The sequence below is a fragment of the Rattus norvegicus genome, chromosome 1 (genome assembly GCF_036323735.1).
Source record: "Rattus norvegicus strain BN/NHsdMcwi chromosome 1, GRCr8, whole genome shotgun sequence".
NCBI classification, from domain to species: Eukaryota; Metazoa; Chordata; class Mammalia; order Rodentia; family Muridae; genus Rattus; species Rattus norvegicus.
This window is the reverse complement of record NC_086019.1, coordinates 56,239,894-56,359,261: the sequence shown is the minus strand read 5'-3', so window position 1 is coordinate 56,359,261 and position 119,368 is coordinate 56,239,894. Positions and strand designations below refer to the sequence as shown.

The window sequence follows — 119,368 nt, the reverse complement described above, 5'->3', positions numbered from 1 at the left end:
TTCTGTCAAATTTGTTACTCCTTCAGGTGCCTCACCGGCATGCTTCACTGTCACCAGTGACAAGGCAGAGCCCCCTCTTCCGGTATCGCCTCTATGGATGCCCAAAGGCCTCAAAGTGGCTCTGCATCCTCAATCGCCTCATCTGTCAGCCCAGTCTCTGCTCTCTCAGCACAGCTAGCAATGGTGAGACAACCATTGCACAGACCTAGGAGTCTAAAATGACTGAGGCCACGAGCATGGACAGACAGGGCCGTGGACGCAGGAACCCAGCACTGAGCCATGACAACGAACATTCTAAGAGCTCGGTAAGGACACTGTGCTCCTAAGGCCTTCAGTTTTTATAACAGGGCCTCTCCCTTTCTCACTCACAGCCCTCTGAGATCCAGCCTAAACTGGACAGACCCTGGAATTCTCTGAGAGACTGTTGGACTGGGTGTGGTGGGTTCCTCTGTGCAGAGCACTAGGTCCTCAACCCTGGACCCTTAGGTGGCTTCCTCCCAGGAAACCCCTCAGAGCCCCTCCTGACAGGCCCAGCTCTCATTCTTCTACATCAGCAGCTCTCAACCTGTAGGTCGTTCCCCTTTGGGGTTCAAGTCACAGGGGTCACCTAAGACCATCAGAAAACACAGATATTTAGATTAGGATTCATAACAGCAGGAAAATTACAGTTATGAAGTAGCACCAGAAATAGTTTTATGATTAGGGGGTCACCACAATTCAAGGAAAGATATTAAAGGGTCGCAGCAATAGGATAGTTGAGAACCACATTATTCACCATCTGAGTCACAGCCTACCTAGGCCAAGTATTCATCTGGGTGAGACAGCACTCTCAGAGATGACCTAGCAGACAGTGGTGGTCGTGTTTAGAGACTGTACTCTGGCAAGGAGGAGGACGCTTGGATTTCTGGGCAATTCTCGAGTTGTAATTGTCCAGTTGAACAACCTTTGTAATAAAAATCTCAGGCAGGTAGAAACTGTCTTTGCTTGCATCAAGTGGCACAAGTTCCTCCGTTCTTTGGAAGTTTCAGGTCCCTTCCTCAGGGTCCCACCTGGGGACCTGCCCTGACAGGAAGACGGGGCAGACGATTCCCATCCTTTGAAAGGGACCTCAGCTGGAGAGTGCTATGTGCACAGGAGGCAAGGACGATGGCAGTCTGGGGAGAGCTGGTTGCCTCTTGTCCCGGCTGGACATTTTTCATTAAGGTACAATGTAATGCCCCATCAAGTCGCTCTCTCCTATGTTTTCACAAAACGAATCAAGAGTTGGGAGCTTTTTATTGTTGATGTTGTTTGGCGAGGAACAGAAAGGATTCTCCTTTGCTCCTCTCAGAACTTAGGATTTTTAAATAAAAATTATTCTTTAAACATGTGTCCATTTTAATAATTCTTGACAGTTAAGACAACTATAAGATTTGGAAGTGTTTGCACATGTGTTGAATGGTGCCTACCACCATGTTTAAAACAGTTTTTCAAAATCTTCCCTATCAGAGTCTGGAGAGATGACTCAGTAACAAAGAACCATTGCTGCTCTTGCAGAGGACCAAGGTTACCCAGCATGCATGGTGACTTACAGTCATCAGTAACTCTAGCCCCAGGATCCAGTGGCCTTTTCTGGCTTCCGTGGGTACTACATATACACATGTGCGCGCGCACGCACACACACACACACACACACACACACACACACACACAAACACTCATACACAAATTTTTTAAAATTATTTACAAATATTTACAGAGTCCTTCGTCAGTTACCAATTCTTCTGCCATCTCTTCCTTTCCTTAGTCCCAATTATTTTGTTTCGCGCCCTGAGACACACCCAGTCCCTCCCAGGCTGTAGCTCTTGGGAGAGTGGACCCAGAGCCTTGACTGAGCAGCACTTGGGAGCTGGCTCTGGACTCTAGAGTAGAGGTGAGCCTGCCCTGAGGGCAGGAGAGCAAGAGAGCTGACCCTGTGCTCTGCCAAGGGCAGCATTGGGTGGCCTATGGAGCAGCCTGGAGAGCTCTCCCTGGGACTGTGGATAAGGGAGAGCCTGTGACTGACCGGTTCATCCATCACAGCCACTTGGGATTGAGTTCCTTGGGTCAGCAGGAGGTTGGAAACACTGACTCCTGTCTTCACAGTCCCTGAGTTAGGTCACAACCTGAGCCAGGGTGTGGTTAATGGTAAGGACCCGAGACAAGACTGTCTTCCATTGCTAATGAATGACTAGAACTCATGAATTGCACTGGTAATGAATGACTCACCCTCAGTTCCACCCTCCTCACCATCTCATCCCCATATTCCCTATTAGGAAGCTCCAGCAAACCTCATTTCTAATGAAGTGTGTGGCTACACCATTCCTGGTCTTCCTTTTCCCTCCCCACATACCCTCCCTTTCTCCTTTTTTGTTTTTTGTTTTTTTGACATGAGGTCCTTCAATGACATCCCTGGCTGTCCTGAAATTCATTACATAGGTCAGATTGGCCTTAAACTGGAAGAGCTCCTCCTGCCTCTATCTCCAATGTGCTGGGATTAAAAGTGTGCACCACTACCTCCCAGACCCATTTCAGTTTTCTTCATGAAGCAAAAGCAGCTTGTACAAAGCAAGCACAGACACCCACTGAGACTAATCGTACCTAGAAATACATTGTTTCAAGTAACTTTTCCTTTTCCTGTGTATTGTGTGATACTTGAGAAAACTTCCTTCTCATAAACTTCAACACAAAAGGTTTTTTTTTAAATAGCTTGTAAACTTCAAGTCATAAAAGATGCAATTAATTAGTTAATTTGGACACATAGATTTTCTGAAACATTTTATACAAAAGAAGAAATAGCATGTGTCAAAGTAAAGACGAAAAAAATATCATGAGGGGTCGGGGTGGTTGACTGTTCCCAGATAAAAAAGTAGTCTTCCCAGTATCTATGACCAAAAGTGGCCAAGAGGGAAAAAAGTGCTTCAATTACTCAATAGAAAATTAAAGGGGGTAAGAATGCATGGTTTACAGAAACAGCACCAGTCCATAAACATCCAGAAATGCCTGGGTGCACGCACAGTGCTGAGATGCCAATTAAAACACACAGATGGTTTTAATCAGCCGGATGGGTGAAGTCCAGGGCTGTACCACATGATGAGCCCTGTGCACCAGTTTGCACTCTGCTGGAGAACTCTTCGTGGGTACACACCCAGGAAAGCAATCAACACCGCTTACATATTACACATATGTGCCCTCTTTGTCATTCCATGAGCTGGCCAATCTCTTAGAAGCAGCAGCACATGGGAGAGAGGACCCTGAACCTTGATTGTGTGCAGGTGAGCGGGGCCTGAGGACATGAGTATAGAAATGCTGCCCCTGACTCCTGCCAATGGCAACACCAGTTGGCCTGGTCAGAGCATTAGACTGGCCATTTAGCCCCAGGGATTTGCCTGGCTCCATCTTGCCAGTGCCGGGATTGGAAGTGTGCACTACCATGCTTGGATCTTCTCTTCTCTTCTCTTCTCTTCTCTTCTCTTCTCTTCTCTTCTCTTCTCTTCTCTTCTCTTCTCTTCTCTTCTCTTCTCTTTTTTCTCTACCTCCTCCTCCTCCTCCTCCTCCCCCTCCTCCCTCCTCCCCCCCCCTCTTCCTCCTCCCCCTCCCCCTCCCCCTCCCCCTCTCCCTCTCCCTCTCCCTCTCAATCTTCATGGTGTATTTTGTAGCCACTGCTGTCCTGGAATACTCTCTGTAGACCAGGCTGGCCTCAGGCACACAGAGATCTGCCCGCATCTGCCCATCGAGTGTTGGGATTAAAGGCAGCTCTAGCCCCACCCAGCTGTTTTGCTTTATTAATATGTGTATTAGAGAGTGAACTCAGGTCTTCAGACTTACAAGGCGAGCACTTTACTGAGTACTCTATTCATTTCCCCAGCTTGCTAAAATGAGAAATTGAAAAGATATTTACTATATCATAAAATAAAAATAACTCCATCGCACGGCAATTACACTGTTAGAAATCGGTGGGAAGAGGGCACTGTTTTACATATGACAGTATGTTCATTGTTTGGCCTACTGAGACAGCTGGGTCCCAGTTTTGCTCCTGTCCACAGACAGCGATGTAATGTTTTAGTTGTCTGTAGAGAGAAAATATGGCCTTGCTTAGGATTGGAGCTGGAAAAGCAAACCCCATGAGGACGTCGAGGGATATGCTGGAATCAGATTTGAGAAGCTGAGTCTGGGCAGTTGACCATTTGTGAAATCATGGTATCCCTTGCACAATGGGGTTTAAAAGCAAAGGATTGGCAGCCATCCAAACATTCCTTAAAGGGGTCTGGCTGAATAGATTATAGCTCATTTGTAGAAGGGGATTCTATGCAATCGTTAAGACAGCAGAGCAGCAGTGTTCTCTCCAAAGGATGTGGCTCTGCTGTGTGGGGATGAAGGGAGCCTCATCCAGTACAAGCAGAGCACCAGCGGGGCCTGCCGCCCTTTATGTTAGCACCGAGTTCCCTGTGGGACTCCCTGGTGTTGGCAGTTTGTACACACACTGTGCCTTATGAGTCCTTTGTTTCTGCTAATTGTTTAATGTGTGGTATGTGTGTGTGTGTGTGTGTGTATGTGTATGTATGTGTGTGTGATGTGTGTGTGGGTGTGTGTACTCAAATAATTACCTAATTAAGTGATATAAATTAAAAACTTAATCTACATTGTAGCTTCTTCTAAAAATTAAGTTCATAAGTACGTGGGAAAGCACCCAGCCCATTGAATGCACTCCACAATGGAGAACTCCTATAGTAACAAAGGCAATCACTAAGTCTAAATAGCAGAACAGCTCTAACTCTGTTCTTTAACTTTCCCTCCTCAAGTTACATATTGGAATGGGCCCCTACTTGTCTCTCTTGAGGTGATCCTAGGGTGGTCTGAAAAGCACTGTGTGGTCACATCCCCAAAGTAGCTGGTAAGCTGCTATTATCAAGTGCTAACCAGTCTGTGTGTACTGTTTGCTATTCATAGTCAGAGCACTGCCTTTTCTTTTGCCCAGGGGTTTTGTCATCAACCTCCATTGGAGAAAGCCCTCTGCAGTCCCAGGACCTTCCCACCCACTTCCATCACTGCTGGGTCTCCTCCCCTACCCTCCCCTGGGATGTCCAATTCTCACTGAGGATTCGCCTCTCTCTTGAGGTTTTCATACTTGTGAATGTCCCGTGGACACTCTCTTGTCCCAAGAGCACACTAGTGCTCAAGTCCTCATTCTGTGCTTCAGCTGCTCTTAGTTACTGAAGCTCTCAGATAACACAGATGCTTCCCACCACACACAACACCCACATTTACATTTAAGATTCCGTCTGTGAAGAAAAATGTCACACAGAGAGAAACTGAAGTTTACCTTATTCCACAGTTAAAACAAATGAAGCAGGATTTAGTCTTCGCCAGCACACAGCTTAATATGCCAGGCTACTGTGTCCAGACTCCTGTGGGTCCTGCTCAGCTGTGGAAATTCCACCGCATCCCCACCCCCACCCATCCTACTGATGCACCTTCTGTCTTCGAGTGTGTTCACCCTCTGAAAGCCTGACGTGGGTTAAATTCATAAGGTCTTGGAATCTGACTGGCTGGTCCCTTAGTTTGTCTTGCCTGGTCCTAAGTGTCGTTTGCTGAGATTTCTGGACTGTGCTAGCTGCATGCCTTGCTCTCTGCTGCTTGACTGTTACTTTTTAAGGTAGAATACAGAGATGGAAGACAGAAAGACACAGGAGTCCGACCTTCACCAGATGGGACTGTGTTTATTAGTGCACACAGAAAGGGGCAGCCTCTCTCCTGAGGAAGACTGAGGGGCCTGCCAGGGGGGAAACACTGACTATGAATCCTTATGTGAGTCAGGTATGGGGCTTGGTACTAAGGAAATGCTGAAGCCATAACCCATGTCTCTCCCTCCTGAAACTGTTTGCCCACGGGTGACAGAAAGCCTCTACAGAGCTTCTTTTCTGTGCTGACCCATGAGGTTGAAAAAGTTGTCTGTAGTCCAGGAATCCGGCTGCTCTATTGTTGACTGTGGTTGCAATGTGACCAGATGAGCCTGCTCCTGCATCTGTGATTGTCCTGTAATAAGGAACGGTTACCTAGAACTGTGAGCAGGAATAAACCCACCCCACTCTGCTAAGGAGCTTCTGTCAGAGTGTTTATTCACAGAAAAGAAACAGAGATATGAAAGGAAGATGGAGACACATCGACGAGGGGGAGATCTGACCCAACGCAAACCCAGTAACTACTCCAACATCTGATTCCTTTCTTTTTCTTTCTTTCTTTTTTCTTTTTTCTTTTATTTTTTTTGAGTTAAAGACAAATCTTTATTTTTAAACTCTCATCTACCAAATTAGTATTTCCTACCAACTCGGGGAGCAGAGACCTTCACAGGCTTCACGATCTATTGTTTAGTGGTTGTCTTTGTGGGGGCCTTGGCAGCAGCCATTGCTGTCTTCTTTGATGCCTGCTTAGCCTTTTTTGCTTCCTTGGCAGCTCTGATAGCCTGTTCTCGCTGAGCTTTCCTAACTTCTGGTTTCTGATTCCTCTTGGCCATTATATCAGCCAGAGAAGCACCCGTGATGGCCTGCTGGAATTTGACTGCAAGCGGGTTCCTTTCTTTTGAATTTCTTCCAACTGTCCTTCCTTGTGTTTTCTTCTGGACAGGACAGTCCAGTTAATTTGCCGAGGGTTCCTTTGGAAAGGAATGCAGACTCACATTTGGCATTAAGAAACTTGAAATCCTTCCCATCGGTCCTGGCATAGCGCTGACCGTGTCCAGAGTAGATCTTGTACCTGCTAAAACTGCACAGCTCTACCTTCATGGTGACAGATGTCCCTGATTCCTTTCAAACACACCCTCTCTGTGTGCTTTTTCTGATAATGATTTTAAAAAATGCATTCCTTTCTTGGTGTGATTTTAAGTTTAAAATAAACACTGTTGCAAAAAGCCACATAAATTTAGATATTTCTAGCAGAAAATTATCTTGATTTTGAAAGATGTGTTTGATTTACTTTCAATATGAAACCAGCATGAGACTTGATCCCACTGATTACACAGCTGAGGACAGCATAGACTACATAGTGAGATGTGGTCTCAAAAATAAATAAATAAATAAATAAATAAATAAATAAATATTAATTCACAGCTGCATGCTTTATTAATTGTTACCATTATGTTGCTTGAGACTTATTTTTTAAATACAGAGAACTGTGTTTTGACTCTTCCCTCTCTCTTTTTATTTCTTTTCAACTTAATGGAAGATTTCCAATAAAAGATCAACTTGACTTCACATTGCTTTCATTTTCTTTTTACCGTTTCTCTGTTGTCTATTTTGTTCGGTTTCAACTTCTTTCTCTACTCATTAGGTATCAAGAAACTCACAGTAATTGGCCCTGTATTGGAACAAGGCAGAGAATGGATGGGTGGATAGACCGTGTGAAGAAGGGAGGGACTGAGTAATAAATGCTTGGATAGAGGATGAATGGATCACTGGATTGATGGATGGACTGGTGCGTGAGTTGGTGTATGAATGAATGGTGGATAATGATACATTGATGGATGGATGGATGGATGGATGGATGGATGGATGGATGGCAGATGGATGGATGGCAGATGGATGGAAGGATGATGGATGGATGATAAATGCATGGATGTGTGATGGAGAGATGGATGATGGATGGATTGATGATGAATGGAAGGGTAGTGGATGGAGAGGTGGATAGATGAATGGTCAGGGAGTGTAATGGTTACTACTGTTTGCTAACTGCATGGGATATAGAATCACTTAGGAAAAAACATTCTGGAAATATCTGTAAGGAGTTTCTAAACTGAGTTAACAGATATAGGAAGACCATGTAATAATGTCCTGAGATTCCTAAGATGAATTAAAAGGGAGAAAGCTAGCTGAGTGCTCACATTCATTAACTCTGATTCCTGAATGTGGACACAATGTGAGCAGCTCCCTAACCTGGATGATGGAAGAGGGATGGGTGGATGCTTCCCTTTCTATGATGGACTGTAGTCCAAAACTGTGAGCCAAAACAAATCTGTCCTTAAGTGGCTTTTGTCAGAACACAGAGGAAAGTAAACAAACAGACACAGGCCCAGAAATAAATGCAGTTTCCTATTTTATGCTTCTTAGTGTGTGTGGTCAGGTTGCTGATAGTAACAGCATGCCACAGTAGCATGTCTTTCTGAGGGACTTGGGTTTACTACCATTGACAGTGTTCAGCAAAGACCCCAGCAGGCTCATTGTAACCAAGAATCTGAGCAAGGAAGGTCTTTAGCCTTCCAGGCCTCTAGCTCCTGAGGCCTAAAGTCTGCTGAGCAATTTCTTTGACGAAGGAAAGAATATCTTCTAAGAAAAACCCTGACTTTTCCAGTCTGGGCATTTATTTGACTTGTGGCAGTGCAGGTTGTTTTCAGGCTGTACACGTATATTTCAAGACAGTGAATCCCATGAGATTCCTCTCTGACAGAGGAAAGAGCTTTATCAGAACTGAAACAGAAGCTGTGCACAGGACTCCCCTGCCTGCTTAGCCTTGCTTCAGGGTGCAGGACCGTCAGGAAAACACAGGCCAGCTGGGGCAGCTCCACTGGGATGGCCATCATCCCGGGCACTGTCTGCTGGCTTGTCTCAGGCCAGGCCTTGGGTGTTCTACCTGCCTGGGACTGCTGCAGGTCACAGTGATGCCCACGGCTTCAAACCCAGAGGAAAGGAGCTCAATGAGTGGCCTCCTGCAGAACACAGATGCTGCCTCTGCCCTGGAGAGCAGGCTCCCTTCTGAGCCTTCTGTCTGGCTTGTGCTGAGCTCTGGGAGGGGAAACTGTCAGAAGGCTTTTTTTTCCTGAAGACTCAAACAACTGATTCAGCTTTTTTTCTGATGTTTTTGTTACTAAAAGATCAAAGTCTCCATTTCAGCCAAAGCCCTTCCTGGGCTGGGTAAAATCCTGTGAGGAGAACATTCCTCTGAGAAACAGTGAGTCCCCTGTGGGAAAGGCAGTTTCTTGGGCCAGGTGACAAAGGACCACTCCCTGGGCCCTCTTGAAGCCCACAAGTTGATTACATTTGCTCTGGTTCCTCAGTGATGCATCAGTTGCCAGCTGTGTCTCCTGCAGTCTAGGAACTGGAGCTCCCTGTGTTTGAAGTTAAGGAGTCTGAGGCCCTTTGAGCACTTTCTCCACCTTGGTCTCCAGATGTCAGAAGAGAAAACCCTGGCCAGCATGGTTTCTCTGCAAGTTAATGAAGTCATTGATGTCTCCAACCGAGAGAGCAGCAGTGTTTCCCTCTAGGAATGCTGCAGTGGCTGGCATTCACCCAACTTTGCATTGCCATCAAAACCACAGATAGAACTAACAATGAAGAAAACCCATGAGCATCTAGCATAGAGCAAGCCCCAAGCCCAGTAAAGAATAACAGTCATTGTTCAGGAACATTTAGGGACTGTGTGCATATCTTATAAAACCAGGCACTCCAAATAGACATCAGCATGTGGACCACAGAACTAAGTGAGACACAAAAATGGAATTCCATTAAGTGGGATGTCATAACAGTGGTTCAACCCTCTTGAACCCTGCAGGTCAGTGTTGAAAGTACCTTGGTCCATTATGGCACGGGAATATGTACCACCAGAGAGAGCCAAGCCAACTTTTTCTCCTTATCTGCTCCCACATAGTAAAGAGCCAGTTTGAACATGTTTCTTAAAACCATCACCTGTGTGTGGAGATAGACAAGTCATTAGCAGGAGCCTGCTAGGCCTCAGCTCTTCTTGACCTGCTGAGGAAGTGAGTGCTCCATATCCTGACTCACATGCTCCCCAGCAGCTCAACACCTTCCCTCACACTGAAGACTTCAATTTGGCTATTCAAAGGTCCTTGAAGATTGAGAAGTCAGTCTCCAATGGAGGCTATAGCATTCTCCACAGCAGACTTTCATGTCAGTATTACTACTTTGTATGAAGAATTGTTTCCATCTTCCAAATGAGGAAGCAGTGATGGTCAAAAGGTAGAGAAATAGAGTCATCCCCAAAGCCTGCTTAGATTGGGCTCTACATACACACAAATGTGTGCATGAACACACACGCACGCACACACACACACACACACACACACACACACACACACACACACACACACACACACACGAACGCACGCTCACCAACTACCCAGGGCATTTCTGCAGTCACCTGACCAGTGAGAGGAGACAGTTTTACACACACCCCACCCAAACACCCGCACACCACCTTCACCTGGACCCTGGCCCCACTTTTTGTACTAGTTACCACTCAAGGTGCTGTGCTGACAGACTCCGAGGGCTCGTTAGGGTCTTTCTGACACTGAGGAAATCATTTAAGTGCTCACTTCAGTTGACCACAATGTCAGTTGTTGATTCTCTAATATTTTGCTTACTGCATCAGTTTTTTATTCCTGCTATAAGAATGTCCTGTGAGACCCAGTTGCTGCTCAGATCACAATATCTGCAGATGCCACCACTGCCTTTTTGAAGATACTGACAAGCATCCCACTGAGACCCTGTTTCTGGGGCCCTAAGCTGACAGAGTTCCCAGTATCAGGATCTCTCACCTGGGACATCAGGTTAAATCACAGGGCCCATTAGAAGCCAGACATTCTATTCCCACCATTTTCCCTGACACCTGCCTAGGAATTAGAACATATGGCAGCAGACTTGTACTGTGAGACATCCCCTATCTCCAGAAATCAGAAAAAGATCCCTACTTCTGCAGTGAGGCCATAGTTTCCTCTCTTCCAAGACACCACCACACAGTCTGTCTCTGCTGCTGGGTCCTGAATGATCCTTGAAGCCACAGTGATGCATTTGCCTCTCTGTCTGTCCACAGCTATAATAACTTCTATGAAAAGTTCTTCACTCCCCAGAGATCCATTTCAGTGTCCCTCCCGACGACTCCCCATTCAAAACCTTTCACTTATTCCTTTAAAATCTCCATAAATGTAGAGGTTTAAAAACAAGAATAGTTTATACTTTACAGTCCTGGTAGAATGAATGATGAAATCAAGTCAATAGTGACTGTATTCCTAGATCTCTCTCCCACCTCACTCCCCCCTCTCCCTTTTTCTCCCTCTCCCACCTGCTTTCTCTCTCTCTCTCTCTCTCTCTCTCTCTCTCTCTCTCTCTCTCCCCTTCCTTCCTTTGTTCCCACCATTTTTCTGTAATGTCCATACTAAATGCGATGTTTAATTTTGATGGTCCTTTTGACAGGATGTAGACTCACTTAGGACGCACACTTCTGGCCAACTTCTATGGATGTATCCAGAGAGGCTTAACTGATGAGAGAAGACTCCCTTCTTCCAATGAATGCAGCAGCATTCTATGAGTTAGGATCCCACCCTGAAGGAGAAAAGGAGAGGGAAAGAGAAGAACACCAGCACTCCATAGCCACTGTTTTGTGACTGCGGTCACCATCTGCCCAACCACTTTATGCTCCCATCACAGCGCCTTCTCTTCTAGACTGTGTTTCCTCAAACCATGAGCCAAAGCAAGCCCCCTCCCTTCCCTCAGCTGCCTTGGGCCATATTTCGTAATGAGAAAATAACTATACTCCAAGCAGTGATGTATGGCTCAGCCACAACCCAGTCCCAGTCATTCACTTCTTTTTTTAATCCCCCCCCTTTTTTAATCTTTTTAAAAATTTCGTTCTTATTTACATTTCAATTGTTATTCCCTTTCCTGGTTTCCAGGTCAACATGCCCCTAACCCCTCCCGCTCCCATTCTATATGGGTGTTCCCCTTTCCAGCCTCCCTCCATTACCACCCTCCCCAACAATCCCATTGACTGGGGGTTCAGTATTGGCAGGACCAAGGGCTTCCCCTTCCACTGGTGTCCTTTCTAGGCTATTCATTGCTACCTATGCAGTTGAAACCCAGGGTCAGTCCATGTGTAGTCTTTGGGTAGTGGCTTAGTCCCTGGAAACTCTGGTTGGTTGGCATTGTTGTTCATATGGGGTCTTAAACCCCTTCAAGTTCTTTCAGTCTTTTCTTTGAATCCTTCAGTGGGGATCTCGATCTCAGTTCAGTGGCTTGCTGCTGGCATTCGCCTATGTATTTGCCATATTCTGAATGTGTCTCTCAGGAGAGATTACATCCAATTCCTGTCAGCCTGCACTTCTTTGCTTCATCCATCTTATCTAGTTTGGTGACTGTATATGTATGGGTCACATGTGGGGCAGGCTCTGAATGGGCGTTCCTTCAGTCTCTGATATAAACTTTGCCTCCCTATCCCCTCCCAAGGGTATTCTTGATCCCCTTTTAGGTAAGCGCTCTACCACTGAGCTAAATCCCCAGCCCCTTGATCCCCTTTTAAAGAAGGAGTAAAGCATTCACATTTTCGTCATCCTTCTTGAGTTTCATGTGTTCTGTGCATCTAGTCTGGAAGCTGAGGAAGGGAACACGGACATCGTCTCAGTTAGGGGTTTACTGTTGTGAAGAGACACAACACAACCAATGCAGCTCTTATGAGGACAACATTAATGGACACAGGATTGCAGGTTCAGAGGTTCAGTCCAGTATCATCAAGCTGGGAGCATGGCAGCATCCAGGCAGGCAAGGTGCCAGAGAGAGTGAGAGTTCCACATCTTTATCTGAAGGCTGCTTGGGGAAGATTGGCTTGCATGTGGATAGGAAAAGGGTCTTAAAGCCCATGCCCACAGTGACACACCTGCTTTAACAAGGCCATGCCTCCTAATAGTGCCACTCCCTGAGCTAAGCATATACAAACCATCACAGACATCTTGCAGGTGGGTGGCACTGTTCTATCAGACAGAAGTCTCAGCTCCCATTAATATATTGAGATCAACCCTGGATAGGGCACAGAGCCCTCCACACATCCTTTGACTCAGGGAAGCATCATATGAATGAGATTTGTTTTCAGAAGCACACATGACTCTCCAGGCCTCACTTCCATCCAGGTCCTAGGGAGTCTCCAGGGCTAAATTCTGTCTCTTCTTTTGCAGAAGAAAAATAAAATAAAAATTCACACTTCACAATACAGCGAATAGCAAAAATGGTGAAAGGTTTAAATACAACAGATTAGTACCTGAGCATGAGGATTGACTTTATATGGAAAGTGTTTGGGTGCAGTGCAGTATCCTCTTACATCTACGTGGTGGCCTGTATGTCAGGGAGATGTGTGTGTGTGTGTGTGTGTGTGTGTGTGTGTGTGTGTGTGTGTGTCTCCATCCCCTTTTGCCCCTTGTATCTATATTATCTGCACCTCAGTGCAAGAGAGTGTAGAAGCCAGAAGTCACCCCGGCTGCTGTTCCTGAGGTAGGTCCTCAACCTTATTTTCAAGACAGGCTCTCTCACTGGCCTGCAGCTGGCCAATTATCTGGGCTGGATGACCAGTCGCTCCCAGGCCTTTGGTATGCCAACCCATAATATCAGATTAAAGGCCTATGTAGATGGCTGGCTTCTTATTTATAGATTGACTGATTTTTGTATGAATACAAGAGATAGATTTAGGCCATATATTTGGAGGACCACTGGCTATTTCCTTACTGAGGTTTCGATTTTTTTATGCTTTATTAGGGTGTCTGGTTTTATTTATTGTGGTAGTTTTTATGTTCTTATGCGGAATATTATTGTTTTGATTATTTACATGTGTAATTTTAGCTCCTGTATTGCTACATCTTTTTCACTATTTGATTCCTACTTTTTAATGTTATTTTTAGACAGCATCAGTACTGATCAAATGTCTACACAGAGTGACGAGGAGTTACCACTCCATATCCCCAAGCCCAGTATCACTGAGGAGGGAAACGTTCACCCCAATACAAAGTATTGAGGACAATTGGGCAAGGGAGCCACGCCAAGGTCCACCACTGGCTCACAGGCACCCCGGTGGCTGTCAAAGTTCTCCTAAAGTACAAGCAGTGGTTCCAGCAAGCTATGACGGAAGCAAATATATAGAGAAAGACCAACCACCTGAACATCATCTCGCTCCTCCAAATCATTGAGAGCAAACCTAGAATATACCTCATAATGGAGCTGGTGGAAGGCCAACAGAGAGTCAGAGTCAGAGGAGGACCAGGCCAGGGAAATATTTGAACAGATATTATCAGCAGTGAGCTACTGCCATGGGCCTGGTATAGTTCACAGGGACCTCAAACCGGATGATATTATGATCGATAAAACGAAAAGGTCAAAGTCCTCGAGTTTGGTCTTAGCACCCAATTTCAACTGGGACAAATGCTAACCCAGCACTGCTGTGCGTACTCTTTTTGTGCCCCTGAACTCTTCCTTGGCCATCTATAAGACGGGCCAAAGAATGACATGTGGACCATAGGAGTGGTCTTGTGTTATATGGTGGTGGGAAAGTTCGAATTAGATTCACTGATCATCCAAGAGCTTCAAAGACAAGCTGTGGCAAGAGTGTATCCTTCCTCATGTGGGGTTTCAGAAAAGCTGGAGGACCTCCTTAGTCTGTTACTGAGAGTAATTCCCAGCTATAGATCAAGAGCCACAGAGGTGATGAAACACTCCTGGTTGAAAGAATACTGGAAGGGTTTCCCAAGTCCTTATGGAGAACTACTCCCCCTCACACCAGACCCTGCAATTTTGGATGCGGTGGAATGTATTGGATTCCAAGCCTCTGTAATAAAATACTCTTTAATGAAAAGAAAATATAATGAGGCAATGGCAACTTATTGCTTCCTACAAGAGCAGGCTCTCCAAGGGTATGGTTGCATAGCCCAGGCACAGCAAGTGAGTCCAGTTACAGCCCCATTTCCCTAGCCTTGATGCTGCTGCTGCTTTCAGATTACAACTAAAGAGGAGTGGAATTGTGCTACTTCTTGTCATCTTGCTACTGTCATCCTCCCATGGTCAAGGTCTGGCTATGGCCAGAAGGCTACTCCAAGAGGAGGCAGAAGATCCATTGTCCCTGGTCTTCTCAGGCCATTCCTGAAGACACCTACACAGAACCACTATCACAAATGTGCCATGAGTATCCCATGCCTTCAACCAACAAGCATCTTCACTGAGAAAAGTAGCAGTAAGAAAATAAGACAATCTACTCTCCCACAGAGCCCCAGCAGAGGATGAGCCCATCCTGAGCAGGGTCTGGCCCAGAGGATTTAAGGGGTGGACCAGGAATAAAGGAAATGCCCTGATAAAGCTGTGTTGCTGCTTGCCAAGGAGAAAGAAACCTCGCCTGGGGGAGAACAGCAACTAGCCCTGGAAATGAGCCACAGGGAGAGTCCAGAGTACAAGCAGCAGGCACAGCCCAGGTACCTTTGTGCTTTGTCCTTTCCAGTTTGCTCTATGCTGGTCCTTCCTCTGTCTCTGGTTTCCATTTTCCCCATAATTCTTACCTTGTTCCTTCTCTAATTTCTTTATGATGTTTCCCTAACAAAAAGCCTTCTCCCTCTTCTTGATTTCTCCTCTTCCCAGCAGGGACTCAATATAAATGATGTGTATGCCACTCTACAGAATTGTCTTGCTGCCCAATCCCTTTACATGGACTCTATCTCCCCCTTAGGACAATAACTCCCAAAGGGTGATGACTAGTGGGTCATGAGCTCATAGCCTCATCCTTGGGCTACTGGTCCTAGCACATGTGGTCATTAATTACAAGTGCCTCAGAACAGATTCTTATCTTTTCAAAAGTAACATCACATTTCAGTAAGTCTCAAAACTAATAACAAGGTTTGTCATTGAATAAGTATCAACAGCCTAGTTTGCTGGTTATTGTTGATGGTCAGAATCGTGCATGCATGCATAGTTTTGTGCATACTGATTTTTTGTTCCTAAGACCTAGTGATATATAGGATTTTATAGGTAACATTTCTAAATAATTTCTTTCAAAGATCTCAACTGGGAAGTAGAAAAGGAGAAATAATAAAATAGTAAGGCAATCAAAGCCCCAAATAGTAATCTAAGAATTCTAACTCATTATTTTTTTTTTATTTTTTGGCTTGCAATAAATTGTCTTGTCTCTTTCACAGTGCCATCTGGAAATTCTGTCATGTCCTGAGTATAAACAGGAGGTGACATCAGAGACATGGCCAAGGAAAAGACACCAGCTGAAGCTACATCAGCAACAGGAGTAGAAGCAACAGCACCAGCAGCATTAGCAGTAGCAGAAGGAGGAAGAGTAGGAGGAAGATGAGGAGGAGAAGAGGGGGGAGCTGGAGGAAGAGAAGAGGAGGAGGAAGAGAGGAGGAGAAGGAAGAGGAGGAGAAGGAAGAGGAGGAAGATGAGGATGAGGAGGAGGAGGAGGAGGAGGATTTTGCTTCCTTTTCCCTGAGAGAATTGAAAATGACTTCTTGTGGATACACATACTCTGCTGAGCACTGTTTATGAGAACGACTTAACAGAATATTAACCATTCATAGAAGACATGTCAATATTCCTGAGAGGGTTCACCCATGGAAGATAGAGTCCGATGGCAGAGGCAAGCTGTGTGGAATGTTCTTAATGAGGAAGACCTTCTCAAAGCTGATGGTGTAATAGGTCTGAAGGAGCATTTTGTGGGAGTCAGGGTCCCATCCCCCTCTGTCAGGGCACACAGAGCTCCTAGCCTTACATCATGCCTAAGAGATGACATGGAATATTGGCTTCTCTGGTCCCCACAGGGTCCTGGATTGCTTGGTTCCCCCTCATTCCTGGTCTACCCTGTACCTCATGGTGTCTGGAGCTTCTATGGCCTGAAATTACATCAATGATTCACTGGAGCTGGACCTGAACCCAGATCACAGGGATGCCCTGGGCACTGAGGACATTAAGAGCAGCAGACACCATCTCCTCCACTGCTTCTGACTCCGCTCCACAAGCCAAGGCAGCTCCCACATAGTAGGCATCCAGCCTAACTCCCAGCAGGGAGAGTGTGAGATGTCTGTGGATGAACCCACAGCGACTGCATGATTGCGTGGGAAGATAACTGGCAGCGTCTGGAACAGCCTCACTGTACTGATAACCTGACCCAGTAACATGCCCCATTTACACATCTCCTACCTGTGGCTTGTGTAGGGTCCTCAGGGCAGATCCTAAAGTCCATCATGGCTGAACAGCAAAAGTTTGCACATCATTGCAATATGGAGGCTACTCTCAGCTGATGGGACACACACAGTCTATGGAAAAGTTTGTTTAAGTGAAAGTTGGCCGTCCTTGAACTCTCCAGTCTTCCAGGGTAGTGTGTGGTGAACATATCCAGAGCCATTCCTGAAAAACATAAGTGCCAAAATTCAACAATAAGGAGAGAATCCTGCACTGGAGGGAATCACTTGGCCCATTGAGGACACAAAGACATCCTATGCCATGGCATGGAGGCTCCCAAGAACTTCTAGGATGAATGTGAGGCACACAAGAGACCACAGGCATTCCTGGGAGAACATTAAAGTATCTGGAATTATCAGAGACCCTAAGGTAGGTTGGGGAAGATATGGAGCTGATGCATGCTGGGATGCTTGGAGGAGACAGCCTGAGGCAACATAGAGGGAAATGTGTTGTGAGACAGAGAAACCAACAGGATGGCTTATCTGGCCCAGGACAGATCGAATAGCCAGAATTAGGTGGTCTGTGAATACCTGGAGTCCTGGAATTGTAGAAGCATAGAAAGAACCAAAAGTCAGGGTGAAGACTACCTCCATGTTTTCGTATCTCCCTGTAGGTTGAAGAGGCAGAGAATGACCGCAGAGGTGACCAGTATGTCCTCAGCCTGGACAACAAGTGTCTGCTCAATCATACAGACAGCTCACGACTATCTCACCCAAAGCAACCTGAGACTGCACACTGGTGGACCAGCTGGGTCCTCAAGAGCTTCGCTCTCTCAATGGCATGAAGTTCAGGAACTACCTCTTCCTATACTTGCCTGGGGAAGACCCTACCCTTGAGGACATTGTGGTCTGGGCAAGAGTCATATAGTAGTCCTGTCTGTGCCAGCCAGCCTTGAAGGTGGTTTGGGAGCATTCCAGCATGATCAGCCTCCAGCCATTTCCATGCAAGTCAGTTGTTGGCCCTCAGCACTTCTGCCTACCACTTCAGTCCTTTCCCTGCCCACTTGTAGGAGACGGCGGGGCGGGGGGGAACCCTGCTCTGACATGAGCCTAGGGCTTGGGATTGACCCTATTTTTCTTGGTTCTGTCTCCAAGTTCCTAGGATTCTCTGGAGCAAAAGTGTCTGAGAGAAACAACTGTCTTGTTAGCCCTGAAGCAGCTTGGGCTCTTGTCTTATCTGCTAGAGACGGTGTCAGAATGGGACTTGGGCAGTAGATGGAGCTCTGTGACTGCAAAGCCTGCCTAGGCTCCAAGGACCCAGAGCTGGTTACTGCAGGGTCTCCTAGATCACAACTCTGCAGTTCCTTCTCATGTCTTGCTTTTAACTGTACCCAACACAAAGCCTCCCTTGCAGTATGTCTCAGTTCCATACGAGATCATACATACAAGACACCACTGCATGAAATGGAAAAAAGCCCTCACTGCACACCTCAGGCTATGGAGTCTGCTCCATCTGGTGTGACAGTGTTGCTGACGCACTGGTAAAGGGATGTTTGGGGTCTCCTCTCCTCACCTTAGCCAAGGAGCTCCAGGGGCATCAAGCAGGTTCAGTCCTGGGGTTCTGGGATGGTGCATGGTCCATTATTTACCCATGGAGTCTTCAAGATTTCTTGACTGCCCAAGGTCCAAAGAAGTATTTGATGTCCCTTTACTTGGATAAGAGGAAACTGAATGTCACTGCTGCTCACAGGTTCTTGCTAGTTGAGCCCAATAGTGGATGCATTTTTGTGAGTCACATCTGCACCTCTTCCTAACGTTTGTCAGAGTGGAACTTAAGTCTGACTGGCTGGGTAGTACAGCACCTCCTCATCTAGGCCTTCTTGTGTGCATCTTGAGCTCATCCAGAACATGTGATTTTGGCACAACCATTGAGCATGTCAACTGAAGCAATGACCCACACAGAGGTGCTGACAGATCTGAGGGTTCTATTCCCTGGACATTGTGACACCGAACAGACTGGGAACAGTGGGAAGAGGAGGGCCCACAAGGCTAGCTCAGGATGCAATCCCAATAGATAAGTGTCCCCCATTCATACAAAATGTGGTGAACTAGCCCTGACGAGAAGCATATTACCTTCCATTAGAAAACCTTTGGGAACAAAAACCCTAGTGTTAAGTGGAGTCTGTGCCAACTGTGGGTATCTGGCATCAGTCAGGACAGGTGTCAAGACAGGCCCACCCACACACATACATGGACACACATTGAGGTACACACATATGCACACACACACACACAGACACACACACACACACACAGACACACACACACACACACACACACACACACACACACACCACCTGCTACCATGGGGGTGTGTACAGCCTGCCTCGCCTTCCACCACATATGTCCCTGAAGTTTGTGAGTCAAAGGGTTCCCTATCCCTCAAGCTCAGTTTAGGTCACTCTGCTCCGTCTTGTCCTTGCCTGGCATCAAGCTTTTCACCTGACCCTGGGGGTTCACAAGTGCTCCCAAGGAAAAAAGTAGTCCATATCTCCACTTTTACATGATTGCCCATACTGCTGGCTTCTGGCAGGAGTCCAGTGTGGATAGGTACTTGGCAGGGTCTTGGTCCTTGGTTTGTCAGTCTCTCCATGACCACAGAGCTTCTGTGGAAACAAAGCACTGCAGACAGAACTTTTGAAATCCTGGGTGGCATGGTTGAGTATGCCGGTAAAGAGCAGACAGAACCAGCACGGCAACAGTACACACCTCTGGGCCTGGATGTGCCTGTCTGCCCTTTCAACCAGAGCATGGCCTGCTGTAACAGCTGCTTGTCATTATCTTGGGGAACACAGCAGTGAGAACCCTGCTGGGGCTTCTATCCTCATGCAGGTGGCAGGAGCCTTGAGCTCATTTGTCCCCCATTATTCCCCTGGTCCAGGGATTATGTTTTTCAGTACTCCCAGAAGCAGCAGAGGCCAGCATAACTCATCCTTAGTGTGTGCAGCATGTGCATGGAGGTCAGGAGCTGTGCCCTGTGTCTATGGAGAATAAAGGAGCCAAGACCTTTGACTGACCCTGAGAAGCCACGTGGGTCCCATAAAGATTCTATTTCTGCCTTTTCTCTGGGCCTATGGGGACACAAGGGGTGCAGAGCTAAATTCTTCAGAGGAACTTCCAAGTGCCAGCAGCCACTTAAAGAACTGTTCACCATCCTTGGTCTTCAGGTATATCCAAATCAAAAGCACCCTGAGATTCCAACTTATGTGCATCAGAATGGCTAAAATAAAAATCTCAAGTGACATCCAGCACATGCTGATGAGGATGTGGAAAAAAGGGAACACTCCTCCATTGCTGCTTGGATTGCAAACTTGTACATCCACTTTCTAAGTCATTTGGCAGTTCCTCAGAAAACTGGGAATCGTTTTACCTCAGGACTTAGCTAAATAATCCCTGGACATAAACCCAAAGATGCCCCACCATCCCACAAAGACGCTTAATGAACTATGTTCATAGTGGTTTTATCTGCAATAGCCAAGAATTAAAAGCAACCTAGATGTCCCTCAACTGAAGATAAGATACAGAAAACATGTAATATCTGCACAAGGGAATACTCTTCAGCTATTAAAAATAAATACATTATGAATTTTGTAGGCAAATGGATGAAGTTGACAATGTCATCCTTAGGGAGGTAACCCAGAACCACAGAGAAATTTATGGTGTGTACTCACTTGTAAGTGCACATTAATCATAAAGTTCAAGATAACAGATTGATAGGAATGAAGGAAGAAGGAGGTCCTATCTGAGGAGTTGTGAATCTCACTCAGAAAGTGAAAAAAAAAAATAGTCCCAGTCCTCAGAAGGATGAAGTGATGGAACAGGACAAGAGAAGGGACAGGAAAGGAGATAGAAACGGTGATTAGGTCTAGGGAGAAGGAGTTGGGAGAGGAAAGGGATTGATAATGCAAACTGTCTTGGCAGGAAGGGGCAGGGATTTGTGGTGACTTGCCAGATGCCTGGTAAAGTAGAGGATAGGGGGAGTCTTCGAGGGTGACTCTACCTTAGATTAAAACCAGAGCAAGAGAGTGAAATGGCCACCTCTTGTAGCAAGAAAGAATTTCTAGAAAAGGAAGGCAACATCAATACACTCACGAAATGTTCAACTCAAAATCTGTCTTGCCAATAAATGTGCAGGGATAAAGACAGAGCAGAAATTGAGGGAAGAACCAAAGAGTGACTGCCCCAAAATGAGATCCATCTCATGTGACAGACACAAACTCTGACAGTATTTATGTTACTCTGATTTACTTGCAGACAGAAAAGTAGCACACCTGTCTCTGGAGAGGCTTCACTCAGCGGCTGAAAGCCACAGCCAAATGTCAGGTGGAGCTCAGGAAGTCTTGAGGAAGAGTGGGGGATAAGCAAATCAGAGGGGTCAAAGACCCTACAAGATGACCCCCAGAGTCAATTAGCCTTGGACCATGGAGAATGCTAGAGTCTGGGCAACCAACCCCAGAGCCTGATGTAGCTATCTGGAGCTGGTCTCCATGTGGGTCATTTGACAAGTAGATTTAGGGCTGTCTCATTCTCTGTTGCTGCCACTAGAACCCTACGCATTCTGGACTAACTGATTGTAAATCTGTGGGACAGGAGGTGGCTGATCCTGCTGGGACTAGATGCCCCAGGATGGGGTGGTACCAAAGGGAGTACCAAAGAGAAGGGAGAGCATTATGGTGAAAAGGATTTGTAAGGTGGGACTGAGAAAGGAAGAGGGAGAGTGACTGGGATCAGGATGTAACCTGAATAAAGAAACCATTATTGGAATTAAAAAAAGTTAGCCTGGAAATTAGAAAGATTGCTCAGTGGTTAAGAGCACGGAATGTACTTCCAGAGGTACTGAGTTCCAATCCCAGCAACCACATGGTGGCTCACAAAATCTCTAATGACATCTGATGCCCTCTCTGGTGTTTCTGAAGACAGCTACGGTGTACTTATATATAACAAACAAACAAACAAATGAATTACCTGGTCTCAGTTTTATAGCAATGAATAAAATGTCCTGAGATTAAGTTCAAACCCATGTCATGGACTGCCTGGATCTTTTAGATCTGCAGGAAACTTATCAAGGAAGAACAAAAGAGGCTGGAGAAGGATGGGGAGGGGTCTGATCCGTGCAGCTCCTCAGTGTCCACTAGCACAGCACTTGCCCTTGGGAGATGACGTCTTTCACTCTTCCAGACTGTTGCACCAATCAGAATTACGTGCTCTGTGGATGAACCTGTAAAAGAGGACAATTGCTCTTGGGCCAATATGGAGGTTCCTGGCCTCTCAGCAACTTTACTGCTGACTTTTGAGGTCTCTGGAGGGTGAGCAAAATGAAGACACACAGAGTAGCCTCAGGTTGAGTCAGCCAGGCCCAGAGGGCTCAGTGGTGTCTCTCAGATTCCCAGGCCCTCCCTGAGATTGAACACTCTACACAGTGTAAGAGGATTAGGGGATAACCAGGAAATGAAGTTGCTGAGGTGACTGGCTCTGTAGGAGGGAAAAAAATCACATTGGGAAGCTTCAGGACAGTCAGGAGACTTGAGCCCTCCACAGAGTCTACGTCCAGACTCACAGACATTCATTCTGTCCACAATTCTCCTAAACACAGTTCTTGTCTGACCGGCAGTCCAGACTATGGTATTATACAGTGTATCTTAGAGATAGGACAAACTTTCCAGGTAGGCCTCTTCTGGGTCACACTGTGACTGGGTCTGTGTTACAGCCAATACTGATAGGGACTGGCCAAAAATGGCATTCTATCCCACATCAAGCAATAAAGAAGTACAGAAAGAAAAACAAGAAGGAAAGAAGGAAGGAGAGAGAGAGAGAGAGAGAGAGAGAGAGAGAGAGAGAGAGAGAGAGAGAGAGAAACAAAGAAAGAAACAAAGATACAAAGATACAAAGGAAGAAATAACCCATCTCACGACATGCGATCTTCGTATTCACCACAAGGGGGCGCGGATGTGATCTTCTTACTACAAATAAAAGCTGACTTCCCTCAGGGAGATTAGATAGATAGATAGATAGATAGACAGACAGACAGACAGACAGACAGACAGACAGACAGACAGACAGACAGACAGACAGACAGACAGATAGATAGATAGATAGATAGATACATAGATACATAGATAGATAGATAGGTGATTTGACTTAACTGATTTCTTCAGGGCCTATTATCTGAGCAAAAACACCTTGGACATGGCTGGCGCAATTGCTTCTTATTCATTTCTGCTTTCTTTGGCTGTTTATTCAAGGCAGCCCCCTTAGAATCTGCTCATCTCAATAAAGGCCCATCTGTGCAATGTATAGTTTCTCAGTTAGGAGCTATGGCGTTCTTGAAAGGAGCTCCCAAAATCCCCTCTGGGGCTGTTGCCAGTGTTCTCTACTTCAGACAGCAGCTGCATGAAGCAAACACACACCTGTATGAACATTCTAGCTCGGGAACATGTCACAGTGCACCTGCCCCAGGGTCCCTGCCAGTTACACATGCCACAGGATCACTAATACAAGGTCCCCTCCCCAGGACAACTTCCCCATTGCACCTCCCCCAGAGTCTTTGCTCCACTGAACCTCCACCAGGGTCCCTGCACTGTTGTACCTGTTCCAGTTTCCCTACACAATTTTACCTGCCTCAGGGTTCCTGGCCACTGCACCAGCCTCAGGGATCCTGTCCCATTGTACCCACCATTCTACACCTTCCTGAGAGTACCTACTAACTGTCCTGAGGTTGTGTTTTATAAAATCTAACTCAAAGATCTTGCCAATCAGACCCCATTGTATTTGGTGGCACCAAGTAGATATTAGCAGGGCTTCATCACCTTCCCTTTCTCAATCCCTTCTCACAGTTGGACATGTGGAAGCAAAGAAACTGGCAGCAGAACATTCAGTAGTCACCCAGAATATCACCACCCCTAGAATTCTCATGAGATGGGCTGCTGTGACTGTGATACAGGGGTGGCATGTAGGCTTTGATATTGAACAAGCCTAGGCTGGTGCCTCTGCTCACATGTGTGCCACCACCTTAGTTTAAGTCTACATGTTGTAAACTCTGAGAGGAGGAAGGAGATCTTTCTACATAGAGGCTGTTCTCTGAACCTGTGTTGGCCAAGGTCAAGCCAGAGTGTATGAACATGCCAGTTCCAGCCCCTGAGGGTTCTCTGCCCCCCTGGTGTTTATTGTGCTTAATGTCTGGTGAGGTGAAGATGTGGTCCATGCTAGGAATATCTTTGAAGACAACTGCCCTGACTTCCCATGCTAAAATTCAATTGAGGACTGACAGGGACCTAAATACCAACAAGACAGTGCCAGGACCATGAGTTTAAAAAACACAAGCCAACGGGACCTTGATTCCCTCCTGTGCTGATCTGACTAGACTCACCACACACAGTTCTCCTGCACATCCAATGCCCCTTAGTAAAATCCGCTGTCAAGGGCAGGTGATGCCTCATGAGAGTGAACTGTCAGACACTTGGGGCTACTGTCCTGAACTCACCAGTCTCAGATGAATGGGCTTTGAAAAGTTTTCAGAACACAGGATAGGGGTGTGCAGGATGTCCTTACACTCTCAGATCAAGCAGATAGCCTAGAGCCTAGGGCCATAGTCCCAAGAGAATTCTGCTCATGTGTGAAGCTTCTAAAGTCTGGAAGCTGAAGAAAGGAACGTAGACATTGTGTCAGTTAGGGGTTTACTGTTGACAAGAGACACACCAAAACCAATACAGTTCTTATAAGGATAACATTAATGAACACAGGATTGCAGGTTCAGAGACTCAGTCCAGTATCATCAAGCTGGGAGCATGGCAGCAACCAGGCAGGCATGGTGCCAGAGAGAGTGAGAGTTCCACATCTTCATCTGAAGGCTGCTTGGGGAAGATTGGCTTGCATGTGGATAGGAAAAGGGTCTTAAAGCCCATGCACAATGTGACACACCTACCTTAACAAGGCCATGCCTCCTAATAGTGCCACTCCCTGAGCTAAGTATATGCAAAGCATCACAAACATCTTCCAGGAGGGTGGTACTGTTCTATCAGAGAGAAGCATCAGCTCCCATTAATATATTGAGATCAACCCTGGATAGGGCATAGAGCCCTCCACACATCCTGGGATTCAACGAGGCATCCTATGGAAAAGCTTTTTCCGAGGAGCACACATGTGTGTCAAGGCCTCCCTTCCGGCCAGGCCCTAGGGAATCTCCAGTGCTAAACTCTGTCTCTTCCTTTGCAGAAGTGAAACATAATAAAAATTCACACTTCACAGTACAGTGAATAGCAGTAGTGGCGAAAGGTGTAAATAGAACCGATTAGTACCAGAGTATGTGGATTGATGTTATATGAAATGTGTTTGGGTGCCGTGCAGTATCCTCTTCCATGTACCTACATACTGAGCAACGACCCTGTACAATTTCTCTCTAGACAGAACCATCTGGAATTCACTCACTGAGGGACTTATGCCCTGGAGTGGTAGCTACAGGTAGGACTTGTGCATCCATGTCACCTATCCCAGAGACAGAGATGCATGGATTAAATGGAGAGAAGCAGACTGGAATTGTGGAGAGGCTAACCTGCCAACAACCCCAAACCCCCAGCAGGATGACAAGGGAGAACAGCGAGCAGTTTCCCAGCCAGCCTCACTCTCCATAGACAGACTTCTTCCAGTCCTTCCTTTTTGCCAAGGGGAAAAAATCCAAAAAGCAGGGGCAGGGAAAGAAAAGCTGCTCTACTCCCAGGAGCTGAGGACAAGTCCCCTCCCACCCTCCTGTCTGAGCCCATAACCAGCCACAGCCCAGTCCTCCGCTCATCTCTAGAGGCACAGGGACCCAAGAAGATGACCCATTGTATCACAAATGGCTCCTCTACAGCATTCTATGGGTGTCAGTCCTGAGTCCCTGAGCCAGAGGTGCTCTGCACAGCTATTCAGAGCACTCTCTTGATTTCTATACAAAGATCTCCGTGTTGCATTTCAGAGGAGAGTGTCCACCCAGCATCAGTCCTGGGGCTCTAGCCCTCTAATCTATTGGGTCATGTTAACTTCACCACAGAGCCACCATGTGTCTTGTACAACTCCTCCTTGAAAACCTTTTGTAGGAAGATATTTAGAGTCCTTTGCAGGTGGTAGGGAATATGACACACAACAGAAGGTGGTAGACAAACCTGGGGACACATCAAATACTGGGATGCTGTGAGGCTCCCTAAGCCAGGCTTGGGCAGGCTTGTGCCAGGGCTCCCATAGGACCCTTTGATTCGGGGGTTGGGGATTTAGCTCAGTGGTAGAGCGCTTGCCTTGCAAGCGCAAGGCCCTGGGTTCGGGCCCTAGCTCAAAAAAAAAAAAAAAAAAAAAAAGGACCCTTTGGTTCTGTCCCCTATACACAGCAAGAACCAATTACCAGGCCCACATTCTGCCCAGAGCAGCGGAAGAAGGGAACTTGGATTCCAGCTCTGTCCCAGTCCTGTAATACCTGACCTTGTAGCCCTTGCTTCCTTTGGTGCTCAGCAGTTCCCGTAAAATTCAAACAGCAAGGTGTACATGGTGTTCATAGCTCCCTCGGCCTGAAACATTGCTGTGTTTGATACTACAAATCAGGCGGCTGTGACTTGGACTTGAGATCATTGACACAGACTAGGGAGGACTCCAGGACACCTGAGCTCAGCTGTTATTTCTCCCATTAAGTGTACTCTTTTCCTTACATAAGCTCCTCAGTTTCATCAAATTTCATTTATTAATTGTGGATCTCAATGTCTGAGCACCATGGGTGTTCTATCCAGGAAGTTGTCTCCTGTACAATGGGCTCAAGCGTATTTCCCACATTCTCTTGTATCAGATTTGATGGATAAGGTTTTATGTTCCTTATAAACCTTATCCATCAAATTTTTGATGCAATTGGACTTGAGTTTTGCACAGGTTTATAGATAAGGCTCATTGCATTCTTCCCTATGCCTATATCCAATTAGCCCAGACCATTTGTTAAAGATGCTTTCTTGTTTTTTGTCATATGATTTTGCCTACTTTGTTGACAATAAGCATCCATAGTTGTGTGGGTTTATTTCAGGGTCTTGGATTTCATTTTATTGATCAGCCTGTCTGTTCCTATACCAATACCATATAGTTTTATTGCTATAGCTCTGTAGGACAGCAGTAAATCAGAGATGGAGATTCCTCCCGAAATTCTGTTATTGTTCAGGAATGTTTTAGCTATCCTGGGTTTGTTAAATGTTTCACTTGAAGTTGAGAATTGCTCTTTTAAGGTCTGTAAAGACTTGTTTTCAGCTCTGACAGGTATTGCATTCACAATTTAGATTGGTTTTAGTAAGATGGTCATTTTTAAATTATTAATCCTACCTGTCCATGACCTTTCTTATGATATCTTCTTCAATTGCTTTAATCAGAAATTAAAATTTTTGTCATACAGATCTTTCATTTTCTTATAACTGCACTGAGACCTTTTTGTTATATTATTTGTCGCTATTGTAAAGAGTGGTGTTTCCCTAATTTATTTGTCAGCCCCTTTATAGATTGTTTAAAAGAGTGATACTGAATTTTTTAGTTAATGTTGTATCCATTAACTTTGTTGAAGGTATATATCAAATGTAGGAGTTCTCTGATAGAATTTTTTGGGTCTCTTCTATATTCTATGATATCATCACAAATACCAATACGATGTCTTCTTCCCTTCCAATGTATATCTCCTTGTTCACCTTTAGTTGTCTTATTGCTCTGCCTGAACTTCAAGAACCATATTGAAATGATAGGGAGAGGGTGGACAGCCTTGCCCTGCCCCTGAGCCTAGGACAATTGCTTTGTTTCTCTCTATTTAATGTGATGTTGGCTAGTGGATTGCTGTATGTTACCTTAATTGTGTTCATGTACTCTTCTGTAACCCTCTCTCTCTGTGACTTTTAACATGAGGGACTGTCACATTTGGTCAAAGGCCTTTTCAGAATCTACTGAGATGATCATGAGATTTTTTTTAAATTAATCAATTTATTTATTTAATTTCAAATGATATCCCCCTTCTTAGTTGCCCCTCTACAACCACCCATTCCATCTTCCCCATGCCCCTCAGCTTGGCGTCTATGAGGGAGCTCCTCCACTCTCTCCCCTACTCCCGCCTGACTACTCTAACATCCCCCTAGGCTGGCACATCAAACCTCCACAGGACCAGGGTCCTCCTCTCCCATTGATGTCAGCGAAGGCCATGTATCTGGAGCCATGGTTCCCTCCATGTGTACTCTTTAGTTTCTGTTTTGTCTATCAGAGCTCTGGGTGGTCTAGTTAGCTGATAATGTTCTTCCTATGGGGTTCAATTCCCTCAGCTACTTCAGTTTTTCACCTAGCTCTTCCTTTGGGGTCCCCAGGCTCAGGCTGATGGTTGGCTGTGAGTATCTGCAGGTGTATTGGTCAGATGCTGATATAACAGGGATCAGCAATACCAAGCTACTGTCAGTAAACACATCTTGGCATTAGGAATAATGTATAGAATTTGTATCTGCTGATGGGATGGAATCCTAGGTGGGGTAGTTTCTGTATGGCCTTTCCTTCAGTGTCTGTTCCAGTTTTTTATTTTTGTGTTTACTTTTGACAGGAATATATCTAAGCAAAAATTTTGAGATGGTCGTGTGTCCCAATCCTTCAACTTGGAGCCGTGTCTAGATTAGTGGAGGTGTCTCTACAGGTTGTATGTCCCTTTGTTGCATACTTCAGATAAAGCCATCCTTTTGCGTCCTAGGAGACTCTCACTGCCCTAACACCTGGGACCTTATACTGGCTACACCCAGTTCATCATCCCCCACTGCTACATATTTTTAATCAATTTTCTGAAACTCTAATTTGCCCATTTCCCTTCTAAAATCTGATCCTATCCTCCCCAACCCTTGCATATTTCTCTTCCCCTCCTCTCTTGCTCCCTGGTCCCTGCCTTGCTCCACCACCTGTTATTATTTTGTTCCCCCTACTATGTGGGACTGAAGCATCCACACTTTGGTCTTCCTTCTTCTTAAGCTCCATGTGGTTTGTGAGGGTTATTGTGGGCATTTTGAGCTTTTGGGCTAATATCAACTTATCAGTGAGTACATAGCATGTGAGTCCTTTTGCGTCTTGTTTACTCAGTCAGGTTAATATATTCTAGTTCTATCCATTTCCCTGCAAATTTCATGAAGTCATGAAGTCACTGTTTATAATAGTTTGGTAGTACTCCATTGTGAAAATGTATCACAATTTCTATATCCATTCTTCCATTTTCGGACATCTGGATTGGCTACAAGTTCTGGGTATTATAAATAAGACTTGTATAAACATTAGGGATCATGTGCATTCTTCTACATGCTCACTGACATTTGAACCAGAACCTTTTGTTGAAACTGCTGTCTATTTTATACTGGATGGATTTGGTTACTTTGTCACACATTAGTGCCCATAGGTGTGTGGGGTTATTTTCTGGGTTGTACATTGTATTACCTTGATCTACCTGCCTGTCCCTGTATCAATAACTGTGGTTTTTTAAAATTATTTCTCTGTAGTACAGGTTGAGGTCAGGAATGCTGATTCTCCCAGAATTTCTTTTATTGTTGAGAATATTTTCTCTTTATCCTGTGTTTTTTGTCATTTTAGATGAATTTGAGAATTGCTCTAACTCTATGAAGAATTGAGTTGGAATTTTCATGGGGATTGCTTTGATCTATAGATTGGTTTAGGTAAATGGCCATTTTACTATGTTTATCCTGCTGATCCAAGAACATGGGAGATCTTTCCATCTTCTGAGGTCTTCCGCAATTTCTTTTATCAGAGTCTTGTTCTTATTGTTCAGATCTTTCACTTGCTTTGTTAGAGTCACCCTGAGGTATTTTATATTATATGCGACTAATTTTAAGGGTGCTGTTTCCCTAATTTTTTTCAGCCCATTTTTCCTTTGAGTAGGGGAAGATTGCTGATTTGTTAGAGTGAATTTTTCTAACTAGCCACATTGCTTAAATTGTTTATCAGCTGAAGGAGTTCTATGGTAGAATATTTTGTGGTCATCGGTTGATACTATCATATCATCCACCAATAGTGATATCTTAACTTCCTCCTTCCCAATTTGCATTCCTTTGATCTATTTTTGTTATCTAATTGTTCTGGCTAGAACCTCCCATAATATACTGTATAGATACTGGGAGAATGAGAAGGCTTGCCTTGTCCCTGATTTTAGTAGTATTGCTTCAAATTTCTCTCCATTTTGTTTGATATTGTCTGTTTGTTGTATATGGTTATATATCTACATAAGTATATATGTAAATAGTTAAACATCCATTCAGGTTAGATGTCCTCTGCCTTTGTAAAACTGAATTACATTAATCAGGGCTGTTCTGACTCTCCGTATTAGATTGGGGAAAGTTTTTGGAAACGCTGTACTTTTAAACAACCCCCGTAGTTATGCTTGCTTAGGTGGCACAAATTGCCTGCTTACTGAAATTGAGAACACTGTCTTCGTTATTTTCTTTCTCCATTTTTAGTGTGGGTTTGTTGCATTACCATATATATCTGTGTACATAGGTGCACGTGGAGGCTTACCCTGAGGTTGACAGAAATTATCCTCAAATTACTGTCTGTTACTCATTGAAAGAGGGTCTCTCAATGGCTAAGCTGTTTGCCTTGTCTTTCTAGCATTTATGTAATCTTCGGTTGACCACTGGGCCATCTGTAGTGTGCATATTTATTTTTGAAAGTTACTGTCAAGAAAATATATTGTCCCTTTTCTACATGGAATTGTTTCTTGGTTTATTAGACTTTTGTTATATTTTAAGTTGTATTCATAACTTTTTGGGAGACTGGTTATAGGCCTATGTCACAAACCCTGCCCTTTTCCTTGAACTTACATTTAGTTGATGAGCACAGATTGGGTTTTAAAGTTCTGCTCAGACCAAAGCGTAGGTGTAGCTTGTCTCAGCCGCAATACATAAAATTACTGAAATAATATGCAACAAAGAATAAATTTCACTGAAACATGAAAATTCTGATGAAAATTTAGTTAGGCAAGTTAGTTGTATTTTTATGCATGATCGTTTGTATTTTCTTCTTCTCCAGCCACGATGCAGACTTACCTGGCAGTTCTGGAGCCCCTGAAAACCTGATATTTAAAGAGCATCTGCCCCACTTTTCACAAGGTCCTGATGTGTCTGACAAAATGAAAGTCTCTCTTAAGTTAGCAGAGCTTGAGAATGAACTGAACAGTAAGTGAGAAGAGACAGGTCACCTGTACTCAAGCAGGTCTGACCTAGGCAGTGGATTTGTGGGAGTGGGCCTGAAGAAGAAGGAACAAATGTACTTCTAAGTGATATTTAATTTCTTTTTCTGAAATGGTTGCAATTGTTCCAAATCCAAGAAACTTTGTTTTACTTTACCAAGAAAAACCCTGCCTAGTTCTTAGTGATCTGACTAAGGTGAAGGTACCCGTTCTTGTTAGCTGTGGGGAGTCTTGGACTTAGAGGGCAGAATGATGGGCTGTAAAGATGACAGGGTGTTTCCTCTACCCTACCTTTTCCATTGTCATTCCAAGGTCAGTAGGCCTAGACATTCTCTTTCCCTTCTTTCTCCAAACTCCATTTGCCTACGGGAGATTGATATCCGAGAATTTCAGACCACTACTGTGTCATAGTGGACCCTGTCTGCAGGATAAAGTCTCTCAGTGCAGGTGAAATGTTGGCTGTACCTTCTTTAATTTGCATGAGGTGGCTAGAAGGAGGTTTTTATGTAAGGTGCACAACATATCATTCTTCAAAAATGTGAGCCTCCCTATCTATTGTAAATATTTGAGATTGAATATCTAATTCATTATTTAATTTCAAAAATTCTAAAGAAAGATTTTGCATTTGATCCTAGGGATTTAATTTTAAAAATACAAATCATCATTAGACTAATCACTGGTGGAAATTAAAGATGACAATTCCGTTCTAAAGTTAACTAATATTTCAGAGGCCCCAAAGGCTCTAGAGCTCTCAAAGCATTACACAGCATTCTTGCAGGTAGGAGCAAAGACGTCTGAGAAGAATGGGAGCTCGTGGGTGGCAGGCAAACACAGCTATCTCAGAACTTGAACATTTAGTAAGGAGATGTAGATACACTGTCAGGAAAGGAAGAAGCGTGTTGCTGTGCCTCCTGTGACTTAAGTGCTGTAAGAACACTTTGTCGCAGTTGAGTCTGCATCTCTTTCTCAGCATAACAGAGTTATTTAATTTTAATTTAATTAACGGTGTGAGAAATGAACATAGAACCTGTGTGGTTGACTGAAGGACCCTACAAAACATTATCTGTAAGGTATGCTCGCAAGATGGTAGAGGGGAATGGGAAGGGCCTGCTCTCTGGGAAGTCTGAGGCAGGATCGCGAGTGGGCTGGGAAAGAGATGCCTCCAGGTGAGATGGGTATTCAATACCACAGTAAATTGATTTGTATTTTACAAGCACTGTGGGGACCTTGTATTTCTTGAGAGGACAGGAGCAAAATGAACCTGTGGGTTCAATGAACCGGTTCAATGAACCGGTAAGCTAGACTGGAAAATTCCTGTGGGTAGGCATAGTGCGCATGGGCATGAGTGGCCAATGAACGATACTAGCCCCCCCTCTCTAGGATTTAGCCACGCCCTTCATTCGTTACTGTGAGGATTTTCAGAACAGAGGTTGTGGCAGTTTCAGCATCAAATACCTGTGAGTATGAAGGGAGCCCAGGGAATTTGAAACCGCCCCTATCTGCTCTCAGGAATGTGGGAAAAATAAGAGAATTGGGATTGGCTTGGTAGCACTCTTTTGTGAGTCTTATCTTGAGTTCCCTTGGGATGGAGCCCAATTAGGTCTGCTTCTTTTCGGAATCTTAGGGAAGTTGACCTGTTTACTCCTCACTGTCTTTATGGCTCCTTTCTCCAATTGCCACTTGGGTCCTCTTTGACCTCTCATTTGCTGCATTAGCACCTCAAGGTCTCCTGACTTGGTACCTCCCTCAGCTATGCTGAACAGCCACAGACTACATACTGAGCAGGATTTGGGAGTACAGCTACTAACACCAAAAATTATGTAACCCTACGCGTTCCCTTCTTAGAGCACACAGTAGAAAAAATAGACCGATAAAGTGAACAAAAATATAAACACTATGCCTGATAATGGCTGCCAAGCAGAGAGTCTGAACATTACATGATCTAAACTCAGCCCCACCCTAAAGTTAGAGTCCTTGTCTGGGCTGCAGGGACAGAAAGCTCCTGTTCAACAGAGGAGACTGAGGGCTTAGAAGACAGAGGTCTCTGTGGAAAGTGATATGTGACCAGCCAGGGCTTGTGGTATACTGGAAAGAAGGTAGAGACTGAGGGAATGGGAGCTCAAGCCCCACCATCCTAGCCAACATATAAAGACTATGCTGTGACCTTAACCAGAGAGAAGACGATCTGTTCTGCCTCTTAAAGGTGAGTTTGTAGCAGGTTTTCTTCCTGACCAGAGACGTGAGATGACTGCATGAGAGCTCCTTATAAGAGAAGGCTTGACTTCCCAGTAGAAGACAAGGAACTCTGTGGGCATGCTCCAAGGGAAAGTGGTGAGAACCACAATCAGCATTTTTGATCTTTGCAAATTTGCCTAAGTGGACATTGAAAGAAGAAACCTTTGTTCCAGCAACAAGTGTTAAGTTTCCTGGGGACCGCACAGCTCTGTTTTGTTTCAAGGCCCAACTTAGCTATCCAGAAGCTTCACCCTGGGACTGTACCTTAGCACCCAACTCAGGACCACTTTATCTCACCTTGAGAAATAAATCTTAAGATCTAATGCTTAGTCCCATCTACCCCAAGATAGAACTGAGCTTACAGCAGTGAATTTCAGGCTCCAGGACACACCAAGAACGCACACTGTAATATTTTTGGGCTGCCTGCAGAACTGAGCAGAGGTTTCTGTGGGCTTGAGATTGGAAGTCTTGGGTCCAAGAATTGGCTCCAGTTCTCCTCAGTTTGTAGGTAGCTGATTCCTTTAGGTGTTCTGTGGTTTCTCCCTGCACCCTGTAAGTGTCTGTTGCTCTATGGTTCCCTTCATAAGACCCCAAAGACATTACAACAGAGCCCACCTTTCAGGCTTCCTTGAATCGATGACCTTGAAGGCACTGTCTTTAAGTGTCACCTGCTCAGTGTCAGGGACTTCATCCTTCACCATATGAATTGGGGTATATCTTATCCAACCTAAGGCACTCAAGAGAGACTCATATGGTCAGGGCAAACCTGACAGAAATTTCTCACAGAGCCCCATTCTAATTGGACCAGACTTTTTAAATGTGTCCCAGGTCTTTTTGGCACTGCTATCCAGCATTGTTCTCATGGTCTAACTTTGTCATTTATGGGGAGAAACTGCACAAAAGGCATCACATGAGAAAGGAAGAACAAGGCAGTCAACTTGTAGATGGAATCCTATTATAAATGGCAGAGACCCTAAGGAATCTGCTAAAGTTTAGCATTGAACAATTAGTTATACCAGAACAATGAATATGAGCTCTGTCAACAGAAATAAAGCATTTCTATATCCTAGCAGTAAACAAAACAATAGTTGGGAAAAATTCTATGTCGTACACCATCTTTAATAAAAATCAAAAATATTTTCAAATTACTTTGAGGAAGCACATACTAAACTTTTAACTATAGCTTCTATTATTGTTTGAAATCTAGGAAGTAAGTAAATTTCATCAAAATATTACAGAAATTTTCATACTCAACAGAATACATTTAGAAATTAACAGTGTATAACTCAGAGGTTTTCAAACTCATATCGTGGGTTCTCTTTACCAATCAGAGTTTAGAAGTGCAGATAATGCTGTCTCCAGGTAGTCACACATACTCTGTGAGAAGATTTAGAGAGTTAATTCTCTAACAGGAGGGTCCGCATCCCAATCTGGAGACAGAATTCCCTTCAAGAGGGTCTAAATCACCTGCAGATATGAGTAGCCCCCTCAGAGGAAGGACTGAAGCTCCTGCAGGCGAGAATGACAAAAATGAGAGGATCCATAGGAGGAGGGACTTAATTTCTTCTCTGATGAGACTGCAGCACCAGCAGGAATTTGACTCTGTAGTCTGAGAGATTATTTTCATCATGATGTTCTGAGTTCCCTGAATCCACAGCTGGAATACTGAGCCACCATCAAGAACACTGAACCTGGACCAGTTGTCTTAAGGGCATTAAATACGAATTTCACTTCTTTGGCTTATAAAACCCCACCATGCTCTAGCTTCCTTCCAACATCCACCCTTCATTCCCCACCATCTCAGCTTCTCAATAAATCCTTCCTCTCCTTGATTTTCCAAACCACGTATGTCTTATGATCACCTACACACACACGCACACACACACACACACACACACACACACACACACACACACACACACACCTGGCTTTGAAGGGATCAGATTTTGATTTTTAAGGCTGAACTGTTTCTATGGCTTTCTCTGGAAACTCTGCTTCCCAGGTACTTTCCATGGTACCTTCCTGACCAAAGGTTAAAGAGTCCAGAGTGTAAAGCTTGCATCCCTGGTAGTCCTCAGGTCTGGAGCTGATGGGCTCAGAGCCATGGGGTGTGTGTGGGTAGCCGGCCAGGCCTTGCTGAGGCTGACTTGTCTTGTCTCTGCAGTATGTGAAGGAGTCTTCACAACCTGACAGTTGACTTTCTCCTTGCTGAGGCTGTTTCTACCATTTCTTGCACTCTGTCCATTCATGGTGTTTCAAAGTGGGCAGGTAAGTGCTGTGTTGATGCATTTTTTGGATCCTTGGTTGCAGGTTAAAGAAGAAAAGATAGTTGAACTAGAAACAGAAAATGCTGTTCTGTCCCTGAGATTGGCAGAGATAACGAAGTAATGTTTTGCTCTGACCAATGAGCCACAGGTGAGTGTTTGCTTTGCGTAGGCTACTGTGGTTGCAAAAAGGTGGAAAGGACTGCGGCTTTCCTTAGATGGTTGGTTTCTTCCACTGAGGTGCACACTTAGTGTGTCATCCAGAAGTGGAACAGAGATTAATCCTAAATTTTTCATCCCCGTGCTCAGAAGTATTTAAGGAATAATTCATTAATGATACGTCCAACAGTTGGTGGTTCTTGAGAGTGGGGTTGTACAATTTGTGCATCATGAATTCATTCATATAAGTTTTAATAAATCTATAGATATAGTAGTCACCTTCAACACCCAATGACTTGGTCTAAATAAGTGCAAACCCAGGTGTTCAGAAATGGTGTCTCAGACACCCCCACAGCATGCCACACTCCAGGATAGGGATGCTGCACAGTTCAGATGCAGACATTTCCAGTGTGGCTGGTTGTTCAGTATGTCCTTCGTCTTCTCACGGGCTCTTCTTGGGTGGCAGAACCTGCAGTGACACTCCTTTGAGTTATTTTCTTTCGATTTTTCTTTTGAAGTTTAGTGATCTTTTTTCAGGTCCCTAATCTTGCATGAATTGGATCCCCTGCAGACACATAGTCTTGTCTTAAACTGGTACGACTGTGTGTGTGTCTCTCTGTGTGTGTGTGTGTGTGTGTGTGTGTGTCTATGTGTCTGTGTGTTTTTCTGTGTGTGTGTCTCTCTCTCTCTCTCTCTCTCTGTGTGTGTGTGTGTGTGTGTGTGTGTGTGTGTTTAAAACCACAGATTTCATGATCCTACCCCATAGCTGATCCACTCAGAATACATGGAAGAGGTAGGAGCATGAAATAAAAATAAAGAAAAACCAGGGTGGAAGGCAGGGCCTTGGGAGCAGAGCATGAGAGGAGGAAGAATGCAGAGTGCATGGAAGCAGAGTGTGAAAGTACAGCAGCAGGCATGAAGGCCTTGCAAGTGCTTAGGGTGTGGGGATCAGGTGTGTTAGGAGCTCAGGGAGAAGTTGAATGTGATGAGCTTTCAGGTTTAACTACTGTCTGATCTCTGCAGTGCCATCCCTAGAAAAGTGACCCTTGCTGTTGATGATGTAAGCAGTCCCTAGTGCCTTAGTCACATCACAGACACATTGACTGTCAGAACCCAGTGTGCTGGCCCCTACACTGGGAAGCCCTCAGGGGTGTAAGGAGCATGCACTGGTTTTCTTTGTGCCATACTCACCCTGAGTGAGGAAATGTTTCTGCACTTCTGCTGTTACCAGAGATAATAAACATGGGTGACATTCCTGATAGCCTGTCTGTATGACGATTTTGCTTCAGCAGTGTTAGCTCTCTGGCTTAAAAGATCCAATCTAACAAGTGATAAGATTTCACCCAGTAGGGAAATATGAAAGCAGTTAACTGAAATACATACTTGGCAATTCTGAATTTGAAACAGGCCTCAACCTGACTCTGTTCCTCCTTACCCTCCTCAGATACCTTAGTTTTGTCTACATGCATTCCTGGTGGCAGCTTTGAGGACCCAATTCTGACTTGTGACTGGACATGGGTCATGTTCATGGGCTGGGGAAGTACCAGATGACCATTCTGTGGCCCCTGTATCCATGTAGTTAATGGAGTTCCACAGACCATGACAATAACTCAGGATACAGAACCCATTGCAACAGATGCTCAGCTGAAAACATGGAACTCAAGACTATAAAGACAGCTGACATGCAACATGATGCTAATCTTTCTAAGCTCCTCAATGTTTCACCAAATACCTATAAAGATCGAGTACCCTAGCACACACTGAGAAGTGTGGAGAGAAAGAATTCCATGCCTATGGTCCTCTGCTTATGAGAAATAGATTTCAGGACAGTAAATAGTTTTTGAGGGTAAGTTTCTCTTTTATAAACACCAGTCTCTCTCTCTTATATACTAGTTTAAAATTATTTATTTTTATTTCATTTGCATTGGTGTTTTACCTGCATGTGCATCTGTGAGTGGCTGTCAGATATCCTAGGAAGTGTGTTGTGTTGGGCAATTCCATTTAAAACAGTCAGAACAAAGAGGAAATGCAACATGAACAGTAGCAATCAGGTCCCTCTCCTTAGGTCCCTGTGGATGTAGCTGCTCTTGGTGCCTACAGCGTCTTCTTTGTGAATGCATGCCATGCTCTGAACTATAGCTGTGATGGCTTGTGTCCTATGGCTACTAGAGTACCAGCATCTCGCCTTGTTTCCAAAATACCTGCATCCACCCCTGTCTCCAGGCAAGCATGCTGAGCAAGAAACAATAGCCACATGTAAAGAATGTGGGATTTGTCAGTACACAAAGAATATAGTTTCCTTATCAAAGCTTCATTAGAAAGAGTGTAGTGTGAAGGAGAGAGATGCCATAGACTAGGACTCCAGTTACACAGTAGTCTCCATGTGGCTTTGTCAGACACAACTAGGAAGGGTGTTGGTGACCTGTGCAGACTTGGAAAAATATTTATCATGCTTCCCTATGATGAAAGCCAAGAAGAAAACTGGGACAGATGAGAGCTGCTTAGCTCAGGCTGACCTCTCTTCAGTGGGAAGACCAGAGTTATGTGTGGCTTCTATCTCTGTGTCTCAGGAGGAAAGTGAGGTCAGGTGTTCTTGTGCCTGCTGTTTTCACTGCTTTTAACAAGAAGGCTTCTTCCTTGAAAATGGTATGCTTGAGGGTAGCAAGGTCTGTCCCTGTCATCATTTGATTATGGATGTCCCCAAAAGGCCTTGTGCTGGAAGCTCATGTAAGAACCATTAGGACTAACCAGCTGTGACTGTGGACTATATATGCCCATAATCCTAGAACTGTGGGACAGTGTGATACCAGCCTATTCTTGTAGCTGACAGTCAGCCTGGCTGAGATGACAGACTTGTGTTTCAGTGAGTGGCTTGACTTGAACTTGTAAGGGAGAGAGTGATGAAAAAAGGACTTAATCTTTTCATTTTGTCTCTTCATGCTCACACAAGACACACACACACACAAACACACATACATGAACACACACTCATGACATATACATGCATACAGACACATATGTGCACACACAAATGCACACATGTGCACACACACATGCCCACACACATGCACATACTCACAAAACACACATGGAACACACACACACATACATACATGCATTCACACAACTCAGATGCCCACACACACGGGTGCACACACACATTCACATACACATATACCACACCATACACATCATGCCATACCACACAGAGGCACACACACAAATAAACACATGGAAATCACACACACACACACACAAGTGCACACGCACACAAAGACACACATATATAGATACAAACACACACAACCTACATTATACTACACATATCATAAACACACAAGCACACAGACACACACACAGGTGGTGCCTACTGCAAGATGGTTATGTCATGTCTAGAGGGAGCCTGTGTAGCAAAACCTGGTGGCTATGAAAAGATCCAAACTCTTCCCAAACCCCTCTCACTTCTCATCATGCCATGGGATCTTTCTCTCTAGCACACACTCCAACCATGATATCATATGGTACTATGACCAAAGCTGAGCCAGTGAGGTCACCCCAGCTTTCAATAACAAAACTGTCCCAAACAAACCTCTTCATGCATAAGCCAGCTTCAGTCATTTTGTTCTTGCAACAGAAAGTGGACTTGCTCAGGCACCCTTAAACAACACTCATTTCACAGTGTGACTACTGTCATGGGGTTATGTTTTAAGAGTGCTTGTGAGAGGAGGACCAGGCTGCAGCTGTAGAGGTGAACTGAGATGGCTTTAGCTTTGAAAGACCCCCAAACTTGGGGAGACTCTCTCCAGTCACAGGTTGAGGTGCCCCCAAGAAACGCGAGTAGCCGGTCTTGATGTAACAGCAAGAGGTAGCGTTTATTAACGAGATCCCGGACTGACACCTATCTCACACAGGAGACAGAGGAATCGGCCCCGAGCCTCTTCAGGCAGGGGTTTATATAGGAGAAGCCAGGGGGTTTCGCGTGGTTATCAGCAAGGGAAATGGGTACAAGGTCTCATCTGCAAGCAGTACGTGCGGGCTGGGGTGTTCTCAATATAGGAGAATGTCTTTATCTGTAGAGCAGGGAGTCATCCGTCCGGATGGCCCCCTTCCTGGAACAATCCCTCGACCTTGTTTATAGGCTTGGCCGGGCACATCTCAGGCCAGCTCTGTCCTGCCCCCTTATCTGCTGTTCTTTTGCAGTTTTTATGAAGTTTTTATTTTAACTCTTCAGCTTCAGTTTAGTATATTCCAGAAGAGAGAAGTTGGTTTGTGCAGGAATATCTTCAGATTGGAGAGGCTCAGTGTTTGATGCTGGGAAATGGTAGTAATAACTCTATCACTTATCAGTTATTGTACATGTCAGAAAGTCTGCAGAAATAGTTATTTTGGTCACGTTTTGAATATATTTGGCTGTAATTTAATGTAGACATCACAAAATGAATTTAGAAAGCTGCTGACTGCTAATATTGGTAGTTATGGATTTAACTTCAAGTGTCAGGACACATGTTTTGGTATAGCCACTCTCCCATGTCATAAGATTTAGAATACCTGCTCTCTCTGGTCATGAAGGTTAGTTAATAGCTCCTCTTCAAGGTCATAAGAGCAAAGCTGGCCATTGTCTCATGTCACAAAAGTCAGTGTGTCCAACAGGGTATCATGAATCTGTTTGATGTCTCTGAAGGATTTATTTTCTTTTAGAGTTAGGTATTTTATTTTGTGTATATGCATGGTCCACATATATGTGGGTATGTGCACTGTATGTATTAGGCAGTGTCCCCAAAGTCATAAGAGGGTCAGATACCTGAGACCAGGAGTTGCAGATGGCTGTGAGCTGCCTATGGGTCCTGCAATACACGTGCAGGTCCTCTGCAAGGGCAGCCAGTGCTCTCAAACCCTGAACCATCTCTCTAGTTTCTGCTCTGTAGGTTTTCTCGTGTCCTGTTGATTACTGTCTGCTCCACTAGCCTGTTCCACAGGAATCAGTCTTATGATTGTGTAGCATCACAACACGAAAAACAGTTTAATCTCTGACTGGATGCCCTGACAGATTATTAGAAAGAATACAAATTGACAGTACTTGTTTTTGAATATTAACAGTACCTCTGGAACTAAACTCAGATCGTCAGTAAGTTCCTTTCACCTCTGATCCATCTCACCAACGAACACAGTATATTCTATTCTGTTCTTAGTGCACCATGTATTGCCTCAAGAAGCAGCATTGTTAAGACAAGCAAAAGAAGACTTATAAAATCTTCAGAATTTGAGATTTAAAGTCACCCATAACTGGTGCTACACATCATTAATGGCACCACTTGGGAGAGAGAGGCTCTCTAAACTGTCTAAACTACTCTGGTCTACATGTTAAATATTAAGATAGCCACATTTTGTGGTGTGACCCTGCCTGAAAATAACCAACAAAAACCCAAACACACACACAGACCTCTACACAGGCACACACAGACACAAACACAGACACAGACAGACTGACAGACACACACACACACACACACACACACACACACACACACACAGAGCAATGTCCAGTTGCTACCTTTCTCATTCCTCAAGTGGGCTTTCAGTGTAACTATTTTAATCTCACCTACCTCAGTCCTTCCAGTCTGTAGGCTTCTGTTAAACCCTCAGGAATTGGCAACTGACATCAGGCCGGTTTCTGCTTGCTGGTGGGGAAATTGGGTGTTGTTGTTTTGTTATTCTGTACTCCCTTAGCCAACCACCCCAGGCCCTGAGAAGTTTCCATTTACCTCCTTCAGAGGACTCCTTCAGAGTTTTTAAGTCATACTTAACAAAGTAAGAAACCATTTGTTTTGATTGCAGCATTTAGGGTTGTGTTGAATAGGTACCAGCAGAATGTATGCTGTTTATAAGTAGGTCTGTGGGTTAGGACTAGGTGAAATTTTATCTGCTGAGTGAGTGAGTGTTTGCTCAATGTCCTTGCCCCTTTTGGCTTCTGTGGTATTTTTATTCCTGAAGACTAAAGGGTTTGAGTTTGCGTGGGATCCTTCTGTGATTTCCGTGTCCAGCACCTCTGGACTTATCCTATAAGTATTACCAGATTAAAAGGGCTGTTGAGGGGTTGGGGATTTAGCTCAGTGGTAGAGTGCTTGCCTAGGAAGCGCAAGGCCCTGGGTTCTGTCCCCAGCTCCGGGGAAAAAAGAACCAAAAAAAAAAAAAAAAAAAAAGGGGCTGTTGATTTTCCATGGAGATGCTTGTTTACATTTTTACTTAATCCACAACTTATGTGAAAGAGGAGGGAGAGCAGCTTGCTGGCTCTGCAGCAACACACATTGACCCAGAGTGAAGGTTCTCTCTGTTACTGATTCGAATTCCTGAATCACCATGACATTTTGAATGAGCTATCCTCCACTGTCTCGGGCATTTGAGTACTCCTTTCCCAGTTGGTGAATCTGTTTGGGAAGATTCAGGAGGTGTGCCCTTGCTGGAGAAAGAATGTCATCTGGGCTGGACTTGAGGTTACTGTGATTTTCGTGACTCCCAGTGCACCTTCTGCTTTGTACTTGTGATTCTAGATGTGAGCCCTCAGTTTCCTGCTCCTTCCACCATGCCTTGTTTTTTTGGTTTTTGTTTGTTTGTTTGTTTGTTTTTTATTAACTTGAGTATTTCTTATTTACATTTTGAGTGTTATTCCCTTTCCCGGTTTCCAGGCAAACATCCCCCTAATCCCCCCCTTCTTTATGGGTGTTCCCCTCCCCCTCCCCCCCATTGCCGCCCTCCCCCCAACAATCACGTTCACTGGGGGTTCAGTCTTGGCAGGAGCAAGGGCTTCCCCTACTACTGGTGCTCTTACTAGGATATTCATTGCTACCTATGAGGTCAGAGTCCAGGGTCAGTCCATGTATAGTATTTAGGTAGTGGCTTAGTCCCTGGAAGCTCTGGTTGGTTGGCATTGTTGTTCATATGGATCTCGAACCCCTTCGAGCTCTTCCAGTTCTTTCTCTGATCCCTTCAACGGGGGTCCTATTCTCAGTTCAATGGTTTGCTGCTGGCTTTCGCCTCTGTATTTGCTGTATTCTGGCTGTGTCTCTCAGGAGCGATCTACATCCGGCTCCTGTCTGCCTGCACTTCTTTGCTTCATCCATCTTGTCTAATTGGGTGGCTGTATATGTATGGGCCACATGTGGGGCAAACTCTGAATGGGTGTTCCTTCAGTCTCTGTTTTAATCTTTGCCTCTCTCTTCCCTGCCAAGGGTATTCTTGTTCCCCTTTTAAAGAAGGAGTGAAGCATTCACATTTTCATCATCCATCTTGAGTTTCATTTGTTCTAGGTATCTGGGGTAATTCAAGCATTTGGGCTAATAGCCACTTACCAATGAGTGCATACCATGTATGTCTTTCTGTGATTGGGTTAGCTCACTCAGGATGATATTTTCCAGTTCCAACCATTTGCCTACAAATTTCATAAAGTCATCTTTTTTGATAGCTGAGTAATATTCCATTGTGTAGATGTACCACATTTTCTGTATCCATTCCTCTGTTGAAGGGCATCTGGGTTCTTTCCACCTTCTGGCTATTATAAATAAGGCTGCGATGAACATAGTGGAGCACGTGTCTTTTTTATATGTTGGGGCATCTTTTGGATATATGCCCAAGAGAGGAATAGCTAGATCATCAGGCAGTTCAATGTCCAATTTTCTGAGGAACCTCCAGACTGATTTCCAGAATGGTTGTACCAGTCTGCAACCCCACCAACAATGGAGGAGTGTTCCTCTTTCTCTGCATCCTTGCCAGCATTTGCTGTCACCTGAGTTTTTGATCTTAGCCATTCTCACTGGTGTGAGGTGAAATCTCAGGGTTGTTTTGATTTGCATTTCCCTTATGACTAAAGATGTTGAACATTTCTTTAGGTGTTTCTCAGCCATTCGGCATTCCTCAGCTGTGAATTCTTTGTTTAGCTCTGAACACCATTTTTTAATAGGGTTATTTGTCTCCCTGCGGTCTAACTTCTTGAGTTCTTTGTATATTTTGGATATAAGGCCTCTATCTGTTGTAGGATTGGTAAAGATCTTTTCCCAATCTGTTGGTTGCCGTTTTGTCCTAACCACAGTGTCCTTTGCCTTACAGAAGCTTTGCAGTTTTATGAGATCCCATTTGTCGATTCTTGATCTTAGAGCATAAGCCATTGGTGTTTTGTTCAGGAAATTTTTTCCAGTGCCCATGTGTTCCGGATGTTTCCCTAGTTTTTCTTCTATTAGTTTGAGTGTGTCTGGTTTGATGTGGAGGTCCTTTATCCACTTGGACTTAAGCTTTGTACAGGGTGATAAGCATGGATCGATCTCCATTCTTCTACATGTTGACCTCCAATTGAACCACCACCATTTGCTGAAAATGCTATCTTTGTTCCATTGGATGGTTTTGGGTCCTTTGTCAAAAATCAAGTGACCATAGGTGTGTGGGTTCATTTCTGGGTCTTCAATTCTATTCCATTGGTCTATCTGTCTGTCTCTGTACCAATACCATGCAGTTTTTTTCACTATTGCTCTGTAATACTGCTTGAGTTCAGGGATAGTGATTCCCCCTGAAGTCCTTTTATTGTTGAGGATACTTTAGCCATCCTGGGTTTTTTGTTATTCCAGATGAACTTGCAAATTGTTCTGTCTAACTCTTTGAAGAATTGGATTGCTGTTTTGATGGGGATTGCATTGAATCTGTAGATGTTTTGGTAAAATGGCCATTTTTACTATATTAATCCTGCCAATCCATGAGCATGGGAGATCTTTCCATCTTCTGAGGTCTTCTTCAATTTCTTTCTTCAGTGTCTTGAAGTTCTTATTGTACAAATCTTTTACTTGCTTTGTTAAAGTCACACCGAGGTACTTTATATTATTTGGGTCTATTATGAAGGGTGTCGTTTCCCTAATTTCTTTCTCGGCTTGTTTCTCTTTTGTGTAGAAGAAGGCTACTGATTTATTTGAGTTAATTTTATATCCAGCCACTTTGCTGAAGTTGTTTATCAGCTTTAGTAGTTCTCTGGTGGAACTATTGGGATCACTTAAATATACTATCATATCATCTGCAAATAGTGATATTTTGACTTCTTCTTTTCCGATCTGTATCCCCTTGACCTCCTTTTGTTGTCTGATTTCTCTGGCCAGAACTTCAAGAACTATATTGAATAAGTAGGGAGACAGTGGGCAGCCTTGTCTAGTCACTGATTTTAGTGGAATTGCTTCAAGTTTCTCTTCATTTAGTATAATGTTAGCAACTGGTTTGCTGTATATGGCTTTTACTATGTTTAGGTATGGGCCTTGAATTCCTATTCTTTCCAGGACTTTTATCATGAAGGGGTGTTGTATTTTGTCAAATGCTTTCTCAGCATCTAATGAAATGATCATGTGGTTTTGTTCTTTCAGTTTGTTTATATAATGGATCACGTTGATGGTTCTCCATATATTAAACCATCCCTGCATGCCTGGGATGAAGCCTACTTGATCATGATGGATGATTGTTTTGATGTGCTCTTGGATTCGGTTTGCCAGAATTTTATTGAGTATTTTTGTGTCGATATTCATAAGGGAAATTGGTCTGAAGTTCTCTTTCTTTGTTGGGTCTTTGTGTGGTTTAGGTATAAGAGTAATTGTGGCTTCATAGAAGGAATTCAGTAGTGCTCCATCTGTTTCAATTTTGTGGAATAGTTTGGATAATATTGCTATGAGGTCTTCTATGAAGGTCTGATAGAATTCTGCACTAAACCTGTCTGGACATGGGCTCTTTTTGGTTGGGAGACCTTTAATGACTGCTTCTATTTCCTTAGGAGTTATGGGATTGGTTAACTGGTTTATCTGTTACTGATTTAACTTCGGTACCTGGTATCTGTCTAGGAAATTGTCCATTTCCTGCAGATTTTCAAGTTTTGTTGAATATAGGCTTTTATAGTAAGATCTGATGATTTTTTGAATTTCCTCTGAATCTGTAGTTATGTCTCCCTTTTCATTTCTGATTTTGTTAATTTGGACACACTCTGTGTGTCCTCTCGTTAGTCTGGTTAAGGGTTTATCTATCTTGTTGATTTTCTCAAAGAACCAACTTTTGGTTCTGTTGTTTCTTTCTATGGTCCTTTTTGTTTCTACTTGGTTGATTTCAGCTCTGAGTTTGATTATTTCCTGCCTTCTACTCCTCCTGGGTGTATTTGTTTCTTTAGGCTGTAGAGCGTTTAGGTGTGCTGTCAAGCTGCTGACATATGCTCTTTACTGTTTCTTTCTGCAGGCACTCAATGCTATGAGTTTTCCTCTTAGCACAGCTTACATTGTGTCCCATAAGTTTGGGTATGTTGTACCTTCATCTTCATTAAATTCTAAAAAGTTTTTAATTTCTTTCTTTATTTCTTCCTTGACCAGATTATCATTGAGTAGAGCATTGTTCAATTTCCACGTATATGTGGGCATTCTTCCCTTATTGTTATTGAAGACCAGTTTTAGGCCGTGGTGGTCTGATAGCATGCATGGGATTATCTCTATCTTTCTGTACATGTTGAGGACCGTGTTTTGACCAATTATATGGTCAGTTTTGGAGAAAGTACCATGAGGAGCTGAGAAGAAGGTATATCCTTTTGCTTTAGGATAGAATGTTCTATAAATATCTGTTAAGTCCATTTGGCTCATGACTTCTCTTAGTCTGTCTACGTCTCTGTTTAATTTCTGTTTCCATGATCTGTCCATTGATGAGAGTGGGGTGTTGAAATCTCCTACTATTATTGGGTGAGGTGCAATGTGTGTTTTGAGCTTTAGTGAGGTTTCTTTTACGTATGTAGGTGCCCTTGTATTTGGGGCATAGATATTTGGGATTGAGAGTTCATCTTGGTGGATTTTTCCTTTGATGAATATGAAGTGTCCTTCCTTATCTTTTTTGATGACTTTTAGTTGAAAATTGATTTTATTTGATATTAGAATGGCTACTCCAGCTTGCTTCTTCCGACCATTTGCTTGGAAATTTGTTTTCCAGCCTTTCACTCTGAGGTAGTGTCTGTCTTTGTCTCTGAGGTGTGTTTCCTGTAGGCAGCAGAATGCAGGGTCCTCATTGCGTATCCAGTTTGTTAATCTATGTCTTTTTATTGGGGAGTTGAGGCCATTGATGTTGCGAGATATTAAGGAATAGTGATTATTGCTTCCTGTAATATTCATATTTGGATATGAGGTTATGTTTGTGTGCTTTTCTTCTCTTTGTTTTGTTGCCAAGACGATTAGTTTCTTGCTTCTTCTAGGGTATAGCTTGCCTCCTTATGTTGGGCTTTACCATTCATTATCCTTTGTAGTGCTGGATTTGTAGAAAGATATTGTGTAAATTTGGTTTTGTCATGGAATATCTTGGTTTCTCCATCTATGTTAATTGAGAGTTTTGCAGGATACAGTAACCTGGGCTGGCATTTGTGTTCTCTTAGGGTCTGTATGACATCTGTCCAGGATCTTCTGGCTTTCATAGTTTCCGGCGAAAAGTCTGGTGTGATTCTGATAGGTCTGCCTTTATATGTCCACCATGCCTTGTAGTCATGGAACTTAACCTCTGGTAACAAGTGGTCTCTGTAATAGGATCACTAACTCCCTACTTCTTTTATAGTTTGCTGTGCTCATGGCATTTCTGTCACAGAAATACAAATGTAACTAATGCAGATGGTGATGTAATGGAGTGGACTCTTGCTGTGTGACACCTGATCCTGCCAGGTTGTGCTTGTTTGGTTCTTGTTTAGGGGAATATGGAAAACTTTGGAACTTTGACCTAGAAGTTGTTGAATGGTCTAAGAAGAGCTTAATGGTCTATACTGGCAGGAGCTTGGAATGCTCAGGAGTGCCAAGAACTATTCAGACTGGGGAAGCCCAGAACAAGGGGATTCGGAAGGGAACAATGTTTACGACTGGCTAATGATATTTCCTGTGATGCTCTTACAGAAATATGGGTTCCTTCTTCCCACACCCTAACACCTTACCTGAGGCTAAATTTAAAAGTAATAAACAAAATTATTTGGTGCAGATTTGAAGAGAGCCTTGTATAACCACTGTCATGTTGTTCTTAGCAATTACTCTTAACAGGTCTATAATGAATCAAAGCAAAGGAGGCAAAAAAGAAATAAAAAATTATAGTTTGGAGTGAAAAGGACACTGGGAAGATTAATATTATAATGAATGCCCATGCCAGAAGAGAGCCTGAAATTTCTTAGAAGAATAGCACCTTAATAAGAGGCCATCTCTCCTCAAGGAACGACATCACTAAACTAAGCTTCTATTCTGTAATCAGGAGTAACTGATTTAGGGTTTTACTGCTGTGAACAGACACCATGAACAGAGGTACTCTTAAAGAACACATTTGTGTCTGGCTTACAGATTCAGTGGTTTACTTTACTGTCATCAAGGTGGGAGCATGGCAGCATCTAGGCAGACATGGTGCAGGAGGACCTGAGAGTTCTACATCTTCATCTGAAGGCCTCTAGGAGAAAACTGATTTCCAGGCAGCTCAGACAAGAAACGTAAAGGTCACAGCCACAGTGACACATGTATTTCATCAAGGCCACACTTAGTCCACACCTCCAAATAGTCCCACTCCCTGGCCTTACTGTTTTCAAATCGCCACAGGAACATTAGACATTTTCAGTTCCTGGAATCACCTTTGATCAGAAGCTGCGGCTGCTGTGGTTCATGGGGCCCAGGTCTTTCCAGAATCAGGCATCTTCTCATGTATTCTCATTGGTCACTGGAAGTAAAGAAGCTCAGCAAAGGACTGCTGTGTGGGCTGAGACAGCTGAGAAAGTCTGCTTGGGAAGGTGTGTCAATTTTTGTCTCTACATAGAGACAGGATAGGGGTTACCTGACCTTCCCTGGCCAGTTTCCATTTGGGACCCCTGGACTGTAATCATTGTCTGGTAGGCAAGTGTCATTTGGCATTCAATGTCATGTTGTGCCTATTGTGTACCCAAATTTGATACAAGACTTGAGAATGTAGGCTTGAAAGGTATCCAGTTCCTAATCTGGGGAGGAGAAGAGCAGGCCTGAGAGGAACAGGCTTCATGTGCAGAGGGAGGTCCATCTGTACATGGGTGAGAGAAATTCAGAGAATGTTAATCAAATCTGGCAATCTGGGGGAGGGTGCAAACAATCAATGACAGTAAAGTCAGCTTCAAACTTGGGAGAAGGTTTGTTGCCACTGTTTGCACACCATGCTTCAGAGATGGTGACTCACAGAGAAGCTCTGTCTTGAGTTCATGGCACTGAGCATGTGAGCTGAGCACTTGACATCTCAAGTTCTATATGTTGTCAGGGGCCTTACACAAAGGCCCTTATCTACCTGCCAGCATGTTGCTTTACTAGTAGTAGTCACATGAATTTAAATTTCCTACTTGTTTGTGTTCTTAAATGCTCACCGATTAGTTTTAGCTGAGTTTCCTAGGAGACTTTGCTCTCACATGCTGTAAGTTTTAAAGATATGGTGATTAATATGAATAACTTTTCATAGGTCAATGCAGGGCCCACAGTGACCTCACCTTGCTATCTTGAGCTGTTAACTCCTGGGCAAAGTTTCTCAAGAGTCTCTGCCTCAGAAAGAAATGTGGTACTGTGATTTCATAATCTACCTACATTCCTTGTGTCACCCAATATATCAGCTAGAGTGAGGGGATCCTCCCCTGTTCAGGACAATTTAGATACTGCTTCCCCAGCAGGAATGGAAGGGCCACTTCCTGCCTCTGCAGGGGCAGTCCCTGGTGTTCACTGTAATGTTACTCATCACTTGCACCTTGAATCAGTTGTTCCACTGGAGCACGAAGCCTCCACTTTATTCTGGGAGATGACAAGGTGTCTCCAGCTAGGGACAGTGGTCCAAACATGAGTTTAAATGAGGGCAGTGAGGGTGGTGTACACACATTGTGGGTTTCATATTGAGTGCTACTGAAGTTCATGTACTTCCTACTAGATTCATCTGTGAGTGACATGTGATCTTTGTATTAAACTTTACCTTCAGGTTCAAGATTTCATGGTAGACCAAGGCCCTACTTTCTTTTTAAGATATCCTAGGAAGTGGATATAAAAGAGAAAATATAGTTCAGAAAACGGACCTAGGCGTACAGCACTTGCTTACATGTGCAAGTCCCTGTGCTCAACTCCAAGACCACACAATATGCCTTATAGATAGATGATGTAGGCCCTTAAGTTCTTCTGACAGCCCACATGTGGACGAGGTATACACAGGCCATAACCTGTCTTCTCAACTCTTGCATGATTATAGGGTCATATGAGACCTTTCTGACGACCGTGAAATATAAGGCTACTCCTATGTCCCATATGTCATTCTTTGGACTATTATGAAGTTTGCCTAGGCAGAGTTCAAAGGCAGCAAAGTGTAACCACCATAGTATTGGTTCAGCATTTGCCCTAGTTCAACTTGTGTACTGAAGCCAAAGTGCATAGCTGTGACTTTTCCATTCCTGTCCAACAAAACATCATCTGTTTTCAGGCACATTCACGCCCAGAGAAGGCTGTACTGTGGCTGTACTGGGCCTGTCTGCTATTCACAGGCATACTCAGCCATGCCACCCAGCACATCCCAAGCTCTATTTGGAGTGCTTTGGTACCACAGGAGACTTGTGTTGGTGGACACACTGACAAACGAAGTACCTAGACCCTACCAAGCTCCTGTCCACACTTGACTCATGACCAGAGCCAGCAGTATGAGCAGCTGGGTAAAAATGGAGACATTTGCACTTTCGTCCTTTTTTTTAATACAACAAAATGTTTAATGAGCAAATTCGTATTAGCAAATATGAAACTGCCACAAGGAGGAGCAGGACTGAGACCACTGGTTGAAGGTCAGGAAGACTAAAACGAACCAACTACTTAAGAAACCAGGGTGGAGAATGATGAGGACCAGAAGCCAGAGGACAGGAACTGTGGCCCTAAAAAAGGAGAGGGTAGGGTACTGAGGGCCAGACAACCAAATTCAAAGTAGTTTTGCCATAAAATACAAATATGCTATGTTCCTAGCATGCTGGCGGGGGGGTACTTTCTTCCTTGGTAGCACTTGTGAACCCCAGGACCAGGTGACAAGCTTGAGGCCAGGCAAGGAAAGAGGATCAGAGTGACCTTACCTGAGCTTGAGGGATAAAAACCTCAGAGAGGGGAGGGACTACCCTTGGCTCAGACTCTTCAGGGACATATGTGATGAGGGGAAGCTAAGGAAAGGCAAGGAGGACACACCCCCTTGGTACCAGGTGGTGTGTGTGTGTGTGTGTGTGTGTGTGTGTGTGTGTGTGTGTGTGTGTGTGTGTGTTTGCACATGCTCATGTGCATGTGTGCCTATATATGCACCTGCATGTGTGCCTGTGTGTGTGTCAGGGGGGCATGTCTTGACACCAGTCCTGCCCCATGCTGGTCATTCACAGTTGGCACAGTCCCCACTTAACACTAGGGTTTTTGTTCCCAAACTTTTTCTAATAGAAGCTAACATACCTCTTGGTCAGGGATAGTTAACGCACTTCATAAGAATGGGGAACACTGATCTTTTGGGATTGAAACCTGAGCTAGCTTGGGGGTCCTCCTCCTCCCATGGTTCCCAGTCTGTTTGTTATCACATTGTCCAGACAATAGAACGCTCAGCTCTGCCTGTGCCCCAGTGTGAGTCATTGCATCAACTGACATCCTGACTGGTTGTCCAAACTCCACGTTCTGGCTGAGCTCAGGACCCACAGGAGAAGGCCTAGATGAGGAGGTTCTGCCCTACCCAGCCAGGTAGACTTGAGCTCCACACTGACGAATGTTAGAAGGGATCCAGATGTGGCTCTCACACAATGCTGGCACAACTACCAAGAATCTGAGCTCAGCAGTGACATTCAAGTCTCCTCTTGCCCAAGTAAATGGACATCAAATACTTCTTTGGACCTTGGGCAGTAAAGGAATCATGAGGGCTCCATGGGTAGATAACGTACCATATACCTTCCCAGAGCCCATGAACTGCACCTGCTTACTGGCCCCTGAACCTGCTTGACTAAGGTGAGGAGAGGAGACCCCAAACAGCCCTATACCACTGCCCCAGGAACACTATCATGCCAGGTGGAGGCAGCCCCCACAGCCTGAGGAATGGGGTAAGGATTCTTTCCCATTGCATCCACTGGTGTTTTGTTTGCAAGGTTTGGGTGGAAGTGAGACATACTGCAAGGGAGGCCTTTGTGTTGCTTACTGTACTTAAAAGCAAGACATGGGAAAAGGACCTACAGAGTTTTGATCTAAGACATCCTGCAGTAGCCAGCTCTGGGTCCTTGGAGCTTAGGCAGGCTTTACAGTCATAGAGCTCCCTCTACTGCCCAAGTTTCACCATGACAACTCTTGCAGATAAGACAGGAGCCCAAGCTGCTTCAGGGCTAACATAGACACTTGTTTCTCTCAGACACGTTTGCACCTGAGAATCTTAGGAGCTTAGTTTCAGTGAAGGAAGAATAGGGCCCACCACATGCCCTAAGCTAATGACAGAACTGGCTGCCTATCTTCTAAAAGTGGGCAGGCAAAAAGACCTTTATAGTGTGCATCAGGGTTGAGGGCCAAAAACTGCCTTGCCCAGACATGGCCAAAGGCTGCTGGTTCTGGAATGTTACCAAAAAACCTTAAAGGCTGGCTGGCACAGACAGGGCTGCTGTATGGCTCTTGCCTACACTACAATATCTGGCAGGGGTGGATCTTTGCCAGGCTAGCACAGAATGAACTTCATGCCATTGAGAGGAGCTAACCAGTGTGCAGTCTCAGGTTTCGCTGGGTGATCTAGTCATGAGCTGTCTGTATGACTGAGCAGACAGGCATTGTCCAGGCTGAGGACATACTGGTCACCTCTGTGGTTGTTCTCTTCCTCTTCAACCTGCAGAAAGATACAGCAACATGGTGGTAGTCCTCACCATGACTGTTGGTGCTTTCTATGCTCTTACAATCCCAGGGCTCCAGGTCTACCCAGACTGTTCTAATTCTGGCATAGACAATCTGTCCTGGGTGTGATAGGTCATCCTGTTGGTTCTCTGTCTTAGCTCTCATGGCACACTGCCCTCTATATTGCCCCATGCTGTTTCCTCCAACCTTTCCAGCATGCAACAGCTCCATGTCCTGCCCCACCTACTTTATGATCCCTGATAATTTCAGATATTTTAATGTTCTTCCAGGCTGGGCTGTGGCCTCGTGTGGGGCTCACATTCATCCTAGAGGTTCTTGGGAGCCTCCATGCCATGGCGTAGGACCTCTTTTTGTCCACACTGGGTCGAGTGATTCCATCCAGTGTAGTATTCTCTCCCTATTGTTGAATTTTAGCACTTATGTCTTTCAGGAATGGCTCTAGATGTGGTCATCGTATACTACCCTGAAAGAACCGCCAGAGTTCCAGGACGGCCACCTTTCACTTAAGCAAACTTGTCCACAGACTGTGTGGGTCCCATCAGCTGAGAGTAGCCTTCACATTGCAGTGATGTGCATATTTCTGCTTTTCAGCCACGATGGACTTTAGGATCTTCCCTGAGGACCCTACACGAACCACAGGTAGGAGATGTGTAAATGGGGCATGTTATTGGTTCAATTCTTCAGTGTGGTGCCTTAAGCTGACAGACTTTTGGGAGGGCATGTGCTTCTCTATTACATGAGTTAGTTCCATTGTTGGCCTGGATTCTGCTGTGACTGCCTCTTATGCTCTCTCCTCCCACTCTTTAACTGTTCCTAACTCTCAGTGAGTCCAGCATCGTGCTGGCTGGTCAATCAGCCTTCATGCCAGTCTAGATTCAGTCCAGAAACACAGAGCCCACACTGTCCTCTACCGGGGTTTCACAGGGCTGCTGGTTTAGTTTCTCCAGTGCCCTATGGTGGTACAAACTCAAGTTTCTTAGGTCCCTAGGGGTCTGGTAAAAACCCTTTAGTACAAGATAGAGGTAAAGAAGGGTAGAAATAAAGTCTTGCAGTTCTTCATGTACACCTCTCCAAGGCTCTACACTCTTCTGGTCCTGGTGTGCCACTCAGCAAGCCCTCCCACTAAGGCTCTGTGCCTGAAGCAGAGGACCACTGCTAAACCAGTGTTCCCAAGGAATTGGCTGTACCTGCAGCGTGACCTGTAGAGGATTCTCCACAACCCTGAGGACCCAATTTGAAAATCTTAGTTGGGCAGTGTGTGGGAGCCATCCAGGCTATATGGAGACCTTACCCAGAATTTGACCTCAAGCCCTGCACCCTGATTAGCTTGACCCACACTCCTGCAAAGGTCTCTGGGTGGCTGCTGAGATGAGTTGGAGGAGGATGAGGAAGAAAAGACAGGTAAATCAGGGCCAAGACAGGAGCACTGCCCGTACTCACTGTGGTGGCCCATCGTGTCCTGGGCTCATTCCTGCTGTAACTCTCAAGTAGGAACCACACATCCTTCCTCATGGGACTGTCCGTGATGAGGCCAGCTGAGGATCTGACCTGTCAGCAAGAAAGACAGGAGCTGTATGTGCCACAAACCAGAGCACAGTGTCCCATATAAGGCCATCTCACAAATGATGCCATGTCCTCCCCAGAGTGGCTCCAGTCAGGGTTAGGAGTGGCTCATGTATTCTGAGCTCTCTGCTACTCCTGCAGACACAGGAATGGTGCCTTCTCATGCTCATCTATCCTGAGCCCAGGGATCAGCCAGAGGTCATACTCATGGGAATTCAGACTCAGTTCAATCTGCTATCCTGTAGCCCATGAGTCTGGACTCAACTTTAGTGGTCAAGGCCAGTGGTTTTTTCCTGGACAAGACTTTGAGAATGTAGCCACACACAGTGTTAGTGACACATTGCATGCCCTTGACTGGCCTTCAATGTAGTAGTCCTGAGTGACCATTCCAGCGTGCACCCAGGGATTCAGACTAGCAATGGCCAGATCAGGCTCTTTGCTACTTGGGCCTATAGCTCACCCCCAGTGTAGTTCCATGTGGCCTGGCTGCTGCAGCTCCTCCAGAAGCTACCAGATGTTTTCCCACAGAATCCTGCAGTCCCTGTGGGCTCTTCCACAGACATCTCACACTCTCTCTGAGGGGATTTAGCCTGGATGCCTGCTGTGTGGGAGCTGCCTTGGCTCGTGGAGCAGAGTGAGAGGCAGGGGAGATGTTGTCTGCTGGTCTTATTGTCCTCAGTGTCCAGGGCTTCCGTGCTCTTTGGGTCCAGGTCCAGCTCCAGTGGGTCACTAATGTAAATCCAGCCCATACAAGTTCCACACACCATGGGGTATAGGGTAGACCATGACTGAGGGGGAACCAATCAATCCAAGGACCCTGTGAGGACCAGGTCACCTCTCAGGCATGATGCAAGGCCAGGAGCTCTGTGTGCCCTGACAGAGGGGGATTGGACCCTGACTCCCATGAAATGCTTCTTCAGACCTATTACGTCATCAGCTCTGAGAGCATTAAGAACATATCACACTGCTTGCCTCTGCCATGTAACTCTATCTTCCAGGGCTGCAGGACCTCAGGAATATTAGCGGTCTTCTATGAACATTAATATTCTGTTAAATCACTTTGATAAATAGTTCTCAGCATGATACCTGTCTCCAGAAGTAGTCATTCAGCAATTCTCATGGGCACGGGGAAGCAAAATCTTCCTACTGCTCCTCCTCTTCCTCCTCCTCCTCCTCCTCCTCTTCCTCCTCCTCCTCTTCCTCCTCCTCCTCTTCCTCCTCCTCCTCCTCCTCCTCCTGCTGCTGCTGCTGCTGCTGCTGCTGCTGCTGCTGCTGCTGCTGCTGCTGTTACTCCTGTTGCTGCTGTAGCTTTGTTGGAAGCATCAGCAAAGCCCATAAGCTCAGCATCCATGGAATGAGGTGGGGTTGGGAATTGCAGACAGGTGCACATATCTGTCCAGATGATGACCTCTTACAGGACATAGGTGTAGGGTTGTGCATGGACACTTAGGCACAGAAGGAGGTATGCATACACATGCAAACACTCCCTCTTACACAGAGGTTAACATGATGTACAGAAAACCAAGTCCATCCTGAATGTGGGGCTCACTTTAGTTGTTACATTCCGATGGTAGAACAGACGTGTGTGAGGACAAGAAGCTCTGTGGTCCCTGGGGCCAGAAGGAAGAGAGTGGCTATGCTGACACAGTTAAAATAAACTCTCACAGTCTATGATAGCCAGGTCACAGGACCCAGGCAGCTGTGTTATTTGTGAGCACCGAGGGCAGCCAGAAGCTAACTATTGAGCACTGACTGGACCAAGCCCAGAAAGGGTCTCTGTTTTTCAGAGTGCTGCGGGCAGTGCAGTGTGTAGCACTTTCCTTTTGAAGACTCTTCTGGGGTTTTGAGTCCCCTGTAGAGGAGCCTCATGTCTGAAGACACTAAGCCTATGAGGAAAGATCCTCATGTGCAGAGTTCATTGAAAGGCCTGAGAGCAGAAAAGCAAAGAAAGAGCAAAATGTGCCCCTTCTGCTCACTGTGGTTCAGCTTCTGCCTTTGCAGCTGAGCTCAGGTGCCCTGGAGTCCTCCCTAGCCTGAGTCAGTGGTCTAAAGTTCAAGTCACTGCTTTCTGGTTTGTAGTTTCAAACGCAGCACAGTTTCAGGCAAGAAAAGCTGTGAACACTATCTAGACCTTGCTGTCTACATTTGACGGGGACTGTTGAGCCCCAAAGAAAGCAAGGTCTATAAGGTCAGGTATTACAGGACTGGGCTAGGGCTGGAATCCAAGTTCCCTTCTCCCTCTGCTGTGGGCAGATGGTGAGCCTTGTAATTGGTTCTTACTCTGTACAGGGGTAGAAACAAAGGGTCTTATGGGAGCTCTGGCACAGGCCTGCCCAGGAATGGCTTAGAGAGCCTCGCACCAGCCCAATATTTGATATGTCCCCAGCTTTGTCTAACACCTTCAGCTGTGTGCCATTTTCCCTGCCTCTTGTAAAAGACTCTAAATGTTTTCTGACAAAAGGCAATCAAGGAGGAGTTTCACAAAGACAGGTGGGGATCTGTTGGGATGTTAACATGGGCTAACACATTAGAGGGCCAGAGCCACAGGACCGATGCTTGGTGGACATTCTCCTCTGACATCCAACACAGACATCTTTGTACAGAGATCAGGAGAAGTCTTCTCTGAATAACAGTGCAGAACACCTCAGGCTCAGGGAATCAGGACTGACACCCATAGAATGCTGTAGAATGTTTGTGATACAAGGGCTCATCAACCTGGGTCCGTGTGCCTCTAGAGATGAGCACAGAACCGGGCTGTGGCTGGTTATGGTCTCAGACAGGAAGGCGGGAGGGAGCTGGTTCATGCAGTTTTTCTTTCCCTTGGCCAAAAGGAAGGACTGGAAGAAGTCTGTCTATGGAGAGTGAGGCTGGCTGGGAAACTGTATGCCGTTCTCCATTCTCACCCTGCTGGGGGCTTGGGGCTGTTGTCCAGTTAACCTCTCCACCATTCCAGTCTGCTTCTCTCCATTTAATCCATGCATCTCTGTCCCTGGGCTAGGTGACCTGGATGCAGAAGTCCTACCTGTAGCTGCCATCCAGGGCATAAGTCCCTCAGTGAGTGAATTCCAGATGGTTCTGTCTAAAGCAGCATCAAGCAGGGTAAGAACCGTGGTACATGGAAGAGGATACTGCATCCAAACGCATTTCATATAGAATCAACCCTCATGCTCAGAGACCTGATCAGTCCTATTTACCACTTTCATCATTTTTGTTATTCACTGTACTGTGAAGTGTGAATTTTTATTATATTTAACTTCGGCAAAGGGAGATAAAGAGTTTAGCACTGGAAACTCCCTAGGGCCTGGCTAGAAGGGAGGCCTGGAGACCCATGTGTGCTTCTGGGGAAAAAGCTCTTTCGTAGGATGCCTCCCTGAGTCCCAGGATGTGTGGAGGGCTCTGTGCCCTATCCAGGGTTGACCTCAGTATATTAATGGGAGCTGAGGCTTCTCTCTGATAGAACAGTACCACCCTCATGGAAGATGTCTGTGATGGTTTGTATATGCTTAGCTCAGGGAGTGGCACTATTAGGAGGCATGGTCTTGTTAAAGTAGGTGTTCATATTGGGCATGGGCTTTAAGACCCTTTTCCTATCCACATGCAAGCCAATCTTCCCCAACCAGCCTTCAGATGACGATGTGGAACTCTCACTCTCTCTGGCACCATGAATACCTGGTTGCTGCCATGCTCCCAGCTTGATGATACTGGACTGAGTCTCTGAACCTGCAATCCTGTGTTCATTAATGTTGTCCTTATAAGAGCTGCATTGGTTGTGTGTGCCTCTTCTCAACAGTAAACACTTAACTGAGACAGTGTTCATGTTCCCTTCTTCAGGTTCCAGGCTTTAGCAGCTTCAAAGATGAGCTGCATTCTCTTGGGACTATGGGACCAGAAGCCCCAGGCTGTCTGCTTGATCTGAGAGTGCTAGGACATCCTGCTCCTAAGGGAATTGTTACTGCTCCATTGCAATACTGTGAATAGCATCAGCAGGCTTCTGCTCTGTTACCCCCTGAACACAATGCTGTCTTCTCCAGGAGTGGATCCAACAGCTCTCAGAACCTCCCCAGGAACTGGGTGTTTCCCAAGGATTACCTGCACTTGGTTGCAAACCCCTATCCTGTGTTCTGAAAACTTTTCAAAGCCCATTCACCTGATACTGGTGCTTTCAGGACAGTATTCCCAAGTGTCATTTCCTACCCTGAGAGTTCACTCTCATGAGGCAACACCTGCCCTTGACAGATGATTTTCCCAAGGGGCATTGTATGTGCAGGTGAATTGTGTGTGCCAACTCTTGTCAGATCAGCACATGATGGCAGCAAGGCCCCATTTGCTCTTCGTTTTGAACTCATGATCCTGGCACTGTCTTGTTGTTATTTAGGTCCCTGTCAGTCCTGAATTGAATTTTAGCATGGGAACCCAGGGCAGTTGTCTTCAAAGATATTCCTAGTATGAACCACATCTTCACCTCACCAGACATAAAGCACAAGAAACACCAGGCAGGCAGAGAACCCTCAGGGGCTGGAGCTGGCATTTTCAAACACTCTGACTTGACCTTGGCCAGCACAGATTCAGAGGGCAGCCGCTATGTAGGAAGATCTCCTTCCTCCTCTCGGAGTTTAGAACATGTAGATTTAGGCTAAGGTGCTGGCACACATATGAGCAGAGGCAGCAGCATGGGCTTGTTCAATGTCAAAGCCTACCTGCCACCCCTGTATCACATGTCAGAGCAGCCCACCACATGAGAAGTCTAGAGGTGATGATATCCTGAGTGAATAGTCCATGTTCTGCTGCCAGTTTCTTTGCTCCCACATGGCCAACTGAAAGAAGGGATTGAAAAAGGGAAGGTGATGAAGCCCTGCAAATATATACTTGGTGCCACCAAAGACCATGGGCTCTGACTGGCGAGATCTTTCAGTTAGATTTTAAAAAATGCCTCCTCAAGATAGGTAGTAGGTACTCTCAGGAAGGTGGACCATGGTGTGGTACAATGGGGCAGGATCCATGAGGCTGGTGCTGTGGGCCAGGGACATTGGGGCAGGTAAAACTGAGTAGGAACCCTGGGCCAGGTACAACAGGGCAGGGACCCTGGATCATTTACAACAGAGCAGGGACCCTGGGGCAGGTGCAGTGTAGCAGGGACTCTGGGGGTGGTGCAATGGGGCAGGAGTCCTGGGGAAGGGATCTTGTAGTTGTGACCCTGTGGAATGTGCAACCGGCAGGGACCCTGCTGGAGGTTCACTGAGGCATGCAGCCAAGGTGGAATGTTCGGAAAGTTGTCTGTTTGCTTCATGCAGCTGCTGTCTGAAGTAGAGAACACTGCCAACTGCCCCAGAAGGGATCTTGGGAGGGCCTTGCAAGAATGCCAGAGCTCCTAACTGAGGAGTTACACGTTCCACAGATGGGCCTTTATTGAGTTGAGCAGATTCTAAGAGAGCTGTCTTGAATGAACAGCCAAAAAAAGCGGGAATGAATAACAGGCATATTGCACCAGCCATGTACAAGGTGTTTTGCTCAGAAGAGTAGGACAGGAAGAAACTGATTAAGGCAATTCACTTGTCTGTCTGTCTGTCTGTCTATCCATCTGTCTGTCTATCCATCTGACTCTCCTTCCATCCATCCATCCATCCATCCATCCATCCATCCATCCATCCATCCATCCATCCATCTCTCTGAGGGAAGTCAGCTTTTATGTGTAAGAAGAAGGTCACAGAAGCACTCCCATTTGGCAACAATGAGGTTTGTAGGGAGTGAGATAGATGGGTTATTTGTATGTTTGTTTGTTTGTTTGTTTAATGCAGGTGGTGGGATAGAATGACAGTTGTGAGCAGTTCCCATCGGCATCAACTGTACCACAGACCCAGTCTCAGTGTGACACAGAAGACAACTACCTGGAAAGTATGTCCTCTCTCTAAGGGGACAGTATAATACAATACTCTGGACTGCAGGTCAGACAAGGCCTGTGTTTAGGAGACTTGTGGACAGATGAATGTCTGTGAGTCTGGACTTAGACTCTGTGGAGGGCTCAGGTCACCTGACTGTCCTGAAGCTTCCCACTGTGATTTATTTCCCTCCTACAGAGTCAGCCACCTGAGCAACTGCATTTCCTGGTTATCCCCTAATCCACTTACACTGTGTAGAGTGTCCAGTCTTAGGGAGGGCCTGGGAATCTGAGAGACACCACTGAGCCCTCTGGGCCTGGCTGACTCAACCTGAGGCTACTCTGTGTGTCTTCATTTTGCTCACCCACCAGAGACCTCAAAAGTCAGCAGTAAAGTTGCTGAGAGGCCAGGAACCTCCATATTGGCCCAAGAGCAATTGTCCTCTTTTACAGGTTCATCCACAGAGCACGTAATTCTGATTGGTGCAACAGTCTGGAAGAGTGAAAGACGTCATCTCCCAAGGGCAAGTGCTGTGCTAGTGGACACTGAGGAGCTGCAGGGATCAGACCCCTCCCCATCCTTCTCCAGCCTCTCTTGTTCTTCCTTGAGATGTTTCCTGCAGACCTGAAAGATCCAGGCAGTCCATGACATGGGTTTGAATTTAATCTCAGGACATTTTATTCATTGCCCAAAAACTAAGACCAGATAAAATTTATTCATTCATTCATTCATTCATTCATTCATTTCTTATATATAAGTACAGGGTAGTTGTCTTTAGAAACAACAGAGAGGTCATCAGATCTAATTAGAGATATTTGTGAGCTGCCATGTGGTTGCTGGGATTTGAACTCAGGACCCCTGGAAGAGCATTCAGTGCTCTTAACCATTTATCAATCTTTCCCATTTCCAAGGTAACTTTTTTACTTTCAACAAGGTATTCTTTATTCAGGTTACATCCTGATCCCAGCTACTCTCCCTCTTCCCTTCCCAGTCCCACCATACAAATCCTTTCTAACAGTGCTCTCCCTTCTCTTTGGAGATGGGGATACTCCCTGGGTACCACACCACCCTGGGACATCTAGTCCCAGGTGGACCGAGCACATTCTGCCCCACAGATTTACAATCAGGCAGTCCGGGTATGGGGAAGAGATCCAATGGCAGGCAACAAAGACTGAGACAGTCCTGGATCTACTTGTCAGATGACCCACATGGAGACCAACTGCAGATAGCTACACCAGGCTCTGGAGTTGGTTGCACAGGCTCTAGTATACATGGTCCAAAGTATCTGACTGTAGGGGACTTCTTGTAGTGTTTTTGACCCCTCTAGTTTGCTCACAATTCTCCCTCACTCTTCCACAAGACTTCCCAAGCTCCATCTGATGTTTGGCTGTGGGTTTCAGCTTGTGGATGAAGCCTCTTCAGAGACAAGTATGTTTCTTTTCTGTCCACAAGTATATCAGAGTATCATAAATACTGTCAGAGGTTATCTCTGTCACATAGATGGATCTCACTTTGGGGCAGTCATTGATTGGTTGTTCCCTCAATCTCTGCTATATCTTTATCCCTGCACATTCATTAGCAAGATAGATTTTGAGTTGGTGCTGTGAGTGCATTGATGTCCACTTCCTCGTCTAGAAGTTCTTTCTTGCAACAAGAGGTAGCCATTTCTGTCTCTTGCTCTGGTAGGATTCTAACCTAGGGTCACCCCCGTAGACTCCCCCTATGCTCTCCCTTACCAGCCATCCAGCAAGTCACCAGAGATCCCTGCTCCCTCCTGCCCAGAAAATTTGTATTCCCACTCCCATCCCTCTCCCAAACCCCTCTCCCTTGACCTGATCACTATTTCCGTCTCCTTTCCTGCCTCTTCTCTTAACCTGTTCCATCACTTCATCCTTCTGAGAACTATTTTGTTTTCCCTCTGAGTGAGATGCACACCTCCTCATTTAGGCCGTCCAGAATTCTTTCTTCTTGTCTATCTATCTGTTATCTTACACTGTATGATAATGTCCACCTATAAGTGAGTACACACCATACGTTTTTCTGTGGTTCTGGGTTTCCTCACTCAGGATAACATTCTAAAGTTCATCCATTTGCCTAAAAAGTTCATAATGTATTTATTTTTAATAGCTGAAGAGTATTCCTTTGTATAGATATATACCTTATTTTCTGTATCCATTTTTCAGTTGAGGGGTATTTAGGCTTTTTTTAGTTCTTGGCTATGACAGATAAAACCAGTATGAACAAAGTTCATCAAGCATCCTTGTGGGATGGTGGGGCATCTTTTGCGTATATGTCCAGGGGTTGTTTTGCTAAGTCCAGTGGTAAAACGATTCCCACTTTTCTGAGAAACTGCCAATATGATTTTGAAAGTGGATATACAAGTTTGCAATCCAAGCAGCAATGGAGGAGTATTCCCTTTTTTCCACATCCTCACCAGCATGTGCTGGATGTCACTTGAGATTTTTATTTTAGTCATTCTGATTCATGTAAGTTGGAATCACAGGGTGCTTTTGATTTGGATATACCTGATGACCAAGGATGGTGAACAGTTCTTCAAGTGTCTCTTGGCCCTTCGAAGTTCCGCTGATGAATTTAGCTTTGCACCCCATTATTAGATTAGGATATCTGGTTTCTTGTAGTTTAACTTGTTATTTATGTAATTTGGATATTAGTCTTTTGTGAGATATAGGCTTGGTGAAGATCCTTTTCCAACCTGTAGTCTGCCATTTCTCCTATCAAGTGTGTTCTTTTCCTTACAGAAGCTTTTCAGTTTCAAGTTTCGTTTATTGTGGATCTCAATATCTGAGCACCACTGGGGTTCTGTTCGGGAAGTTGTCTCCTGTACCAATGTGCTCAAGCCTATTTTCCAATTTCTCTTGTATCAGGTTTGACGGATAAGGTTTTATGTTGAGGTCTTTGATGCAATTGGACTTGAGTTTTGCAGAGCTTTATACATTAGGGTCATTGCATTCTTCTTTATGCCTGTATCCAATTAGACCAGCACCACCTGTTGAAGATGCTTTCTTATTTTTGTCATATGATTTTGCCTCCTTTCTTGACAATAAGCATCCATAGTTGTGTGGGTTTATTTCAGGGTCTTGGATTTCATTTTATTGATCAATCTGTCTGTTCCTATACCAATACCATATAGTTGTATTACTATAGCTCTGTAGAACAGCAGTAAATCAGAGATGGTGATTCCTCCTGAAATTCTTTTATTGTTCAGGAAAGTTTTAGCTCCCTGTGTTTGTTAAATATTTCACTTGAAGTTGAGAATTGCTCTTTTAAGGTGTGTAAAGACTTGTTTTCAGCTTTGACAGGTATTGCCTTCACAATTTAGATTGGTTTTAGTAAGATGGTAGTTTTCAAATTATTAATCCTACCTGTCCATGACCTTTCTTATGATATCTTCTTCAATTGCTTTAATCGGAGATTAAATTTTTTGTCATACAGATCTTTCCTTTTCTTATAATTGCACTGAGGCCTTTTTGTTATATTATTTGTTGCTATTGTAAATAGTAGTGTTTCCCTAATTTGTCAGTCCCTTCATTGTTTGTTTAAAAGAGTCCTACTGATTTTTTTTAGTTAAACTTGTATCCATAAACTTTGCTGATGGTGTTTATCAAATGTAGGAGTTATCTGTTCTTTTTAGCTTTGTCAGTCTTGGACCCAGAGGGCAGAATGAACGGCTGTAAAGATGACAGGGTGTTTCCTCTATCCTATCTTCTCCTTTGTCATTCCAAGGGCAGTAAGCCTAGAAATTACCTTTCCATTCTTTCTCCAAACTCCATTTTCTTACCAGACAGTGATAGCTGAGAATTCCAGACCACTACTGTGTCATGTGGACCCTGTCTGCAGGAGAATGGTCTCTTAGGGCAGGTGAAATGTTGCCTGTATGTTCTTCAATTTGCATGAGGTGGCTAGAAGGAGGTTTTTATATAAGGCACACAACACATCATTCTTCAACAATGTGAGCCTTCAGATCTGATGTAAATATTTGAGATTGAATATCTAGTTCATGATTTAATTTCAAAAATTCTAAAGAAAGGTTTCTGATTTGATGCTAGGGATTTTATTTTTATCAATTCAAATCAACATTACACTAATCGTTGGTGGACATTATAGGTGACAGTTCTGTTAGAGAGTTAACTAATTCTTCAGAGGTTCCAAAGACTCTAGGACTCTCACAGCATTACACAGCATTCTTGCAGGTAGGAGCAAAGATATCTGAGAAGAGTGGGAGCTCATAGGTGGCCGTCAAACATAGCTATCTGAAAAGATGTAAATTTAGTAAAGAGATGTAGATACACTGTCAGGAAAGGAAGAAGCGTGTTGCTGTACCTCCTGTGACTTAAGTGCTAGAAGAACACTTGTGTCAGTCGAGTCTGCAACTCTTTCTCAGCATAATAGAGTTATTTAATTTTAATTCCTGAATTTTGCACTGTCATTCCTTAGGTGATTTATGGAAAAAGACCTCAGTTTGCTTATTTTATGTGAAAGGGGATTTTATGATTTCATCACATTTTCTATTTTCAGAATCCCTAATGTGGGTTCAGAAGATTTTTCTGATCCATAGAAATCTGTGCATCAGTGAAATATGCACACTTTCAAATAAAACAGAAGCATTTTCAACCCAAAAATTCTTTTTAATACAAGCTATACGATCAAGTGTTGAAATACAAGCATAAGTATTTTTTTTTACATTTATCGAGTTTCCTATTTGAAAGTGTGTCTTTGCTTTTTCCTCTGTAAGAGAATAGAATGTCCCAGAGAGCTGATGAAGGATTTGCACACTTGTCTTGCCTAGGAAGTGCATTCTCCTTGTTTCTGCAGCACATGGGCAGCCTTTGGTGGCATAACAATACCTCCCAAAGAAGAGCAGGTACCTGCTATCCCTAGTGCATGGGAAGACAGATGCACTCAAGAACCTGCAAGCATCTGAAAAATCTGCATGTGTGTTTGTGAGACCTGTAGTGAAATAGACTTGGCCATCCCTGGGCAGTGAGGTCAGATGTGAATATGTGTTGTAAGAGCACATTGAATAGCATACATTACTGTGGGGAAATGTCTCCTTTCACTGCCCCATGCTAATGCCTGGACTCCCCAAACATATTCACTGATAAGCCCATTGCCTTAAAGGTCTTCTGGTCGTTCATGTTTGAAATGTAAGTGGCCACTCAGTACTGATGGAATGAAGGTATGCTTTATTATCATGGCACAAGGTACACTGATCAGTTCCAGCAGGCTGAAGGGTCAGTGAGATGTTGTGTCCCCTCACTCTCATGCATACTTTGCTTGAGCAGGGCAGCAGGACAGCATCCAAATCTCAGGGGATGGGTGAAATACAAGGAGGGAGTGAGGCGGTTGTTACTCAAAGGATGTAAAGTTCAGATGAACAGGGAATGACTGTGACTACTGTTATATGGTAAACTGTGACACTCCACAGTGTCCTGTAAAAAATGCAAAGGAACTTTAAGAAAGGGAAGGCATGTTTGAGGGTTTAAGGAATTTGGGGGGAACATTTTTGGAAGAGCAGAATTTATATATTAGAATTAGAGTTTGTATTTCGATATTTTAATTTACAGGTTTTTTAAATCTGTGGAGATATCCATTAGAAACTAGATTTGGTCCTGATCGAGGACCATGTCTTCTTATGCACCCTGTCCTGTGTGGGATTTGTGGCTCTGACCTACTGTTTTCCCTGGTCTCTGTACCACTTCATTTTCTGCCAAATCCTACATGATTCTTCCTCTGTCCATTCCCAGGTAATAAAGTGTTTTCAGAAACACATATACTCATGAATTTATGATACAATTAAAGCAGAATAGGTTGGTTGATTGACTTGGCAGAAGAAATGTTCATCTCCTAAAGTGCCGGGTGATTATGTTTATTTACAAAATTTTTCAACTTATTCACTCAAGGCATTGGGAGGTAAGTGCCAGTCTTGAGGTTGCTTAATCATTTTTAGCAGTATACAGATAGTACTGCCCCTGCTCACCCTGTGATCCCAGGCAGTCACATACATGACAGGTTAGGGGATCAGACGAGAAACCATATGTGTGTGTAACTGTTAACACTGTGAGAAATGAACACAGAACCTGTGCAGGTTGATTGAAGGACCCTATAAGACATTATCTGTTAGGTAGGCTCTCTTGAGATAGTAGAGGGCATGGGGAAGAGTCTCCTCCATCGGAAGGCTCAGGAGGCAGGATCGCAAGTTGGCTGGGAAAGTTAGGTCTCCAGGTGATACGAGTATTCAATGCCACAGTAAATTGATTTGTACTCTACAAGCACTGTGGGGACTCTGTTTTTCTTGAGAAGGCAGAAGCAAAGTCCCATATTCAATGAGCAGGTAATCTACCCAGGAAAACTTCTGTGGGTAGGCATACCGCTTTTGCTTATGAGTGGCCAATGAACAATACCCACCGCCCCTCCCCCTACAGACTTAGCTATGCCCTGAGGGGATTTCCAGAACAGAGTTAGTGGCAGTTTCAGCATCAAATGCCAGTGAGTATGAAGGGAGCCCAGGGAGTTTGAAACCATCTCTCCATGCTCTAAGGGACGTGGAAAAAATAAGAGAACTGGGGTTGTCATCGTAGCACTGTTTTCTGAGTCTTGAGTTCCCTTGGGATGGAGATCAAATTTTCAGAATCTTAGGGAAGTTGACCTGTTTGCTCCCAACTGTCTTTATGGCTCCTTCCTCAAACTCCCACTTGGGTCCTCTCTGACCTTGCATTTGCAGCATCAGCACATCTAGGTCCCCTGACTTGGCACCTCCCTCAGCTATGCTGAACATTCACAGACTCCATACTGAGCAGGATTTGGGAGTACAGCTACTAATACCAAAAATTATGTAACCCTACTCTTTGCCCTCATAGAGCACACAGCAGAATAAATAAATGGATAAAGTGAACAAAAATATAAACACCATGTGTGGTAATGGCTGCCAAGTAGAGAGTCTGGACCTTACCTGATCTGAAATCAGCCCCACCTAAGGCTTATGGACAGGATACTGGGAAGGGGAAAAACATTTGAAATGTAAGTAAAGAAATATATCTAATAAAAAATTAAAAAACCAACCAACCATACAAACAAACAAACAAACAAACAAACAAAAAAGACTATACTGTGACCTTACCCAGAGAGAAGATGATCTGATCTGCCTCTTAAAAGTGAGATTTTAGCAGGTAGTGTTTGCTGACCAGAGAGGTCAGATGCTTACTGAGCAGCCCCTTAGAAGACAAGGCTTGACTTCCAACTAGCAGACAAGGAAGTCTGTGGGCATGCTCCAAGGAAACTGGTGAGAGCCGCAGGCAGCATTTTGGATCTTTGCAAATTTGCCTAAGTGTACATTGAAGGAAGAAATCTCTGTTCCAGCAACAAGTGCTCAGGTCCTTAAGGAGAGCACAACTCTGCCTGCTTCAAGCTCCAGAAGCTACCCAGAAGCTTCATCCTGGGACTGTACCTTAGCACTAACTCAGGACCACTTTACCTCACCTTGAGAGACTAATCTTAGGACTTCCATCCATCCCAAGATACAGCTGGGCTTGTAGCATCAATTTCAGACTCCAGGGCACACCAAGAATGCACACTGTAATAATCTTTGTGGGCTGTCTCCACATTTGAGCAGAGGTTTCTGTGGGCTTGAGATTGGAAGTCTTGGGTCCAAGAGTTGGCTCCAGTTCTCCTCAGTTTGTAGGTAGCAGATTCCTCTTGATGTCCTGTGTTCTCCCTCTGTACCCTTCTAATGTCTGTGGCTCTAGGGTTCCCTTCATAAGGACCCCAAAGACATTACAACAGAGCCCACTTTTCAGGCTTCCTTGAATCGATGACCTTGAAGGCACTGTCTTTAAGTGTCACCTGCTTAGTGTCAGGGACTTCATCCTTCACCATATGAATTGGGGTGTATCTTGTCCAACCTAAGGCACTCAAGAGAGACTCATAGGGTCAGGGCAAACCTGACAGAAATTTCTCACAGAGCCCCATTCTAATTGGACCAGACTTTGTAAATGTTTGTGTCCCAGGTCTTTCTGGTACTGCTGTCCAAAATTGTTCTCATGGTATAAATCTGTCATTTATGGAGGGAAACTGAACAAAAGGCTTCGCATCAGTAAGGAAGAAAAAGGCAGTCGACTTGTAGATGGAATCCAATTATAAATAGAAGAGACCCTAAGGAATCTGCTAAAATTTAGCACTGAATAGTGAGTTATACAAGACCAATGAATATAAGATCTGTCAGCAGAAATGAAGCAGTTCTGTAGCCTATCAGTAAACAGCACAAAATTAAGGTAAAATTTCTATGTCATACAGCATGTTTAAAAAAATCAAAAGTATTTTCAAATTACTTTGATCAAACACATACTAAACTTTTAACTATAGCTTCTATTATTTTTGAAATCTAGAAAATAATAAACTTCATCAACATATTACAGAGATTTTCATAATCAAGTGAACACATTTAGAAATTGACAGTGTATAACTCAGAGGTTTTCAAACTCACACCATGGGCTCTCTTTACCAATCAGAGTTTAGAAGTGCAGATAATGCTGTCTCACATTACTCTGTGAGAAGATTTAGAGAGTTAATTCCCTAACAGCAGGGTCCGCATCCCAATGTGGAGACAGAATTCCCTTCAAGAGGGTCTAAATCACCTGCAGGTATGAGTAGCCCCCTCAAAGGAAGGACTGAATCTCCTGCAGGCTAGAATGACAAAAATGAGAGGATCCATAGGAGGAGGGACTTAATTTCTTCTCTGATGAGACTGGAGCACCAGCAGGAATTTGACTCTGTAGTCTGAGAGATTATTTTCATCATGATGTTCTGAGTTCCCTGAATCCACAGCTGGAACACTGAGCCACCACCAGGAACACTGAACCTGGACCAGTTGTCTCAAGGGCATTAAATACGAATTTCACTTCTTTGGCTATTAAAATCCCACCATGCTCTAGCTTCCTTCCAACATCCACCACCCTTCATTCCCCACCATCTCAGCTTCTCAATGAATCCTTCCTCTCCTTGATTTTCCAAGCCTACCTACGTCTTATGAGCACCTACACACACACACACACACACACACACACACACACACACACACACACACACACCTGGCTTTGAAGGGATCAGATTTTTATTTTTAAGGCTGAACTGTTTCTATGGCTTTCTCTGTAAACTCTGCTTCCCAGCTACTTTCCATGGCACCTTCCTGACCAAAAGATAAAAGAGTCTCGAGTGTACAGCTTGCATCCCTGGTAGTCCTCAGGTCTGGAGCTGATGGGCTCAGAGCCATGGGGTGTGTGTGGGTAGCCGGCCAGGCCTTGCTGAGGCTGACTTGTCTTGCCTCTGCAGTATGTGAAGGAGTCTTCACAACCTGACAGTTGACTTTCTCCTTGCTGAGACTGTTTCTACCATTTCTTGCACTCTGTTCAATCATGGTATTTCATGTGGGCATGTACATGCTGTGTTGGTCCATTTTTCTTTTGGATCCTGGGTTGCAGGTTAAAGAAAAAAAAGGTAGTTGAACTGGAAACAGAAAATGCTATTCTGACCCTGAGATCCGCATAGGTAATCTTTGTCCTGTAGACTGATTGACTGATGAGACACATGTGAGTGTTAGCTTTGCGGAGACTACTGTAGTTGTAAAAAATGGAAAGGACTGCGGCTTTCCTTTGACGGCTGGTCCCCTCCAGTGAGATTGCCACTTAGTGTGTCATCCAGTAGTGGAACAGAAATTAATCCTAAATCTTTCTTCCTCGTGCTCAGAAGTATTTAAGGAATAATGCTTTAATGATACATCCAACAGCTGGTCCTGGACAGCTGTGTTGTACTGTTTATGCACCATGATTCACCCACATTAATTTTAATTGATGTATAGATATAGTAGTCACCTCCAACCCCCAAATACTTGGTCTCAATAAGTGCAAACCCAGGTCATCAGATATGGTTTCTCAGACACCCCACAGCACGCCGCACTCCGAGTGGGATGCTGCACAGTTCAGATGCAGACATTTCCAGTGTGGCTGGGTGTTCAGTGTGCCCTTCATCTCCTCACAGGCTCTTCTGACACAACCTCCACTGAAACTCCAGTTGTTTCCTTTCCTTGGACTTTTGTTTTGAAGTATAGTGCTCTTTTTTCAGGTCCTGATTCTAGAAGGCATTGAATCCCCTGCAGACACACAGTCCGTCTTGTCTTAAACTGGTACGTGTGTGTGTGTGTGTGTGTGTGTGTGTGTGTGTGTGTGTGTGTGTGTGTGTGAGTGTGTGTGTGTGTGTGTGTGTGTGTATGTGTGTGGAGTTGTAGTAGTAGTAGTAGTAGTAGTAGTAGTAGTAGTAGTAGTAAATGAAGTTCCACAGACCAAGACAACAACTCAGGATACAGAACCCCCTGCAAGAGATCCTCAGCTGAAAACATGGAATTCAGGAGGGACTGAAGACAGCTGACGTGCAACATGATGCTAATCTTACTAAGATCGTCAACTTTTCACCCAATACCTGTGAAGCTAGAGTAGCTCAGAACACACTGAGAAGTGTAGAGAGAAAGAATTCCATGCCTATTTTCCTCTGCCTATGAGAAATAGGTTTCAGGACCGTAAATAGTTTTTGAGGGTAAGTTTCTCTTTTATAAACACCAGTCTTTTTCTCTTATATACTACTTTAAAATTATTTATTTTTATTTCACTTGCTTTTGTGTTTTACCTGGATGTGCATCTGTGTGTGGCTGTCAGATATCCTAGGAAGTTTGTTGTGTATGGGCAATTCCATGTAAAACAGAACAAAGAGGAAATGCAACATCAACAGTAGCAATCAGGTCTCTCTCCTTAGGCCCCTGTGGATGTAGCTGCCCTTGGGACTGACAGAGTCTTCTTTGTTAATGCATGCCATACACTGAGCTACAGCTGTGATGGCTCCTATCCTATGGCTACCACAGCACCTGAATCTTGCCCTATCTCCAGGATACCTGCATCCAGCCTTGTCTCCAGGCAAACATGCTGAGGAAGAAACATTAGCCACATGTAAACAATGTGGGATTTGTAAGTACACAAAGAATATATTTTCCCTATCAAATATGCATTATAAAAGGAGGATAGCATGAAGGAGAGAGATGCTATAGACTAGGACTCCAGTTACACAGTGGTTTCCATATGGATTTGTCAGACATGACTAGGAAGGGTGTTGGGAATCTGTGCAGACTTAGACAAACACAAATGCTTTTCTGTAATGGGATCCAAGAGGAAAACAGGATCAGATGAAAGATCCTTACCCAAGGATGACCTCTCTTCAGTGAGAAGGCCAGAGTTATGTGTGGCTTCCATTTCAAGATCTCGGGTGGAATGTGTGAGTCAGGTGTCCTTGTGCCTGCTGTTCTCCAGTGCTTTTAACAAGAAGGCTTCCTCCTTCAAAATGGCAAGCTTGAGTGTGGCAAGGTCTCTCCCTTCTGTGGTTGGATTATGGTTGTCCAACAAGGGTGTACATGAGTATATGTACACTGTGTGTATTATGTAGGGCCCATAAAATCCGAAGAGGGTAAGATATTCTAGATCTTGAGTTGCACATGACTGTGAGCTGACTTGGAAGTGTTGAAAATAAGTGAAGGTCCTCTGCAAAGGCAGCCAGTGCTCTCAAACCCTGAACGATCTCTCTAGTTCCTGCTCTGAAGGTTTTCTGATGTCCTGTTGATTACTGTCTGCTCCACCAGCCTGTTCCACAGGAATCAGTCTTATGATTGTGTAGCATCACAACACCAAAAATAGTTTAATCTCTGACTGGATGCCTTTAATGATTTTACAAATGATAAAAATTGACTATATTTGTTTTTGAATATTAACAGTGCCTCTGGAACTAAACTCAGATCATCAGCTATTCCTTTCCCCTCTGAACAATCTCAAAAGCTCACACTGTATATTCTGTTCTGTCCTCAGTGTACCATGTATTTCTGTAATCACCAGCATTGTTAAAGCAAGCCAAATGAGATTTCTAAAATCTTCAGATTTTGAAATTTACATTCACACATAGCTTGTGCTACACATCATTAATCCCCCCTTTCAGGAGAGAGCAGGTCTCGTTACTTCAAAACCACCCTTGTGTACAGGGTGAGTTTTAGGACACCTTCAGTTTGTGGTGACACTCTGTCTCAAATTAACCACACAACAACAACAACCCAACCACACTCACACAGAAACACATGCATGGAACACACACACACACACACACACACACACACACACACACACACACACACACACACAGCACTGTCCAATTGCTACCGTTCTCATTCCTAAAGTGAACTTTCAGTGTAACTGTACTTTAACCTCAACTTCCTCAGTCCTTCCAGTCTGCAGGCTTCTCTTAAACCCTGAGGAATTGGCAACTGACATCAGACCGGTTTCTACTTCCTGGTGGGGTAATTGGTTTGTGTTGTTTTGTTATTTTGTACTCCCTTAGCAGACCTCCCTAGGCTCTGAGAAGATTCCATTCACTTCCTTCAGAGGACTTTAGTGTTTTTAAGTCATACTCAACAAAGTAAGAAACCATTTGTTCTGACTGCAGCATTTAGGATCATGTTGAATAGGTACCAGCAGAATGTACGCTGTTTAAGAAGTAGGTCTGTGGGTTAGGACTAGGTGTAATTTCATCTGCTGAGTGAATGAGTGTTTGCTTCATGTCCTTGCCCCTTTTGCCTTCTGTGGTATTTTTATTCCTGAAGACTAAAGGGTTTGAGTTTGGGTTGGATCCTTCTGTGATTTCAGTGTCCAATACCTCTAGACCTATACTGTAAGTGTGACCAGATTAACAGGGCTGTTGATTTTCCATGGAGATGCTTGTTTACATTTTTACTTAATCCACATCTTATGTGAAAGAGGAGGGAGAGCAGCTTGCTGGCTCTGCAGCAACACACCAAGACCCAGAGTGAAGGTTCTCTCTGTTACTGATTCGAATTCCATGACATTTTGAATGAGCTATCCTCCACTGTCTCGGGCATTTGAGTACTCCTTTCCCAGTTGGTGACTCTGTTTGGGAAGATTCAGGAGGTGTGCCCTTGCTGGAGAAAGAATGTCAGCGGGGCTGGGCTTTGAGGTTTTAGTGCTTTTGCACCACTCCCAATGCACCATCTGCTTTGTACTTGTGATTCTAGATGTCATACCTCAGCCTCCTCCTCCTTCCACCATGCCCTGTAGTCATGGAACTTAACCTCTGCTAACACACGTTCTCTGAAATAGAATCACTAATGTCCTACTTGTTTTATAGTTTGCTGTGCTCATGGCATTTCTGTCACAGAAATGCAAATGTGATGATGCTCATGGCATTTCTGTCACAGAAATGCACATGAATGCAGAAGGTGACTTAATGGAGTGGACTCTTGCTGTGTGACACCTGACAATGCCAGGTTGTACTTGTTTCTTGTTTTGGGAAATATGTAAGAATTCCAGTGCTCTAAGATGAGTTTAATGGGCTACACTGGCAAGAACTTGGGAGTCAGGAGTGCCAAGAGCTATTCAGACTGTGGAAGCCCAGGAGAAGGGTATTCAGAAGGAAAAAAAAATGTTTGTAACTGGTCTAGGATAATTCCTATGAGGCTTTTACAAAAATGTGGCTTCCTTTCTGCCCACATCCTAAAAACTTACTTGAGGCTAAATTCAAAAGTAATAAACAAATTTCTTTGATGAAAATTTGAAGAGAGCCCAGTATGGCCTCTGTCATACTGTGCTTATACTCTTCAATGAAAAATAGCAAATGGGGCAAAAAGAAATACAAAATGTACAGTTTACAGAGAAAAAGACACTGGGAAGACTAATATTATAGCCAATGCCTATACCAGAAGAGAGCCTGAAATTGCTTGGAGATTAGCATCTTAATAAGAGGCCATGTCTCCTCAGGTGAAGACATCACTCAACTAACTTAGTAATCTGTGGTAGAAAATGACTTACTTAGAGTTTTCCTGCTATTAACAGACACCATGACCAAAGCAACTCTTATAAGAAGAACATTTATTTGGGTTTGCTTACAAGTTCAGAAGTTTGGCTCATTATCATCAAGGTAGGGGCATGGCAGCATCTAGGCAGACATGTTGCAGGAGGAGCTGGGAGTTCTACATCTTCAACTGAAGGCTGCTACTAGAAAACTGATTTTCATGCAGCTAGGACAAGGAACATAAGGGTTACATCTACAGTGACACACTTCCTCAATCAAGGCTACACCTATCCAATGAGGGCTCATCTGCAAATAGTCCCACTCCCTGGGCTGAGCATATTTAAATCACTGCATGAACATTAGGTATTTTCAGTTCCTGATATAACTTTTGATCACAAACTGCTGCTGCTATGGTTCATGGGGTCCAGGTCTTCTAGAAATCAAGCATCTTCTCATGTACTCTCATCAGTCACTGGAAGTAAGGAAGCTCAAGAAAGGACTGCTGTGTGGTCTGAGACAGCTGAGAAAGTCTGCTTGAGAAGGTGTGTCAATTTTCTTCTCTACATGGAGATAGTATGGAGGTTACCTGACCTTACCTGGCCAGTTTTCATGTTTGGAACCCCTGGACCCTATTCATTGTCAGGTAGGAAAGTGACATTTGGCACTCAATGACAACTTGTGCCTATCGTGTACCCAATGTTGATAGATGACTTAAGAATGTAGGTTTGAAAGGTGTCCAGTTCTATCTGGGAAGGAGAACAGCAGGCCTGAGAGGAACAGGCTTCATGTGCAGAGGGAGGTATCATCTGTACGTGGGTGGGAGAAGTTTAGAGACGGTTAGTCAAACCTGTGTATCCAGGAGAGCTCAGTTAACTGTGGAAACAATAAGAGTAAAGGTAACTTCGAACTTGGAGAAAGAGAAGGTTTGTTGCAACTGTTTGTGGACTGTGCTTCAGAGATGATGAGACATAGAGAAGCTCTGTCTTGGGTTCATGGCACTAAGCATGCTAGCTGAGTACTTCACATCTTAAGTTGTGTATGATTTTAGGGGTCTTACACAGAGGTTATCACCGTATCTACCAAGAGCATCTTGCTTTACTTCTAGCAGTCACATGAATGTAAATTTCCTACTTGTTTGTGTTCTTAAAAACTCACTGATTAGTTTTAGCTGAGCCTCCTGGGAGACTTTGCTCTTAAGTGCTGTAAGTTTTACATATTTGGTGATTAACATAAATAACTATACATAGGTCAATACAGGGCCCACACTGACATCACCTTGCTATCTGGAGCTGTTAACTCCTAGGCCAAGGTTCTCAAATGTCTCTGCCTCAGAAAGAAATGTGGTAGTTTGATTTCATAATCTACTCACATTCCTTTTGTCACCCAGGATATCTGCTAGAATGAGAGGATTCTGTCCCATGCAGGACAATCTAGATACTGCTCCCCCAGCAGGAATGAAAGGGCCACTTCCTGTCTCTGAGGGGCAGTCCCTGGTGTTCACTGTAATGTCACCCAATAGTCCCACCTTGAATCTGCTGTTCCACTTGAGCCTGGAGCCTCCCTTTTATTCTGGGAGATAAACAGGTATCTCCAGCTAGGCAGAGTGGTTCAAACATGAGATTTCGTGAGGGCAGTGAGAATGGTGTATACACATTGAGGGTTTCAGATTGAATGATACTGAACTTAATGTACTTCCTATTAGAGTCATCTGTGAGTGACATGTGAGCTTTGTATTAAAATTTACTTTTACGTCCAAGATTTCATGGTATGTCAATGCCCTACTTGCTTTTGAAGATGTCCAAGGAACTGGATATAAAAGAGAAAATACAAATCAGAAAATGTTCCTAGGTGTACAGCATTGTTTAGATGTGCAAGTCCCAGTGCTCAACTCCAAGAGCACACATTATGCCTTAGAAATAGATGATAAGTGCTCTCTCTCTCTCTCTCTCTCTCTCTCTCTCTCTCTCTCTCTCTCTCATGAGTGTGTGTGTGTGTGTGTGTGTGTGCTTGTATATGTATGTGAGAACCTGAAGGTGAGCCCAGGGTCTGCATGGTCCAGTTGGTACAAGGATCCCACATTGTTTGACTCTCATGTAGACAAGTATAATGTTGTTGGGGTGACCAGCATATAAACATTGGGACACGAGAGAACTATTTACAAAGCCAACAGTTTTGACTGATTTATGTGAATTAGGGCAGATTTGAGAGCACACTTAAGAGATTTAAACTGTGTTTGAGAAAATTTTATATATATATATATATATATATATATACATATATATATATATATATGTATACACACACACACACACACACACACACACACACACATCATATCCCTGTACACCCCTTGGTTGGTGGTCTATTACTGGAAGCACTGGGTGGTCCAGCCAGCATATGTTGTTCTTCCTATATCGCAAGACCTCCTCTGTCACAGGACATCCACTGTTTAAGCACCACCACTACCTCAGGAAGTCCACTGTCTGTGTGTCAACTCCACTGTTACAGGACTTCAAGTGTCTCAGTATCTCAACTATCACAGGACTTCTACTGTGCCGGAGCTCAAGTGTCTTACAACGTCCAATGTCATAAGATCATCAATGTCACAAGAACTCCTCTGTCCAAGGAACTGCACAGTCCAAACAACACTATGATTGCAGGACATTCACTGTGGAAACACCTCTACTATAGTAGGGCCTCCACTATCCATATATCAACTCGACTGTCACAGATCACCCATTGCTGCAGGACCTCCACTGTCACAGGACCTCCACTGTAGGAGCACTACAACTGTCGCAGGATCTCCAGTGTCTTATAACCTGCTCTATCCCAGGACTTCCACTGTTGTAGCACCACCATGGTCACAGCAACTACACTGTTTCAGGACATCAACTGAAGCAGGACCTCCAATGATGCTCCAACTTCTCTGTCACGTGATCTCTACAGTTACAGGAATACTCCTGTATCATCAATTCCAATAGCTGGACCTCAGTTGTCACAGGACCTCCACTGTAGCCGAACCTTCAATTTTGCAGCACCTCCACTGTAGGTAGAATGACCTCCCCTATCGCAGTGCCTCCACTTTCAAAGGACCTTCACTGTCACAGAACCTGCACAATTTCAGTGCCTCTGCTGTTGCAGGACCTACCTCTTCACAGGATCTGCACTGTTGCAGCAACTCTAATTGCACTTTTACAAAGGCATTACTGGTTATTAGATTTGAGGCTGAATGGAATGTGATGTTACTTTCGCAAACATAAGAATTTGTTCTGTGCCTCTTGTGATTAATGCCACATGTGCTAGGACCAGTAACTTATGGAAAGATTCCATGAGGTCATAGCACTCTCCACCTCACCTTGTGGAAACTGGTGTTTTCAGAGGATGATAAACTTCAGGTGAAGGGATGCAGTCAGCAAGACCACGCTCTAGAGTGGGGTACACAGCAGTCATATTGAGTCCCTGCTGGGAAGAAATCCAGAAGAGGGAGAAGGCTTGGGTTAGAGGAAGAATCGTAAAATATTTAGAGAATATAAGAAGGTAAGAATTATGGGGAACTGGAAAACAGAGACAGAGGAAGAATGAGCACAGAGCAAACTGGGATGGACAAAGCACAAATGTACCTGGGTTGTGCCTTCTGCATGTTCTCTGGACGATCGCCTTGTGCCTCATTTCTGGGAGAACACTCTCTTCTCCCCATATAAAGTTTCTTTCTTGAAAGAAAGCAGCAACACAACTTCATCAGTGAATTCCCTATTGAAATTTGTTCGTTCCTTCAAAGCCTCTGGGAAGGCCCTAGCTGGGGAAAGTCCTCTCTGCTGAGAAACAGCAGGAAAGTAGGTTGTCCTCTGTGTTCTCATTGCTACTGCTCTTCTAAGTGTGGTTGATTGTTGATTGAAGACACAGGGCACTTCCAGCATGTATGTATGCTTTATTCAGTGTGGGTGGCATTGGCTGTATCCTGAAAAGAAGGGCAGACCCTTCTGCCTCCTCTTTGACTAGGCTTAAGATCATAGTCAGACACTTAACCATTGGAAGATGAGACCAATATGTCTACAGTGTACTCACTTCTATTCCTCTTTAGTCCTAGAGGGAAATCAGTGCCATCAGCAAGGGTGGGGAATGGGGCCCTAACTGGACAAACTTGCTGAGCCTGGGTTATGCAGCCATGCCGGTGAATAGCTTCCCCTTACATTAAGTAATAAGATGCCATGCTCTGGTTGTACCTTCCCTGATACAGTGAATCTATAATCTCTTGGCCTCAAAACCCAATATATTACATTGCTTTCACAAGTGGAGTGTCTGGCATGAGAGGGATCATTTCCTCATAGGGATTTGGGAACCACTTACAGTCTTCATTGAGCATGGGTGTGTCATCACCTATGTGACTGTTAGCCCATATCTGTGATTCACTGTCATTAGGAGGCTAAGCTGCCTCTTCTGACACCCCACAGTGGGCCGGATACACACCACTCACAACCTGTCTCCTCAGCTCTTGTATGACAAAATCTAACCCAACTCCTAAGTCCATATGTTGGGTTTATTTTGTTTTTGGAACATCCTAACGTTTTCCTAGGAAGAGATCAGGTGCACCATTAGGATAAGCACCATGCTGCCAGTTCAGCATTTGCCCAAATTTGACTTGCCTTGAAGGCCAAAGTTGATGATTTTGACTTTTCCATTCTTCTCTAACAGAATATAATCTGGTTTCAGGTCACTGTGTACTTTTACAGTGCCCATAGCCGTAGATTAAGCCTGCTAATATTTACCCAAATATTTCCTTGACCCTGTACTCCTCTAAGGGGAAAGACTTTCAAATGTATTTGTAAAGCTGTAAAATTTCAACCAGTTTCATGATAAGTTATTAGACTTGTCTCAGACTCAATTGGAGAAGCAAGATGATGTTGGGGTGGATGAAAATCTTCATTATATTTGCCATGGTCATGTTTGGCTGGCACCATTGCTTCTTCTTTGCATGCACTTTGATAACCCCTGTAGCAGAACTTCCACTGTCCCAACACCTGCACTATCCCAAGACCTCCACAGTCAAAGGACCAATATTGTGGTAGGGTGTCTGTGGTCAGGCAACTTCACTGTCTCAGACCCTCCAAATTGCAAGACCTTTACAGGCACTGGAAGTTACTGTCCCTAAACTTCCACTGTTGGAGTACCTCAACTGTAACAAGGACCTCTATCATTGCAGAACCCCCTTGTCATAGCACCTCTACAATTAAAAGAAGTCCACTGTCAAATGACCTCCAGTGTCTCAGCCCCTCCACTGTTGCAGGATCTCTACTGTCTCAGGATCACTACTGTTGCAGGACCTCCCCTCTCTCAGCAGCTCCAATTTGCAGGAGCTCTCCTATCAGAGGACATTTACATTTTCTGTACTTCCAGTGTCACAGCACCTCAACTGTTAAAAGAATTTCCATACTCACAGGACCGCCAATGTCTCAGTAACTCCACTGTCCTAGGACCTTTATGTTATAGGACCTCTGCTGACACAAGATGTCCACTGTTGCTAGACTTCCACTGTCATAACCACTCAACCATTACAAGGACTGCAATTTTGGCATGACCTCCACTGTCCCATCCCCTCCAGTGTCATAGGACCTCCACTCTCACAGGATAATCCACTGTCTCAGCAAGGCCAATTTTCAGGACCTCTACTAGGACAGGATATCCATGGTAGCTGGACGTACACTGTTGAAGTACCTCAACTGTTGCAGGACCCACAGCGTTGCAGGACATGGACCCTCTCAGCTTCTAGAATTTGCAGGACCTCTACTGGCACAGAAATCCCACTGTTGCTGGAGATCCACTGTCATTGAAAATGCATTGTCTCATGATATTCACTGTTGCTGGACCAATAGTGTGGCAGCACCTCCATTTTATCCAAACCCCTCCACTGATGCAGGATCTCCACTTTTGTCGTACCTTCACTGTCCAAGCAAACCAACTATTTCAGGATCTCCAGTGTCTCAGGGCATTCACTAATGCCCGTCCTCCAACGTTGTAGGATATCCACTTTCTCAACAGCTACACTTTGGCAGGACCTCTATTGGCAGAGAAAGTCCACTGTTGCTGGACCTCCACTGTCAGTGCAAATGCACTCATTCAGGACCTCTACTTTTCTAAGGACCTCTAATATTGCAGGACCTCTAATGTCCCAGGACCTCAAGTGATGCAGCACCTCCTTTGTCCCATCACCTTTACTGTCCCAGAACCTCCACTTTCCCAAGACCTATTCTGTTGCAGGGCCTCCAAAGTTGGAAGAACTGCACTGTATCAAGACCTCAACTATTGCAGGACCTCCATCATTTTAGGAACACAAAAGTTACACTGTCCATAACCTTCATTCTCCTAGCACCTCCACTCTCACAGGACCTACACTGTTGGCAGGAACTCCAATGTCTATGCAACTGCACTGTCTCAGGACCTCAATGTTCCAGAACCTCCAATGGTGCAGGACCTCCACTGTCATGGACCTCCACTGTCTCAGGACATCCACTCTATCACCACCTAGACTTTTGCAGGACCTCTACTGGCCCAGGATCTCCATTGTTGCTGGTCTTACATTGTCTAAAGACCTCTACTATCACAGAAATGCCACTGTTGTAGAACCTTCACTGTCACAGGGCCTCCACTGTCCAAGACCTCCACTGTTGCAGAACATCCACTCTTGCAGCATGTGCATTGTCTCCTGACCTCCACTACAGCAGTCAAATCTCCACTGTATCGTGACTTCCACTCGTGCAGGTCTTCCAATGTTGCATGACCTCCACTGTGAAAGTAACTCCACTATCTCAGTGCCTCCACTGTTACAGGACCTACACTGTCAGAGGATCTGCACTGCTGCACCAGCTCCACTGTCACATTTTTGAAAGCATTGCTTGTTGTTAGTGTTGAGGCTTCATGAAATGTGATGCTACCTCTGAAAAGTTAAGAATTTTTTCTTCAGCTCTTGTGATTAATGTCCAGATGTGCTAGATCAGTAGCGCATAGAAAACTCAATGAGCCGATAGCCTTCGAAGCCTCACCTTGTGGGTTCTGTTGTCTTTTGGGAGTGCTAAAGTCCAGGTGAAGGCATGCGGTCAGAAGGATAACTCTAGTGTGGGGTACACATCAGTTGTGTTGAGTTCCTGCTGGGAAGGGTAGAAATCCAGAACTGAAAGAAGGCTTATGGTGGAGTAAGAATCATACAATGCTAGAATAGGTGAAACAGAAACAATTTTGCAGAAATGGAAACCAGAGACACAGGAGGAACCAGCACAGAACAAACTGGGTAGGACAAAGCACAAAGGTACCTGCGCTGAGCCTGCCTGCTGCTTGTTCTTTGGATGTACTCTAGCCTTTATTTCTCAGGAGAGACACTGTGCTGTCCCAGGAGAGTTTTCTTGCTTGATGGAGCACAGGAATACTGCTTGATTTGGATATTCCTAATTTCTTGGTCCACCCTGTAAATCATCTGAGCATGCTCCTGCTTGGGACAGTCTTGCCCTCTCCTGAGGCCCAGAGGGATAATAGGATGTCTTCTGTGGTTTCATTGCTGCTTTCGTTCTCCCTGAGGCTGCTTGTTGACTGAAGGCAGAAGACACCCTGCCATGTATGTTTTGTCCAGTGTGCTGTCACCTGGAGTGGCCTGAAGAAAAGGCCAGTCCCAGTGGTTCTTCTGAATCTTCTATGACTAGAGTTATGGACATAGGCATAAAAGAGGCCATGGGGAATGACAAGTTCAATGTGCCAATGGTGGGTTGGTTTCCACTCCTCTGAAGTCCTAGAGGGAAAGCAGCATAATCTTTAAGGGTAGGGAATGGAGCCCTAACTGGACTCAATGAGGGAGCCTGGTTATGAAGCCAGCACCTGGATAGCCTGCCCTTTCAGTAAGCCATTGGACGCCATTATCCGTTAATAATTTTTTTTGATTTAAAGAATCTTTATTTCTTGGGCTTAGAACTGAATATATTACATCACTTCCACAATTCTAGGGTGTGGCCTGAGGTATCATTTCCTCATAGGGATTTGGGAAACCCTCCCATTATTTGAAGCAAGGTTGCATTATGAGGTTTGTGACTGTCAGCCTATATCTGGGGTTTACTGTGATTAAGAGATAATGATGATGGTTGACCATCATAAACGTTGACAAAGAGGAGTTCAGGGGCAACAGAAGTGTAAGCACCACAGTGGTGCTTCAGCATTTGCCCTGGTTCAACTCGGGTACTAAGGCGAAATTCGATTATTTTGTTTTTTTCCATTAATATCCAAGATAAATACTATTTGGCTTCAGGTCCCTGTGAAATATTGTGTGCCCAGGGCAGTAGTTCATCACTGCTAATATTTGCAATATATTTTACTGACTTGTCCTGCTTTAGGTAGCCATACTTTTGGATGTATTTGTAAAACTGTTGAGCTTCAACAAGCTCCAAGACAAGATATAATATTGTTTTGGTCTCAATTATTTGAAGAAGCCACGTGATGTTGGGGTTGTCACCCATCATCATCACTGCCATGGTCATTACTGGCTGGCATTATTATTTCTCCATTACAAGGACTTTGACAGCCACTGTCACAGGACCTAATCTGTGGTAGAACCTCCACTCTCAGGCAACTCCACTTTCTCAGGACCTCCAAATTGCAGGACCTCCCCTGGCATAGAATGTACATTTTTGCAGGACTTTCACTCTTGTAGCAACTCAACTCTTAAAAGACATCCACTTTAGCAAGATTTCCAGTGTCTTAGCACCTCCCTTCTTGAAGGACCCCCACTATTGTAGGACCTCCACTGTTGCAGCACATCCATTCTCTCAGCATCTAGAATTTTGCAGAATGTCAACTGGCATAGAAAGTCCACAGTTGCTGGTTCTTCAATGTCATGATAAATCCACCGTATCAGGACCTTCACTGTTGCAGGACCTCCAGTGTTGAAGCACATACACTGTTTCAGGGCCACCACTATCACAGGACCTTCTCTGTCACAGGATCGCCACTCTCTCAGCACTTATGCAGTCACAGGACCTTCATTGCTTTGGACCTCCACTCTTGGAGAACCTCCACTGGTCAAGCACATCCACTATCTCAGAAACTCCAGTGTCTCGGGACATTCACTGTTGCAGGATCTCCCATGTCTTAGCACACTTATTTTTGCAGGACCTCCACTCTCCCAGACTCATCTCTACTGTCTCAGGACCTACACTATAACTGTTGGACCTCTAATGTCACAGGACCTCAAATGACACTGGATCTCCACTGTCCAATCACCTTAACTGTCCCAACTCCTTCACTGTCGCAGGACCTACACTGTTGCAGGACCTCCAATATCGGACCAATTTCCTGTCTCAGGGACCTCCAATGTTGCATGACCTCCACTGTTAAAAGATATCCACAGTTGCAGGATAGCTAGTAGAGTTTTGCAGGACCTGTAGTGGCCCAGGACCTCCATTGCTGATGGTCCTCCACTGTCTCAGTACCTTAACTAACACAGGACCTCCACTGTTGAAGCACCTCCACTGTCCTAGGATGTCCACTATTGCAGACAACCTCAGTCTTAAGTACCTCCATTTTTGAAGGACCTCCATGGTGCAGGACCCCCACTCTTAGAGTGCCTCCATTGTTGTAGCACCTCCACTGTCCCAGCCTCATCTCCACTGTCTCAGGACCCATATTATTGCAGGATCTCCAATGTTGCTGGACTTCTACTGTTGCAGTACCTCCAGTGTTGCAGGACCTACACCGTAGCAGGATCTGCACTGTTGCACCAATTCTACTTTCACATTTTGTTGACATTGCTGGTTATTAGATTTGAGTCTTAATGGAATGGGATATTACTTTTGAAAACACAGGAATTTTTTCTGCATCACATGTGATTGATGACCACATATTCTAGGACTGATATCCCCTGGAAGATTCCATGAGCCCTTAGTCCACCAGTCTTCACCTGGTCAGAGGTGTTGTGTTTTGGGAGAAGTTGAATCCAGGTTAAGGGATGGGATCAGCAGGACACAGTTCTGTAGAGTGGGCTACATATCAGTCATAGTGAGTCCCCTCTGGGATGAGTAGAAATCCAGAACTGAGAAAATGCTATTACAGGACCTCCATTGTCTAAACACCTCCACTATTGCAGAACCTCCACTGTCCATACATCAACCAGCTCCACTGTCCCAGAGCCTGAGATGTTGAAGAATCTCCACTGTCACAGGACCTCCATTGCTGCAGGACCTCCACTGTCACAGGACCTCCAATGACTCAGCAACTACACTTTTGTAGGACCAGCATTGGCACAGGATATGCACTGTTGGTAAGCCCTCCACTAGCCTATAACCTCCACTGTCCCAGAACTTCCACTGTTGTAGCACTACCAGGGTCAAAGCAACTACAGTGTTTCAGGACATCAACTGAAGCAGGACCTCTAATGATGCTGCACCTTCACTGTCACAGGATCTCTACATTTACAGGAATACCACTGTGTCAGCAATTACAATTTTGCAGGACCTCAGTTGTCACAGGACCACCGCTGTAGCCAAATCTTCAATTGTGCAGCATCTCCACTGTAGGTAGAATGACCTCCCCTATCGCAGTGCCTCCACTTTCAAAGGACCTTCACTGTCCCAGAACCTGCACTATTTCAGTGCCTCCACTGTTACAGGACCTACCTCTTCACAGGATCTGCACTATTGCAGCAACTCTAATTACACTTTTTCAAAGGCATTACCAGTTATTAGATTTGAGGATGAATGGAATGTAATGTTACTTTTGAAAACATAAGAATTTGTCCTGTATCATTTGTGATTAATGGCCACATGTGCTAGGACCAGTAACCTATGGAAGATTCCCTGATCTGATAGCTCTGTAGCCCTCATCTTGTTGAAGCTGTTGTGCTTAGAGGGTCATACAGTTCAGGTGAAGGGATTGGATCAGCAAGACAACTCTGTGGAGTGGAGTACAATTAAGTCGTATTGAGTCCCAGCTGGGAAAAGGAGAAATCCACAAGACGGAGAAAGCTTGTGGTGGAGGAAGAATCGTGAAGTACTTAGAGAGTATAAGAAGGTAAGAATTGTGGGGAAATGGAAAACAGAGCCAAAGGAAGAATGACCACAAAGCAAAGTGGGAGGGGTAAAGCACAAAGGTACCTCGGTTGTGCCTTCTGCTTGTTCTCGGGGTGCTCTCGCCATGCCTCATTTCTGAGAGAACACTGTTCTGCCTCATGTAAGGTTTCTTTCTTGATGTAAAGCAGAAACACAACTTGAGGGATTCTCTCATCTTCTTGGTCCATCCTTTAAGTCCTCTGGGAAGGCCCCAGCTGGGGAAAGGCCTGCTCTCAGCTGACAAACACCTGGAGAATAGGTTGTCCTTTATGTTCTAATTGGTGCTGCTCTTGTAAGTGTGTCTGCTTGCTGAGTAAATGCAGGGGAAACCTCTGTCATGTATATATGCTTTGTCCAGTGTGGCTGTCATCGGAAGTGTCCTGGAGAGAAGGGCAGTCCAGTGACTCTTCTGCTTCCTTTTGACTAGCCTCATTATTATAGGCAGACATTAGACCCTTGGAAGATGAGGAGACCAATGTGTCTATGGTGTTCTCACTTCTACTTCTCTTTAGTCCTAGAGGGAAATCAGTGCCATCACCAGGGGTAGGGAATGTTGCCATAACTGGACAAACTTGCTGACCTTGGGATCTGCAGCAATGCCCATAGAGAGCCTGCCCTTACAGTAAGCAATGGGATGCCACGGTCTGGTAATATTTTCTTTGATGTATCTATAATATCTTAGGCTCGAAGCCCAAAATATCCAATTGCTTCCACATTAGCAGTGTCTGGCGTGAGGGGGATCAGTTCCTCCAAGGATTTGGGAACCACTTCCACTCTTCATTGACCAGGGGTACATCACTACTTCTATGACTATCAACCCATATCTGGGGTTGACTGCCATTAAGATGCTACACAGATCTCCAGCTCTTCGGACACCCAACAGTGGGCAGGATACACACCGGCCACAACATGTCTTCTCACCTTTTTATAACAACTGAGTCAAATCCTACAACAGTGAAATATAAGCCTACTCCTTAACTCAAATATTGTTCTTTGTTCCATTACAATGTTTGCCTAGGATGTAATAACAGGCATCAAAATTGTAAACACCGTAGTGCCAGCTCATCGTTTTCTCAGGTTCAACTTTGCTAGGAAAGGCCAAAGTTGATGATTTTGACTTTTCCGTTCTTGTGTAACAAAATATCACTCGATTTCAAGTCTCTGTGAACTACACCGTGCCCATCACAGTATATCGAGTCTGCTAATATTTGCCTAAATATTTCCCTGACCTTGTCTTCCTCGAGGTGGCAAGACTTTCAGATGAATTTGTAAAGCTATAGAATTTCAACCAGCTCCATGAGAAGGTATAGATGTGTCTCAGACTCAATTACCTGGTGAAGCAATATGATATTGGTGTGGATGAATATCTTCATTATATTGGCCATGCTCTTGTCTGACTGGCACCCTTGCTGCTTCTTTGCATGCACTTTGATAACCACAGTAGCAGGACTTTCACTGTCCCAGTCACTGCACTATCCTAAGACCTCCCTTGTCACAGGACCTCCACTGTGGTAGTACCGCAGCTGTCAGGAAACTCCACAGTCTCATTACCTCCAAACTGCAAGATCTCTACTGGCACAGGAATTGTACTGCCCCTGGACTTCCACTGTCACAGCACTTCAACTGTTACAAGGACCTCTACTGTTGTAAGACCTCCTATATCACAGCACCTCCACGGTGACAAGGACCTGCATTGTCAAAAGACCTCCAGTGTCTCAGCCCCTCCACTGACTCAGGACTTTCAAATTGCAGGAACTCTACTAGCACAGGTCATCCACAGTTGCAGTTCCTCAACTGTTATAAGGACCTCCATTTTTGCAGAACCTTCAGTGTCCCTGCACCTTCACAGTCTCAGCAACGCCAACTTGCAGGACCTCTACTAGCACAGGATGTCCACAGTAGGTATACTTACACTGTTGCATTACCTCAATTGTTGCAGGACCTCCGATGTGGTAGGACATCCACATTTTCCGCAGCTAGACTTTTGCAGGACCTCTACTGGCCCAAAAAAATTCCTCTGTTCTGGACCTCCACTGACAGTGCAAATGCACTGTCTCAGGACCTCCACTGTTGCAAGACCTCCAATGTTGAAGGATGTCCATTGTTTTAGGACATTCCCTGTCAAAGAACCTCAACTGACACACAACCTCTGCTTTTGTAGGATTTTCACTGTCCTAGAAAACCAAGTATTGCAGGAATTATAAACTTGGAGCAACTGCATTGTATTAGGACATTTACTCTTGCAGGACCTGCAGTGTGGTTGCACCTCCATTTTAGCCAGGTCTCAACTGTAACCAGGCTCATCTCTGCTGAATCAGCACCTCCAATATTGCAGGACATCCAATATTTCAGGTTCTCAAACATCCCAGGACCCCAATTGATGAAGGACTTCCAATGTTGCAGGACCACAATAGTCACAGGTCCTCCACTGTCCCATCACTTTTATTTCTCCCAGCACCTCCACTCTCACATGGCCTACAATGTTGCCTAACCTCCAATGCCTGAGCAACTACACTGTCTCAGGACCTCGATTGTTCCAGAACCTCCAATGGTGCAGGACCTCCACTGTCACCAGATCTCCACTGTCTCAGAACATCCACTCTATCACCGACTAGACTTTTGTAGAACCTCTCCTGGCATAGCATCTCCATTGTTCCCAGCCTTACATTGTCTCAAAACCTCCACTATCACAGGAGTGCCACTGTTGTAGAACCTCCACCGTAACAGACCTCCACTGTTGGAGGACCTCCCCTGTCTAAACACATCCACTATTGCAGGACCTCCACTGTCTAAGGAATTCCGCTGTTCCAGGACATCCACTCTTGCAGCACATGCATTGTCTCTGGACTTCCACTGTACCAGTCCCATCTCCAATGTCTCAGGACCTCCACTCTTACAGGACCTCCAATGTTCACAACCTCAAATACAAAACTGCACTATCCCAGTGCCTCCACAGTTGCAGGCCCCAAACTGTCACAGGATCTGCACTGTTTCATTAATTCCCCTGTCCCTTTTTTGAAAGCATTGCTGGTTATTAGTTTTGAGGCTTAATGGAATGTGATGGTATTTTTGAAAAAATAACAATTTTTCCTGCACATCTTGTGATTAATTACCAGATGTGCTAGGATCAGTTGCCCCTAGAGGGTTGCACGAGCCCACAGCCCTGTAGACCTCACCTTGTGGCAGCTGTTTTGTTTCGGGGGTGTTACAGTCCAGGTGAAGGCATGGGGTCAGCAGGACAACTCTGTAGTCCGGGGTACACATCAGTCACATTGAGTCCTTGCTGGGAAAAGGAGAAATCCAGAATAGGGAGAAGGCATGGGGAGGAGGAAGAAACAGACAGTACTTACCGAAGTTAAAACGGAAACTATTTGCAGAAATGGAAATCAGAGACACAGGAGGAATCAGCACAGAGCAAACTGGGCAGGACAAGGCACAAAGGTACCTGGGCTGTGCCTGCCTGCTGCTTGTTCTTTGGATGCTGTGTCTATCCCTCATTTCTCAGGACAGACACTGTCCTGTCCCAGGGGAGTTTTCTTGCATGATCGAACAAAAGAACACTGCTTCATTTGGATATTCCTAATTTCTTAGACCATCTCTTAAATCCTCTGGGCCAGGCCATGCTGGGGACAGACTTGCCTACTCCAGAGGCACAGAGAGATAAAAGCAAAGGGTAATCATCATAGTGTTGGTTCTGTATTTGCCCTATATCAACTTGGTTCATAAGGCCAAAGACCATGACTTTGACTTTTCCTTTCTTGTCCAAGAAAATATCATGTATTGTCTTCTGTGTTGTCATTACTGCTTCTGTTCTCCCTGAGACTGCTTGTTGACTGAAGGCAGCAGACACTCTAGCATGTATTCTTTGTCCTGCATGGGTGTCATCTGGAGTGCCTGGAGGAGAAGGCCAGTCTCAGTGGTTCTTAATCCTCTATGACTAGTGTTTTGGACATAGGCAGAAACGAGGCCAGGGGGGATGACAAGTCCAATGTGCCAATGGTGGGTTGGTTTCCACTCTAAAGTCCTAGTGGGAAAGCAGCATAATCATAAGGGTAGGGAATGGAGCCAGTCTGAGACTGGTTGTGAAGCCAGGCACTTGGATAGCCTGCCCTTCCAGTAAGCAATTGGAGGCCATGGTCTGGTTATACTATCTTTAATATAAAGATTCTTTATATCTCGGGCTTAGAACTGAATATATTTTATTACTTTCCTCCCATTCTTTGAAGCAGGATTGCGTTATTACATCTGTGATTGTCAGCTTATATCTGGGGTTTACTGTTAGTAATAGAAAATTATGATGGTTGACCATAAACATTGACAAAGAAGAGTTCAAGGGCACCAAAATTGTAAGCACCATAGTGCCGGTTTAGCATTTGCCCTGTTCAATTGGGGTACTATGGATAAAGTTGCTGATTGTGGCTTTTCCATTGAAATCCAACATTATATTATATGGCTTCAGGTAGCTGTGAAACATTGTGTGCCCATGGCAGTAGATCATCACTGCTGTTCTTTGCAAAATATTTTCCTGACCTTGTCCTGTTCTAGGTAGCCATACTTTTGGATGAATTTGGAAAGCTGTTGACCTTCAACAAGCTCCATGATGAGACATAATTTTGTTTTGCTCACAATGACTTGAAGAAGTGAGATCATGTTGAGGTGGTTACCCATTATCATTACTGCCATGGTCATTACTGGCTGGCTCATTGCTTCTACATTAGCAGGACTTTGATGTCCACTATGCAGCAACTCCACTGTGATAGATACTCTGCTGTCTAGGCAACTCCACTTTCTAAGGACTACAAATTTGAGGACATCTACTAGCACAGGATGTACACATTTGCTGGACTTTCACTGTTGCAGCAACTCAACTCTTAAGGGATGCCCACTGTTGCAGGTTTTCCAGTGTATCAGGCTGCCACTCTTGAAGGACCTTCACTATTGTAGGACCTCCACTGTTGAAGCACATCGATTATCTCACCAATTAGAATTTATAGGATGTCAATTGGCACAGAAAGTCCACTGTTGCATGACCTCCATTCTCACTGTAAATCTACTGTCTCAGGACCTCTACCTTTGTAGGACCTCCAGTGTTGAAGGATTTCCACTGTTGCATGTCCACCACTGTCACAGGACCTCCTCTGTCACAGGACTTCCACTCTTCCAGGCTCATCTCCACTGTCTCAGGACGTCTACTATATCTGTAGGACCTCCAATGTCGCAGGACCTCAACGGACACTGGACCTTCACTCACCAATCACCTTAACTATCAAAGAACCTCCACTGTCTCAGGACCTTCACTGTTTCAGGGCCTCCAATGTTGGAGCAACTGAACTGCCTCAGGGGCAGGACCTCCAATGTTCCAGGACCTCCATTGTCACAGGGCCTCCACTGTCACAGGATATCAACTCTTTTAGACTTTTGCAGGACTTCTGCTGGCACGTGACCTCCATTTTTGAGGGTTCTCCACAGTTTCATTACTTTTACATTGACAGGAATACCATTCTTGCAGAACCTCCACTGTCCCAGGACCTCCAGTATTACGGACTTCCTCAGTCCAAGTAGCTCCATTATTGAAGGACATCTCTGGTTGCAGGACATCCACTTTTACAGTGCCTCCGTTGTTATAGGACACCCACTGTTCCAGCCTAATCTCCACTCTCTCATTATCTCCAATATTTTATGATTGCCAATAATGGTGGACTTCCATTGTTACAGTAATTCCACTATCTCTGTGCCTACATTGTTTCAGGACCTACACTGACTCATGATAGGCACAGCTGCATCAAGTTCACTTTCAATTTTTATTGACATTGCTAGTTATTATATTTCACCCTTACTGGAATGTGATGTTACGTTTGAAAGCCCAAGAATTTGTTTTTTTAGCACATGTGACTGATTTCCACATGTTCTAGGACTGTTATCCCCTGGAAGATCACAATAGCTCATATCCCTCTATTCCTCACCTTGTGGGAGCTGTTGCCTTTCAGAGGGTAATGCAATTCAGGTGAAAGGATAGGATCAGCAAGTGATAACTTTGTAGAGTGGGGTATACATCAGTTACATTGAGTTCCTGATGGGAAGAGGAGAAATCCAGAACAGGAATAACCCTTGGCATAGAGGAAGAATCAAACAGTACTTACAGAAGGTAAGAAGGTACCAATTTTAAAGAAATGGAAATGATAGAGGAAGAACCAGCACAGAGCCAACTGAGTAAGATAAAGCACCAAGGTACCTGGGCTGTACCTGGTCCTTGTTCTCTGCATGCTATCCTTATTCGTTCTTTTTGGGGAGACTCTGTCCTGCCTCTTGTGAAGTTTCTTTCTTGGTGTAAAGCCATAACAAAGGTTCATCAGGGAACTTCCCCCATTTCTTCCTCCATCTCTTAAAGCCTCTGCTCCGACACCAGCTGGTGAATATCTTGCACTCTTCTGAAGCACAGACAGAGAATATGTTGTTTTTTCTGTTCTCATTGATGCTGCTCTTCTCCCTGAAGCTGCTCATTCAGTAAATGTGGGAGACAGTGTCTTTTGTCCAGTGTTGGTGTCATCTGGAGTGGCCTGAAGAGAAGGCCAGTCCCACTGGGTCTTCTGCCTACTCTATAACAAGAATTTTGGATAAAAACAGAAGTTAGACCATTGGAAGATGACGAAACTAATGTGCTGATGGTGGGCTGGCTTCTGCTCTTCTTTATTCCTAGAGGGAAAGCAGCAGCAGCATCAATGTTAGGGAATGGTGCCATAACTGTTCTCACTAGGTGACACTGTGTTGTGCAGCCATGTCCCTTGATAGCCTGCCCTTGCAGTAAGCAATAGGATGCCATGGTCTTGATATACTTTTTTTGGTACCTGTAGTATCTAGGGCTTGGAACCAAATATATTGTATTGCTTCCACAATTGCAAGTTCTGTCCTGAGTGTGATCAGTTGCTCATAGGGATTTGGGAATGCTTTTCTGTCTCTCTTGAACTAGATTTGCATGATGGCGTCCATGACTGTCAGCCTGTATCTGGGGTTTACTCTCATTAAGAACTTATGCAGGTCATCCAGCTCTTCTCATATCCCACAGGGGGCAGGATTCACACAGGCTACAACCTGACTTCTCAGCCCTTTTATGACTAGTCAAATGAAACCTCTGACTACCATGAAATGTAAGACTACTCATGTCTTCCCTGTGTCATTCTTTGGACTATCATAAAATTTGCCTAGATAGAGCTCCACGGCAGCAAAAGGTAATCATCATAGTGTCAGTTCTCTATTTGCCCTATATCAAATTGGTTCATAAAGCCAAAGACCATGACTTTGACTTTTCCTTTCTTGTCCAAGAAAATATCATGTGTTTTGAGGTTTCTTTGAACTATTATGTGACTATGGCAGTAGTTCATGTCTGATAGTATTTACCTAAATGTTTCCCTGGTTTTGTTCTCCACCAACTGGCCAGCTGTTCAGACGTGTCTGTAAAACTGGTGACCTTCAAGTAGCGTCACGACAAGGTATTGTCTTGTTTCAGACTCAATTACTTGGAGTAGTGAAATGATGTTGGAATGGTCAAAAATCATCAGTACATGTGCCATCTTCATTACTGGCTGTCACCCTTGCTTCTTCTTTACCAGCACTTTGACAGCCACTGTAGCAGGACATCCACTGTTCCAGTATGGTAATGACCCAGTACCTCCACTATCACCGTTCTTCCACTCTTGCAGGACCTCCACTCTTGCAGGACCTCCACTCTTGCAGCACCTGCATTTAGTCAGGACCTCCACTGTACCAGTCCCATCTCCATTTTCCCAGGAACTCTACTCATGCTGGTCCTCCAATGTTGCCTGACCTCCAATGTAAAAGTACCTGCACTATCTCATTGCCTCCAGTATTGCAGGACCAACATTGTCACAGGATCCACACTGTTTACTAAGTCCACCATCACTGTTTTGAAGGAATTGCTGGTTATTATTTTTGAGGCGTAATGGAATGTGATGTTACTTCTGAAAACTTAAGAATTTGTTCTTCAGCTCTTGTGATTAATTGCCAGATATGTTAGGAACAGTTGCCTCTGGAAGATTCCATTAGCCCATAGTAGGCCTCTAGGCCTGACCTTGTGGGAGCTGTTGTATTTTGGGGTGCTCTAAGTACAGATGAAGGCATGGGGTCAGCAGGACAAGTCTGTAGAGTGGGGTACACATCAGTCATATTTAATGCCTGCTGGGAACTAGAGAAATATAGAACAGCAAGAGGGCTTGGCATAGACCAAGAATCATATAGTACTTACAGAAGTTAAAAAGGAAACAATTTTGAACAAATGGAAATCAGAGACACAGGAGGACCCTCATAGAGTAAATTGGGTAGGACTTAGCACAAAGGTACCTGGGTTGTGCCTGCAACTTGTTCTCTGGATGCTCTAACTGTGCTTCATTTCTCAAAAGAGACAAGGTGTTCTGCCTCAGGTGAGATTTCTTTCTTGATGAAGAGCAGCAACACATTTCATCAGGACATTTTTTTTTATTTCTTGTTCCATCCTTAAAGCCTTTTGGATGGCCACTACTGGGGACAGTGTTGCCCTCTCCTTAGGCACAGAGGAATAATAGGTTGTCTTCTGTGTTCTCATTGCTGCTTCTTTTCACCCTAAGGCTGCTTGTTGACTGAAGGCAGAAGACACCCTGGCATGTATGTTTTGTCCAGTGCAGGTGTCCTCTGGAGTGGCCTGAAGAGAAGGCCAGTCTCAGTGGTTCTTCTGAATCCTCTATGACTAGAATTATGGACATAGGCATAAACAAGGCTATGGGAGATGACAAGTCCAACGTGCCAATGGTGGGTTGGTTTCCACTTCTCTGCAGTCCAGGCCTAGTGCGGAAGTAGCATACTCATCAAGGGTAGGGAATGGAGCCATAACTGGAGTAACTGTCTGAGGCTGGTTGTGAAGCCAGGCACCTGGATAGCCTGTCCTTACAGTAATCAGTTGAATGCCATGATCTGCTTAGACTTTCTTTGATATAAAGGAACATTATGTCTTGTGTTTTGAATGGAACATATTGCATTACGTCCAAAATTCCAGGGTGTGGCTTGAGAGGTATCATTTCCTCATAGGGATTTGGGAAATGCTCCCATTCTTCTTTGAAGCAGGGGTGCATTATCATGTCTATGATGGATATATCTGGGTTTGACTGTCATTAAGTTGCTAAGCAGGTCATCTAGCTCTCTTGACACCCAACAGTGGTCAAGATACACACCTGCCACATGTCTTCTCAACTCGTGTATGAAAATAGAGGCAACATTTCCAACTACCTTAAAATGTAAGACTCTAGCATTCATATGTGGTTCTTTGAACCATCATAAATTTATCCTAGGAAGAGTTCATGGGCATCAAAAGTGTTAGCACCATTGTACAGGTTCAGCATTTGCTCTGATTGTCTTGGGTACTAAGGTCAAAGTCAATGATTTTGGCTTTTTGTTTCTTATCCAACATATTATTTGTTTGTCCTGTGATTATTCTGTGCCCCTGAGAGTAGATCCAGGCTGTTAATATTTGCATAAACTTTGCCAGGCCTTGTCCTTCACTATGTAGCCATACTTTGAGATACATTTGTAAAGATGTTGAACCTCACCCAGCTCCATGACAAGGTATCCACTTGTTTTGGTCTCAATAACTTGTAGATGATGTTGGGGTAGATAAACACAATTGTTGTCATTGCCATGGTCATTACTGGATGGCATAAGTGCTTCTTCCTCACAAGGACTTGGAGGCCACTGTATCAGAACATCCACTGTCTTAGCACCTGCTTTTTCCCAACACATCCACTGTACTGTCTGTCCAAGCCTATGTTTTGTTGCCTTGCCCCTGAACTTCCTGCCATTGCAGAAGGAAGTAGGATGACATGGTCTGGTTAATATATTGTCTGGTTGAAGTGTCCTTAGTTTCTAGGGCTTGGAATCCAATGTATTCCATTGCTTTTTCACATTAGCAGGGTCTGGCCTGAGGGGGATCAGTTGCTCATAGGGATTTGGGAACTGCTTCTAGTCTTAGTTGAACTAGGGTTGCATCATGACCACAATGACTGTTGGCCTATATTTATGGTTGACTATCTTTAAGAGGCTAAGTAGGTCCTCCAGCTCTTCTGACACCCCACCAGAGGCAGCATATACCTCTTTTACAGCCTGTCTTCTCAGCTCCAAAATTAAGAGAGAATCAAATGGAAACTTTCTGACTGCCAAAAATTATAAAATTCCACCCAAGGTCCATATTTTGTTCTTTGGAACATAAGAAAATTTTTCAACGAAGAGTTCAGGGACACCAAAAGTATAAGTATCGCAGTGCTGGTTCAGCATTTCCCCTGGGTAGAATGAGGTACTAGGCCAAAGTTCATAATCTTGACTTTTCAATTGATATACAAACCAGCACTCTTTGGCTTCACGTCCCTGTGAAGTATTGTTTGCCCGTAGAAGTGGCTCATCACAGCTATTATTTGCACAATATTTCCCTAGCCTTGACTTGCTCTAGGTAGGCATATTTTGGCACACAGTAAGCAAGATGATCTCCTGGTTTGATTATGCATTGTAATATCTTAGACTCAGAATCCATTATGGTGCAGTTCTTCCACAAATGCAGGGTCTAGCCTGACAGAGCTCAGTCCTTCATAGAGATTTGGGAAAGACTTTCAGTCTTCCTTTAACCAGGGGTACATCATCCCATCTGTGACTGTCAACCTATATTTCATGTTGACTATCATTAGGAGGCTAAGAGGTCCTCCATCTCTTCTGACACCCCGCAGGGGTTAGGATACATACATGCCACAATGGTCTTCTCAATTGTAGTATGAATACAGAGTAAGATCTGACTTTTTTAACTACCATGAAATGTAAAACTCAGGTCCATTTGTCATTCTGTGGACTATCATAAAGTTGCTGAGGAAGAGTTCAGGAGCTCCAAAAGAGAAAGCACCACAGTGCCACTTCAGCATTGCCCTGGTTCAACTAGGGTTCTAAGGCAAAAGTCTATGATTTTGACTTCTCCATTTATGTCCAATGGTAAAATTATCAGGTTTCTGTTCCCTGTGCACTATACCCTGGTCATTTCATTAGCTCACAGTTATGATTATTTGCCTAAATATTTCCCTGCCTTTGTCCTCCCCTAGGTGGCCCCATTTTCAGGTGCTTTGGTAAAGCTGTTGTCCTTCAACAAGTTCTTACTTGCAGAAGTGAGATGCTGTTCAGGTGGTCGACCATCATTGTCTCTGCCTTGGTCATGAGTGTCAGGCACCATTGCTTCTTTAGAAGCTGTTCGATTGCTCTGGGGCTGCCACTGAGTCGAAGGCGTTGCTCCTGTGTCCCATGGTCCTTAAGACTTTGTATTGAGAGTGGAATTTTCCCTCATCAGAAATTCTGCTGAGGGCTAGGGTGTGGGGTCTGCTCTTTACTATGTGTAAGCATTGTAGCTAAAGATACTACAAATATAACCTACAAATAACTTAAAAGTATAGAATAAAAATAGTGGAAAAGATGTAGGGAAACTGAAGCTAAATTCACAGCATGTGTTTACTAAAATGACCAAAATGTCTTTGGGATTGCAATTTATTCTTTTATTTGTTTTTGTTTTACTTTTTGTTTTTGTTTTTTTCTTTGTTTTTTGGCTCTCTCAAGAGGGCAACCCTGTAGTGCAATAGATCACATATTCAGATGATGTCAGGTGAAATAGTCATTGGCCACATAAAGGCTAAAGCCTGTGTTTGGGCAATGGAAGGAAAGACACAGCAGAACTTTTTGGGGAATGGAGAGAAAGAAGAATAGAGGCGGAAGATTCGGGCAAGAAGAAGATGGGGGAGAAAGAGGTTGAAAATGGAGCAGGCACACGTGGCTTGCAGGAGCCACAAGTAGGTAGAGATTTTATAAATGGGCAATAGAGTAGTGTAGTGGTAGATTTGTCTAATCTAAGCACTCAGCTTATAATTATATAATTGAGTTTTCTGTTTTTGCATGGGCCTTTTGGCGTTGGAGATTTACCCCTATAAATCTGGCTAGTAGAAGCTTCTTGGGTTTTCATTACAAAAGACTAAGGCAAATCCTGTGAGAGGAGCATTGGCCAGCCTTCTGCAGGTCGGGGAGATGGGGTGGATGAGATAAGAAACGCAAGCAGCAGTCCAGGCATTTCAGATTAAAGTTGTTTGGTTAGAGTAGCAAACTAGGAGCAGGAACCAGGCAAGATGGATGCATAGACCTGGCCATGTGGGTTGAGCATTACCACTGATACCAGAGCATAGCAGGAATTTGCATTCCTGTGTTCTCATTGCTGTTGTGTTCTCTCTGAGGATGATTGTTGAATGAATTCAGGCGACACTGCTGCTGTGGATGTATGTTTGTCCAGTGTGGGTGTAATCTGGTGTGGCCTCAAGAAACAAAGGGCAGCCCCAGTGACTCTTCTGCCTACTTTTTGACCAGATTGTGGTCAAAGGAAGTCACTAGACCATTGGATGATGATGAGGCCTGTGCGTATAGGGCGAGGTAGCTACCACTCCTCTACAGCCCAACAGGAATGCATCATCATCATCAAGGAAAGGGAATAACTGGACTCAATGTGTGAGCCTCCATTGTTCAGCCTTGCACCTGGAGAACTTGCCTGTACAGTAAGCCACATGATCCCATGGTTTTATTTTATATTACAATATCTTAGGCTCTGAACCCAGTATGTTCTATTTCTTCCACAATTGCAGGGTCTAGCCTGACAGAGCTCAGTCCTTCATAGGGATTTGGGAAAGCCTTTCAGTCTTCCTTTAACCAGGGGTACATCATCACATCTGTGACTCTCAACCTATATTTCGTATTGACTATCATTAAGAGGCCAAGAGGTCCTATATCTCTTTTGACACCCCACAAAGGTTTGGATACATACTTGCCACAAACGGTCTTCAAAACTGTAGTATGAAGACAGAGTAAAATCTGACTTTTTTAATCTACCATTAAATGTAAAACTATGGTCCATATGTCATTCTGTGGACTATCATAAAGTTTGCTGAGGAAGAGTTCAGGAGCTCCAAAAGAGAAAGGACCACAGTGCCAGTTCAGCATTGCCCTGGTTCCACTTGAGTTCTAAGGTGAAAGTCGATGATTTTGACATTTCCATTTATGTCCATCATAAACTTATCAGGTTTAGATTCCCTGTGTACTATACCCTGGTCATGGCATTAGCTCACAGTTGCAATTATTTGCCTAAATATTTTTTGCCCTTGTCCTCCTCTAGGTGGCCCCATTTTCAGGTGTTTTGGTAAAGCTGTTGTCCTTCCACAAGCTCTTACTTGTAGAAGTGAGATGCTGTTCAGGTAGTCAACCATCATCATTGTCTCTGCCTTGGTCATGAGTGACAGGCACCATTGCTTCTTTAGAAGCAGTTCCATGGCCATGGGTCTGCCACTGAGGCAAAGGCGTTGCTCCTGCGTCCCCTGGGCTTTAAGACTTTGTTTTGAGAGTGGAAGTGTCCCTCATCAGAAATTTGCCTGGGGCTTGGGTGTGGGAACTCCTCCTTACTATGTGGAATCATTGTAGCTAAGAATACTACAAATATTCCCTAGAAATAACTTAAAATTATAGAATAAAAATGATGAAAAAGATGTAGAGAAACTGAAGCTACAATCACTGCATGTGTTAACTAAAACTGAGCAAAATGTCTTGTGGACTGCAGTTTTTTGTTTTGTTTTTCTTGCTCTCTCAAGAGGGCAACTCTGTAGTGCAATAGATCACATATTCAGGTGATGTCATGGGAAATAGTAATTGGCCAAATAAAGGCTACAGCCAGTGTTTGGGCTATGGAAGGAAAAGATAGAGCTGAATGTTTTGGGGTAGGGAGAGAAAGAAGAATAGAGACGGAATATTCGGGCAAGAAGAAGATGGGGGAGGAAGAGGTTGAAAATGGAGCAGCCCCATGTGTCTTGCACGAGCCACAAGAAGGTAGAGATGTCATAAATGGGCAATAGAGTAGTGTCGTGGTGTATTTGTCTGATCTAAGCACTCAGCTTGTAGATATATTACTGAGTTTTCTGGTCTTTGCATGGGCCTTTTGGGGTTGGAGATTTACCCCTATAAATCTGGCTAGTATAAGCCTCTAGGGTTTTCATTACAAAAGACTAACGCAAGTCCTGTGAGAGGAGCATTATCCAACCTTCTGCAGGTCAGCCAGAGGTGGTGGATGGGATGAGAAATGCAAGCAGTAGTCCAAGCATTTCAGATTAAAGGTGTTTGGTTAGAGTAGCAAACTAGCAGCAGGGACCAGGACAAGATGGCTGCATAGAGCTAGCCAGGTGGGGTGAGAAACACCACTACTACCAGAGCATAGCAGGAATTTGCATTCCTGTGTTCTCATTGCTGCTGTTGTTCTCACTGAAGCTGATTATTCAGTGAATTCAGGCGACACTGCTGGCATGGATGTATGTTTGTCCAGTGTGGGTCTCATCTGAAGTGGCCGGAAGAAGAGAAGAACAGCCCTCTTCGCTCTTCTGCCTTCTCTTTGGCAAGATAATGGCCAAAGGTAAACACAAGGCCATTGGAGGATGTGGAGACCAGTGTGACTAGGGTGGGGTAGCTTCCACTCCTCTTCAGCTCAAAGGTAATGCATCGTATACATCAAGGGTAGGGAATAACTGGATTCGATGTGTGAGCCTCTGTTGTTCTGCCCTGCACCTGGAGAACTTGCCTGTACAGTAAGCCACATGATCCCATGGTTTGATTATATGTTGTGATATCTTAGGCTCTGTACCCAGTATGTTCTATTTCTTCCACAATTGCAGGGTCTAGCCTGACAGAGCTCAGTCCTTCATAGGGATTTGGGAAAGCCTTTCAATCTTCCTTTAACCAGGGGTACATCATCACATCTGTGACTGTCAAACTATATTTCGTGTTGACTATCATTAAGAGGCCAAGAGGTCCTACATCTCTTCTGACACCCCACAGAGGTTAGGATACATACTTGCCACAACCGGTCTTCAAAACTGTAGTATGAAGACAGAGTAAAATCTGACTTTTTTTAATCTACCATTAAATGTAAAACTATGGTCCATATGTCATTCTGTGGACTATCATAAAGTTTGCTGAGGAAGAGTTCAGGAGCTCCAAAAGAGAAAGGACCACAGTGCCAGTTCAGCATTGCCCTGGTTCCACTTGATTTCTAAGGCAAAAGTCGATGATTTTGACTTTTCCAGTTATGTCCAACATAATCTTATCCAGTTTCAGTTCACTCGGTACTATACCGTGCTCATGGCATTAGCTCACAGTTGCTATTATTTGCCTAAATATTTCCCTGCCCTTGTCCTCCTCTAGGTGGCCCCATTTTCAGGTGTTTTGGTAAAGCTGTTGTCCTTCAATAAGCTCTTAATTGTGGAAGTAAGATGCTGTTCAGGTTGTTGACCATCATCATTGTTTCTGCCTTGGCCATGTGTGGCCTACACCAATGCTTCTTTACAAGCAGTTCGATGGCCATGGGACTGCTAGGGAGGCGATGATGTGATATCGGGACCTTGGCATTGCTCCTTAAGTCCTTAAGACTTTGTACTGAGTGTGGAAGTTTCCCTCCTCAGAGATTCTGCTGGGGACTAGGGTTTGGGAAATCCTCCTTACTATGTGTAAGCATTGTAGCTAAAAATACTACAAATAATACCTAGAAGTAACTTTAAAAGTGTAGAATAAAAATAATGAAAAAGATGTTTGGAAACTGAAGCTATCGTCACTTCATGTGTTAACTAAAATGAGCAAAATGTCTTGTGGATTACTGTTTGAATTTTTTCCTCTCAAGAGGGCGGCCCTGTAGTGCAATAGATCACATATTCAGATGATGTCAATTGAAATAGTAATTAGCCATATAAAGGCTACAGCCTGTCATTGGGCAATGGAAGGAAAAGATAGAGCAGAATGTTTTGGGAAAGGGAGAGAAAGAATAGAGATGGATGATGCGGGCAAGAAGAAGAAGATGGGAGAGAAGAGGTGGAAAATGGAGCAGGCCCATGTGGCTTGCAGGAGCCACAAGTAGCTAGAGATTTCATAAATGGGCAATAGAGTAGTGTAGTGGTAGATTTGTCTAATCTAAGCACTCAGCTTGTACTTATATTATTGAGTTTTCTGTTCTTTGACTGGGACTTTTGGAGTTTGAGATTTACCACTATAAATCTGGCTAGTATAAGCTTCTGGGTTTTCATTTCAAAAGACTAAGGCAAGTCCTGTGAAAGGAGCATTATCCAACCTTCTGCAGGTCAGCCAGAGGTGGTGGATGGGATGAGAAATGCAAGCAGTAGTCCAGGCATTTCAGATTAAAGTTGTGTGGTTAGAGTAGTAAACTACCAGCAGGAACCAGGACAAGATGGCTGCATAGAGCTAGCCATGTGGGTTCAGGATAACCACTGATACCAGAGCATAGCAGGAATTTGCATGGGTTTAATTTAAAACTTCATGCAATAGAAGATGTTGCCTGTGGTAGTCAACAATCCACTAGGGAGTTAGGATTCTTGTCCTAGGGATGAGAGAATTAGATTCCTGAATGAGCAGAGATGAGTCAAGTGACTCCAGCACATGGGAATCTTAATCAAACACAGTGATAGACAGACCCAAATCAGGCTCTGAGTTCTCCTCTTGTAAAAAGAATCAGTATAATAAATGGATCCAGGCAGAGAGGGAGACTGAAGACTGCCTGCTTTTAATGAAGTTTGGTTTAGTTGTTGCTAATTTGGTGTAATTTTGTTTAAAGATAGAAGAGGACACAATTTTGGCCAGAGTCACCTGGGGAATTCCTCCTGAGGTTCAGAGCTAACTCAGGGCAAATGGGCCCAGATTATCTGGGAGCTCCTGCTGTGCAGGGACAAACTGAGCTAACAGAAAAACTACAGCCTCCAAGGCAGACAGCAGAATTTGGATAAGGATGAAATCCTCTAGGAAAGTCTCAGTGTCTCACAGGATTCTCATATTCTCTCAAAAGAGGGTTAAATGTCCTGTCTTGGCAGATTAGAAAAGGCCCGAAAAAACTGTTTCTACTCTGCTTGTTTGGTTTAGTTCCCTCGTATGAGTATTTAATTTTCGAAATGTATGTGATTTTGAATTTTCTGGTTATTTTACTATTCCTCTGGGAAAGATGTCAACCTAAAAATCTTTCTGGTTACTGGCTAAAGCGCATGCTAATTTGGGAGAAAGACCTTATGTTTCTGCTTATAGGAAAAGTAATTAGGCACTGGACTCCTTCCAGGGTTCTCTGGGTCAGAAAGGGCAGATGAGCCCCCCTGAAGAACTAGAAAATTCAAGAGAACCAAGCAAGAAAGGTAAAGATTCCTTATGCCATTGTTCACAATGCATGAACGAAGACTTATGATTAGTTATTATTAAATTTGGCTCATAAAAAGACTATCTTTTCACATGCTTAAACAAAGAGCAGTATTTCATCTTGAGTAGTCAAGGTATTTCATGTTAAACTGGTTCACAATTGGCTTAGCAATCGAGCCTCAGGATGCAGAGTAACACAGCTGCATAGAGCTAGCCATAGGGACTGGGTGAAACTCTGATGCCTGTGTTTAGCCAGACTTAGTGTGGGGTTATTTTAAAAATTACATGTAACAAAAAGTGATTGAAAGAAACTAAAGTCAAAGTTAGGAAAATAGAATAAAAATTATGGAAAAGATATCAGGGAAAAAGCTAAAGTCAAAAATCCCAAGTAAAATTCAAACAAATAACCCACCTTGTATTCTGTTCAGAAAAGTCACGAAGCTCTCTAGAAGGAGACAAGACAGGATGCAGCTGTTGGGCTATCTCAGGCAAACTCTGCACCAGAGCACCTGTTCAAAGAGATTAGAACATCATTATTGTATCATGGATGTTTACTGGGAGAATGGAATGATTTCACAGCTGAGTTGTGGAATTCTATAGATCTATAAAATAACCTCTGCAGTGGATAATATAAAGTTATGAAATATCTTCCAGCTTCATTAATCAGAACTATAAATTTTCAATCTAGCCCATGGATGCTGATGGTAACTGTCGCTTCTGTTTCCGACCCGCAGAAAAGAGCGACTACACAGCGTTCTTTTCAAAGCGGTTTATTCAGGAACCTTACAACATGCAAACAGGAATCTTTCTTTTCTTTTCTTCTGTCTCCCTCCCAGCCCAGCCCCCGAGCACACTCCCTTATATCCTCCCTCAACTCCGCCTCCTCAGTCCAGACTGCATAATCTCAGTTCATAGGTCCACGTCACATGGCCTGATCTTGCATCATGGTGCACCTGCACAGCTCTCACAATGGACGTGGCTAGTTTCAGGTGTGTGAGGAAGTCAGATGCTAGTCACGAGACTTAGCTGCAGTCCCAGGCGCCATCTTGGGACTACCGCCACACCCGCTCCCCACAGGTAACTGTGATTTCAAGGTCATTTCCAATCATCTATGTTAAGTGTTTTGACTCAAGGAAACTGGCATTGCCATAGATGAAATCAGTAAAAGGCATATTTATTTCTTCTTTGCCACATAACTAGACAAATGTCAGTTCAAAAAGTTGCGATTATTTAGTGTACTTTTTTCATCTCAGTTACTTATGTATTTTTTCATTTATTTAAATTTCCATACATGTATACAGTAAAATATGGTCATATCCACCCTAACATCTGTCCTCCAACTTCTACAAGATTCCTCTCAGAATCACCCGATTGACTCTATAGCCCTGGTTGGTCTGGGACTTGCTGTGTAAATCAAATTAGCCTAGAACTCACAGAGGTCCACCTGAATCTGATCCTGGGCTTAAAAGTCAGCACCACTAAACCATTCCTCTGTGTGTGTGTGTGTGTGTATGTGTGTGTGTGTGTGTGTGTGTGTGTGTACAGAAATACACATACACACATTTTTTGTATCCCAGTAAGCCCTATTAGTGCTAGTCATACATGCATACTGTGTGTACAGACATTCACTGGATTATCAGAGTCCTACCAGTGGCTTGTCCCCAAGGAAGAGTGAATTTCTATCAGCTGTTGTTAACTGCAGCTCCTCATTTGATGCAAGGGCTTATAAGTTCTTCTCCCACCCATGCACGATGTGCAAACAAATGACACAGCCACCTCCGTCACTTTACTCGGTTAACATATACTAATAAAATGTTATGGTATTTTCAAATTTATATGTACCTGTATTGTATATGTATAATGACACATTGTATATACTTGTAATGGCTATTCTTGGTTGTGAACTTGACTATATGTGGAATGAACTTCAATCCAGAATTGGAAAGCTCACCTTTGATCCTGATTTGAGGCTGGGAGACACAAATTTCTGAACTGAATCTTGGCATGGAGATCATGAGGCAAAGTGGCTGTGAATCTCAGGAGTTTAAGACAAGGAGATCTCTGAGTTCAAGGTCACCTAGGACAAAGCAAGTCCCAGTTCCAGCTGTGGTGGTACACACCTTTAATCTGGGACACACCTTCTGCTGGAGATTTATATAAGGACATTGGAAGAAGGAAGAGTCTCTCTTTCATCTGCCTGCCTGATTTGTAGGACTGAGCCACTGCTAGATCCTTGGACTCCTATCCATACCTGTTGCTGATCATTGTTGGGGAGTTGGACTATAGACTGCAAGTCATCAACCAATTGTCTTACTGTACAGAGATTTCCCATAAGTTCTGTGTCTCTAAAGAACCCTGTATAAGACAATTCTCTTTTATAATATATAATTTCTATTGATAGATAATGTAATTTATTTTTTTATTCATAATATTATTATATTCATCCCTATGTTTATATGTAAATAAAACACAGGTTGTATGCCTATGAAACAGTAACACACTGCATACTTGATGACTGCTGTCTTTTCCCTACTCCCTACTGCAGGGGAGAAAATGGACCATTCTCATCAATGAAAAAGGTAAAATAAAATGTTAACTATTGGCTGGAAACACAGATGGTTTACAAATAAAATTACATCTTCTTGATTGCTACTTTAGAAATTTATCTTCATTTCCTGAAGTCACTTTTTATGATACATTACTATATCAAATACTATCTCATAGTTTTTAAGGTAAGTTAATTTTATTCTTGGTACAAAAGTATACACATAGTGTTGTGCAACTTCCAGTAATATCCGGGTAGGGCTTCATGCACATGACTGTATGGTTTAATACTTCCCTATGTGATCCAAAGCTCTTTTGTTGTCATATTATGATCTCTAAGCAGAATATTTTTGATCCTGAAATTATATACAATACCTAACTTTTTCTAAAACACTTCATTAGCTCTCCATAGAATGCTATTTAAGTGTGTTTGACTGTTCGGTCCCAGGATATGAATTCCAGTAGAGAACTTTCTGGATAATATTTCCTTACAAAGTGCTGTTAACTGCTTCCTCCAAGAAGTTAATTTCTTGTCTTGAAATTTAAACCTTATGTTTAAATAGAAGATAGAGAAGGCAGATGCTGGATTATTTAGTACCAAGCTGGTTTTCTGTCCTGATATGGGTAAGGGCTAGTCACTTGAGGTGTTTCTCATTCCTTTGGATTTGTAGCTGTTTCAGACTTTATAAATAATCATTTTGAGTATTACAAGTCTATGGGCATTTTCTCACCAAATTGTCCATTTTTACAGGAGTATTTTTCTTACAAGTTTGGAACCATAAAATAGAAACTTTCCTAACTAGTCAAGCTACTAGGGTGTATGTGGGCAGGGTTTTGCACATTTCCTGCTGTGTGATTTAATTGTGCTGTTCTGACCATTTTTTTTGCATAGGCTGCTGGCCAGTATAAGCTGGAAATCTATGTTAAATCGTTGTCCAAGGAGGTATTGCAGATGTGGTCAGTATTTGTTTTAAAGGAAACAGTGAAAGGCATTCTTCACTCGAGCTTTGTGAAATAATGTGCAGATGCTTATGGCTGTGGATACTGTGTGGTGTGAGGAATGCTGTTGTGCACTGACTGTGTGGTGTGAGGAATGCTGCTGTGCACTGACTGTGTGGTGTGAGGAATGCTGTTGTGCACTGACTGTGTGGTGTGACGAATGCTGCTGTGCACTGACTGTGTGGTGTGACGAATGCTGCTGTGCACTGACTGTGTGGTGTGAGGAATGCAGCTGTGCACTGACTGTGTGGTGTGAGGAATGCTGCTGTGCACTGACTGTGTGATGTGAGGAATGCTGCTGTGCACTGACTGTGTGGTGTGAGGAATGCTGTGGTGCATTGACTTGCTGCCTTTTTTCTTTTCTCCCTACCCCTGCATCCTTCTGGTGGTTCAGGTTGGACAACTAGGTGCCCATGACCAAGTCCTCATTGTGGATGGATTTAGTCTATTTGGACATTCTCAGGAAAGGTATGACTAATTGTTTCCTTTAAAGCCTCAACTGATTGGTTAGTTTTAATGTACTGAAGTGATATTTTGCGTTTTGAAATTTGAATTCAAAAAGTAGTGATGTAAAAGATCTTTGTGTTTACTCACCTTCCTCAATAATCCTAGTTGTTAGAGCACATGAATCTCATTTGTGTTCACTCATAAGAATGTATATTAGTATAGAGTATTACCTTAAATAATTATATAAATATGTACACATATACTTAGAGCTTGTAAAATGTTTAAATATCTTAATGTTAATGTTATAGAATAGAATATACTTACCTGTTTTATAATTAATTATCATAAGTGATGTGGACAGGACATAATCTTCTGAAAGCCTGGTTTATTTCCCCAAACAGCAACCAGGCTGAGGAACCTAAGCACAAGTATTCTGAACATAGACTCTACTGTGACAGTGACCGCTGTTTCTTTATATTTTCTTCCTAGGGCAGCAGAACTCATGACTAGTACCAGTCCCATGGTTACCCTGAAAGTTGCAAATCAAGGCATCCTCTTTCACTGCCTGTCCACCTTTCTTACCCAGCCATTGTCCTCCATGGTGCAGAGAGGTAAGAGCTAGTGACTCAAGCCAGGTTAGCCAACATATAGTGATCCTGTATTGGGATATGGCTACTCCTAAAAGTTATCAAAATCTGGGGCTGGAAAGATGATTCAGTATTTTACAACACCAGTGTTATCCCAAAACTCTAATTTTATGGGATTTAAAGCACTTTTCTAAGTTCTCTGGACATGAGTCAAGCATTCGTGTGTACACATGCTGGGCAAACACTCATACACATAAATTATTTTTATAAAGAGAGGCCCTAAAATTCCCATGTAGTAGCTCCTACCACAGCTCTTGCTCAGCTCTTCAAGGAAGAAGTTAGTTGAGACTGAGTGCATGATGCTGAGAAATACTTCTGGATCATGATTCAGATCAGATCTAATGGTACAGTTTCCTAGATATAGTTACAGTCTGTTAAGTGCAGTATTGTGAACTCTCTTCTGACCCTGCCTCAGCTTTGGAACCTGCACACCTTAGCGCCTAACCTTTGTAGCTACAGTATCAACAACAATATCAGTGTCTGACAGCCTAGAATCCTGTATACTAAAGCGAGGAACAGGAAACAATCCTGGCTAGACCATGTGTTGGCATATTAAAGCAGAACACCATTTACAAACTCAAAGAGGGAAGTGGGTAACGAATGAGTCCCGGGTGAGCAGACAGGAAGACTAAACTGTGAACAGGCATTGATAATCACACCAGGGGACAGCACCATGTGATGCTGTCATACTGATTGATGGAAAATAATATGTGAGTTATCAGGTGAGAGAAGAGTAGTTGAGTACTTTTAAATATTACTCGAAAAATAGTTACTTTGTTATTTACAAATTATAAGTCAGATCTGAGAAAATAAATAAGGTCAATTTCTCCCATAGATACATACTAAGTGAATGAAAAGTTTTTCTAGACAATATATGTAAAAGCTTTTCAAAATGTTCGTATAAAGCTATTTGTGGTGGCATGTACCTTTAATGCCAGCTCTAAGGATGCAGAAAGAGGCAGATTTCTGTGACTTTGGGGCCCTCCTGCCTGTGTACTGAATTCCAGACCAGCCTCAAATATATAGTGAGACCCTGGGCTATGGTTTCTTCTGATTGCTTGCTCGTTTTTGCATTTTTAGGCTGGTCAAAGAATGTATATAAAAGATCACCCTATTATACCAAGAGCAGTTATTAAATATAAGAATTTTAGATGCATCCTTTGAAGCTCTTCATCTTAGAAAAAATGACGGAGAGAGAATGAGTGAATTGGCTTTGGTTTCAGTTTCAGATCGTTATAGCTCAGGTAAACCCAGAGCACAGAGTGAAGTTTTTATGAGTTTTATTTTTCTTGGATATTTTATGTATTTACATTTCAAATGTTACCCCTTCCCATGCTCTCCCAACCCCCTGCCCATGCTTCTATGAGTATGATCCCGCTCCCACCCACCCATTCCCATCTCAATGCCCTGTTCAGCTTGCAGCTGAATATTACACTGAATATGGGGACCCCAATGGAGGAGTTAGAGAAAGAACTGAAGGAGCTGAAGGGGTTTGCAATCCCATAGGAAGAACAACAATATCAACCAACCAGACCCCACAGCTACCAGGTAGGAAAACATGAACTCATGAGTACACAAGGAGGGATCCATGACTCCAGCCACTTATGTAGCAGAGGATGGCATTATCCAACATCGATAGGTGGAAGAGTAAAGGTTTTGAGCTCTATAATAATTCAGCTCAAAACGGCTCCCCAGAGAGTCCTCAAGAGCCTTGGACAGAGCACAGTCATCCAACGAAGCTGCCTGGTAAAGACAGGCTGATGAAAAACAGAGCAGATCACCCTTTCAGCTCCAATGTGACAAGTAAGAAGAGGCATTCTCTAAGTCACCTTGTCACCCAGATCATTGTTTATACTTTGATCATTGTTTTTTGTGTCCCTTGGCCAGCTAGAATACAGTTTTCATAGAGGTCTCATATTAGTCCAAAATTAGGATTTTATTTGGAAAACCCTTGACCTTATAGATCAAAATGCACTGTAAATGTGTCTTCAAAATGGATCGGGTTTCCAAGTTAGTGGAGATCATTTTTACACTTAAAAGAGTTGCTAACAAAGTAGTGAGGATGGAGTATACTGAATAGAGACCCCAACGTCCAAAAGGCTTCAACCTCCAAAAGGCTTCACGTATTTACTCTCATGTCTCTAGCCCAGATCTCATCTGGTCCTGGAGAAAGTCCTTCTCCTGGTCTGTGGCGTCAGGAGACTTGTAGGGGTGCGTGAAGCCGACTTCTGGTACATCTTTGTCTCTGGCTCAGTGCTAAACATCCTGCCCTCAGTGTATGATGGGTATGCCATGGCTCCTGCATTTAAAGGAATGTTGTTATGTTTATTTTACTTGTTATTTAATGTGACACTTGGGTTTTTAACACTATTTCTAATACATCAGCCTTCTATCCCTGGAGAGAAGTGTGCATATAGCACTAGAACAGCAGCTAACATCTGTCTTCACTGGAGAACTCTGCACTGAGGTCTGAGATGAGCTGGAACACTTTCTTACTTGAGAAATATCTGACTTCTTTGATACAGTTCTCAACAAATTACATTAACTATCATTCCTGAATTTTGGTCATTTAAGTTTATTTCTATTACACTAGTCAAATAAGTTAATGAATCGGGGAACATGAGAATTAGTGTAAATGAGTAAATAAGAAAATTTAAGATTTTTTTTATTGGGGTTGGGGATTTAGCTCAGTGGTAGAGTGCTTGCCTTGGAAGCGCAAGGCCCTGGGTTCGGTACCCAGCTCAGAAAAAAAAAGATTTTTTTTTATTGAAAGCATAAGGTCAAAATTACATTTTTTATCATGGCTTTTAAAATATATTCTTTAAAAAACCATTTATTTATTTATTTATTTATTTATTTATTTATTTTATAATCCAATATTAGCCCTTCCTGTCTTGCCAATAACCCCTCATACAAACCCGTCTATCACCTCTTCCTGAGATGGCAAAGCTCCTTTTGGGGTGTCAACCCCCATGATTGCTTTTTTAAAGATTGTAAAACAGATCCCCGAGGACAAAGTTCACCTTTTATGCAGTTTTATGAATCTCATTGTTTATTTCTTTACATTTCACAAGAACAGACCCCTCTACGTAGTCCTGAAGCTAGGAGCTAAATTGCAGGAGTGACAATGCCACAAACAGCATGCATCAGTGTATAGTAAAATCTTTTTATTCCTTTGTACACACAGGTACAGCTGGTTACTTGGAGAGTGAGCCATAAAGCAGTGTCAGGTCTGGTTATACACCCATTCCTCAGTTTTCTTACCTCCTCTGTGAGAAAGAAACATGCATGAAATTTTGTTAATATCTCTGGTGAGTCTCTGAAGTATTAGATCTTCGTCTTTTCTTTTCTCGGTGTGTTACCCCTTCGATGGAAGAACTTCAGGAAGAGTTTTACCAACTTGAGCTGCATTGAGTAGTGGCCAGCATGGATCTCTAGTGTGACAATGATATGTGGATCCAGAGCTCCTCAGTGGACTCTATGACATCCAGCCAGGAGCACCTGAAATATTCCTCCAAGTCAGTTACCCCTGCTTCCACTCTACCAAGAGTGGTCCTGGCCATTGGAAAACCCAGCAGAGGTGCTGCCCACCCCTGTGACTGTCTTCCAGCCCATATGAACAGACCTCCCTCCACCACCTCCTCCACCACATGTCCACCTACACCAGTGGTTTTGATGGCATTTCAGTGGCTTTGCCCCTCCCACCACCTTCTGCAAACAAGGCAGGATCCCAGTCTGCTCAGGTGGCTGCTGGCTAGCAAAAAAGAAGGAGGAGCAGCAGTGGTGGTCTGAGATATAGAAGGCCTGCCTGGATAAGGAAGCAGAGAGGAAGCACGGGGAGCAGGAGAAGAATCTGGGGCAGATGCACTCTCATTCCCTGATCCCTGCTTCCTTATCTCTTTTGGCCACACCGGCCCAACCAGGAAAACCTTCCACACTGCAGAGGCCCCAAGAAACAGTTACTCTGGAGCTGTAGCCCCAGCAGCAGCCCCCCACTATTGAGCACAGGAATCTGCAGTAGAAAACTATCAGTAAATAGGAGTTGTCCTGTGGGGATAGTCTGTCTCCAGACCCATGGAAACAAGATGCCAGGGAGAAGCTGGAGAAGCAACAGCAAATGCACCTTGTGGACATGCTAAGCAAGGAGATCCATGAGCTGCAAAACAAGGGGGACGGTAGTGCAGAGGAGAGTGACTGCCTGTGGAAGCTTATGCTGGAGTGGCTGTTTTGGAAGAGACTTCAGGCTATATTTCTTGTGTTTCTCCCAGGTTCATTTCTTGAACCTGTTCTTGAAAACTGTTCAAGCAGCCCAACATTTGACATTTTCAAAGTAGAAATTCATAACAACTATGTTTTTGACATTCTGGCCTTAGATAATTCTACAGTGATGTCTATGGTTAAGTGCCAGGCAGTGAGAACCCAGGAGTGACGATCAGAGGTACACAGGATGACCTGAAGGTGAGGTGCTCCTGGAGCCCAGTGTCCTGAGTGCAGGTCCTCAACCTTACAGCTGCCCACTCCAGCTGTGCCTGGGATGGAGCCAGTGCTACCGACCTAGGAAGCAGCTCAGGGACTGTGCTTACTATGTTCCCCATTGGTTCAGTTCATGACAAAGGTTAATCTGAAGTAACAGCAGGAATTTTAGCCTGCTGGAATTCTGTATCTGAGAAAGTACATGTCTTTAGGAACATCAAGATGCTCATGTCTAACACGTTTCAGCTTTATATGTCACAGATATCATAATAAAGCTGTTTATAACCTTTTTCTGTTTGGGGTAGCTCAAGGGTAGAATGTCCTGACCCTGAGTATTATATCTAATTACCCAGAGAGAGAGAGAGACAGGAAGGAAGGGAGGGGGAGAGGGAGGGACAGAGACAGGGAGAGACAGGGAGAGAGAGAGAGAGAGAGAGAGAGAGAGAGAGAGAGAGAGAGAGAGAGAGAGGAACAAAAAGTTTGTAAAAATAAGCAAAACTTAAAAATATATAAATAACTGTAAATTATTAAAAGTCTATATGAGAGTCAATGTTTATCACCCAAAATTGAGGAAGGGGCTTGGAGAAACGAATTATCCACCTCCAACCTCCAAAAACATACACACACTCAATCAACAACACCTCTAATTATACCTGGAAATACCCATATTTTATAGAATGCCATAATGGAAAGTGAGAAGCATCATTTTCGATAAGGGTTGCCAATATGTTCTTTTTCCAAGGTGTGTGCAGCCGTGCCAGTCTTCCTCACCACGGGATGGAAGAGGTCCCTGACCTGTGAGCCTAGAGGTGACCAGGGGATCTTTGCTCCATTCTGAGACTGAGAGGCAGGATGCCCACTCAAGGGTCCATAGCAGGGAAGGTTTTCAAGCTACGTACAGTGCTGGAAAAGCCTACACAAGGCGTACAGTTAGCAGTGATGTGTTTGCAGGGAGTCCAAGGAACCAGCTTTTTACTGATGCAGGTGGGCAAGCATTTATCATCCACCTGCCACTCTGACAGCAATAAGAGTATTGCTTAAGTTTTGTTTCATAGATTTGATCACTGAAAAAATACCAAAAATTGGACCCTTAACGTTGTAGCAAATAGAATAGTGGATGCTAAGACAGGGACCTTTGACTCTTCTAACACCATTGTCTATTTCAGAGCAAGAAAGGAGAGTTATCAATGGACAGCAGTCTGCTTCCCCCATGAGTGCTCTACCACTGAGTTAGTAGCCTTAGCCCTCCTCACCTTTAGATAAAGGGTGTCACTAAGTTGTCCAAGCAGACCTGAAACTCATGCTGTAGACCAGGCTAGCTTTGAACTTCTGATCCCCCTCCCTACTGTGTGTCTTGAGTGTCTGGGATTACAGGCCCATTTCTCTACAGCTGAGCAGCTTGCTTGTTTGCTTCCTCCTTTCTTTACTCCTCCTCCTCCTCCCTCTCTCTCTCTCTGTCTCTTTCATTCTTTCTTTCCTTTCATTCATTCTTTCTTTCATTCTTTATCTTTCTTTTCTTCCTTCTTTCATTCCTTTGTTCCTTTCTTTTAAGATTCATTTACTTTAGTGCTCTATCTGCATGTACATCTGTGTGTCCAAAGAGGGCATCAGATCTAATAATACATAGTTAGTATCTATGATATGGTGACTGGAATCGAACTCAAGGCCTTTGAAAGAGCAGCCATGCTCTTAACCACTGAGCCTGCTCTCCAGCCCCAGCCTATTTTCTTAAACTTACCACACTTGGTTCACATGAGAATTGTCTGTCAGATGAGTAAGGTAAGGTTACCCTGAGCGCAGAGTGCTTATCCCTTGTCAGATCATCCAGGGGGTTACCTCTGACTCATGCTGTCCTTTTCCAGGTCTGTCACCAGTGCCCTGGAGTTTGTGGGCCTCATCCACAGAGGTATGCAACTCAGAGAACATGGCCCCTAAGGCTACACCCACATTGTAAAAGCCAGCGATGTCAATCACAGCAGGTTAGATGTCAGCCACCTGAGTCATGCAGTTTGACCACATGAGACTCACCCTAGGACTTAAATGCAGTGCGTTCAAGGTCTCACATGCTATGCTGGACAGCTGCTCTGGGCCTCCACATCATAAGCCAGAGTGCAGAGCCCTTGGCACAGCAGGACACACCCAGGCTAGTTTTCACTCCTATGGAAAGCCAGTATAGATGGACATTCTCCATCTTGCTACAGTGACACTTCTGTAAGGGACGAGACTGCTTAGGGCAGCATTGTCTGTTTAGTAGGCACATCCACCTCCAGGACTTGCCCCCTATGGACAGTGCTTGAGCAAAGCCTGCCTCATGGTGCTTAGGGAGTCTCAGTTGTCTGCCAATGGATTCCCAGACATTCAGCTCTGTCTGATGATTGACAGACCTTTGTGACCCTTCTGTTTTCCACTCTCCGGACCACAGCCCCAAAGTCCAGCCAAGCTGACCTTCTCGAGAAAGCAAGGGCAGGTATTTGTGGATTACCACTGCACTGGGCTTCATCTCCAGTGGACCCACCCGACCATGCTGGGCAGCTCCTGGGGGGCAGGTTTCAGCACATGGACTGGGCCAGCAGTGTGTATGCAGGTGAACGGGGGACGACATCTGCCCAGTCAAGAATGCCAGAGTCATCAAAGGGCAACACAGTAGAGAGAGCTTGTGAACTGTCAACAGAAGGCCATGTTATACTCCATGATGGGCCTTATGTTGTTCTGTGTCTAGAAAAAGGGTTACCTGCAGTTAAAAGGACTGTGGTATCCAACAAGGGACCTCAATGACTACCAGGCCATGGTGCCTGTCTGGGAAGTGGGTGGGTCCCATGGTCCCTCCAAGAACCACCTCTGTTTGCCTGTTCCTGTCTGGATAGCATGCTCACAAGCGACTGGACTGCTTACTTTACAGCTGTGTCTGTGGTGACTGGGTTTGCCCTGAAGGAGGCCTTCTTTATCAATTAGAGTCTGGCTGTCCTAACAGATGCCCTTGTGGCCTTGTCAGAGCACTGTGACCACATCCCACATCTGAACAGCAAGCTAGTCAACAGGATGCTCTATCGGTTTGTCTTCCTCAGAGACCCCAAAATACAGGGGGCAGAGAGCTGGGCTTTAGGGAGCTACCACAGGCATGATTGCTCTTTTTTGTAAGCCGCACCACCTTTGGCCGAGTTACAGTTCTGCCAGGCCCTCCCATGTTCTGTCTTCAGCATCTTTGTGTGTCAATGCAGCTTACACTGTGTATTAACTGTGCTGCACGTTGGCCTATAGGCTGGGCTTTCCTCTTGATTTTCCAGCAAGACTACAGAGTTCCCGGGGGAGACTCTCATCATGGCTCTCCATATTCTGACAGGCACAGTCTGTGGATGTCTCTAAGGTGTTGGAGTTCGGACCCCACTGAGGGGTGAGAGGCTTTCAGTGGCTTATAGACCCAAGGCTTGGGCATGATGGCTTTTTTTTTTTGGTTCTTTTTTTCGGAGCTGGGGACCGAACCCAGGGCCTTGCACTTCCTAGGTAAGCGCTCTACCACTGAGCTAAATCCCCAGCCCCGCATGATGGCTTTTATTGTGTGTTTGGTAGGATGTATGCCCTGCTGCAAGTGTAGACAGACACTCCCCATGCTTGTAGTCCCTGCTTGGAGTGTGGGTACACTCTGTCCATGCAGACAGCTGTCTCCGCACACACATGCCATTTTCATGATTTATGCCTGTCATCTTTGATGTTTCTTTTAATAGGCAGTCATGTGAAGTCACTATGATTTTGTGGTGACTTTCTTTCCCCAGCCTTCAGATGAATATAGGAAAGAGACTCTGGAATCTTCCTGGGCTCCTCCTTATGCCCACACCTTGACCCCACTGAACTCTCTTTGGCAGAGACATTGCAGAGCCTGGCCTTTAATTGTCCTGTTCATTCCCTATTGATTGTGACCACAGTCTGGAGCTCTGCACAGCCTGATGTCCAGAGAAAATTGGCATAGTTCCCCACAATGTCTCCACAGGCTCAGAGGAAGGACATAAATAGAATCTTTATGGGGCCCAAGTGGATACTCAGGGTCAGCCAATGGTCTTGGCTCCTTCTTGTCTCTGAAGGCACAGGGCACAAGTCCTGACCTCCATGCACCTTTAGCTGCTGCACACACTAAGGATGAGTCCATTGGCTTCTGCTGCTTCTGGGAGTCCTGAAAACCACAATCCCTCAACCAAGGGGACTAGTGGGGGACAAGTGAGCTCCCTGAGGACCAGAAGCCCCACCTGGGTTCACTGCTATGTTTACCAAAATAATGAAGAGCTGCTGTCATAGCAGGCCATGCTCTGGTGGGAAGGGCAGACAGGCACATCCAGACCCACAGAAGGCTGTACTGTGGCTGTGCTGGGCATCCCAGGGGCGGGGTGGGGTTGGGGACGGGAGACAGTTGGTCCATGGGTACCATGGGTATACATGGACACCTAGGCACATAAGGGGGTATGCATATAGACGAAAAAACTCCCTCTCACACAGAAGTTGGCATGATGTATAGAAAAACAAGTCCATCCTGAGTGTGGGCTTCACTTTAGATATTAAGGTCCAACGTTAAAACAGGAATGTGTGAAGACAAGGAGCTCTGTGTTCCCTGGGACCAGAAGGAACAGAGTGGCTGTGCTGACTCACATGAAATAAACTCTCAATCACAGTCTGTGACAGCCAGGTCACAGGACCCAGGCTGCTGTGTTATGTGTGAGCACCCAGTGCAGCCAGAAGCTAAGTACTGAGCACTGACTGGCCCAAGCCCAGAAAGGGTCTCTGTTTTTCAGAGTGCTGGGGGACAGTGCAGTGTGTAGCAGTTTCCTCTTGAAGACTCTTCTGGGGTTTGAGTTCCCTGTAGCGGACCCTCATGGCTGCAGACACTAAGCCTGGGAGGAAAGATCCTCATCTGTAGAGTTCATTGAAAGGCCTGAGAGCAGAAAAGCAAAGAAGCAGCAAAATGTGCCACCTCTGCTCACTGTGGTTCAGCTTCTGCCTTTGCAGTTGAGCTCAGGTGCCCTGGAGTCCTCCCTAGCCTGGGTGAGTGATTTCAAGCCAAGTCACATCCTCCTGGTTTGTAGTATCAAACGCAGCCCAGTTTCAGCCCAGGTAAGCTGTGAATACCAGGTATGCCTTGCTGTCTGCATTGTAGGGGAACTGTTGAGCCCCAAAGGACGCAAGGGCTACAAGGTAAGGAATCATAGGACTGGGCTAGGCCTGGAATCCAAGTTCCCTTCTCCCCCTGCCTGGTAACTGGTTCTTGGTGTGTATAGGGGACAGAAAGAAAGGGTCCTATGGGAGCCCTGGCACAGGCCTGCCCAAGCATGGCTTAGGGATCCTCACAACATCCTAGCATTTGATGTGTCCCCAGGTTTGGCTACCACCCTCAGCCGTGTGCCATTTTCTGTGCCACCTGCAAGGGACTCTAAATATCTTCCTACAAAAGGTGATCAAGGAGGGGCTGTACAAGGACACATGGTGGCTCTGTGGTGAAGTTAACATGGACCAACAGATTAGAGGGCCAGAGCCCCAGGACCAATGCTGGGTGGACACACTCCTCTGACATCCAACACAGAGATCTTTGTACAGAAATCATGAGAAGTCTTATCTGAATAGCAGTGCAGAGCACCTCAGGCTCAGGGACTCAGGACTGACACCCATAGAATGCTGTAGAGGAGCCGTTTGTGATTCAAGGGCTCATCTGCCTGGATCCCTGAGCCTCTAGAGATGAGCAGAGGACTGGGCTGTGGCTGGTTATGGGCTCAGACAGGGAGGTGCTATGGAGCTTGTTTTTGGCTCCTGGGAGTAGAGCAGTTTTTCTTTCCCTGTCCCTGCTTTTTGAACTTTTCTTTCCTTGGGAAAATGGAAGGACTGGAAGAAGTCTGTCTATGGAGAGTGAGGCTGGCTGGGAAACTGCTCGCTGTTCTCCATTGTCATCCTGCTGGGGGTTTGGGGTTGTTGGCAGGTTAGCCTCTCCACCATTCCAGTCTGCTTCTCTCCATTTAATCCATGCATCTCTGTCTCTTCACTCCGTGACATGGATGAACAAGTCCTACCTGTAGCTGCCACTCCAGGGCATAAGTCCCTCAGTGAGTGAATTCCAGATGGTTCTGTCTAGAGCAGCATGGTCCAGGATCGTTGCTCAGTATGTAGGTACATGGAAGAGGACACTGCACGGCATCCACACACATTTCATATAACATCAATCCACATACTCTGGTACTAATCGGTTCTATTTACACCTTTCGCCATTATTGCTATTCACTGTACTGTGAAGTGTTAATTTTTATTATATTTCACTTCTGCAAAGGAAGAGACAGAGTTTAGCACTGGAGATTCCCTAGGGACTGGCTGGAAAGGAGGCCTTGACACACATGTGTGCTTCTGGGAAAAAGCTCTTTCATAGGATGCCTCCATGAGTTCCAGGATGTGTGGAGGGCTCTGTGCCCTATCCAGGGTTGACCTCAATATATTAATGGGAGCTGATGCTTCTCTCTAATAGAACAGTGCCACCCTCCTTGGAGATGTCTGTGATTGTATATGTTTAGCTCTAGAGTATCATTATTAGGAGACTTTGCCTTGTTAAAGTAGGTGGGTCACATTGGCCTGGGCTTTAAGACCCTTTTCCTATGCACATGCAAGCCAATCTTCCCCAAGCAGCTTCAGATGAAGATGTAGAACTCTCAGTCTCTCTGGCACCATGCCTGCCTGGATGCTGCCATGCTCCCCAGCTTGAAGATAATGGACTGAGTTTCTGAACCTGCAATCCTGTGTTCATTAATGTTGTCCTTATAAGAGCTGCATTTGTTGTGGTGTGTCTCTTCTCAGCAGTAAACCCCTAACTCAAACAATGTCCATGTTCCCTTCTTCTGCCTCCAGACATTAGAAGCTTCCTACATGAGCGGCATTCTCTTGGGATATGGCCCTAATTGGCGCTAGGCTGTCTGCTTGATCTGAGAGTGCTAGGACATCCTGCTCCTAAGGGCATTGTTACCGCTCCCTTGCAATACTGTGAATAGCATCAGCAGGCTCCTGCTCTGTTACCCCCTGAACACAATGCTGTCTTCTCCAGGAGTGGATCCAACAGCTCTCAGAACCTCCTCAGGAACTATGTATTTCCCAAGGATTACATGCACTTGCTTACACACCCCTATCCTGTGTTCTGAAAACTTTTCAAAGCCCATTCATCTGAGACTGGTGAGTTCAGGACAGTAGTCCCAAGTGTCTTGTCCTACCCTGACAGTTCACTCTCATGAGGCATCACCTGCCCTTGACAGAGGATTTTCCCAAGGGGCATTGGATGTGCAGGAGAATTGTGTGTCCTGAGTCTTTTCAGAGCAGCAAAGGAGGACATCAAGGTCCCATTTGCTTTTGGTTTTTGAACTCATGGTCCTGGCACGGTCTTGTTGGTATTTAGGTCCCTGTCAGTCCTGAATTGAATTTTAGCATGGGAACCCAGGGCAGTTGTCTTCAAAGATATTCCTAGCATGGACCACATCTTCACCTCACCAGACAGAAAGCACGACAAACACCAGGCAGGCAGAAAACCCTCAGGGGCTGGAACTGGCATGTTCAAACATTCTGGCTTGACCTTGGCCAACACAGGTTCAGAGAACAGCCTCTATGTAGGAAGATCTCCTTCCTCCTCTCAGAGTTTACGACATGTAGACTTAAGCTAAGCTGCTGGCACACATGCGAGCAGAGGCACCAGCCTAGGCTTGTTCAATATCAAAGCCTACCTGCCACCCCTGTATCATAGTCATAGCAGCACATCTCATGAGAATTCTAGGGGTGGTGATATTCTGGGTGAATATTCTGTATT

General features: G+C 44.4%; 1 long non-coding RNA gene and 1 pseudogene across 4 annotated transcripts; one reads left to right on the top strand and one right to left on the bottom strand.

Annotated features, from left to right (window-relative positions):
- Positions 1-6,353: 6,353 nt before the first annotated feature.
- Positions 6,354-6,800, bottom strand: LOC134484865 (large ribosomal subunit protein eL24-like; annotated as a pseudogene).
- A 25,770-nt stretch (positions 6,801-32,570) lies between these two features.
- LOC134482759 (uncharacterized) lies at positions 32,571-105,104 on the top strand. 4 transcript variants are annotated; one of them, XR_010059295.1, is made up of 7 exons: positions 32,571-32,668; positions 35,757-35,861; positions 53,186-53,394; positions 57,317-57,417; positions 60,114-60,210; positions 60,647-103,525; positions 104,385-105,104. It is a non-coding gene; the product is annotated as an uncharacterized LOC134482759 (long non-coding RNA). The 4 variants fall into 4 exon arrangements; XR_010059305.1 differs by lacking the exon at positions 104,385-105,104 and having other exon boundaries at positions 32,588-32,668; positions 53,170-53,394; positions 60,647-60,921; XR_010059292.1 differs by lacking the exons at positions 57,317-57,417; positions 104,385-105,104 and having other exon boundaries at positions 32,588-32,668; positions 60,647-60,921.
- Positions 105,105-119,368: the final 14,264 nt, after the last annotated feature.